The sequence below is a fragment of the Primulina huaijiensis genome, chromosome 9, assembly GCF_012295235.1.
Source record: "Primulina huaijiensis isolate GDHJ02 chromosome 9, ASM1229523v2, whole genome shotgun sequence".
NCBI lineage: Eukaryota > Viridiplantae > Streptophyta > Magnoliopsida > Lamiales > Gesneriaceae > Primulina > Primulina huaijiensis.
In genome coordinates, this window is record NC_133314.1 from 20,783,383 (window position 1) to 20,893,991 (window position 110,609).

General features: G+C 34.0%; 9 protein-coding genes, 2 long non-coding RNA genes, 1 other non-coding gene and 2 pseudogenes across 16 annotated transcripts; 5 read left to right on the forward strand and 9 right to left on the reverse strand.

Moving 5' to 3' along the window:
• Positions 1-6,175: 6,175 nt before the first annotated feature.
• Positions 6,176-7,527, reverse strand: LOC140983757 (transcription factor bHLH92). Its single transcript, XM_073450886.1, has 3 exons — positions 7,189-7,527; positions 6,429-6,722; positions 6,176-6,240 (listed from the first exon to the last, which is right to left on the reverse strand). Exons 1-3 carry the CDS (start codon positions 7,510-7,512, stop codon positions 6,184-6,186), a joined length of 675 nt encoding a protein of 224 aa, XP_073306987.1. The 5' UTR covers positions 7,513-7,527; the 3' UTR covers positions 6,176-6,183.
• Positions 7,528-8,611: 1,084 nt separating this feature from the next.
• LOC140984375 (CRM-domain containing factor CFM3A, chloroplastic/mitochondrial) lies at positions 8,612-13,355 on the reverse strand. The gene is made up of 9 exons (XM_073451749.1): positions 12,299-13,355; positions 10,876-11,353; positions 10,675-10,805; positions 10,045-10,395; positions 9,736-9,892; positions 9,360-9,652; positions 9,218-9,277; positions 9,005-9,094; positions 8,612-8,868 (listed from the first exon to the last, which is right to left on the reverse strand). Exons 1-9 carry the CDS (start codon positions 13,199-13,201, stop codon positions 8,692-8,694), a joined length of 2,640 nt encoding a protein of 879 aa, XP_073307850.1. The 5' UTR covers positions 13,202-13,355; the 3' UTR covers positions 8,612-8,691.
• A 1,215-nt stretch (positions 13,356-14,570) lies between these two features.
• Positions 14,571-18,655, reverse strand: LOC140984922 (magnesium transporter MRS2-I-like). The gene is made up of 11 exons (XM_073452618.1): positions 18,152-18,655; positions 17,815-17,844; positions 17,126-17,276; positions 16,915-17,036; positions 16,467-16,541; positions 15,799-16,023; positions 15,679-15,723; positions 15,326-15,370; positions 15,211-15,240; positions 15,022-15,141; positions 14,571-14,930 (listed from the first exon to the last, which is right to left on the reverse strand). The coding sequence occupies exons 1-11, from the start codon at positions 18,407-18,409 to the stop codon at positions 14,844-14,846; spliced, it is 1,188 nt and encodes a 395-aa protein (XP_073308719.1). The 5' UTR covers positions 18,410-18,655; the 3' UTR covers positions 14,571-14,843.
• A 6,819-nt stretch (positions 18,656-25,474) lies between these two features.
• On the reverse strand, positions 25,475-27,869 carry LOC140984769 (auxin-responsive protein IAA14-like). The gene is made up of 5 exons (XM_073452384.1): positions 27,453-27,869; positions 26,595-26,827; positions 26,051-26,186; positions 25,873-25,934; positions 25,475-25,740 (listed from the first exon to the last, which is right to left on the reverse strand). Exons 1-5 carry the CDS (start codon positions 27,731-27,733, stop codon positions 25,703-25,705), a joined length of 750 nt encoding a protein of 249 aa, XP_073308485.1. The 5' UTR covers positions 27,734-27,869; the 3' UTR covers positions 25,475-25,702.
• LOC140984770 (uncharacterized) lies at positions 26,787-27,370 on the forward strand. The gene is made up of 2 exons (XR_012176656.1): positions 26,787-26,921; positions 26,957-27,370. It is a non-coding gene; the product is annotated as an uncharacterized lncRNA (long non-coding RNA).
• Positions 27,870-47,928: 20,059 nt separating the features above from the next.
• On the forward strand, positions 47,929-49,384 carry LOC140984253 (auxin-induced protein 22D-like). The gene is made up of 4 exons (XM_073451526.1): positions 47,929-48,247; positions 48,348-48,550; positions 48,645-48,744; positions 48,890-49,384. Exons 1-4 carry the CDS (start codon positions 48,078-48,080, stop codon positions 48,963-48,965), a joined length of 549 nt encoding a protein of 182 aa, XP_073307627.1. The 5' UTR covers positions 47,929-48,077; the 3' UTR covers positions 48,966-49,384.
• Positions 49,385-52,831: 3,447 nt separating this feature from the next.
• On the reverse strand, positions 52,832-62,016 carry LOC140984252 (putative ion channel POLLUX-like 2). 4 transcript variants are annotated; one of them, XM_073451523.1, is made up of 24 exons: positions 61,777-62,013; positions 60,899-60,975; positions 60,595-60,701; positions 60,094-60,377; positions 59,458-59,529; positions 57,930-58,005; positions 57,707-57,805; positions 57,480-57,634; positions 57,296-57,400; positions 56,277-56,363; positions 55,828-55,912; positions 55,611-55,758; positions 55,313-55,389; positions 55,129-55,209; positions 54,747-54,932; positions 54,548-54,661; positions 54,348-54,440; positions 54,116-54,239; positions 53,958-54,034; positions 53,797-53,844; positions 53,609-53,678; positions 53,432-53,505; positions 53,169-53,279; positions 52,832-53,091 (listed from the first exon to the last, which is right to left on the reverse strand). In XM_073451523.1, exons 1-24 carry the CDS (start codon positions 61,854-61,856, stop codon positions 52,990-52,992), a joined length of 2,532 nt encoding a protein of 843 aa, XP_073307624.1. In that variant the 5' UTR covers positions 61,857-62,013; the 3' UTR covers positions 52,832-52,989. The 4 variants fall into 4 exon arrangements, with proteins under 4 accessions (XP_073307624.1, XP_073307623.1, XP_073307626.1 ...); XM_073451522.1 differs by having other exon boundaries at positions 52,833-53,091; positions 60,094-60,386; positions 61,777-62,012; XM_073451525.1 differs by lacking the exons at positions 60,094-60,377; positions 60,899-60,975; positions 61,777-62,013 and having other exon boundaries at positions 52,833-53,091.
• Positions 62,017-70,005: 7,989 nt separating this feature from the next.
• On the reverse strand, positions 70,006-73,675 carry LOC140984779 (transcription factor UNE12-like). Of its 2 annotated transcripts, none has more exons than XM_073452395.1 (7): positions 73,289-73,675; positions 72,884-72,982; positions 72,080-72,199; positions 71,905-71,970; positions 71,739-71,804; positions 70,726-70,803; positions 70,006-70,640 (listed from the first exon to the last, which is right to left on the reverse strand). In XM_073452395.1, the coding sequence occupies exons 1-7, from the start codon at positions 73,547-73,549 to the stop codon at positions 70,410-70,412; spliced, it is 921 nt and encodes a 306-aa protein (XP_073308496.1). In that variant the 5' UTR covers positions 73,550-73,675; the 3' UTR covers positions 70,006-70,409. The 2 variants fall into 2 exon arrangements, with proteins under 2 accessions (XP_073308496.1, XP_073308497.1); XM_073452396.1 differs by having other exon boundaries at positions 73,322-73,674.
• Positions 71,209-71,280, reverse strand: TRNAN-GUU (transfer RNA asparagine (anticodon GUU)). The gene has a single exon. It is a non-coding gene; the product is annotated as a tRNA-Asn (tRNA).
• A 1,809-nt stretch (positions 73,676-75,484) lies between the features above and the next one.
• Positions 75,485-77,211, reverse strand: LOC140985020 (CBL-interacting serine/threonine-protein kinase 7-like; annotated as a pseudogene).
• A 1,621-nt stretch (positions 77,212-78,832) lies between these two features.
• On the forward strand, positions 78,833-82,702 carry LOC140985019 (3-ketoacyl-CoA synthase 20-like; annotated as a pseudogene).
• A 13,964-nt stretch (positions 82,703-96,666) lies between these two features.
• Positions 96,667-99,251, forward strand: LOC140984796 (3-ketoacyl-CoA synthase 11-like). The gene is made up of 2 exons (XM_073452420.1): positions 96,667-97,665; positions 98,364-99,251. Exons 1-2 carry the CDS (start codon positions 96,874-96,876, stop codon positions 99,141-99,143), a joined length of 1,572 nt encoding a protein of 523 aa, XP_073308521.1. The 5' UTR covers positions 96,667-96,873; the 3' UTR covers positions 99,144-99,251.
• A 1,761-nt stretch (positions 99,252-101,012) lies between these two features.
• On the reverse strand, positions 101,013-104,086 carry LOC140985437 (armadillo repeat-containing protein LFR-like). The gene is made up of 8 exons (XM_073453305.1): positions 103,885-104,086; positions 103,158-103,327; positions 102,936-103,069; positions 102,581-102,837; positions 102,041-102,140; positions 101,814-101,952; positions 101,597-101,724; positions 101,013-101,498 (listed from the first exon to the last, which is right to left on the reverse strand). Exons 1-8 carry the CDS (start codon positions 104,072-104,074, stop codon positions 101,243-101,245), a joined length of 1,374 nt encoding a protein of 457 aa, XP_073309406.1. The 5' UTR covers positions 104,075-104,086; the 3' UTR covers positions 101,013-101,242.
• A 528-nt stretch (positions 104,087-104,614) lies between these two features.
• Positions 104,615-106,868, forward strand: LOC140985056 (uncharacterized). The gene is made up of 3 exons (XR_012176691.1): positions 104,615-106,313; positions 106,358-106,387; positions 106,491-106,868. It is a non-coding gene; the product is annotated as an uncharacterized lncRNA (long non-coding RNA).
• Positions 106,869-110,609: the final 3,741 nt, after the last annotated feature.

Consider the following 110,609-nt stretch of genomic DNA (forward strand, 5'->3'; position numbering starts at 1 on the left):
GATAGTGGTACAACGCACACTATCCTCCGAGATAAAAGATATTTCTTGGAACTAAAACCAACAAAAACAACGGTGAATACAATATCAGGTCCTGTAGACTTGATTAAAGGATGTGGTAAAGCACAATTTTTGTTACCTAATGGTACAAAATTTTTGATCAATGATGCTTTATATTCACCACAATCGAAAAGAAATTTGTTGAGTTTTAATGATATATATTCCCATGGGTATGATACTCAAACAATGAATGAAGGGAATGAGAAATATATGTGTCTTACCACATATAAATCAGGAAAGAAATATGTGATTGAAAAACTACCAATGCTCCCTACTGGATTGCATTATACACATATACGTCCCATTGAATCAAACATGGTAATTGATAATTCTTCAATATTAACCAATTGGCATGATCGATTAGGACATCCTGGTTCAACAATGATGCGAAGAATTATAGAAAATACACATGGTCATCCATTGAAAGACCAGAAGATCTTTCAGAATAATAAGTTTCAATGTAAAGCATGTTCTCTTGGAAAACTTATTATAAGACCATCACCAGCCAAAATCCAAACTGAATCACCAATGTTTCTTGAACGTATTCAGGGTGATATTTGTGGACCAATCCATCCACCATGTGGACCATTCAGATACTTTATGGTATTGATTGATGCCTCCAGCAGATGGTCACATGTATGTTTATTGTCAACTCGAAATGTTGCATTTGCAAGATTACTTGCTCAAATAATAAAATTGAGGAATCAATTTCCCGATTATACAATCAAGAAAATTAGACTTGATAATGCTGGTGAATTTACTTCCCAGACTTTCAATGATTATTGTATGTCTATGGGAATCATTGTTGAGCATCCTGTTGCTCATGTACATACTCAAAATGGATTGGCTGAATCATTGATTAAACGTCTGCAAATGATTGCTAGACCAATGATTATGAAAACAAAGCTCCCTATTTCTATATGGGGACATGCAATTTTACATGCCGCTGCATTAATTCGCATCAGACCAAGTGCATATCATAAATACTCCCCATTGCAGCTTGCATTTGGTAAAGAACCAAACATTTCTCATCTGAGAATTTTTGGATGTATGGTGTATGTGCCTATTGCACCACCTCAACGAAAGAAAATGGGACCTCAAAGAAAGATTGGTATTTATATCGGTTATGATAGTCCATCAATCATTCGATATCTTGAATCTCAGACAGACGACGTGTTCACAGCACGTTTTGCTGATTGTCATTTAAATGAGGAAATCTTCCCAATGTTAGGGGGAGACAAGAAACATACCGAAAAAGAAATTACATGGTATGTATCATCATTGTTACATCTGGATCCAAGAACACAACAATGTGAAAAAGATGTACAGCAAATTGTGCACTTGCAAAGAATAGCAAATCAAATACCAGATGCATTTGCAGACACAAAAAGGGTAACTAAATCATATATACATGCTGCAAATGCCCCTGCTCGAATTGAAATTCCGAAGAAACAAATTGAAGATAGTCATGATGTCATTAAACGCCTGAAGCGTGGAAGACCAGTTGGTTCCAAGGATAAAAATCCTCGAAAAAGAAAATTAATAGAGAAACACAATGATCACAAAATAGAGAATGATGTTCCTGAAGAAACACATAATGATAACAAAATAGAGAATGATGTTCCTGAAGAAACACATGATGATGAAAATGTTCTGTCAGAACCACAAACTGACGAGAATCATGAAATCTCTATTAATTATATTAATACTGAAAAAATATGGAACCGAAAAGATATAGAAAAAATTGATGATATATTTTCTTCTAATATGGCAATCGACATCATAAATGATAATGAAGATCATGAATCAAAATCTTTTGGTGAATGTAAAAATGGCAGGATTGGATAAAATGGAAAGAAGCCATCCAGGTTGAATTGGATTCGCTAAATAAACGTAATGTTTTTGGACCTATAGTCCTTACACCTGAAGGTGTAAAACCTGTTGGATACAAATGGGTCTTTATTCGAAAGCGAAATGAGAAAAAGGAATAGTAAGATATAAAGCTCGACTTGTTGCACAAAGTTATTCTCAAAGGTCTGGAATTGATTATGAAGAAACGTATTCTCCCGTAATGGATACAATTACGTTCCGGTATTTGATTAGCTTGGCGGTATCTGAAAATTTAAAAATGCGTTTTATGGATGTTGTTACAGCCTACTTATATGGATCACTTGATAGTAATATATATATATGAAAATCCCTGAAGGATTTAAGATGCCTGAAGCACAAAGTTCAAAACCCAGAGAATGTTATTCTGTGAAATTACTAAGATCATTATATGGGTTGAAGCAATCCGGCAGAATGTGGTATAATAGGCTAAGTGATCACTTGATGAAAAAGGGATATGTAAATAATTCAATATGCCCTTGTGTTTTCATTAAGAAAACAACATCCGGATGCGTAATTATTGCTGTATATGTTGATGATTTAAACATCATTGGAACAAATAAGGAAATTCAAGAAGTTGTGTCATACTTGAAAGAAGAATTTGAAATGAAGGATCTTGGAAAAACCAAGTATTGTCTGGGTTTACAAATTGAACAAAAAGAATGTGGAATATTTGTTCACCAGACAAATTATACAGAAAAGATCCTTAAACGTTTTAATATGGACAAATCAAATCCTTTAAGTACTCCAATGGTTGTTAGATCATTAAACATAGAAAAGGATCCATTCCGTCCATGTGAAGATGATGAAGATATTCTTGGTCCAGAAGTACCATATCTAAGTGCTATCGGTGCCCTTATGTATCTTACAAATTGTACAAGGCCTGATATATCTTTTGCCGTAAATTTATTGGCAAGATTTAGCACATATCCAACAAAGAGACATTGGAACGGAATTAAACATATATTCCGTTATCTACGAGGAACGACAGACTTGGGACTTTTGTATTCAAAAGATGCTAATCCAAGTATAATTGGTTATGCCGATGCTGGATACTTATCTGATCCACACAAAGCACGTTCTCAAACTGGATATGTATTTACTCGTGGAGGCACTGCAATTTCTTGGCGTTCACAGAAACAAACACTTGTAACAACTTCATCAAATCATGCCGAGATTATTGCACTACATGAAGCAAGCCGTGAATGTGTGTGGTTAAAATCAATGACTCAACATATCCAAATCTCATGCGGATTATCATTCGACGAGAAGCCTGTGATACTATATGAAGATAATGCTGCATGTGTTGCTCAAATGAAAGAAGGATACATAAAAAGCGACAGAACTAAACATATTCCTCCTAAGTTCTTCGCATTCACCAAGGAGCTTGAGAAGAATAAATGTATTGATGTTCGTCACATTCAATCAAGTGAAAACTCATCAGATCTCTTCACAAAGGCACTTCCTACGACAATATTCAGAAAGCACATATATAATATTGGGATGCGCAATCTACGAAATTTGTGAAGAATTGTTCGTGTCAACATGAGGGGGAGTTTACGTGACTGCACTCTTTTTCCCTTACTATGGTTTTTATCTCAATGGGTTTTTCCTAGTAAGGTTTTTAACGAGGCAGTATAAAAACACGTAATGAAGACAATCATTATGATCATCATCACAAGGAGGAGTGTTGAAAAATTATTTAAAAATGTGAAAAATATTTGTGTTGAAAATGTGAATGTTGAATGTTGAAAATTAGGTAAAATTAGGTGTTGAATATTGAAAATTAGTGTGTGATGATGTAGGTAATGATGTATTTTATTTTTGGATTATTTGTAAAAATTTTCTATAAATAGATTTCTCATTTGTGAAGAAAATCACAATTGAGTTGAGAGAAAAATACTATAAAGTGTGTAGTGTGATAATTTTGAGAGTTTGAGATTTTTACTTTTTACCGTAAATTTTTACTTTTTCACACCACAACAAACAATCTCGTATAAAAACAAATAATATATAGGTAAAAAACATATGAGACTCACTTTCGTCAAAACTTGAACATATAAAAACACAATATTTCCTCAAAACTTTATCATATAAAAGTACCATTTTTCTCACCCCATTTTTTCGAAACTAACACATTAAATTTTCTAAAAATACACTTAATAAACAATCAACTTTTCATCAACATTCCTCTACTAAAATCCTCAAACTTTTATTTATGAAACATGACTCAAAATTTTTTATCAGTCATCAATTATGGTCGTCTGATCAAATATACAAAGATCCAGGTTTTCCAGAGCAGCACCGATCAGATAACCTATATCCAAAGCCAGTAATGATGGCAGAGCAGCACCTACTTGAAAGTCAATGCTCTTTGTGGTAGCGGGGGTAGAATTCGGAAGGCTGGCCGGGGTTGTGTCCTGTAGAGCGGACGAAGGCGGCTCCATGACCGAGGGCTTGCGTGAACGTCATAACTTCAACACAAGTCATTCAAAAATATTTGAAATTTTTTATTCATCCAAATCGTATATGGGCTGTCCCAAAATCAAGTTTTCTTAAAAAATTTACTCACTCACTCGCCATTCATCCAAATATATCTTTATTTTGTAAATTCTTCGTAAAATATGTAATGACCGAGAAACTCTTTTTTCTTTTGAAAAATTTATACTCACTTTCCGGAAAAAATTCTTTCGCCCTTTCATTCTTTTTTTAAAAAATTTAATAATTATCAATGCTCACTCATATCGAGAAAAATCTTACATAGAAATATTTTATGTTTTAAACCAACTCTTGCACTGCTCACCTCTTCTCCTTTTTATGTGATTTGTTTTCTTTAAAAAAATTTTACAAACGTGTGCACATAGTACTCAAAAGAAGAATTCGTACCCATGAATGCATATGATGTGTTTGGTTCCATGGATTTCTTGGAATTTGGAATTAAAAATCCCATTTTAAGTGTGTGATAGAATAAAATATTAAAACGAAATTGGTCTTTGGTGGTATTTTATATAACTAAATGAAATTCTAGCAAAAATGAAAGGATTTTCATGAGATTTGATTTGTATAGAACAAATAATTTTTATTTTTTTTTGTAATTTTTAAAAATTATAAAATATCATTTTCTAAAAAATCAATACATTTAATTCACACATAATTTATCACAAAATTGAAAAATATTTTGAATTATTTTAAAAATTATTTCCTTTTCTTATGGACCTCGATTATTTTTTTTAAAGCTGAAAACTAATTTATCATAGTTCGGTGACTTTATTTCAATTTTATTTGCATGAACTTTTCCATTATTAAAAAATTTATTTAATAAAAAAATAATTTTTTTTCTTGCGTCTATAAACCATTTTTCTTGTGTATCGTATATAAACAATATATGCATATTAAGTGTTGGGATTTAAAAATAATAAGTAAAACAATTATTTAAATATCAAATAATATTCATTTTAATTATCAAATCCAATTCTTAAATAAAATTTGTCAAACACCACAATGAAATTCTAAATCAGATTCTAATTCCAAATCTCCTTTTTAATTTTTCTAAACACAGTGATACACACAGAATATCAATCTCCAAAGGACTCAAAATGAACCATCAAAATTATCCGGAACAACAAATGACAAAATATTAATCATCAATCGACAATATCATAAGTTAAAAAATGTCAAAAGTACAAAAGTAAATACACAATTAAGATTCTTATTCATGCTTATATAGATATTAGATAGAATTTAATAGATATGACCACAATTTAAAACTATCGATTAGAAGGTTCTAAAAATGTCGCCCCTTAATTTGTAGGCTGGGTTCCGACTAGTCGATTCGGATGAAGGGGTAACCGGGTTACAGTTCTGGGCCGGCCCAGGTTCCATTCATGTGCAAAGAAAAGAAAAGAAATCAGAAAAGCAACAATTTGGTAAGTTGAAAATGATTGAAAGATAAAGTTTTGATGTTAATCAATTAAACTAATACAAATAATCCACAAGTCGCTGCAACTAAAATATTATTGAAAACAATAAAATCGACGGAAAATTGGACTTCAGTCCCCAGCCGTCGTTTTTTTTGTGTTCAGTCCTTGGGCACTTTTTTAATACCACATTTCCACATGAAGTGTACCACATTTTGTATGATATAGTACCATAATTTTATGGATATGGAGTGAACCCAAAAAAATATTTTGATTGGGGATTTTTCACCAACTTCCCCTAAAATCCACTTCTATGAAATTCCTACTCCACTTGAAATAAATTTCTTCGCACTTCCCTTTCCACATCCGCTGCTTTCATCTGTCAAATCCAACCCAATAATTACACCACTTGTTCACAACGCGTCTCAGAAACTTATAATTATAGATATAATTCCAAGATGTTCTAAAAAAGGTATTACACAATATTCCAAGATAATTATTTATTATTATTTCATATATCTGACAAAAATATATATAATAGATGACATCAAGGATCAAACACAGTACCTTTGTTTCAACCTCCAGCACTGCAGAAAACTGACGTTGGGAAAAATAAGAGCGTATGGCTGTTGCCGTAGAATTAGTATATTTCAAAGATTTAACAACTCCCAACATGGAATCAATCCCAGAAACTGGATTCCCAACTTGTAATTGTATCTCAGCCTTTTCTAATGTTACCTCATTTTCCCTTGCACCCAAAATGATCTCTACCTCATTGTTTCTCCGCTCCAACTCTCCCTTTTCATCTTGCAGCTCTTTGATTTTCTTGATCGTCATTTCGAGTATCGATTTCTGATCACTCTGTGATTGAAAAAAACGCTATACAGTTGATGCAGCTGAATTAATACGTACGTTGATATAAATTAGCTGGTTCTGATGATCATTTTCATATTTTGATATATAATGTCACCTCAATATATCATATATATACACTATCTCGATATCTCTGTGAACTCGAACACCTATAACTTGAAGTTGTAATCACAAGCTCTTTATAGGCCTGGTCAACATTTCAATTTGAAATGTAGGCCTCTGCACTGCATTTTTACACTTCAGAGGCCTATATTTCGAATTCAAATGTTGACCAGGCTCATTTTCAAAATTTCCCCCTCTCCATGGCCTAGTCCATGCAGCTACCGAACTACGTACGAGAGTGAACTTGGATGCATGAGAGAAAAGCTGGACTTTATTTAATTAGAAAATCAGAAAATTGTTGTGTGTGTGTGTGTAAGCATGCGTTTGTAGGCAATAATTGATGCAATCTAACCTTAGTTCCTGGTGGCAACAACTCATGCTTAGCTCCATAAAATCGCTTGTGCGTCTCCCTTCTTAACCTCTCACCGATCACATGCTTCTTCCCTCTCCCTCTATCCATTTCTCCAGAAGTATTCCCCGTTCGCACCTGAGTAGTCCAATTCTTCTTCAAGAACTGAATCATCCTTTTGTTTACATTTCCGCGAGTCGATCCATTCGCATCGGTCTTCGATAGGGGTTCATTTGTGTAGCTTAAAAAAGCACTCTTGTTGTTCATGCTGAGTACCTCTTGAAGCCATAACGTACTGCCTGGAGAGAGGTGCAAGAACTCGTCCATGGTGGCTAATTCTCTTTTCTTCATTTTCATATTTTTAACGGCTATTTTGAAGTGTCTGGGGCAAGGGATTTTCTCGTAGAAGGGATTGGCTTGTGTCCATATTGTGCTGTGTGGACCTTTCTCGCAATAAACGTGTCCACCCGATTGCCCAAATTATTTCGTGGTTATTTTTTTTTCAAAACGCAAAGTAAATTTAGACACTCAGCTGCGTCTACTACTTTAGAGTACAGTTATTTTATATTGTTAAATTTCATTTCTTTTTTGCAATTTAGATATTTTTTCATCGTTTTTGTTGATGTGACACACTATACAGGTTAGCGAGACGTCAAAAAAATGCTTAAAATTTTAAAATAAGATAAAAATAGTAGACTGGCCGGTTAGCTGCCCAAAGAAATACGAACGCCGGGGACGAGTAAGAACTACATAAATATGTTCACGAGTAAGAACAAATGTTTGACTTGAAATGATAGAATTCATGACACAGCGTTAATTTTATAAACGTGACACTGCACACGTCACATGTATTCTGTAATCTTGGTTATATTTCAATAAATTTATTATTTATTATTTATAATTTTAAAAAATCAAATTATCTGTATTACTGTATATAACATAAATTATGCACACATGGAATGGATTACTAGTATAAATTTAACTATGTAATTGTGAAATGAATTCTATATAGGAAACAATAAGTTTAGACTCATATATTATTTGAAGAACAAAATCTAATGTATTCAAATCAAAAAATTAAATGATATTTTCTTTTGTAACGTATATACGTAGTAAAAATCTATTTCATATGTTAATTATTATTTTTTTTTTTGAAGATCATATGTTAATTATTATTTAATATAAATATATAATGTATACAAACTCTATAAGCTTTCAAATTATGCTGAATAGTAACTGCTGAAGTGGTGTTAATTGTGGAACCAAAGTCGGAAAATTTGTGAGGAATCAGGGATTGTAATGATATTTGGCCACTAACAAAGACAAATTATGAGAAGTTTAGGGAAAATATTTTCTGTCCATATCTATGTTTGATATACAAGAACATGTTTAAGTTCTGTACAATAATGACAAAACAAGAATGTAGTCAAGATGGAAATCAAGATTTCTTAGGTAAATTCTACAAAACTAGCTTCACTGATGTTTATGGCATATTTCTCTGCGGCACTAAGTGTGACTGATGCTTTTCTGTCCATACATCTCTTCAGATTCTGTCTCTGAATCCTCTTCGAAATCATATGGGAAACTTGTTTCCGCACAGGCATTGGGATCGGGATCATTAGTTTCATCTAATACATCGTTCACGCCGTCGTAGATGCCGAGGTCAGTGCCATCTCCTTCCACCTGATTAAAAAGGATTGAAGAGAAGGGAAGGAATAAGAGAATCGTATTTTTGGAGCAAAAGTTGAACATCATTCCCACAAGATGGTGATCAACAACTTTTCGTAATTTTGTAATGGAAATGACGTTAAACACAAACCTCACTGTCCTCATTTTCTGTAGAGTAAGCAGAGTCGAGTTTATTGTACAGTTCTTCATCTCCCTTGTCTTTCACGGCGGCCATTTGTTCCTATAGTTGCAAGATAATGATTCTATTAACGTTTCCCAAAGGAAAAGCAAATACGGGTTTAAAAATGTACAAAAAATATAATACACTAGACAGTAGCATGAGCCGTAATAGGAAAAGCTGTACCAGTTCACTTCTCAGCTGGTTTACTCGTGTTTGCACCGTTGAAACATGGTTCATGAGGGCCTGCAAATGAACAGTATAAGCTGAAGCGTAAGTTACCTTTTTTGAGCTGCCAGTACATAAAATTACAAAATGCATGTGGTACCTGGTGCCTTTGAAGTTCAATTGACCGGGCCAATGCTTTTCGCTTTGTTAAGAGATTCTTGGGCCTTAGCAATGAGGGCCTTTTATAATCCCGACCTCGAAAAACAATTACCGCATAGCCCTTTGATATTTTGTCCACCGAGACCAACACGCCACCACTCTCAGCTTCTAGTGCAAGTGCAATTCTCTTAACCTCCTCAACTTTTGGGGCCTTCACAATGAGCTTGACCAATTCTCGATATTTCCAGTGCAAGTGCATATTCTCCACAGTACCACCAAAAACTCCACGCCTACCTGAAGAAAATAGTGTGCGAGTCTGTGACAACAAATTTACTAACTCAAAAAATAACTTTGGAAAACAATACGGATCTTTTTACCGAGAAGTAAAAATGCTTTCATCCTCAAACCAAGTTTCCTAAACATAAACCTCTCCTCATCACTAAGGCTTTCTGGATCTCGTGGAGGATCTGCGGGATTTAAAGATTCCTCTACCTTGTAGACGGCTCTTTCAGCCTTTGTTAGCTTTCTCTCAGCCTGGTCGGAGAAATTTATCAAATTGGCATACATAGATGAGAGGTATGAATAACATGATAACCTAGTAATGTTTTGTATTGATTGCTAAGTATGATGCGTAAAACAGTGGAAAGGAGGCGGAATTTATACGGTTTTAAATTTATGAAACTCACAAAATCAAGCTTCTTCTCCAGCTTTTTAACAAGGTTGGCATGCCTTAACAATTCTGCTTCTCTCATCACTTTTGCCTTGTTATCATCATCCAATCGCTTTCCCCATCTAGAATCTGCCTCTAAAGTTTCTTTGAGTGTACCTGCAGTTCCAACTTCATTAGGTTCTCTCAAAACTGGAGAAACTAAGGATAATGCTCTAAACCGAGCTTGTTCTTCTTCATCTTGTAAAGTCTTCGCCAATCTCTCCTGTTCCAGCAATGCTTCGGCAACATCTGGTGACAAAAAATTCTTCCCTCTATAAAATACCAGGAAGTCCTTGTTTCTTGACAGTAGCATGCCACCGGTTAATCTCTGCATCAAGTTAATATTGAGTATATTCTAATATTGAAGTTCATGAATTATGTCAGTGCTTATGGTGAATCAAATATTGGAGAGCATATCTTCAATCACAAAAAGCAGAAGACAATCAATTCATTTCAGTTGAATATTCTTGCATTACAAGTGATATACCATCACATTCTTGGGAATTACACTCCCATATACTAACCACCTTCACTACTCTTTATTGATGGTTTCACTCAATGAGTTTAATTTCAATGTTAAGGTCTCAAAATGAGCATCGCGTGTTACCTTGAGATCTTCAGCCATTCTTTCACTTGTTGTTAGCTGGACTCCCCGTTTTAATGCAATTTTTGCAATTGAACTCCGTTCCCATAACTTTATCATGGCTACAGCCAACCCTTGAAGTTGCCTGCCTCTTCCTGAAGATGCCAACCATTATGCAAAGGTTCCTGCTCACAAAATGTCCTGTTTATAAGAAAAGTTGCATACCTAGTGCAAAATGTGGTGGCAGAACTCTGGCAAGCCTTCGTAGAGCGGTTCCTTCCTTCGTTCCAACGGTCGATCTCACACCATAAGGGAGTAATCTAAAGGGAGGCTGAAAACCAGGAATAACTCCTGGAAGTAAATCAGCATCAATGGGTAGTGGACCTTCTCCTGGCCAATCAGTATATCTTGGACCAAGGCAATCTAATAGTTCCTCAACTTCGTCTTCATATTTCATCACAGATGGTGCTTCAGTGCTTTTATCCACCGTGTCACCGCCAACTGATTCTTGTGGACCATCAGTGTGGCCCGAAGGATCAAATTTGGAAGAATCCTGACCAGCCTTATCAGAAGAAGCAGTATAAATTTCATTTTTAGTGAAAATTCTTTTCTTTAGCTTCAGTGTAGGATCTTCATAAGTTACGCCTCTGTAAATAGACACGGAACTGCCGGATCTCCAAATAACCAGTCCACCAGTTTTTCGCTGAACCAAAAAAAAACAATACACCATCAACAACTTCACAGCAAGAGCTTGAATACTTTGACACTTCAAATTTGTAACACAAGTGAAAATTAGCTTCCTTAAATATCTGGTAAAATTAGTTTGACGCTTGAATCTATAAAACGAGTGAAAATTAGTTTCCTTTAAAATCTGGTAAAATTAGTTTGACACTTAAAATTTGTAACACAAGTGAATACTTTGACACTTGAAATTTGTAATCGATAATCAGTAGAATGATTATAAGTCTTGTCATCTTGAATACTTTGACACTTGAAATTTGTAACACGAGTTAAAATTAGTTTCCTTAAAAATCTGGTGCATTAGAGATACAAATATACGCACCAGCAAAAGCAGCTACAAGGGCTTTACGAATGCTCGCTGATGGTCTTAGCGGGTTTCTAGCAGCAAAGGATGCTAAAGTGAACTTATCATTAGAAGAAACTACACCTTTGCCCCTTGAAACTCAACTAAAAAGGTATAACAGTACTAGGGGGCAAATGGCATCAATTAATGTCACGAATAATGATCTGCATTTTTCGGCTCTGAGAACACCTAATAACCTCAGACGAAGAAAATTTCACAAGTTCTCCACTTCAGAATAGTAATTATTGCAAAGGCCTAAGCTCCTGCATTCTAACAAATTATTTGCTGAATTACACATAGAGGTTATTAAATTAAAACCCTAACAATATAATTCTATTAACTCTCCATATTTTCGAACAAATTATTGGCAGAATTCTCTGACGTGGATATATATCGGATCAACAACCTATGATAACCATCACTCTCTATCCTCTTCACAACTCTTCCATGAACTCATGGAAAAATGCATAGAGACAACAGAAAACATTAAATTTTCCGCAACAAATAAAAGAAGAAGAAGAATTTATGTTACGCAACACTGCCAAAGTTTCACAAGAAAGTCACCTCCAGAATCTCATGAATCCGCTTCATGTTTAATGCCGGTGCTCCCTCAATTTTCAATCTGACAATCTCAGATGTTCTCCATTTATCATGAATCATCTCCACAACCTCTTGTGTAACCCCTGCGCCGCCAATCCTTGTTTTGTTTTTTATTCGAAGAGCTAAATTCTTCAACCTCCTGAGCTCCGACTCGGGAAGTGTTAATTCCGCCAAGCTCCTGCTCTTCCGGCTATCCAGACTCGGTTTCTCATCATCCACTACATTTTTCTCCCATGGAAATCTTACCTTCCCATTACCACTTTTAACCAAGTTTTTATCCCCAAAAGGATAATCCTTGGAAAATCCACCTCTTGTATTCGGCATTAGGCCTTCCTCAATATAAAATATGTCGTCCATAGACCCTTTCTCAACCACTCTCCCAACGTTCCCATCCTTCTCACTGACATCATCCATGTAACCGAATTTTTTCAACTTTTCAACAATCCTCTCCATAGTACTACCACCAGTACTAGTACTTGTACTTTCTTCGGAATCCGAAATTTCTCCCCTAATCTTGTAATCCAATACTGACTGAGGCCTTTTTTGCCAATTTGGTTTCTGGGCTTCATTCCATTTATCCAACCAAGAATTTTTAGGCGAAACGTGTCTATCTCTTACTGTGTGTGGACTGCCATTCTTAATCTTCGGCGAAAGGTTGGATCTTTTTGGTGGGCTTCCCCGTGAATTGGGGTCTGAGTTGAAGGTATCATTGGTTGCACAAAAAGATCGTTTCTTGAATGGAATGGAGGAACTATATCTGATGAACTGTAAGGTTGTTCTGAAATGGAGTTTGCAAACTGAGCTCTGTAATGAATCCATATATAGGGCTTTTCTAGGATAAATTTGATAGCTTGAGGTGATAGCCATATTCAAATTCCTGCAACACTGAAATTGTACAAGTAGGAATGATTGCAAATGGAAATATGGAAAACAAGTCTCCGGCTGCGGCGGCCAGAATACGAGTTCAGTAGCCCTCTGCCGGGACCCTGAAAAATCTACGAACAATTGATATGTGAAGGATAAGAATATTTCTGTACACTGAAATTATTTAATTATTTTTTTAAAAAAAATCTATTTAATTTAAGGTTAATCACTCAAACAAGAGAATGAGATATGTATGAAATATAACTAAAAAAAATTTGTAGGGATCGTGTGTTAGTTAATTTTATGAGATAAATTTCTTATTCGATTTGAACCATAAAAATTATTATTTTTTAAGACACAGAAACTCATATGAAATGATTTAATGAGTCATTTTTGTGTAATAAATATCTTATTTGAGTCACTCTTATGTCAAAAATACTAGAGTAGGTTTCTTGTGAGACGGTCTCACGAATCTTTATATGTGAGACAGGTCAGACCAACCGATATTCACCATAAAAGTAATACTCTTAGCATAAAAAATAATACTTTTTCATGAATGACCCAAATAAGAGATTTGTTTCACAAAATACGATCCGTGATACCGTCTCACACAAATTTTTGCCAAAGTATTATTTTTTATTATAAATATGAGTAGAATCGACTCTTCTCACGAATAAAGATCAGTAAAACCGTCTTACAAAAGAATTATTATTTTTAGAATATGTATTTTATGAGACGGTCTCACAATCTATTTATTTGAAACAGATCAACATCATCTATATTTAAAATAATATTTTTAATATAAAATATAATATTTTTCATGAATATGAATAAATATTTCACAAAGTTAAAATTAATTTTTATACATTGTCCCGTCAGAAACATGTTCGTTATTCACTACATTCAATATTTTGTTTTCTGTGGGATGACTTTCGATATTTGTACACACTTTATGATTGTACCAATCAAATCAATTGAATATTATTTTATATCATTATATCACATAATCATGTTAAAAGCATCATTAATTAATTTAATTTGTCGCCGCTAGAAATTACTTAAAAAATACTTTTTCAAAAAAATATTATTTAACAACATTCAAAGTCATAAAATAATATGATTTAATTAATTTTTGCTAACGTTTGATATATATCACTAATTTAATAACATAAACGATAATATTTCACATTAATAATTTTTAGCATAAATAGTGTGTGCAGTAATTATTATGATTCATACACAGTACATTAGCATGCAATAATAAGATTGTAAACAATACATATGTTGGAAAAAATTTAATATTTATAATTAATTTTCCAAATTTAAGAATTTAAAAGGAAATTAAAATCAATGTTTACCTAACTAAGTCCTGTAAACAAACATTTCAAGTGGCTGCACAATTGAAGAATGCAAATGCAAGAATTCAAGCCTAACCAGTTCAAAATACACTATTTTCTAATAAATTGCGAAAATAACCAGATTGTCGGCACACGTCTGACTAGTGAGATGGCTACTTGTTGAGCATTTCATGAAATAAGAATCTTGAACTTTTGTTTATTTAGTACGAGCATCCAAAAATGGTATGGAAACTTTAGAACAACTTGTTCAAAAGTTGATAGATAAATATAGCTATAGCATCCTCGAATCAAGATCCAACAAGTCCTTTGGCGCGAGCATTAGCGACTATTAGCACGAAGATTGCCGCACAAAATGCCCCTGAGACCATAACAACCTGAAAGAATGAACCAGATCGTTGAAGCGTCCAATAGGAAATACAAAAATGGATAGTTGCAAAAAAAAAAAAAAAAGTAAAATTCACGTACCCATTTGAACATAAAACCGTGATCTTCATTCCATGTATAAGGTATGTTCATACCAAATATTCCGGCAACGAGTGAATAAATGGATAGACATACAGTTCCGGAGCTGAGAAAGAGCTCCAACTGCAGCCAAGAAAATAAATTTAAATTGGCAAGAACAAGATAATTACATAAAAGTCGCATGAGACAGACCTGAATGAGCTGATTCCGGTGATTGTCAAGCTGGAATGAAAAGGCGTATATTTGGATTTAGATCACTACGAAAACAAAGTACTTGTGAAATACCAATTTTTGTTTTATACTTTACCTGAATATTGATGTAATCTTCTGTGTTATCGATATATTCACGCAGCTGCAAATATTATAGCAGGGAAGGCATCAAAATAATGAGACAATATAAGTGGACAGAATAATATATAACACAAACTATATAGAGAAGGCCTATGCTACTGGTGATGGTACGCTTTTACCAAAGACTAGATGTTCTCAGTTCCATTCAAAACAAAAATGGAGAAAAAATAACATTTTCAAACTAAGCACAGATATCTCTTTCAAGTAACCTTGATGCCAATGCAATTATATGCATGCATTTGAACAAGATTGAATTCTGGACTTTGAATATACATATCTAACTTTTTAAAATTAATGTAATTGACAGACCGTGGTCAATTTGTTGAATGTTCCATCAATTTGCATGAAGTAAGCCTGCAATATAAGTGACAACTCTTCATTAAACAACTTCATAAAAATCATCTGTAAAATGAGCAGAATTAATACTACCTCAAGCAACATCTCAAGCTCCTCAACATCATTTTCGTCTCCTCGAACAGTTGCGATACTGGCCCTACTAGCTCGGGATATCTTGGAGCCTATGGTAGGTGATGCAAGGAACCAACTTGCAGCTCCTGAGCCACTCACAGGTGATGCAACAGCCAACTTTCTAGACAAGTAAAGATCTGCCATGTCATCATCATCGTCCAAAAGCTGTTCTAGCTCATCTCTCACCTGCATGAAAGCTGTAAGATTAAACTGGAACTAACGAACAATGTAAGTGAACTCTTCATATGAAACGAAAAGTGACTGTAAAAGAAGCACTAACAAACATCGCACAGAGTTTCATGGGATCCATATTTGGCAGCCTTTAAACTACCCAGTATGACGGTGTCAAATTAATTGTTAGATCGCATCAAATACTAGCAAAACTTGGATGAACTATTCTAAGTAACATCAAGAACTTAAAAATTCTGTAGGTACTAGGAACTCATGTAACATAAATCTATACAGAGGAAAATGAAGTACAAACCCATATAAGTGCCCGAGAATTCTGGCAATGATTAACCGGTTGGATTATGTGCATTAAATAATCAAGATTTGTACAGAACAACTTCAAAAATGAGAAGGATTGCATAATGGATTTGTTTAGCAGTCACTAAAAACTGGAGCCCCACCTTTTGTACACGAGCTGTCAACCTTGTCATTTGACTCTTTAGCTTACGCACTCGATCTAAATTACGGCTACTAATCTGCAAACGAGTAGGGTAACACATGAAATCAATAACACCAGAAGTTCATTACAACACAAAGAAAGACAACAGAGGAGACAATTAATCCAGTTCTCGGAATGCACATATGATTACAAATAAATGGCAAAGAGGAAGATATTATGTTAGGAGTAAAGCAGCTTTTGATTCGGTCAGTCACCTAGCAAATGGAATGCATCCCACAAGTTCCTCCAATGCCAGATACATTATTTTCAGAGCAAGAAGTCGAATGATGATGTAAATGCAGAAAATAAATAATTTTGTTATCAGGCATATAATCAGACCACTAACAATCCCCGACTGGATTCTGTTTAGATCAAAACAACAAGTTCATGAGAAACCAAAATAAATGTACCTTTGATGTGAGCATATCTAAAGCCGGGTAAACAGCACTCTCCAATTCTATCGTACGGGCAGCCAGGAAACTGCAAATTGCTTCCAATGTAACCTCAAGAGCCCGAAACTCAAATGGAGAGTCTGCGGTACGGAGTCATTACTCAACCATCATAGGTACAATAAATAATATACTTCTTCAAAGAAAGGCAAAAAAATTATATAAGATATACCATCTTCTTCACCCGTTTCAACATCATGATGCACAGTCAAATTGTTCCGATCTCCATTACCATCCCGAATTGTATATAATGATTTCAGTCGCCTTCGAAGATCCTCAACTATAGGAACAACGTTCTCATCCAATGGGTCGCGAAGCAACACCTAACCAGTAACCAATAGCAAACTCAACATCAGCCTGCACCAACAAGTACACCTCAAACAATATGCCCTCAAAATATTTTTCCAAATATTTGTTAACAAGAGAGAACCACTTCGTTATTTCATCTTGGGAATGTTATAATTACATTAGAGTCACTGTATTTGAAGTATTGGGCCACAAGAACGAAGACTCGAATGTCTTGCCAGTTCAATAGAAGTATCATTCATTGTTTAAACGCAACTCTAAAGTCAAAATCCAATTTCACTTGGATAATGAAAGTCCAAAACTCCTTAGCTACCTCAGTATCAGCATATTTTACCATACCAAACAATATTCACAAAATAAACATCAAGATATATATAATCTGGCAAGGATCATTTGTGAAAGAGTTCAGCAGTGATAAGCAACAAATTGTAGCCAAGTCATTTACGCCAACTCCCGCAAGAAATTCTTACTCTTCGGAAACCTTGTTTAATTGAAGAACAGTAAAGAAAGGACTAAGGGTAAAAAATCATTTCAAAAGACGAATTAATAGCTCACCTCTTCTGCTGTGATGATGGCCTTGATATGCTGTATTCAAACAGAAGTAAACAAATAAGTACATACAAAACTAACATCCAAAATACGTATCTTGAATGAAACTATTTTCAAACAGACGCAGCAAATATCACAAACCATAAACACAATTTGCCACAATATCGAATTTTTGTTTAAAAACTAGATCTTTAACACAGATACACGGTCAAAAATTACCTTTCCTCCAAATCAATAAATCCGGACTTAATGAACAAGTTACAATCAGAGCAAAAGGGCCTTCAATTATTTAATTCAAGCACGAAAACGGTCGGTAAAAGTTTTTTGCAAAATGAAATTAAACCTCAAGATTGAGAACAATGGCTCTCTCACGGCCGAGAATTGTGGAAGGGTAAGACAAGAGAGGGTCGAGAATGCGGAGATCACGCGCGTGTATCTGCACGCGATGCATGATCGCGTACTTATCGATATCCAACACCGTTTCTCCACCCGTAGAATCCATTAAAATCCAGCTACGTGCCCCGGCTCCTTTCTTCTTCAACCCGCCGACGGCATTCGGAGGCTCCACCGGTACAACGTGGCTGAATTCCTGACCCACCATTGTTCTCAATAACCATTAGAGGAAAAAAACAATTTCTTGGCTTTATCTTTGCCAAATTAATGCGTACGCAACTGCACTTTTTGTATGATTCGGGTATTCGCGAATTTCTTCCTACTTTTCCAGGGGAGAAGAACCCTAGAGAGAGGTTGCGAACGCACAGATTACATGTTGTGTATGAAAGCTTTGTACGTATGTTTGAAAGGAGAAGGAAAAGGAGGCGAGCGGCGGAGTTCTAGCTTAATCTTAATACATGGATTCTAAACTCATTAATTTAAAATATATTTTCTTCTTTAGAACTAAAATAATTCATTATATATTTATATATTATTTTTTTACGCATAAATTTCAAGTTAATTCAATTATTATATCATTTAAAATATATTTTATTTTATATTATTAATATACAAAAAAATTAAATATAAATTTAAAATTTCATCTATTATTTCATTATATATTCTATTTTATATTATTAATATACAAAAAAAATTAAATATTTTATTTCATTATAAATAATAAAATTAATCGAAATTTATAAATTTAAAGTTCATCGAACCAAATATAAAATAATTATTAATAATAAAAACAAAGTTTTTAAATTAAATAATAAAAAACAAATAAATATATCAAAATATCATATATACTAATAAATGATGTACATGCATGCATGTGTTATTATTATTTTTAATTTTATTGAATAATATTAAATAATTAATACTAAATTATTTTTAATTTAAAAAAGTTATTCGATTTACAAGAGAAGTTTTGTTTAGAGTCAGGTCTAAGTTCAATCGGATCCGGTGGGTTAGGTTCGAATAAAACTCGGCTCTTCACTGTAACCATCATATGCGGTTACGGGCTGGGCTGAGTCCGGTTAAGCCCATTTTTTTTTAAAAAAAAAATTTAAAAATAATTTAAAAAAAAGCCTTGCGACATATTTGAGTCGGGTGAACCTTCCTCCCTTATCTTCACTCTCGAGGTCGGTGCAGGAATATTCGGATCACTACCCAATAACACTTCCCACGTGTCACCCTTCCTTCCTCTTTAAACCCCTACTTATTTAAACAAAGAACCCCACAAGCCCAGTGACCAAAATCAAAACAAAGTAGTCACTGCAAATTACTCGTGGAGAACATATACACACCTATACACATACATCAACTATAGTATCTTGTTGCTTTTCTCATATAAGTACTGAGTTTTTTTTTGTTTGAGAATTTAAGAAAGAAAGAAAGAAAAAGAAATGGGTGCTTTGGATCATCTTTCCAACATGTTTGACTGCGCCGACGGTCATTCCAAGTACTATAAGAAACGCTAACAGCTTCATGTCGGCTCACAAAAAAAGCCAAAAATACTATTTTTTTCAATACCAACCCGACAGGTCGAGGGATTTTATATCCTAAACAAGTAACCGACCCACATAAGGTCATTTACGGTCACGGTTCTGGGTAAAACCGTTGACCCGGTTAACCGAACCGTTAACCATGGGTCAGGTCAGGTCAGGTTCTGGTGCGGGCCCAACACGAACTAGGGCCAGATCTAGTTCAAGGCTACTGAATCCGACGGAGAATATGATACCCTATTCGAATGGAGGAAAGTATAGAAGTAATTTTTTATCTTATTAATAAATGTGTAATTGGGTATGAGGATAGATGTTGTCTTAAAAAATCCTACATATATATATCCGACACGTATAGCCGATTATGTATATATATTGATGATTTTTTGGTTATGGTGTTGAGAATATGTTTTTGTTGAATGATATTTGTTTGATGAAATGAAGAAAATTATTAGTATAAAATCAATTAAAATTTGAAAAAATACAATTATAGGTGATAATATGATATTTGGCTAGGTTATTGATTTCAATCCTCGACGGGTATGTGGATGATGATGAAATAGAATATATAATGAGGATGGAAACGGATATGAATATAATAAATGGTGATGTGGATGGATGATATATAATGATATCCAAACCTGACCAATAGTCATGACCTTCTAGCTCTTTAGTTGCAGTTTTATTTCATTTTGATTGAGAAATTTGATTCGAAAAGAGAATTGAACGGTGGATTTTAAATGATTATTATCTAGGATACATAAAAAAAAAAATGATTATGAACTTTTCCTTTACAAATTTGCAAAGAAAAATTAATAGTCACTTTTTTTAAGCAGTTGTGAACAATACTTTCAATTATATCATAATCATCGTCGCATTTACATAAATTAGAAGTATTGTGCATTTAAAATTCATCCACTCCATCAAATTGATTTTAATATATAAATTTGAGATATATAACTTCGAATTTATTCGTTCAAACACAATATTATTATTATTTTATTATATAACTACTTTTGATCTTTAAAATAAATTAAATTTTCCCCAAAATAATAGTTCACGCTATATTTTTTTTACGAAAAAACATAACAAAATGAAAGCCTAACCAACAAGACGTGTGGCATTAGAGAATAAAAACAGAATAATGAACTGCAGCCACAAACAAAAAATAATAATAATAAAAAAATTTAAGGATAAAATATTTTTAATTAACGTTGACGCAACCAAATTAAGACAGCTTTGGTATTAAGCAGTGGCGTAGTGGATTTGGTGAGTTTTTTTTATTCTTTTTGGGACCACATCATGTTATTTGATACTATGGGATAAAATATTATACTTACATGTTTGTTCTAAAAAAATATCATAAAAGTTGTCAAACAACTTTCCTAGATTCGTTCGAACTTCTTGTTAAAGTTTGTTTAACAAATGGTCAAGTAGATAATGATCTGTCCAGAGTTAATTAGATCCTAGACGTAAACTTTTTCGCATAATATTTGATTATTTTTTAAATTTAAAAAATTCGATCGAGTGACATTTTAAATTTAATTATCAGTTAACCCTATTTCTCCATCGTTAAGAAGTACTAGCTTTGCAGTGACACAACTGACTGTAATCAAAGAGAGCTTGTATAGAAGTATGATGAGAGACTAAATGACCTCATGAATTATTGTGCTTATATGTCAATGAGAGGTGTTCGAATTGATGAATTATGTGTAATTATGTCAAATTGGTTGACGTGATTTGCAAACTATGACGTTCAGCACGATTGTTTATCCAATATTTGATTGAAACAATTCTTTCCCTTACTACGCAAATATTCTTTACATACAATTTTTATTGAATATATATGTATCACCTTGGCTCATTATTTGATATATTTAGTTCAATTGTTAGGGTATAATGATAAATTAATTCTCATTTAATTATCCATCTGGTCATTATTTGATATTTTTTTAAGATTTCCTAATTTATTGTCTTTTTATCTTAAGATTAACCAGGAATTAACAAAAATAAATTTCAGACTAATTATACATAATATTAAACAAATGCCAAATAATATATTGAAGACAGTAATAAATTTGAAATCATACAAAATGAAAAGTTAAATACACCAACCTATCCACATTAGCCATATATATCGTTAATAATTGTGAAAATCAACATATATATAATTTAGAAACATCTACCAACAATGATGAAATTCGATGCCACCTTCGATAATAATTAAAATAAACTATTAATTTGTTGTAAACTTAATAATTAAACAATTAGTTAGCTAGTTTATTCCTTAATTTTTATTTTTATTTTTACTTTTTGACTATTATATTGCTGAGGCTTTAACTCTTGAAACGACATGGGAAGCTTGATTTTGAAAAATCGATCTCTCAGATTGAAACTTTTAGTTTGAAGTGTGAAAGTAGATGCACAGTTGAGTTGAGTAATGTAACATAGGGAGAAACACTTTACATATTAATATAAATATCACCAAAAAACGTACCTATTATATATGTAAGCCTCAAATGTATTACAATGTAATATGTATTCATGTATAGTAGGTTTCTTGTGAGACGATCTCATGTATTTATATTCGTGAAACGGATCGACCCGATCTATATCTATAATGAAAAAAATCACTTTTGTTATTAAAATAATAATTTTTCATGAGTTCGATCGGATGAGAGATCTGTCTCACAAAAATTGCTATGTGAGATGGTTTTAAAAGAGTTTTGTTGATTAATGTATGCATCAATATAGCTATTATAGACTATCAAATCTTAAATCAGATGGATGGTGATCTTTAATAGTTTCATATTCTTATTCATGCGTAATTGTTTGAAACAAAAATTCGACACAGTTAAGTTTAATATATTTCTTTAATTATGTGTGAGGAATATTAATTAAATCTTGTTCTAAATACGTTTAAGATTTAATCTAGCATTGTCCGCTTTTAAGACTTTTGACAATAGAATACCTTGTCTAATTTCATAAATCCTATTCAATCGTAATTGTTTATATACACACACACACACACACGATTCGATTCATAAACCATAGAAATATATTAATTTTTATGTCAAAATATTACTTTTTACTTGATATATAGATCGAGTCGAGACATTATAGTGTAAAAGGTACAATTTTTCCAACCCTAAACGTATAACTTTCACTCTGAAAAACTGAAAATATCCAATATACAAGTTTCCCGACTTGATTTAGAGAATCTTGAAATGGGTCATGATATAGCTAGCGCAAGCAAAAAAAAAAAAAAGTTGGGGTTCATATTGGTTTCCGAACAGTCAGGTTGATTTTAGTAAAATGGGGTTCATATTCGATTCCAATATCATTTAAGATTTCGAAGGGCCGCTCCATTCCCCATCTTACATCGACTGATTCTGCAATATGTATTATCCAAGTCCAAATCTATGAAAAACGAATTGAAAGATCGAAGTTTTGGGTATTAAAATAAAGAATGCCAAGTAATGTAACTTTTTCGTGGGGATTCTTTGATTATTGTTTTTTAGGTGTAAACTTAGCTTAGAATGTCATTTGACATTATATATACATATATATATGTATGTATAGGAAAAATATATTTTTTTGTCCATTAAATTTTTTATTTGGATTTTGTCCCTCTAAGATAATCTCCAACCACAAAATCTATTTTGGTGTAAATTTTACACTAAAATAGTGTGATTTCTGCACAAAATACAACATCCATCTTCAACTCATTTACTTCAAATCTTACACTCGAAATATTCTTTTTATTTTACATGTATTAATTATTATATTTTATTTAATATATTTTTAATTATGACTAATGTCTTATTATTAATAAATTTATATTAATTATTATATTTTATTTAATGTATTGTTATATTAATTTTTTGTATTTGTATTAAATTATATTAATTACAAATCATTAAATCAAATTAGTTTTAAAATATTAATAATTAACACAAATAAGTAAATATTTTAAAAATCATCAATTATTATTTTTTTTAATTTTTATGATTAAATTTTTAATTATTAAAATAATAAAATAAATATTATACTATAATTTAAATACTATTTATAATTTTTAATATAAATATTTAAAATAAATACAAATAAAAAAATTAAAAAAAATTTTTTTAAAAAAAAAAACAACCCCTGCGCCATATTTGACGCAGGAGAAAGGGGCTGCGCTATTTTGGAGGAATCAAAGCTGCACCAAAATGGTGTTTGGAAATGGCCTAAGGGCATCTCTAATGGGAGCACAATCTTTTGTCATGCTCCATTGTGGTGTAAATTTGATTGCTCCAGTGCGCTATCTTTTGCACTAAAATAACGCCTCACCCTCCCTTGCACCAAATTTGGCGCAAGGATTTTCATTTTATTTTAATAAAATTATTTGTTTTTAATAATTATTAATAATGTATAAATAATAATTTAATACTTGTTTTATTAATTTAATAACGATATATTTAACATAAAAAAATTAATTATAATTATTTATTAATTTTATAAGTAAATGTTTAATTATTGATTTTTAATATTTATTTATTTATGTTAATTATTAATAAATAAAGAATATTTCGAGAATGTTCTTTTTGGTGTAAGATTTGAAATAAATGGTTTGTAGATGAATGTTGTATTTGGTACAAAAATCACACTATTTTATTGTAAAATTTACATCAAAATAGATTTTGTGGTTGAAGATGACCTAAGTTCACGAAGGTTGGTTTCGATTCATCGACTTTGATTTTTTTACCATTCGATCATATTTCGCCGGAGTGACGAGGTGATACAAAAAAATGCTGATATGATACCTAAAAAAATTAACTTGACATAAAAAATACTAATGTGATATCAATAATTGATGACTTGTTCAATTTCAGAAAAAAATTAAATGTTAGTATACGAGATCCAAAAATTGAAAATTTAATAGCTCAAAACCTCGAAGTGGATAAGTTAGTGGACCAAAAAAATTTTCACCTGACTTTTCGAACTGGAATTTGATACATTTCTGGCATCTTTTGACAGCTGATGGAATTGTAAATGTACAGATCGATAGGCCCAAAGCTAGCAACAAACTACACATATATTCTCATCTTTTGGTTCTTGAAATACAAAATTGAAACCCCATTAATCTAAATTATTTTCTAACCTAGTGGAATTCTTGGTAAATAATAAGTTCTTGACAAACTTCTTTGATATATCAAGTTTTCCAACTAAAAGTTATTCTCTAGAAAAAGGTATTTGAACTTTTATTTCAAATTCATATAATTAAATGAGTACATTGGGGAGTTAGATCGCAAGTAAATTTAAGGATTGACCATGCATGTGCTTCCAACCACCAATCAAATTTAACTAACAAATAATAGCCAGATAATAATAATTAAATAATTGTTCAATAATTCCATAATTAAATATTACAATTAATAGTTACATTACAGAAATAAAAGGAATAGTCCCATTAACACCCACATGGGCCTGTTCCCTCTGGTAGTCTAGTTGGGGGATTAAAATAATCAATTATAAAACTGTAAAAATAGTAAAGAATACGAAGAATCTGTACAAAAAATAAATACTTTTATATTAACTAATGCAAAAAAAAAAAAAAAGACAGAGGCACAAGAATGACCGCTACGGTGGGCTCATTAATTTAATAATTATCATTTAGGACAGTGCTTTAATTCATATATTTTAGGATAATTAGAGTAATAAATAAATAAATAAGAAAGCCAAACAACACACAAAGCACTGCAGTATCTTATTTTGCAAAACAAATATTTAGACACCTCTGTCATGTCTTTACGACAATAAAATACAGAAACGTCACCAAATTCAAGAACAGATTAATTAAAAATGAAAACCGAAGCTTACTTAGCACATAGAAATTAAACAACCTTGTTGCTTCATCAAACCTTTTTCACAAGTTGCACGTACGTTACATAATTATAAGGTTGCAATGATGATTAACACCTGTTCTTGCATTTCTCCATGGCTCTTGGTGCTGAAATTTATGCCCCAAAAAAATAATATAAAATTAATAAATATTATTTAGGTATTATATAATATTGATGTAGAATGAAATTGTATATCTATTACGTTAAAAATATAATTTTTATGAGATAGATATATGTACCGAGGCCAATTGCTTCTGATCCTTTCATGATACGAAGGCGCTTGCATGAATTGACAAACATCCTGCACGTAATTAATACAAAGAACAGTTGAATTAACGTAAGAATTAATTATTAATGGTTAATTGAGGGTAATTAATTAATACAAAAAAAAAAAGTTTGTAATGAATATATACTTACTCCCATGGTACATCCCCCACGAGCATCCAATCGCCATCCTTATCTTCATAGGTGGGAACATATTCAGAACTATTCAGCAAATCCATCAATTTCCTCTCATTCATAAAATCTATCATTCCTTGGGTCCCATACTTACCTGTATAATTACATATATCATCAAACGTTAATTAACTATCGAATTCCAATTATTTCATCCTAAAATTAATTAATTACTAATTAAAATAATTCATTGTCTCAGAAGAAAGAAAATTCTGACAATTTTAATTTATGGTTAAAATGAGGGGAATCACATATTCTGAAGTACGGGTGACTTAGTATAAACGATATATTTTTTCCAGCTAAATAATCGAAGCGGCTACGTATCGGACTCAACTGCTTGCTAAAACTAACAAATTACTTCAAGGATTTATATTAATTAGCTTTTTCATTTTCGAGTGTTGCATGTGAATTTTCTGCTATTATTGAAACAAAAATCATTCTCGTTATGAAATTTTCAAGCAATATGGATAATTGTTGGGATTAAATTGCTAGCTGAACAACTCACCCATGGTGAAAGAGCTGAACATTTTGGCCAAGGCATCGGAGAGTTGTTGATAGCTGGTGTACATTTTCAAGTCCACTTTTCGGAGATAGGGTGCACCATCCATTGACACCTTCACAAAGGTAGCGGAGCCGCCGGCTCCGCTCTTCTCACCCGATTCTTCATCGTTGCTCTTCTGATGCGCCATTATGTTCTTGCGGAAAGACCGGACTGGTGGCCATCCCACCACTTGTGCCCTAATAAACTCTAGATTTTTTAAAAACATATTTATAAAAGAATTGTCTATAATAGTTTTGGTATCAAACATGGATTTCGTCTGCGGTCAGTGGTGTTATCGTAGTTCAAAGATTCGTGAAAAGTTAAAGCTAGTGCTTTGGATTGCATGGGTTTTGTTGGGTTGCTTAAATATTCTGAAAATTATAGCCAGTCAAGATCAATGAAACCGATATGTTTTAGTCGGAGAGACGTACAATTAATCTTCAAAAGTTAGAGACCAACAAGTTATTTTAGAGAGAAGCATTCATATTATCCATGCAAAAATTAGTTCATTTCATAAGACAATACACAAAAAATTGTTATAGAAAAGAGGATGATACATACTCTCGTTTGTTATAATTAATCCAAGGAAATTAAGTAAACTTTACGTTGTGTGCACACGTCTAACTCACATGCTTGCACGTGTAATTTTCCATAAAATGTGAAGCAGAAAGCATGATCATTAAAAGATTACATAACTTAACAATAGTTCAATCGATGAAAATTTCAATTATGTGTTTTTTTTTTAAATAAAAAATATTTGGCACACAAAATACGCTAAGTTTCCGCTTTCGTATCGTATGAAAAAGGTAAATAAAAACTAACTTAGCTGGTGGCTTGACCGGATCTTTGGAAGGAGCCGCAGCCTTCTCCTTTGCAGAACTTTTCATGGCCTCCTCCAGATCTGAAGCAGCTGATTCATTAGACTGAAGTTTGAGTTTCAAATCAACAGTCTCGGAAAACCCTCTCTTCCCAGTAAACTTGATGAGATCAGATTCACCTCCGCCGGCTCCGCCGCCGGGAAGTCCAAGACATAGCTCAGTTTCCTTGAGATTCAGGCCATGCTCACCGAGCAAAGCCGACGACAATTTCCGGCCAACTTGCATCAAAAATCACTTCTTTTTCTCCGCCGAGGGAAACTTTTTTCTTCTCTTTTCTTTTTTTCTTTTTTCTTCTTCAACTTGTTATGATTTGAGGTGAAGTGTTAGTTTTATGAGTTTTTTTGTTTGTGTCTCTGCAATAATATTAATATATATGAGAGGAAGCAATGTGTATGACTTTCATGTGCAAATATACCAAGGCAATTCCGTCTAATCGCGTGTTGACACGTGGTAATTGCATAATACATATATGTGCGTGTGCGTGTGCGTGTGTGTGTGTGTCTGGGATCATGAGCATGTTACTAAAATAATGATTTTTTTTAAATTTATTGAACAATTAAAATTTAATTTTGGGAGAGGACAAAAATAAAGGAACAAATCTTTGCTTTTACGGATTACTTTTTTGGATGCAAAAGTTGCTTAAAAATGAATGAGTTTTATTTACAAGTTCATATATTTAATAGACATAAAAATATCTTAAAACTATTTGATTATTATCAAACAATATCTCAATTTCAGATTTTGTTCGTTAATAATTTAGAATATTTATGTTTCATGAAATTGTACGAACATATTTTTGCGAAATAATATCTTAATAATCAATCCTTAACTCTTAATTATAAAAACTAGATCAAGTGGGAGGTTTTTAAATTAAATTAATTGACACTGAAATAAAATGGGAATGGCATGATTAAGGGAGCTGAGCATGGTGTGGCCCAGGAAAACAAAGAAAGAACCANTATACACACGTCGAGAATAACTATCAATCGAAAAATACCATGCATTGATGTGTGGTGAGGGCCCATATTGATTAACATGAGTCTTTTCTTAGGGAAAATTTTGTACTAACCCAAAATATAAATTTTCATATATATCTAGAAGATGTGTTTTATTTTTCTGAGAACACAAACAATTGTACCCAAATTATTGTTTTAATAGGAAAATAATCAAATTCATTGAATAATTAAGTGATATTATTTTGGGTTTTGATTAAATCTTCATACAGGTTTGAAACTTTTGTTGTTGTTATTCCTAAGTCATCGGAATGCTAATGTCAATTTTTCAGTGAAATATAATTAAAAACTAAAAAAAAAACTCCGAGAATTAATTTTGAAGAGTTAGAAAATGAAAACCTAAGATACGATAATGTATAGAACTAAATGGGGAAGAAAAAATAAATATATTGTCATTTTAATTCCACAATTCTCTATACATCTATTAGTGCATTTTAGATTCAACAGTTAATCAATTCAGTAATAATTATTGATGTGAACTCGCTGAAATGGATGAGCCGGGTAGAGAACTCCAACGGGTCAAATCAGTAATTTATAATGTTTGGGAATTTGAGTGAAGATAATGGCTTCAATAGCACCTGCAAACAAGGAAATGAACTCGTAAATGGGCGCCGGAGGGGTGTCCGGCGTGGCCACTCCGATGCTTAAGTCAGCAGATTTTTAGATGAACACAATCAATATGTAAGTGCTTGAGTATTCAAATGTTTCAGAATCTTTAAATGAGAAGTATACCTGCTATTTATAGTAGAAAATGGGTAGTTACCTCGATTCCAGCGCCATCTAATAAGTATGGCAAGTCGACTGCGCATACTCTAGCTTCTGATGACTTATATGACACTCCAAATACAAGTTGCTCTGACAGATTAGACTGCATGTACCAATCATACTCGAGTGTGGTTCAATTCTCGAGGTGGTCCGCGTAGTCGGTTACCCGGGTGCTTGTATGATAGCCCGGGATATGATAATTGCCCGGGAAGAAGTGAAGTGCCTGAGAAGCTGGATTCTGATATGGGCTTTCCAATTAATATCTCGGGTCAATGATGACTCAGGCCTTTACATGAGTTTCACCACCCATCTGTTATCATACTATAATATAAACCAATTTATAATCTTTTAAAAATTAAAAATAACCACATTTTAAAAAAATAAATATATATATTTCAATACTTTACGACAGGAAACCACGTATCGGTATACACCGTGGTTATAAATATTAATGTGTAATACACACGAATATCGTAAAATATCTCCTTTCTCTATTCCGCATTCTGACTTCGAAAAATAAGCACATACCATACTTTTATTTTTCATTTTATCCATTCGACATTTTTTGAATAGAGTAGGTCTCTTGTGAGACGGTCTCACGGATCTTTATCTGTGAGACGGGTCAACCCTACTGATATTCACAATAAAAAGTAATATTCTTAGCATAAAAAATAATACTTTTTCATGGATGACCCAAATAAGAGATCCGTCTCACAAAATACGACCCGTGAATCCGTCTCACACAAGTTTTTGCCTTTTGAATAATCCATTCTACAATTTTAATAATAATAGATAATAAATAACTAAAATATCCAAAACTTATAAAGATAGGTGTTAATTTTTGCTTCATAAACATTAAAAATAGGCCCAACCTAAGTTTTAGGGTATAACTATATCACAATCACAAAAACTCCAATTTGTTTTATTTGTGTTTCAATTATGTGAAAAACATCTCTTGTCGATCCGATCGACTCATGAAATATATTATTTTTTTAATCGAAAATATTATTTTTTACTCTAAGTATGAATCAAATCAACATGTCTCACGGATATCATCTATCAGGATATCTATCTACACAATTATGAGGTTTAATTATTCTATATATTTCTTTGCTTAAGCCATACATATATAATTTAAATTATTTTTAATCATGCAACCAGGTGGCTTTGAAAACATGCTACACCCCAAAAATGCCCCTATTTGTTAACAGTGAAATTTGGTAGGGCGTTTGATAATTTCGGTTGACATCACGAATTAGTCTTCCGCTATTTTGGCCAAAGTTTAACTCGTCGTTGGACTCTCCTGAGGCAAGAAAAGCCGTAACCACTGATCCCGGTTTAATTCCTCCTATCGTCACTTTTTCGAACATATTTATCATATATAATTTGTCTAGTCATGTAATGCACTTGACTAATATGATATGCATGTTACTGCTGATCTCAAAAGTTTATTCAACGAACACAAAAAACTAACCGAGACAAGTATAATCGTCATAAAAAAGAAGGGAAAAAAGTNTAAAATTCTAAGAAAGAAACATACCCATAACCCACATAATCGTGTATTTAATATCATTTCGTTGGAGGTGTGATGATTAATTTTTATAATTATATGATTTTTCTGAATTGATGTTGTAACATGTTTAAAGATTGCAAATATGCAATTTACTTATCTTAATGCACAGTGTAAGCTATGCCTCCATTCTTTTGGTATTATACTTGATTAAGACATCATTTTTGTAAGAAAATAAAAATAAGAATTTTGAATGTTGCGTACTTGACTAAATGACGCAAGTGCCTTTCTGATATTTATGAGCCCGAATTTTTGTTCCTTAAATGAGGTTTTTCTTGAGCAACTTCCAAAATGACCCACGAGGAACAAAAGTATTAATAGTTAGAAATAAATAAAAATTTTCAACTCATTTTGTGCCCAACAAAGATTAGGAATAATTCCATATAATTAACTAAATTTAATTTGCAAGTAAAATCCTGTAACAGCAAAACGGATTAAATTAAATAAAATAATTTTATTCAGATTTCTGGTCAATTATTCCACGCTCGCAAAATGAAAATGACTAGTTATGCATGTGTACACAGGGACAAGGTTATTAGACGTCAATTTTGCAAAACTTTTTTTTTTCTCCCCTCTTTTTCCTTTATTTTTTTTTAAAACTCTCTCTTATTTATTTATTTTTATGTTATTTTTTGTTGAGATCAGCTACGATGTATAGAAGAAAGATTGAATAAACACTGTATAAAATTTCCTTGCTTCAAAAATATATATGAAGAGCTCAACACTCAGTGTTAACAATACCAAGCAAATCTCAATCAGCGAAGTCCGGAAGACAACCTGTGAAATGAGTGCAGAATAAGTCTCATCGAACTCAATGATTCCAAATGTTTAATTAAAACAGTAGTGAGAATGTAAACAACANAAAAAAAATCTTTCTACGTCACACTTTCTTCTATTTCCAGAAGATATCATTAGAAGACCTTGATTGTTACACAAACTGTTACAACCTACTTCGATAAGTCTTACACCACAGCTACCGAAACTTCTAGTAAACAAAATTGAACAACACTTGATGCTTTTGTGTGAAAGAACTCCTTCACATAATTACAAACTCTTGAGCTTAGAAAAACTAGCAATATTGATTTTGATGATAACAGAACTTGTTATTGTGTTTCTAACGTATTTTCTCAAGTGTGAAGTTGCTAGCTCAAGTTGGAAGCTAGAACTTGAATTTAGCCGAACTGAAAAATATGGCAAGATGCAGTATTTATAAGATATATCATAGCTAGTTGATGAAACTGACTAGCTGCCAAAACGAATGATAAGAAAACTAAATTTTCTATAAGTTATATTCCTGGTCAGTTGGGCTAAATCGAATGCTATCTAGACAAACTGATGATTGCAAGAAAAAACTGATTGTAATTAAAAACAACCATCAGTTGGACACGAGCAATTGAGGTATTTTAGTCAACCTGATCAGCTCGATTATCAGAATGAAACAATTCAATATGCGTTATGAAGCTAAGACGATAATCTACAAATCATATTCATAAGTTGAAGTTTGAATCAAAGTTTAAGAAGTTGATAAGTTGCGATAAAATTGCTGGTTTTGCACACGGTAAAATCATCAAGGCTCAGACCTCAAATCAGCAAGGCTGAGCCTAACTCAAATGAGCCTAGCTGATTGATCTGCCTAGCTGACTAACCTAACTAACAACAAGGCTAAAAATCAGTAAGGCTCGAGAAAAACGTCTAGCAAGGCGAATTTGATAGTTTTAATGTAGAAATTGTCCAATACCTTCCCGAATGGTCACATTATTATATCTATGTATAAATCAATTTTAGAGCATATAAATAGAATATTTTTAAGATCAAAGAGAAGATTTTGAAGGAGATTCAAAACATGAACAACTTATATGAAGAAAATTAGCTAGACTAAGAGCAAGCCCAAGTGTGATAATATATATGAGAGATATATACACNCATATCAGTTTTCTTAACGAATGATTATTTCAAGTGTTTTCCGCTTGGTTTAATACCAAACTTGATCTAATTCATCGATGTATACATTCTTATAACACGAGCTATTGCAGCTCATTGATTTATTGTGTTGAAGCACCCCTAAGGTGCCGAGAACACGATCCGTCAAATATTTATTTGATTTTAATTTCTACCTACTAGCATAGATTTATAAAAACNTAAATTTTATAATTTCAAAGTTGTTGCTTGAGTTCATATTTTTTATTTGTTCATGCGCCGATAGTACTTGCATGATTTATTTATTTTTACCTAATTTTATATATTATATAATATGATAATTGAGCCTTTGATTTTGTGAGTCAAGTCAAATATCAATTTTTAAGATTAATCGAGTGATACTAATAATTTTATTGAGATTTATATAAATTATTTATATAATTATCTCGAATTCATTTATATAATTATCATATTATATAATATATAAAAATAAATAAAAATATTTATTTGATTTTAATTTCTACCTACTAGCATAGATTTATAAAAACCATTTATAAATTGAGGGTAATTAAGTCATTTGTAATGTATTTTATCATTAAATTAAAGTTATCACACATAATAGAAGGGACATTTTATCCTTCTAAAAAATTATTTATCAATCATGGGCTTTTTAAAAAGGTAACAAACATGGGATAAGGAGGATTATTTATCAATCCCTCCTTTATCTCATGTACCAAACTATGCCTAAATGATTAAATCATCACACACACAAATCACTCACATATATACAGGTGATGAGCCATAGATAAAATCAGATTGCCGAGCTGGTCGAGCTCATATTTGCATGAAAATCGTATCTACGTCTATATATCATATTTCTCACATACGACGTCAATGATGATGTCGGGCAAAGAGGTGTTCTATCCATGTAAATATTTTTGACTTGATGGGATGACCTTGACCTAGCATGATGAGATGAGCCCGGGTGGCCTCTCTTGACTTGGTGGGACAATCCCGGATAGCATGGCCTGATGGGATGAGCTCTGATGTCCTGGTCTACCCTGGACTGACCTAATGGGATGATCTCTGGTGGTCTGACCCATTAGTATCTTTGATCGGGTAGGATGAGTTTGGATATAACTTATTATGGTTTATTGTGAAACTAAAAAATTGAACCGAGAAATAGTAGTAAACAAGTCATTCTTTGTGAATAGTTAGGATTCCTTAAATTTATTCCGTCTTCTTCTAACACCTCCTAACTTATCTCAATAAATGGATCGATTGAGGACTTAAGCAATAATTCTTCAATCAGATAAATAAAAATATATAACAAATTTTGTATATCATATATATATCTCCAAATCTTGAGTGATAAGTATTATTATTGTTTAAAAAAAAAGGTAAGTATTATTATAATTAACTATACAGGTGTATATCCAAGCAATTAAGACATCACATCGGATAAGGATCACTGTTCATTTTCCTATCAATATCTTTTCAAACAAGTCTTCTACATAGTTTGTTCAATACGATTTATCTGATTTACGTGATTTGTAAGATACTGTGTATCTCTAAAATTGATCATTTTAGTATAATATTATTATAACACAAAAACTCATGTAAGATGATATCACATATCAATTTTGTGTGACATACTCATGAAAAATTATTATTTTTAAATTAAAAATATTATTTTTTATTATAAATATGGATATAATCGATCTGTCTCACAAATAAACTCATGTGAGATACATGATGACTAGACAAAAGACCTATTTTTATTATAATTGTATTATTTGTCAGTTATCACTTATTGTAGAGCTTTTTGAACCAGTGGAGATGACTTTGAGACAGGTCACATCTCCATGAGAAGAAAACATCCTCAACCCTAGCTGTGCCCTGCCACCATCTCCATCCTCCCTTCGCTACTCCAGCCCAAATACTTCAACGCTAGATCTCTACTAAATCTACCAATTTAAATATTTAAATCCTTCCAATTTTTTTACCAATTTTTTTAATGCTCAATAATTGCAACATGTTTAAACTTTTGAAATCAATTAATAATTTTTTAAAAAAAACCTTAACCAAATTTCTAAATCATATGATTAGAATAACTAATTGGATAAGTTTTTGTTTTTCTTGGGCTCCATATTAATTATTCCAATAATGGATTTAAAGGTTTGGATTTGAACTAACTCTAATGATCGGGAATTTGAAAAAAAAAAAACTGTGTTTATGAATACTTACACATGATGGAGGACATTGAAATGAAAATGGGAAGAAAAAATTATGCAGATTTTGAAAGATTATTTAAAATCAAAGCATATTTCTAAATGATATTGATTTGTAAAGGTCATAAAAATGCGCACCCACCCCAATAATTATTTAATATTTTGAGATGATTATATTTTATAAATTTATTTTATATATATTTTGTGGAAAAAAAAAAAAAACACTCCATGTATGTTGTAAACACCTTCTTCGAAATTTGGAGTCGAGCACTCAAAATCACACTAGAAAAAATCTACATACTCGAGAGAAAGTGACTCACCCCTTGAGATCACATTTGGAGTTTTGTTTCTTTCACGGTGAACTAAATTGAGCTTTAGTAGATATAACTCGGGCGGTCCAAAATGTCCCCACAAAAATAAATGTGTAATTAAAACATAGCTAGCTAGCTAGCGAGTTTGGAAATTATATTCTTATTTTGCTAGCGATTATGTTTGTATAATGTAATTTGCTATTGATTATGTATATAATAATGTTCAAGGGCAAAAACTTATGTGAGACGATCTCACGAGTCGTATTTTGTGATACATGTCACTTATTTGGGTCATCCATGAAAAAATATTATTTTTTATGCTAAAAATATTACTTTTTATTGTGAATATCGGTAGGACTGACCCGTCTCACAGATAAAGATTTGTGAGATCGTCTCACAAGAGACTTACTCATCTTCAAGAACGACTCACTACAAGAAAAAAGGCCTACGACAACGGTTTTTCACGTTGTTGTAGGTCTTTTAAAACTGTTGTTAAAGTCCCTGTGGTTAAAGAGTGCGCTCAAAGACAACGATTTTTATCCGTTGTTGAAGCTACAATTTGCGACGGTTTTANCAACGATTTTTATCCGTTGTTGAAGCTACAATTTGCGACGGTTTTTTACAAATCATCGCACATAAATATTGCGACGGATTTTTGTTAAACTGTCGCTAACATTAGCGACGGTTAGGCAATGCATTCCGTTGCTAATTTTAGCGACAGTTCATTCATGATTTTCGTCGCTAATATTTTCAATAAAATAAAAAAATTACTTTTAACAATTTAATAATTCTAAAAAAACTTGTAATTTGAATAGACTAAGATCTTAACTAAAACTTAAAAATTTAACAAAAAATAAAACGAAAAAATTTACATAAATAAGCGGGAGTTTCAAAAACTTGGAACAATTTTTTAAAATTATCGAAACTAAAATTATGTAAGAAAAATTTTAAGTGTTGTGAAGTTGTGTGTTTTAAAATGGACAGAGTAAGTGGGTATTTATAGAAGAGTTGCGACGGGTTTTGGCTAAACCTTTGCTATTAGCGACGGTTTATTAATGACCCGTCGGCGATTTATAATTTGCGACAGTGTTTTCTCAACCGTCGCTAATTGTATCGACGGTTATGCTAACACCGTCGCGAAAATTAGCGACGGTGTAATAACAACCGTTGCTAAGTAAAAATATGCGACGGATTTATTTAAAATTGTCGCTAAATATAGCGACATATATTATACCGTCGCTATATATAGCGACAGTTGTAGGACAAACCGTCGCTATTTTTAAATTCGCGACGGTTTACATAAAACCGTCGCTAACTATAGCGACGGTTTCAGCAAAACCGTCGCTAAATACGTTTTACATCACCTTTCCCACAACAGTTTAAGAAAACCGTTGTCAATTGTAAAAAAAAAAAACACGCTAATAGACAACGTTTCTATAAACCGTCAAAGCACACCTACGACAACGGTTTTCACTAAAACCGTTGTCAAAAAGCATACTAGGTGTGTTGTTGAAGTTGATTTTTCTTGTAGTGACTATATTCATTTTACGAGAGTGGTTAACTCGGATTACGGTAAAAATACATTATGAACAACTTATTAGTTTGATATTATAAGCATTAACATCACAAACTCAAATATTAAAAATTTCAAAATCCCCCTATCTCGAATATTTCACACGTACGATTGTGCATAGATATTTTTTTATTAACTAATAAATGACACATATATTACATGTCAGAATTTTTCTCAAAATCATGTTTTTTTACGTATACGTGAACATGAAAAACAATATGCGGAAGCTTAAATCAATTGTTACCTCCGGCCATTGAAAATTTTGATTTCTTTGATTTTCTTTTCGGTTGATGCCTTCTAAGCACTCCACCCTCTCAATAGATGGTGTAAATTTTTCTTATGAGGTGTGTGCTTAGGGACCTCAATCGCTCTATTTATAGGCGTTTCTCATACTATCGATGAGTGTATCGGGAGCCGAGATTCAGAAGGAGAATCGTGTACGCATCTAAATTTTCTTGGCCGTCGCCAATATCAATTTGTACACGCTACTTCTTTTAATATGTGTCACTTTTTTTTTTTACATTACAAGCCTAAATATATAGATAAATTAGACAAGGAAAAAAAAGACTTTTGCGTATGTTCCTGATATTGCTATATGACTCCATCGATAAACTTTCAAAAAGCTCTAACTTCGTCCTTCATTTCCACTAGTATCTCCATGAATTCAAATGAATCGTGTGATTTAATGTACAGACAATAATGAACTTATATATATATTTTTTTTAAAAAAAAGAAATTTACTTGAAAATTCTATATATTCCAACCCTAAAGATGCTCCGGTACATGACTCTTCGGCGGTCAACTATAGAGTGCGATGCAATAATGCATCCGTGTCGAAAAATTACTTAAATCGGGGAGACAAATTTACAGGGTGATTAGCATATAATCTTAGTTGAATTAGGCGTGGCCCGTCGATGAAATATTATGAGAATCTTGGGCACAATAATAATGATTCCAAATGTAGGTTGAAAATGAGACAGTGGATCCCCATGATGGGGTCGCATCATCCCACTAATTCCTTGGAATGCCTCAGCCTTATCAACTCCCTTTTACCAATCCAACACGCATTTTTTGTCTACTACTACCATTACTCATCGCTCTTCCAAATCCATAAAAATAACCATTCAAAAAATTAAAAAACACGAAACTAATTTTATTTGTAAAGAAAAGGGAAAAAAAAGAGATTGGTTTGGTTAAGGGAAGATAATATGGAGATAAATTTAAAAAAAAAATCAAGTCGGGGGACTCCAAAAAGATAAGGTGAATCGCATTCTTTCGGGTAAAATCTCCTTTACGATGTGCTTTTTGGCCACGTTTGATTTTGTAGGATCTTTCCCTTGTCAATGAACAATCCATTCTTGATTTTATGATTTAATTTTTTTGGGGACTTGATGATCATGTTCAATTAATGGGGTTTGATATTAATGGGGTTTGATTAGACAATAATATCAAGCTTCAAAGTCTAAAGTTAATTTCCTCTGTATTATTTATTTATTAAGCTACCGTTGATTGATGGTCGTTATACTGTTAATTAGAGCTAATAACAATTATATATTATTATTATTATTATTATTATTATTATTGTTATTATTATTATTACAATTGGTAGGAGATTTTTGCTTTTAACATGAGATCGAATTTACGTTTCTTTCATATTGAGATAAGTTTATATAACTATAAGTCTACACTACCGTCAGGTTGAGCTGTTATTATTGAGTAGGTCTCTTATGAGATAGTATCACGAATCTTTATCTGTGAGACGGGTCAACCTTACCGATATTCACAATAAAAAGTAATACTCTTAGTATAAAAAGTAATATTTTTTCATGGATAACTCAAATAAGAGATCCGTCGCACAAAATACGACCCGTGAGACCGTCTCACACAAGTTTTTGCCGTTACTATTATTTCTTGGCACATTATATTGTGTGTATATACAGTAAATATTTTTTGTATCAAGTTGTTGTTTTGCATCAGAGTGAGAATATAATTAAATCGACAATTTTAATTTTAGGTGATTCAGAAAATTAATATTGCACAGAAAGGAAGAAAAAAAAAGGTTGTTGAGGATAACATATATAGTATTTATTATTACCAATTTCTGGGCCGGAGTGTGAGAATGACCGGCGGTCCTAAACAAAAAGAGGGTTGGAATTTGCACCACAAAATTCAGAAATGTATCTGTCTCGAAATTCAACCCAATAATTGTTCCAACCCATCAGAAAACAACTATTGGCATTACATTCCCTCCCAGCATCACATATTCAGTCCTTTGTTAGGAATTTAATCATATCACATGCACGACCGATACATACAGATCGATACGGGGAAGACGAAAAATATATATTTTTCCTTGACCATGCATGTGAATTTTAAGTTATTTCCCTGTCGGATAGGCGTAAGATTTGCAAACAGGTTTAAGTTGATGGCATATGAATTTAATATACTGATAGTTCCTGAAAATTTCATATATGAATTTAGACAATCTTCTTTCTTGAGTTAGCTTTTGAAGTAGAGTATACCTTTTTATACGCCTATTTTTTCCTTAGGAAGATGCAGTGAACTGACTCGTACAATCTGATATATATGTGTATATATTATTATTATTATTATTATTATTATTATTATTATTATATATTGATTGATTGATTGTATCTCAACTACCAACTCCTTTTCATGCATTTATAGGAAGGATTCTGATGGTTAACTGGTCCATCCCGTCTGAAATTAGGCCCATATAGAAATGCAACCAAATCTGGTTCCAAAAGCCAATCGAATTCTGATTCTATGGGGAATTTTTGTAAATTAGTTTTTGTTTTCTTCTCAAAATCAGTTGGCAATTTAAAGAATCAGGTAAGAGGAATTTATTCACTATTTACGTAATATTGAGGGAATTTTTAATGATCCATTTTCTTGTTTTAAGTATCTTTTACAAAATTTTCAATCATTTAAATAATAAATCCTTCCTCTTTATTCTTATAATTATATTTTTAAAAAAAGAAAATTAAGTGAGTGTTGACAAAATATTGTAGATTGTGAAGTAGTGCGTAATATGTTTGAAAATAGAATTAAAAAATTGAAAATTTCTAGTGTTTGATAAAGAAATGACACTTTTTTAATAAAATACCAAATACATCCTTATTGTATTTGTAAAAGGAGTAGGTTTTTGTGAGACGGTCTCACGAATCTTTATCTGTGAGACGAGTCAACCCTACTGATATTCATAATAAAAAGTAATACTCTTAGCATAAAAAGTAATACTTTTTCATGGATGACCCAAATAAGATATCCGTCTCACAAAATACGACCCGTGATACAGTTTCACACAAGTTTTTGTCTTATAAAAGATATGATTTGATAGTGTTGATGAATTTAAAATTTACGCAATATATCATGAAACAAAAATATGGAGAGCAAAAGTACTGTTCAGAAATTTTTTTATTCATTTATCAAAATATCACAAGTACTTTTGAAGAATCCGAATCATCGTTTAACTTACTTTTGGATTTTGATTGTGTTACAACTTACAACATATGTATTGAAGTAAATTGAAGCAATTTATAAAGATGGCCATGCTCAAAAACTTAAAATGTATACTGTGGTTTAAAGCTCAAACAGCTGATTATTTGTGGAATATCAATCCATTCCATAGAACATCGATCAGAGATGTTGGATCAAGAGATGACTCCCAAGGTTAGTAGCCGTTGGAATACACCAAGGAAATGCTAAGGGAGGTTAATGGCCATAACCGAAATTAGTTAGCAATAAGCTTGGGGAAGGTATTCAGCTGGACGACTTACTGGGACCAGGGAGAAATCAGTTAAGAGACACTCCTTGCAGTCTGGAATAAGGGGACGAGTATAAAGGGGTGGGAAAAGAAACAATAGTACACAACAGAAGATAGAAAGGGAACTCATGAGCAGAGAGAGTGTATGCGTAGCGTGAGGAAGATTGAGAACATTTGAGAGGAGAGAATCTTTCTTGTGTGATTCAATTCTTGGCTATTCTTCTTTGCAATTGTAACTTTCGATTCTTGATTGATTAATAAAGTGAGTGGCGTGTTCTCCCGTGGACGTAGGCAATTCAAGCCGAACCACGTAATCCTCGCGTGAACTTTCTTGCTTTGCATGATAGAATGTTTGCTTGCGTTGGATCGAGTTGAGTGCGGTGTGAATCGTGAACACGAAAATCTTAACAAGTGGCGCCGTCTGTGGGAAAAGGGAGAAACGAAGCCATAAACACGAAGATCGAAAAGGATGAGTTCGATGAAACTTGATATCGAGAAGTTCTCTGGAAGCAATGACTTCGGGCTGTGGAGAATCAAGATGAAGGCCATATTAATACAACAGGGGCTGATAGAAGCACTAAAGGGAGAAGAAGCGATCCCAGGTGATTCAAAGGAGAAGATACAAATTCTTGCCAAAGCACAGAGTGCCATCATTCTATGTCTTGGTGATAAGCCCCTCAGGGAAGTGTCAAAAGAACCCTCTGCAGCAGCCATGTGGAACAAGCTGGAACACCTATACATGACGAAGTCTCTTGCCAACAGATTGTACATGAAGCAACGTCTATATTCTTTCAAGATCACAGAAGATAAAAGGGTTTCAACCCAAATAGATGAATTCATCAAGATCTTGGATGATCTTGAGAATATAGATGTGAAGTTGGAGGATGAAGACAAGGCACTGATATTATTAAACTCCCTCCCAAGCTCATACGAAAATCTTCGGGATGCCATGTTATATGGCAGAGAACAGACGATCTCCCTTGAAGAAGTTCAATCAGCAGTCCAATCCAAAGAATTACAAAAGAAGATTCAATCTAATGGACACATGCAAGGAGAAAGCCTTGCAATTCGAGGGAGAACTGATAAAAGGCCCTCAAGGACTGAAAGAAAACACTCAAGATCCAAAAGTAGAAATAAATATAGATGTTTTCAATGTCATAAGGAAGGGCATTTCAAAAGAAATTGCCCTGAAAGGAAGAAGCACTGGCAAGACAAATCAAGAGAAGGAGATGAAGCTGCAGTGGTATCTGATGGCTATGACTCAGCTGAAGTACTGGCAGTCACAGATCAGAGCCCTTGCAGTGATTGGATCCTTGATTCAGGGTGTTCATTTCACATGTGCCCCACCAGATCCTGGTTTGAGACATTTACCGAGGCAGAAGAAGGCTTAGTGTTGTTGGGAAATGATATATCATGCAAGGTGAAGGGCATTGGGACTATAAGACTCAAGATGCATGATGGAATGGAGAGATTACTGACTCAGGTAAGATTTGTCCCTGATCTCAAAAGAAATTTAATCTCATTGGGGACACTCGATTCAAATGGCTATAATTTTAAATCTGGAAATGGCATGCTAATAATTCAAAAAGGGTCATTAGTGGTCATGAAAGGACACAAAAGAAATTCTTTGTACATACTACAAGGCACCACAGTGATAGGCAGGTCCACTGTGGCACAAACCAACACTGATGCATCAAAATTGTGGCATCTAAGGCTAGGACACGTCAGTGAGCAAGGATTAATTCATTTATCCAAACAAAACTTGCTCTGTGGAGACCAGGTCCTAAACTTAGACATGTGTGAATCTTGCATCCTTGGAAAAGCTAAAAGGGTGAGTTTCAAAAGGGGAACTCATAATACAACCAGACCGTTTGAATATGTGCATTCTGATTTATGGGGTCCCTCAAGAAACCCAACACATGCTGGAGGAAGGTATTTCATGTCCATTGTTGATGATTTCTCAAGAAGGGTCTGGGTATTTGTGCTTAAAGCTAAAGATGAGGCACTAACCAAGTTCAAAGAGTGGCTCATTTTGACAGAAAACAAACTAGACTCGAAGCTAAAGTATCTTAGGACCGACAATGGACTAGAATTCATGTCTCAGCAGTTCAAAGACCTGTGCAAGTTAAAGGGGATCACAAGGCACCTGACAGTACCCGGCACTCCCCAACAAAATGGCTTGGCTGAAAGAATGAATCGCACCCTTCTTGAAAGAGTAAGATGTATGATGCTAAATGCTGGACTTCCAAAGGTTTTTTGGGGAGAAACCATTACCACTGCTTGTTACTTAATAAACAGATGCCCCTCCAGTGCCATCGGTTTCAAAACACCTATGGAACTCTGGAATAAAATCCCAGAAGATTACTCAAAATTAAGAGTATTTGGATGCCTTGCCTACGCTCACGTCAAACAAGATAAATTGGAACCAAGAGCAAGGAGATGCATTTTTATTGGCTACCCCGAAGGAGTAAAAGGTTACAAAGTCTGGAATCTAGAAAGCACCGGTACCAAGTGTTTCTATACAAGAGACATAACATTTGATGAGTCCAAAATGGGATACAAACTGAGACCCACCAGCACTGGACAGAATGAGCTGATAACCGATGGAGTACAAGTCGAGGTGGAGCCTCCAATAGACGTCACAACCAATGAGAATGAGACAAATCAAGACCAAGGTTTGGAGCAAAACGATCAAACACCTCAGACTGATCAAGATCTGAGATCATACAAGCTGGCAAGAGACAGACAAAGAAGGGAAATAAGACCCCCTGATAAGTTTGGTCAAGCCGATATGATCTACTATGCATTGGCTGTGGCAGAAAAGCTGGAACATGATGAACCAAGTTCATATAAAGAAGCTGTATCAGGGAAAGACAGTCAAAGGTGGATTAAGGCCATGAACGAAGAGATGACATCCTTGTGCACAAACAAAACCTGGAAGCTAGTGGACAGACCTAAGAATCAAAGAGTGGTCGGATGCAAATGGATATATAAAGTGAAGCAAGGCATGCCTGATGAAGAGAAGACTAGATACAAAGCACGCCTAGTTGCTAAAGGCTTCTCACAACAACAAGGAGTAGATTTCAATGAAATCTTCTCCCCTGTGGTTAAACACTCGTCCATCAGGCTGATACTAGCATTGACAGTACAATTAAACCTGGAACTTGAACAGCTTGATGTCAAGACTGCTTTCTTACATGGGGAACTGGAAGAAACTATCTATATGAATCAACCTGAAGGTTTTGTCACACCAGAAACCAGTGGTAAGGTGTGCCTACTGTCAAAGTCTCTTTATGGACTTAAGCAAAGCCCTAGACAATGGTATAAGAGATTTGATGAATTCATGTTGAACAATAGCTTTAGAAGATGTAGCTACGACAACTGTGTGTACATCTACAAGCAAGGAAATGAGATTAAAACTTACCTATTATTGTATGTTGATGATATGCTAGTTGCCAGCACAAGCAAGGTCTACATGGAAGCTATTAAACAACTTCTGAGTTCAGAATTTGACATGAAGCATCTAGGAGAAGCCAAACGAATCTTAGGGATGGAAATTGTGAGAGACAGAAAGGAAAACAAACTTTTCTTGTGCCAAAACTCATACTTTCACAAAGTCCTCCGAAGATTCAACATGCATGAATCCAAACCAGCTGGGATACCTCTGTCTCAATCACTAAAACTGTCCAAGGAACAATCCCCTGCTAATGAAGAGCAATTAAGAGACATGTCACACATCCCCTATGCCAGCGGAGTTGGAAGTATAATGTATGGAATGGTCTGTAGCAGACCAGATCTGTCTTATAGCATGAGTGTGGTGTCAAGATACATGGCTAATCCAGGTGAAGCTCACTGGCACGCTTTAAAGGGAGTGTTCAAATATTTGAAGGGATCCTCAAACGTTGGATTAATGTTTGAGAAAAAATGTAGCCTGGAAAATCCCATAGTGGGGTATGTAGACTCAGATTTTGCTGGAAACATAGACACAAGGAAATCCATGTCAGGCTTCACTTTCACTATGTATGGTACAGCAGTTAGTTGGAAAGCTAACTCACAATCCGTGGTAGCGCTGTCAACAACAGAGTCTGAATACATAGCCCTTACTGAAGGGATCAAGGAAGCACTATGGCTGAAAGGAATGGTGTCTGAGCTAGGTGTGAAACAAGACAAGGTTGTGGTGCATTGTGACAATCAAAGTGCAATACATCTGTCTAAACACCAAGTGTACCATGAAAGGTCCAAGCACATCGACGTAAAGCTGCATTTTGTAAAGGATATCATATCAAAAGGAGAAGTCCAAGTAGAGAAGATTGATACAAAGGACAATCCAGCAGATATGATGACAAAACCACTGCCACAGAACAAGTTCGTGCACTGCATGAACCTGGTAAAGGCAGTAGCTTGGAACTAAGCAATAACAGGTAGGAGAACCGCCAACCTTGGAGTCAAGGTGGAGATTGTTGGATCAAGAGATGACTCCCAAGGTTAGTAGCCGTTGGAATACACCAAGGAAATGCTAAGGGAGGTTAATGGCCATAACCGAAATTAGTTAGCAATAAGCTTGGGGAAGGTATTCAGCTGGACGACTTACTGGTACCAGGGAGAAATCAGTTAAGAGACACTCCTTGCAGTCTGGAATAAGGGGACGAGTATAAAGGGGTGGGAAAAGAAACAATAGTACACAACAGAAGATAGAAAGGGAACTCATGAGCAGAGAGAGTGTATGCGTAGCGTGAGGAAGATTGAGAACATTTGAGAGGAGAGAATCTTTCTTGTGTGATTCAATTCTTGGCTATTCTTCTTTGCAATTGTAACTTTCGATTCTTGATTGATTAATAAAGTGAGTGGCGTGTTCTCCCGTGGACGTAGGCAATTCAAGCCGAACCACGTAATCCTCGCGTGAACTTTCTTGCTTTGCATGATAGAATGTTTGCTTGCGTTGGATCGAGTTGAGTGCGGTGTGAATCGTGAACACGAAAATCTTAACAAGAGATATATATCATAAGTAATATGGAATTAAAAATTCAATCACTCTCAAGATGAATCGATCAATCGATTCATAAAAACGTCAAAATTATTCCCCGTGAAGGTCCATTCGCGTGACTGAAAATGGGCACTCTCATTAATTAATCTCGAAGAAGAATAACTACCAATCGGATTTCGACATTGTCGTCTTGTTATTCTCGCCAGCTTATATCTACATACATAGATATTTACTTATTTTAATAAAATATAAATTTGAATGTAAAAGTACACAAACAAACACACATTATAAACGTAGGGTAAGTGTCGTCGTGATCTGCAGAACAGAAACAATTAATCTAACGTGTAATATTAATAATGCATAAAGTTGGAGGTTCGTACGGTGATGGTGGCGTCGCTTGCTAGGCAACAGAGGAGAGCTAGCTGGGCTAACTAGGAACCATCTTGTTAATTTCCTAGCTGGCTTGTACGTAGACCAACTAAAATGTAAACAGGCAAGTGGGAGAATATAATAGCTAGCTAGTCGGGCCACCCGATTCAGGATCCAGCATGTATGTATCAAGAAGACCCATTCAAATCCCATCCATGGGTACATGCTAGCCTGTCAGATATATAGTTCTATAGAACATGCACCACTTAGCTTGTTTCAATGATATTTTAAATTAAAAAATATTGTGTTCTTTGCACCGACTATCTAAAGCATAATGATTAACGGGTTTACGCCCTAATGTGATGTTAACTTTATGAGAGAGCAAAATTAGGCGCTTTTACGCTTAAATGTTGGGATATCATGCACGTTAGAAAATGTTTGTTTGCTTTGAGAATATACCTTTCTCAATCTATATTTTATGAATTAAGGACACCCAACTGTTGTAATTTGTCTTATGAAAAGTTTTGATTACATTTTTTGTTAAGAAACTTTGTGTTATTATGAAAATCAAATATCTCTATCAATTTTATGAAAAATATGATGATTTTAATAAACTTCTCATACAAAAAAAATAATAATAATATGGGTTATATCTAACATTTTGCTTTGTCACATTAATGCATGCATGTCTCGCCTAACCTTGATGGTTTGTTAATTGTTATGCATCAGTTTCTTTAATTATGATAAATCCAATATCTAGCTAATTACGTGCTGCTTGTGATATATATGTGATATGTCTATATCTTTAGCTTACACTATGAGGCGAGAAGTTTTTGCTTTCAAACACATACTTCTTCCCTATCAAGAAAGCTAATTTATATATGGTCTGTGCATGTTGGAGCCAGCCAGATCCCCTCTGGTGTTTTGCATCACGCGGACGCGTGTTTGTTATCTTTACTACTATAATTTACATAGCATGATCAGTTCAAATTAATGTAATCTTCTTAATTTCTCCATAAATATCTATCTATATATGCATGTATATATGCAGCGGTAGCGTGTATTAAGAATAATAACAAAATAAGTTTAACATTCTCACATAGACAACCTCCCAGGTCTTCCAAGAGCAGATCAGCACGTTGCATGTTACTTGGATTTCCCAACCATATATTCATTCACAATTTGAGTAATGAGTACAAGGTATCATGACAGAAGTAAGTAGTAGTATGTGCAAATATTCGTTTCAAAATTTAAAAAAAATGGCAATATGGCCACCCTGCCAAGAATCATTTAGACCTACATGCCCAATACCGAACACCCAAGTGGACCATCTCCATTCACATGGAATTCAACTTCTTCAGATCATGCCAAGCATACTACCAAAACAATGTTTAAACATGTTACTCTGTATTCATGTCGCATAAATTATTAAATTTATTACTTTATTTTCTACAAGATTTATGTGTTGGTACTCACAATTCATGCATTTAAGCAAATATTATACGCTTGATATTGATTAGATATATTAAACATTATATTCTTAAAATTTGTTTGAATTGGACATCCAAACCATGGCACCTCATTTGACAAAATTTATTAAGGCACACCAAGATAAACCCTTCATTTTTTTATTTATAAGAAAATCTTTAGAGTATCACATAATTTGGAAAAAATAAAATAATAATAGACTTTTTATCTAATTATGAAAATTTGTTTACTCCCCCCCAAAACGCATCTTGACTGTATGGAAAAAAGTAATCCATATGGGCGGCCGACTTTGGCCGAGTTTGTCCCTCTCCTGTCCCCTAAATCTGGGATCCCTTGCCTCATAATTGCCGCCAATACTGCAGACATCTTAATCTTGCTTTGTCCCAAATTCATGCACTAAAACACCCATATTAACTCCAAATTCATGCACTAAATCAACTCTGATTTTTTTGTTGCCAAACGCTTTCTCCAAGAAACACACACTACAAATATTGTAAACAAAAGAGTTCGGTTCAGTTTTAGTTTTGTTCCAGACACCATATATTGTTTGCTATCAAGAAAATGGAAAGTGAGCTGAATTTCAAGGCAACTGAACTTAGATTGGGATTACCAGGCACGGATGAATGTGAAGAAATGGTGAAAACTTCAAAGAACAACAAGCGCGCCTTGCCTGAATCGAATAGCGGATCGGAGATTGCTTCTTCTGCACCCGACATCCCACCAGCACCCAAGTAAGAGACCCATTAATTGCCTCTCATCTTTTAGCGGTGGTATCATATATTACTTATAAGTAACTGACATGTTTGGTTGGTGATTACTTATTGGTTCCAGGGCACAGATAGTCGGGTGGCCGCCGGTGAGGTCTCACCGGAAAAGCAATGTCCAGATGAAGAGGCATTCTGAATCTGAACCAGGGATTTACGTGAAAGTTAGCATGGATGGTGCCCCTTACCTTAGAAAGATTGATCTCAAAGTTTACGAAGGATACTCACAACTCCTCCAGGCTTTAGAAAATATGTTCAAACTCTCCATAGGTAAGGGATATATGTATGTTTTCATTTCTTTGCTTTCCGGTTAGTAATGATTATTGGGATTGCTCTTAACACATGGTGTAATTTGGTCGATTAGGGGAATATTCAGAGAGGGAAGGGTACAAAGGATCGGAATATTCACCTGCATATGAAGATAAAGATGGTGATTTGATGCTTGTTGGAGATGTTCCATGGAAGTGAGTTCCCTATTCCCTATCTAAATCTCTCCTATCTTCACATATATGTAAAAATAGAAAATAACTGTAGTTTTTATATAAATTTCTCCCGACATGCAGAATTCGACCACGCACATTTTCTTATGCATAAAGTATTATTTTGCAGTATGTTCAAGTCGTCCTGCAAGAAACTGAGGATCGTGAAAGGATCAGAAGCCAAAGGATTAGGCTTTGGTGCATAAGGAAACTCTTATTCTTGGATTAATGGGTTTTATTTAAACTGTGACCAAAACAGAAAAAAATGAGGCCCTCTCACGGGAGAGAGAATCATGATTACGACTATTCAGAGTTCACCAAGAACTCTAGATTTTGAAGTTCCTTTGTATTCAACAATTTTCTGCAACCTCAACTGGGAGGAGGTTTAATCAAAAGAAGATACATAGAAATTACAAATATTTTCATACCATTTCTTTTTCTTTAAAAAATGCTTTTGAGTTATTTTGATTTTCAATGTTATGCTTGTAACAAATCCATGTGCAAGCAATTGTACAAAGATATGCATATATACATCCTTAGTATTTGGATTTTGGTTATGTTTTCTTCATACAAGAACGTGTGTTTGCATTGTGATCTTGAATATGCATTTGTTGGGAAAGTGAATACAAAGCGGAATCAATATTATTTGTATCTCAGTATTGAACAAATGTTTTTATCCCGAGATTACCGCGTGAATTATTTCCGGCTCGATCACAAAGGGGAGAAGGGAGAAAATTCTAGACCGAAAAAGTCTACCACTCGTTATTTAAAATAAATAAGTAAATAATACATAGTTATAATGAATCATTATCTAATCTATTCTAACCTACATTTAAATATATAACTTCTAATTGTAAATTTTCTAATATACTCTTGTTCATTTAAATTAAAAAATTAAATCAATAGTTTTTTTAATTAGTTTTTTTGTAATTCATTCTCCATCTTAAATGAGTTTAGATTTGATGTATATTGAATTCATCAATTTATCAATGATTTTTCTTTGTTGCTACTAAAATGAGTAAATTATTCCATGATTGCGGTTTTGCAATATTTTTCTCAAATTATTTTTTTAATGAATTATTAATTTATTGTGGTTTTGCTACTAGGTAGAAAACCTAGTATCATGTATGGATGTAAGCCTCTGTCTAATTTATTCAATTTTTTTCTTTCAAGAGTTTAAGACATTTCACATGCTCTAATTAATATTTGGCAATGTATCTAATTTACTCAATTATTTTCTTTCATAAATTTAAGACATTTCACATGTCCTAATTAATATTTGGTAATTAATATACATTGATTATTATTTGTTTATATGTCCTTTTGTTTTTGTGCCACTATTTTTTTCTTATATATATATTTTTTCATGTTTGCATGTGTTTTTGTGCTTAGATAAATTTAAATCATAATGTGTCGTTGGTAATACACATTAATGGTCCACCAATTTTATTTCACAACAACTATAATATTTTTACTTAATGAATGTTTTAATTTTTAAAATATAACTACTAAAATTTGTAAGCTGTTCAACTACATTTTTCAATTTTTTCATATTATTATAAACACATTATATTAATTTTTTATGATTTTATAATGTTTATATATTTAATTTACCTTATTTTTATTAATTAATATTTATAAATTTGTGAAACTCTTGATATGTTTATATGGATGGTAAGAAAGACTAAAAATTAAAAAATTCTAATAAAATATTTAATATTTCAGATATAACTAATAAATTTTGTGAACTCTTCAATTCTATTATATGTTTCCAATTTTTTAGACTATTACAAGTACATTAGATTATTATAAAATAATTTTTTTAAGAACTTAAGATTTTTTTATGTATTTAAATTATTTTTATTAGTTAATATCAAAAAATTTATAAAGTTCTTAATATTTTTATGTATACGATAAGAAATGCTAAATGTTGACAGATTTCAATAAATTGATTTAATAATAATTAAATAAATAGTAGCTGATTTGATTCAGTATGTGTTATGATAATATTTTACATAATAGTGCTTTTAAAATTAAATTTCCTATTATTATTTATTTTGTTATCTAACTTTCAATTGCGTTCTAAACATAATACAAATTATGATTGTATCAACATTATTTGATTAGTGATAATAGATTTGATTCAGATAAATGATTTCTGGAAGGTAAAATAACATTCATTTCTAATTTGTTATGTGAAATAATTGTTCATGCTAGGTAGAATAATCGAAACGTGACTTTTGAGTTGCTTTGTGATTTTAAAAGATCTTATTTAACGTTGCACCGTTACCACCGATTATAACTTTTGGTAAAGCAGCAAGTGCATGATCCTACAATTGGTATATTAGAGTCAAAGTCATGAGATCGAATATTCTTATAGATTGCAAAGAGTGTAATTATTATGAGTGAAATTGTTGAAATGCAATAATTGTCCTTGTTGGATATATCAATCGAACCATGACGATTGAGCTACTACACTATTTAAAATATTTGAGTTGCACCGTTATCATCAGCTATAGCTTTGGTAAAGCGACAAATATGTGGTCCTACATTAATTAGTATCAAAGCCAATGTCACGAATTCGATTCTCATTGATTGCAAATGATGCAATTGTTGGGGTACGATAATTGTCTCTGCTGGATAGAGCAATCAAAACATGACGCTTGAGCTACTGTATGGTTTTAAAATATTTGATTTAACATTTAAGCATTGTTACAACAAATTATAAATTTTGGTAAAACGATAAACGTTCTATCCTACAAGAATTATTTATATAATGACTCAATTAATATTACGTTAATTTAAATAAATAATAAAGTTTGAATTTGAAAATTTTCTTAAATAAATTAAGTCAAACAATTTTTGGAAATTATTCAAGAAAATTTTCATTGACAAAACGTTTCAGTAAAATTAAAAAAAGTATTTATTTTTATTTTCAATTTTTTCAAACACCGATTCATAATTTCTAAATTATAATTGAAAATTTTGAAGTATCTCATCAATTTTTTCTATTAATTCTTAATTGCTTTTGTAATATTTTACATTAATCACTACTTTAAAAATGTTTTTGAAATTTTTTTGTGTCCCTAATAAAATATCTATCTACATCTCTTATACCGAGAGAGTTTTTTTCTAATATTCTATCTGCTCTTGAGTTTTCTCCTAATTTTTATATCAAGTAATTATATCAATAATTTTAAAATTAATATATACATCACATCTATTTTAATCACTACATTTTTTTCTATTTGTTATACTTCAAAATTCAGGCGTAAATTTTTTCTCTTTAACAATTAATTCGTACACATAACTATGTCTCTAATGAAAAATAGATATAATAATATAATATACGATATGTGGAGAAATCGAGTGATGCTTCAAAAAATAAATAAATAAGACCGAAGCGTGAACGGCTCAAATAAACAAAATAAGAAGACCATAGGAAAAACAACAAGCATCAAAGAGATTATTCAAAATCAAATCCGACAACGAAAAAGAAACATAGAAATCAGATATGACGATTTGATTGCAGAATTTAATCGAAGAAAGAAGCAGGAAAAATAAAATAGAAAGATGAAAAAGATACTGAAAGATTCGAAAATCATACAAGAAAATGATTGAATAAACTAAATTATGGTTATTTAAAATGATAGATAAGTTGTGAAATAATATTTGCTATTGAATAATTTGTGAAAACATTATGTGTATACATTCATTTGCAAATTTAAGATCAATATTCACAGTGTACTTAAGTTCGTTACTCAAATGCAATGCACGTGCTTTGCTACTAGTATATATGTGTGTGTTAATCTAGGTGCAACATTATTATATTACTAAAGTATTAATCTTAAATGGTCTCAATAATTCTCAGGATACTCCATATATTTGCATCATATATTAGTGTAGAATAAATGCTCCATTCTTTCCATCTAGATCTTCTGATGAACAATTTTTTACATGTAAGATTTGACTTATATAGAAGGGGGATGGATGCACATTAATTAATTTATTTCAAAATACATCATTTGGAATATAGCAAGTTTAGCAGGATATATGAATTTCATGGAAAAACAACCTAAGTATTCTTTATAAAACCTTCATTTTATCATGTTCGTAAACTATACATTTCCCATGCGACTACTGTATTTCACCAATAAAGAATAAGAAAAATGGAAAGGATCAATGAGAAACGGGTGTAAAATAATAAAGAGAACTATGAGCAACGACATTCTAGAATACCACTGGTTGTTCTCCTTCAAGCTCTGATATAACGATCAGCGAGTCACTCGGGTCGAAAGTTAGATGCTCAGACTTCGGAATTGGGTTGATGACCTGCAGTATTTGAAACATAGGATCAATGTACTATTCTCATTTCAATAAATATAACCAAAGAAAGGCAAGCAAGCTACCTTCTTGTTCTGTTTGACATAACCGATGGCCACTTCTCTTCGGAGATGTGCTCTTTCTGATAGCTCGTTAAACGTGGGATTTTCACCTTCTTTTTTGTAGAGACTTATATCCTGTCCAAAAATCGTGAAAAATAAATACCATGAAGCTACGTGCTGTATTGTTCGACTCTTGATAGATCAATTCATGTTTCAGAAAACCAGCCAAAGTTCTCTCAAGTTTTAATGCAATAAATCACAATTATCAAAATGAATGCTTTGTAAACCTTAACGTAAATTTCATCTCCCTCTGCGTTAAGAATGTCTTTCCAAACCTCGTTCAATGCACTGTTCTCTGCCACTGCCAAAAAGAAAGATGGGACTTACTAAAATCAGCTTGATGCGACAGATGATTTTTTTTTCTTTTTTTGGTTTTGAAGATGGAGAGATGCGAATTTCTAAACCTTGAGCTGTCACAAGGCTCATTACTTCCTCTGCCGCAATATATGTGAGGGTTGGTCTGATCCTAGCAATCTATGAAGCAATGAGATTTAGCTATCAGCGATTTCTTTGAGAAATGGCTGTATAAAAGTAACATGGTGAGCGTGGCTGCATTAAAATAATCACTTTAGGTTCTTGGAAAAAAATTTACTTGCTTTCCCATTTTTGAATCCACAATTTCCACAACCAGATTTTGCACCTGCAAGATTCATCGAATTACTTTAAAAACATGAGATAAGTTTCCATATTGCACCTTATTCGAAAACAAGTGTTAGACAAAGTAAAGAGTTGGTGAATTTTAAACAACCGTACCTTTACTCCAAGTTTACCACATGTATTTTCAGCTAGAAGAAGACAATATGCTGAGTTTTTGTCTGTCCTTGACGAATCTATAAACCATTAAATTACAAGGAAAAAGATCAATCAAAAACCTGAGTCTATTTGATACAAATCAGCATCATACGCCTTACCTCCAACTTGCCACTCTCTATCAGATATCACGACAATTGAAAATGGAACACCTTCTTTCTGAAACACCCTTCGAAATTTAATAATGGTTTCTTCTAAAGTGAGATGATCCATTGGATTTCCAACCTGTGATGAATGGACAGACAACAGTACCATTGGGAACGAAGGTGAATGAAACGTAATGTAAAACTTGTTTAAATGTAATGACATACTTAGGGTGTGGTGTAGTTTTACCTGGTGAGAAACTTTAACATGTTTGAGTTTCCTCTGACCAGCCAGATTATTTGCCTTATTTCTCTCATCCATCGGAACCTCTGATAGAATTTCCTGCTCTTACGCATCCAGATACGAATAAATTTGAGATAAGAAAATAAAAAACTTTTCGCAAGAGAAATATAAGATACAGAGACAGGCAAAAGTTTAATGGAGTGTACCAACACGCTGCCTGGTCCAAGATAATTGTCATATTCTTCTATCATTTTCACAACATCGTGGCGCCATCCGAGTATTAGTATGCATTCTTTTGGACCTAGGGACGAGTCTGATGCCTTCATGCAAATGTTCGAACAAAATCAATCCGTAAGCTAAGAAATGCACAATAACAGCAGTTATTCTTCACTTGGTAAGGCATACCTTGGAACCTGATTTTTTTGGTCTTTTTACCATATTCTGCAGCCGCTCTCTTGTAACATCAGATGTTAGGCTTTGGAATATGTTTCCTTGATTTATGGCCTCGAGATCATTGGTCAAACTATCATTTTCTCGTGGATATGAGAGTTTTGGTTTCTTCTTTCCATGTATAGGTGCAATAAACAGAACCTACGTGTGTTGTATGAATGCTTATTACACATGCTAGAGTGAGAAATGGAAAACCAGTACCCGATTTAGAAGACTTTTACATGATTTTGAACATATTTTCACGGCATGGTTGCTAGACAGTCAAACCCATAATCCTTACAGTAAATTGTTACGAAAATACAAACTGAAGTACATTCGCTATCCAAGATTTACATACCTTGTCAGTTACTTCCAAAATTTCTTCATCATTTGGGTGAAAACTAACCCTTCCATCCCGATAAAGCCCACAGACAACTGCCTGAAAAAGGTAAAAGAAAAAAGAAAACCAAAAATTCATTGATTCAGAAACCTAAAGAAACAAAAGAAATTAATATACCACATACAGGATGGTTATTATATACCTCTTGAAAACCACACCTCAATTGCCTGTAAGTTAGCCCTGCTAAATTAGGAAAATTGCAAAGATTGAACACATTTTCTGCAATATCGAGATATCCATGGTCAGAAATTAGCATGAGATTTAAAATCAATAAGAAAGAAAAATGCATAATGTCATTCAAATCCCATGTTTTGACGTGTCAAGAGAACAGTTATATCTTTCAATTTCCTAAAGCTTAGAGAAGTATTGTTCCATAGAGATAGCTGAAAAATACATCACGATAACTATCATGACAAGGAAAAGAAAGGATATGGATTTACTTTGATAGTTTAGCAAGTGTTTGTATATCTTTATCAGCCCTTTTTGTCTAGAACACTGAACAAATAATTTAGATGCAACATTTTCGACAGGCTCCACTTTCAACCCTGAGATTGATTTTAAAAGCTGACAGGTGTTTGAACTTGAGACCTGTATCACAAATTAGAGTAAAACTTTACAACTCATAATGTAGAAAGAGACCATCCATCTGAAACTAACCTCAACTATAGTAGGTACAGAGGTCATCATAAGAACGGGTTGTAGAGCAAGAACTGTTAGAAATGCATCCGTGTCAACTTCATATCTAACAAATTAAAGATTTAGCTTTATGTTTCAGATTTTACAAAATCAAATGCATCAAAGACAATATCTCGATAAAAGGAAAAAGGGCATAAAATACAAGCCTTGTTATAAGTCATATATGAAGAAAAGAGTTAGAAAAAATTCAGCTCTGTTGAAATATTGTGGGTGAAGTTGGCATTCCTCAAACTCACTGGTCACTACTACGATTTTAGGGAGCGCTGGGAAACCAAGTTTTTTGTCAAAGCCTTCTTAATTCATAATCAAATTCAGTGAAAATACTAAAAATACTAAATAATTTTATAAACTGTTGTCAATCACATGCCCATTAAATTAAACAAGTTATCCAGGACCAATTAAGTTCTTACCGATCTCCCTTTGTTGGTAATATGATTATGGCACGTGCCTTCTTTGCTGCAGCTCTTTCAAATGACTTAGTCAAGCTTAGACTACAACTGCACCAGTAGATGTTATGTCAGCAGTCAGGCGTAAAAACAACAATTGCAAAAGACTGCTTGATTCAAGATCTTTAGATAATTAAAAGATTACTGGATCTTTAAAGCGATCAATTCTTCTTGCCTCTCAGAAAAATGCAATATAAAAAGGTCATGGAAAAAATAATAGGATAATGTATTGGAAAATATAGTGAACGAATAACGCAAGCAAGAATTGTTTGCTTTTCCAGTTTACTGGCAATCATTATATGCTTCAGTAGTAATTGAAAAAAATGAACTAGGGAAATGCAATATATATTTCCAATATTGATTGGAAAATATGTTGCTAAGTTGAGATGTAAAATTAGGTGATCAGTCCCATTGAAATGCTAATTGTAAAGGTGCTCCAAGTTTTATTTAAATTTTATGCATAAGTTCTGTGTATAAAATTTTTAAAACGATTCACAAACATGTACAGCACACCCTTATGTTAAAGCCACAGATTGTCATTAAAAAAGAAGAATAATATTCGACAATGGTAACCTTTCGAGGCAAGTGTAAAACTGAGTCAATATGTTATCTATGCACAAATAATTTGTCACATTCTAAATCATAAAGTGCATAAATACCAAGGACTTGTTAAATCTCATCCTCCTCTAGACACCTGGAACCCATATGAAAAGTTCATGCTTTTCCCATATGTGATCAGGCAACTATTATTTCTTTAGTAATTAGGTGACAATAAGAAGAACATGGCCCAATACCATAAGTTCTCTTACATATTGTTAGGAATTAGGACGCTTGATAAATTTTCCCTACTTGGCCATTTGTAACAACACACTGATGCTTTCAGGAAATAAACAGTATGTGGACATGTTTTAGGTATTAAACTAAGAAAGATGTAATCACACCATTTGTAGGCGCTTGTTTACATATTTTGTTAAATAATATACCTTTTTGTCAGAATATCAATATGACTGAGATCTTTAGCTATGTTGTCGGCAACTTTATCCATCTGTTTCCTTGGAAGGTCAGACAAAAGTAGGATTCTCTGTCTCCTGGAACATGTCATTAGATATGACAGACGGTGCATAATCTTAACGTAGTGTATAAATGTCAATATTCATGACCAATTACCTAGCTGTAGCAGTGCCTAACCGAACAGAAAATTCATGATGCTTATTTATCTGCTTCAGGATAAAACTCAGACGACTATTAACTCCACAAATGATTATATGGTCAGTCTCCAGAACTTGTATTTGTGCCCCTTCTCTGAGCCTTTGCATATTATTCTGCCAAAATGCTAATCAGAGGTACAACTTTCCAACAGATCTTTTGTAAAACACAGTATATTATCAGCTTACCCTAAACTGTTCGGTCATGGTGCTCAATAGCCGAGAATAGAACAGTATGCCCCATATAGCAAGCAATAAGCCAATAACACGCTCAATCCTAGTTCTTTGCTGTAGTTGAATCAAAGAATGATTTTTAACAGATAAAGTTACTACTTCATTGTTTGTCAACCAATATGCCAGAGTTAAAATTTTTATCAAGTGACAAGATCAAATTGGCAAAGATGGATCACACTTTCAAGTGAGTTGATGATGAACACAGGCATGCCCAAGCCTCCCAAAAGCAATCCTCAAGAGACCGAGTGCTACCCCTGTACTCCGATTTATACATTTTGCAATCAGAAAATACAAGATTCTAAATGTAAAAAAAGATTGTAGAGGCACCAACCATAAGTAGATTATACTTAATAAAATGTATCAGATAAAGGATCAGTCGTGATTAAGCAGCAGAAAATATGTAAAAAAATATTCAAACACATAGCTCAAGTAACTTGTCAAATCTCAAACCATAGTTGTCAAGGGCGCAAGGCGCACCGAGGCGCACACGGGCTCTGGAGCCTGAGGCGCAAGGCGAGGCGCGCGCCTTACCGAAGCAAGGCGCACATTATTTATTTTTTAAAAAAATATATTTATCTTAGAATAATATATTAATATATTAAAATATGAAATAATTAAGTCACGACGTCACACAAAACAACAAATAATTAATAAGTTCATTATAATAAGTAACACGATTAAAATTCTTCAATCATCCAAATCAAGTTCATCTTCTTCCATCGAATCATCAGAGTCCCTAGAACTGATACCTGAGCTTTCTTCAATAAATGGTTCTTGGCCTTTCTCTTATTCACGCTGTCACGTTGGCTTCTGTAATGCTGTTGCAGTCTGCACACTTCTGCTCTTGTCGCCTCATGATATTTAATTTGTTAACTGGGCTGCTAGGGTTTAAGGTTGGGTTGGGCGGCCTATTACATTTTAAGTTAATATTAAAAAAAAACAGAGAAGTTGCATTTTCAAATGCAACTTCTCTGTCACTGAATTTAAAAAAAAAGGCAATCTCAGGCGTGCCTAAGGCGCGCCCGAGAGCCCTTCCAAGGCGAGCCGAGGCACGCGCCTGGGCTCGCCTTTGTAAATCGTTGCGCCCGGGATTTCCCGAGGCGCAATGCCCGCGCCTGGTAGCGCCTCTCGCCTTGAGGCGAGAGGCGCTCGCCTTTGACAACTATGTCTCAAACAAGATGAACTTACGAAGTTAAGGTGGAGCCGAACAACAATCCATAAAATTCAAAGAAAATGAAGGAAACTTTTAGGTATGAAATTGGAAATTATTTCTGTCAGAAAGATTAATTGTACAAAAAAATGGGAAAAAAAAAAAAAGAAGTTCCATTGACAAAAAGGCAAACCATGTTCTAGCTTCTGACAGAGCAAATTTGCTAATTGTGAGGCCAATATCATCTTATAAACACGATCCTAAGCAGAGTTAAGGGTTGGCTTTCAACATATTACACTGAAGCTGATCTGGTTTTAATACATAGAAAATACAAATTAATAAACTGCGTACAAAAAATTTAGCTCATTTACCACATAAAATAAGTAGACTTGGACAAAGAACAATATACTAGTACCCAGTAATTTTATAAATTTCACATAATCCTTGGGGTAAACAAGTAATCAAATAACCAATTGAAGCTACAAAACAGAACTTGAAAAGACACAACATAACTAGTCCTCGATATTGTTCTTCAAATTAATAATCATTACGCAACCTGAACTTGAAGAAGAGGAAACCACCAATGATGACAAACGAGAAGCATGCAACGAGGAGCACAATAAAAAACCTGCATGAATACAAATTAAGTACTCCTGTTAACCAGTCAATACAATTACATAAGGTCAAATCAAGAATGCCTGCAATAAAGCATAGGTAAAATGTTCGATATATTTTCCTTTACAAAAACATGAGGAACTTAACACGTGTAAATCTTTTTTTTTATTGGATTGAACCTAAAACTGAAGTATTGTACCTAGTTATCAAATTCATATTGTAACGGGCACAAATATCACGCTCTCGTCTCGTATAACAAAATCCTATGTGTTGTACATGACTTCATTTAACTAACAAATTCTCGTGATTCACTGTTCACATAATTTCAACTGACATGCAAACCAATTAACAAATCTCACAATAAGTTTTCTTGGAAATTCAAGTTGGTTAAGGGCGTGTTTGTGTTTTAGGACAAGCAGCCACTCATTAACCAGTAATACTTTCACGAAATAAAAAACTAAAGTGGTATCTGACTTGTAATCCGTCAAAATAAAATAATCAATGCACATAAAACACTTTACGTCAACTGAAAACTAACGACTGAAGATAACCTGAAGGTGGTGTTTGCTGTACTTACGTGGCAACATTTCTCTCTAATTGAATGTTGAATAAATAAATTAATCGAGCAAGACTCCATTTGAGATCTTGAAATGAAGGCAATGAAACATCCAATTGAAGCGGTGTTGGTTTACTAAAGGAGTTAGACATGCAAGCAAAGGGCAAACTTGAAGTTGCAAACACTTGAATTGCACAAAAGAGTGGTTCCCGGACAACTTTCATCACCGAAGTATTGCTACATGAATGCATCATTCTGACTAAAAAACATGAGAGGGATGCCGCCAGGAGTTTTGATCTAACATTCTGCACAGGCTACAATACGAATGGATTAGTCACACTGTATACCTAAAGACAGACAAGAAGTTAAAGAAATTCCAAAGATTCTCTGCTCAGGGTCCATTATACAAACAAAATCAACTCAAATTGAGTTTACTTGCATTTTTTTTTGCATGCGATCTCATTTTAAAAAACTCATTTTGGACCATTTAACACGACTTAAGTTCTAAGCTGATGCACAAACCTGAGGACCATTCTTTGGGAGTATATCATTCTCACTGACAGAACCGTTGGTTTTCCTTGAAGGGTCGAACTTATCCAATGTTACTTTGCAGATTATCTTCTGTTGTTCTGGAAATAAATCATAGCAAAACTGAGTAGCACATAACAGATCAACATTGACACAAAACTCTTTATCCGATGCTCCTCTGATTACAGAAAATTTACATGAAGAATCTCTAGTAAAACAATCAGTGCAGATAATTGAAAACAGTTACAAGATGAAGAAACTTGAACTAAACGATAAGTACACGGGGATCAAAGCTTACCTCTATTGTTTATTGAGAAGTACTGTACATGCAAAGGTGAAATTACCATGCATCCGCATGAATGCAGACTTGACTTCCTGAAATTAACAATGCTGCTAGCTTTTAAAAAAAATCTCTAAACAACTAATTTACAATGATCAAGTACAAACTAACAAATTAAATCAATTATAAGGCATAGATATAAGTGGGAATGACTTTATGAAACGATGTGATGGGCTTCTCTAATTGTGTAAATCATTTTTATGAACTAAAGATGTCTGCCGCTCTCTCTCTTAAGCCTCACTCGTGCCAAAGATGTTACATTATCAATATCTAGGGAAACAGAGAAAAAATATGCTCATAGCATGAATAATACACTAGTCTTAATCCATTATTCATAGGGAAAACTATCGGTTTCATAAACAACACTTGAAGTTTGCATGATTTTTCAGCTGAATGTCAGTTGCCATTCAGAATTCAAATTCCATGTTTTGATCCAAAATACATGAGTTCGTCCCATTCAACTAAAATTTTAGGTCTGGACACTCCCCTCTTGCAGCTGTGACATTCATAAGCAGCTTTGATGCAATGACACTTGATACAGTTCCAGTGCTCCGGGGAAAAAAAAAAGCAAATCATTAAACTATAATACCGTAATGCAATCTAACAAAGACAGAAAACGAAAACTCCTTCCGACGCATTTACACACCAAGAAAGAATAGTATCAAACAAGGGCAAGTATATTGTATGGGCTGAGATACCGATGAGCTTTTGGTTCAGAAATTTATACATACATATTGTTTGTAACTTCTCGCGTACACACAATAGATTCTCCACCTCTGTTAAAACACGCACAAAGATTAAACCTTTACGCACACGAAGTAAGAAAAACAGGTCACCTCTTAAAAGAAGAATTCTGATTCAATCTGGGATTTCTTGTCGAAATCCATGGCCGAAAGCTGTTTAATTGCATCATCATTTTCAATTCGAAACTTTCTTTTCAGGCGATAAAAATCAAGGTTTAAATGTATATACGGATGACACGAGTAGATAAGCAAATTCTTGAGACACTTTCAGTCCGCTAAATGCATGTTGTAGATATGAAAATCCTTCTGGTAAAAAAGCTTATAACGAACACAGAAAGTGACCCAACTTTTCACCCAACCGACTTCATTTCATAAAAATGCCAAATTTAATTCAATTCTAAAAAAACTTTTTAAATTGTTGATTAAAATTTTAATCCTAACAAACTAATTAAATCAAATAATGGGGAAATTCTTTTTACATGTTTTCCTTCGATTATATGAAAATTTTGATTACAGTTTTTGGGTATATTAATTCAAAATCATACTGTATTAATCAACATCCCTCCAACGAAAAAAAAATATTAAATGTTGATAAAATATGACATGTAAAAATTTGGAAAATTCAAAACAAAGTTTGTTGACTGATGTTACACTACAAAAAAAAAAAAAAAAGGAGTAGCGACGTCGCTAAAAGGGTAAGACGACGGTTGTAGCGACGGTTTGAAAATCCGTAACAGGAGGTCGCGTCACTATCTATCAGCGACGGTTTCATTTTCATAACAGGAGGTCGCGTCACTATCTATCAGCGACGGTTTCTCAAAAACCGTCGCCCGTAGCGACGGTATTATTGAACAAGACAGTCGCTATTTTAGCGACGGTTAACGAAGAAACCGTCGCTACTTTAGCCACGGTTATAAACACACCGTCGCTAATATAAAGCGACGATTTAAAAGCGACGGGTTTCGAAAAAAAAACCGTCGCTATATGAAGCGACAGTTTTTAAAAAACAGTCGATATATTAAGCAACGTTTTTTCAAAAAACCGTAGCTTAATGAAGCGACGGTTTTCGGTAGATAAGAAATTAAAATTAATTAAAATACTACGCCAAATTTCATAGATACAATACACCGATAAAATTAAAATTAAATATTAAATTTTCTGTAAAAAAAACGCTTTAAAAACTTAACTTGCGTGAAGATATGCAGATCCACGTAACGCTGGAAGATCACACCGACGAACAAATCTACTGTTGAGATGAGTGTCTCCCAAAGAAAGGTATCGTCCAGTTGGCAAGCTCTTGGAGAGATCAGAACTGGAAGAGAAGTTAGTGATAGTTATAAAACTCAACTAACTAACCGGTGACAATCCAAAAAAAGGTAAGGAAAGGCTAGCTGTTAAAGTCATGAGAGAGATCGTGATGAAAAAAGAGAAAGGAGAGAAGAGAGATTGAAACACGAGAGAAAAGATAGAAAGCCTGAAGAACTAAGAAATAAGTGAGAGAGTTTTCTATGTGTGTGTGATCTATTACTCTCTGTAAATTTCTTTCTGGAACTCCAACTCATTGGTGATCAATAAAGAGTTACTGGCTGTTTTCCCGTGGATGTACGCCGCAAGGCCGAACCACGTAATCTGTTGTGCATTCTAAATTCTTTTTTAACTTGATGCAATTGTTCTTGTGATCGAGATCATCTGGTGTAGATTGTTATATTTGATTAAAACTTCAACAAGTGGCGCCGTCTGTGGGAATCGAAGCCACGACACGACACGACACGAACAACAATCAAGAAGATGGGATCCATGAAATTTGAAATCGAAAAGTTCAACGGGAAGAATGATTTTGGCCTATGGAGAATCAAAATGAGAGCAATCTTAACACAACAAGGTCTGGAGGAAGCATTGAAAGGAGAAGAAGCCATGATGGGTGATCCGAAAGAAAAGAAACAAAATCTCGCAAAGGCACAAAGCGCAATCATTCTGAGCCTTGGAGATAAACCTCTGCGTGAGGTCTCCAGAGAAGTGTCAGCAGCTGCTATGTGGACGAAACTCGAATCACTCTACATGACTAAATCACTAGCCAACAGGTTGTATATGAAACAAAAATTATACTCGTTCAAGATCAGTGACGAGCAAAATATCTCTGAGCAGATTGATGAATTCATCAAGATCGTGGATGACTTGGAAAATATTGAGGTTAAATTGGAAGAAGAAGACAAGGCGTTAATCTTGTTAAACTCTCTCCCAATGTCATATGAAAACTTCAAGGATCCACTCCTCTATGGCCGGGAGCAGTCAATCTCATTGGAGGAAGTACAATCTGCAATAAGGGCCAAAGAATTGCAGAAAGGAATGAATCCTCATGGTCATTCACAAGGAGAAAGCCTAAACACAAGAGGAAGACCTGCGAGAAGACAGCAAAGGAGGACCCCCTTTCGATCAAGATCCAAGAGTCAAGTAAAATACAAGTGTTTCTTATGCCACAAGGAGGGATACTTCAAAAGAAATTGCCCTGAAAGGAGAAAGAAAAATCAAGAAAGAAACAATGAGGATGGTGAAGCCTCTGTCGCATCTGATGGATATGACACAACAGAGGCATTGGCCATATCAGACCAAGGGACATCAAATGAATGGATTCTAGACTCTGGATGTACATTTCACATGTGTCCTACAAAGTCATGGTTTGAAACTCTGCAAGAAACAGATTTGGGAGTGGTCATCTTAGGAAATGATAGATCTTGCAAAGTAAGAGGTATAGGCTCCATCAGACTTAGAATGGATGATGGCACCTACAAAATCTTACAGCAAGTCAGATATGTACCAGATCTCAAGAGGAATTTGATTTCACTAGGAACACTAGAATCAAATGGATGCTCTTTCAAGTCAGAAAATGGAAAATTAAAGGTACTGAAGGGATCCTTGGTAATCATGAAAGCTGAAAGAAAGAACTCCTTGTACATCTTGCTGGGAAACACAGTGCTGGGAAGATCGGCTGTAGCAGAAAACAAAAATGATAAAACATGGCTTTGGCATTTAAGACTTGGCCACCTAAGTGAAAAGGGGTTAATGGAATTATCAAAACAGAAACTTCTTTGTGGGGACAACATTCAAGGGATGGACAATTGTGAATTCTGTATATTAGGAAAAGCAAAAAGAGTAAAGTTTGAGCCTGGAAAACACTCTACTTCGAGACCATTCGAGTATGTACACTTAGACATATGGTTCCCTCAAGGACAGCAACACATGCTGGTGGAAGATATTTCATGTCAATAATAGATGATTACTCTAGAAGACTTTGGGTCTATGTACTTAAAACAAAAGATGAAGCATTTGCAAAGTTCAAGGAATGGTTGGTATTGTGCGAAAACCAAATAGACATGAAGCTCAAGTATCTTAGAACTGATAATGGATTGGAGTATTGCTCAGAAAAGTTTAACCAACTATGTGCAAAGAAGGGTATCTTGAGGCACAAGACAGTTGCCAGGACCCCCCAACAAAATGGGGTAGCAGAGCGTATGAATCGAACTCTATTGGAAAGAACAAGATCCATGCTGTTAAATGCTGGGCTGCCAAAAGTCTTTTGGGGAGAAGCTGTGACTACAGCCTGCTATCTAATCAATAGGTGCCCTTCAAGTGCCATAAACCACAAAACCCCAATGGAGATGTGGAAAGGAGCTCCAACAGATTATAAAAATCTCAGGGTGTTTGGATGCCTGGCGTATGCTCACATTAAGAGAGACAATTAGAGCACGAGCAGTAAAATGTATCTTCATCGGATATCCAACTGGAGTGAAAGGATATAAGGTGTGGAATCTAGAAGATAAAGGGCCCAAGTGTTTCATCTCAACGGATATAATATTTGATGAAGCCAAAATGGGATACATTCATCATAAAGGCAAATCAACTCCACCAAGTGAGCCCCCCATGGAAACACAAATTGAGGTGGAGAACTCTGAGAATACTGAAGAAGTCTCTCAAGAATCCATTGAAACTGATGATCCCAGAAAACTGGAAGAGGGCACAACAGCCACTGGGAAAGATAATGGCTCCTATATGCTGACAAGAGATAGAAAGAAAAGAGAAATAAAACCACCCCAGAGGTTTGGACAAGCTGACATGGTTTCATTGCACTAAACATAGCAGAGTACATAGAATCCCCAGAGCCAAACTCTTATAGCGAAGCCATGGAATGCACACAAAGGAACAAATGACTTGATGCTATGAATGAAGAAATGAACTCATTAAACAAGAACAAAACATGGGAATTGGTGGCCAGACCGAAGGTGCAAAGAGTGGTGGGATGTAAGTGGATATTCAAGCTCACAGACTCTGGACCAAGAAATGGTGAAGTCCAATATAAAGCTAGACTAGTGGCCAAGGGATACACTCAAGTGGAAGGAATTGATTTCAATGAAATCTATTCCCCCGTCGTTAAACATGCATCCATCAGAATTCTATTGGCGTTAGTTACACAATTTGATCTGGAATTAGAACAACTTGATGTCAAAACAGCATTCCTGCACGGAAATCTGGAAGAAACCATATTCATGGAACAACCAGAGGGCTTTAGAACTTCAGAAAATAAAGAAAAGATATGCCTGTTAAAGAAATCGTTATATGGCCTAAAGAAAAGTCCCAGACAGTGGTACCGACGGTTTGATGAGTTCATGACACAAATTAACTTTGTGAGAAGTAACTTTGATAGCTGTATATACCTAAGAGACACTAGAAAACAACCCAAGATCTTTCTGCTTCTCTATGTTGATAACATGCTAGTTGCAAGTAACAACAGAACTGACTTGCAAGATCTCAAAAGAAAATTAAGTTCTAAATTTGAAATGAATGAATTAGGAGAGGCGAGAAGAATTCTTGGGATGGACATCTATAGGGATAGGGAAAAGAGGACCTTGTATTTGAGCCAAGGCACATATATAAAGAAAGTTCTACAAAGAGCAAGGATGCTTACATCAAAGCCAGTAGGAACACCAATCGGCCAACACTTCAAATTATCAAAAGATCACTCTCCAAACAGTGAAGCTGAAGAGGAAATCATGAAGAACAAATCCTACGCAAATGGGGTTGGAAGCATTATGTATAGCATGGTATGCAGTAGGCCCGACCTTGCATATGCTATGAGTGTGGAATCAAGATTTATGGCCAACCCAGGAGAATTACATTGGGAGGCTTTAAAGTGGACCATGAGGTATTTGAAAGGAGCCTCAAACTTGGGATTGATGTTCAGACAACAAGGAAATGAGAAACAACCACTGGTTGGATTCGTGGACTCTGATTATGCAGGGAATGTGGATACCAGAAAATCACTTACTGGATTTATCTTCACTCTCTATGGAACGGCTATCAGCTGGAAAGCCACTCTACAACCAGTAGTTGCATTGTCAACGACTGAAGCAGAGTATGTAGCTCTCACCGAGGGAATAAAAGAGGCAGTATGGCTCAAAGCCATACTAGAAGAACTTGGTGTGAGTCAGCAGTGCGTAGCTGTTCACTGTGATAATCAAGGAGCAATACATCTCTCTAAACACCAAGTCTTCCATGAAAGGTGTAAACACATTGAAATAAAATTACATTTTATAAGAGACATCACAACAAAAGGCCAAGTTAAGGTAGAGAAAATCTCAACTCATGATAATCCGGCATATATGATGACAAAAGCATTACCACAAGCTAAGTTTAAACACTGCTTGAACTTAGTCAATGTGGTAGAATTGGAATAAAACCACAGGTACCGGAAAACAGCCTGTATTTGGAAGCCAAGGTGGAGATTGTTGAGATGAGTGTCTCCCAAAGAAAGGTATCGTCCAGTTGGCAAGCTCTTGGAGGGATCAGAACTGGAAGAGAAGTTAGTGGTAGTTATAAAACTCAACTAACTAACCGGTGACAATCCAAAAAAAGGTAAGGAAAGGCTAGCTGTTAAAGTCATGAGAGAGATCGTGATGAAAAAAGAGAAAGGAGAGAAGAGAGATTGAAACACGAGAGAAAAGATAGAAAGCTTGAAGAACTAAGAAATAAGTTAGAGAGTTTTCTATGTGTGTGATCTATTACTCTCTGTAAATTCCTTTCTGGAACTCCAACTCATTGGTGATCAATAAAGAGTTACTGGCTGTTTTCCCGTGGATGTACGCCGTAAGGCCGAACCACGTAATATGTTGTGCATTCTAAATTCTTTTTTAACTTGATGCAGTTGTTCTTGTGATCGAGATCATCTGGTGTAGATTGTTATATTTGATTAAAACTTCAACATCTACAAAATTAATACAAAAATATGTTAGTACAAAGTAAAAAACCGATAATGCGAAAAAATCTATAGACTTTCGCTACAAAGTAAAAAAAACCGAAAAGGCGAAAATCGCTAAAGTAAAAATGTTCGAAAACTTCGGTATATAAAGAATCATAGCGACGGTTATTGAAACAACCGTCGCCATTAGCAACGGAAACGCGACGGTTTTGTAACAAAACGTCGCCGATCTAGATCGGCGACGGTTGTTGTTCAAATGTCGCTATTAGCGACGGACAAGAATAACCGTCGCCACATATGGCGACGGTTTTTTATTATACCGTCGTACATATAACCCGTCGCACAAAATAGCGACGGGTTTTGACAAACGGTCGCTAATATAGCGACGGTTAATGTCAAACCGTCGCTACAATAGCGACCGTTTTGATAAACTGTCGCATACTTTTGTAGGCGACGGTTTAATGAAACATCGTCGCTATTATAGCGACGGTGTATCAAAAACCGTCGTCATATTAGCGACGGTTTTTGAAAAACTGTCGCTAAGTAGCGACAGATTATCTAAAATCGTCGCTATATCAAGGAAGCGACGGAATTATCAAAAGATGTCGCTACAATTGCGACGGTTTAGTAAAAACCGTCGCTATACTAGCAACGGTTTGTCAGAAACCATCGCTAATCTCACTTTTTTTTGTAGTGTTATCATAAAACAAATATTTTCACGATGATTTCTATAGCAAAATCTTGAAAAGAGTTCGATTAAAATTATTTAAAATGAAATCGGAATGATTTGGAAGTTGTTGCATTGATCATTTAGGTATAATTATATGGAGAAAAAAGTCTTCTTTTTACTGCTTATTATTACACCTTCGAATTGCTCTCGAATCTATTGTCAAATTTTTCACTAAAAGATAAAAGTAATCATAGCCATGATTGGCCGATTCTGTTTTGGAGAGCTTTACTTTATTAGTTTGGGTTAAAAAATGAAAATAATATCGGTTTGAAGGCAAGTTGGTCAATCCCTAAAAAGATTAAAATAATGCTTTTATCTTTATTTAAATTATCCAAAAAATAACGTAAAGATTTTCAAATTTTAATTGATAAGTCTATAGTAAAAAAAAAAAAAAAAGAAAAAATGTTGCTGATTCTCAAAATTATACTATGTATTTGAGACAATCGGAAAAAAAAATAAAATCTATATAATTGATATTTGGGATGAATAGAGTATTAACAAAAACAAACAAATTACAAGTTGACAATATGATGAACAAGAAAAACGTTTTTTTTTTTGTTGAGAAACAATAAAGTCCGAGAATAATAAATTATTTTTAGTGGTCCTGAATAGAATCAATATAGAGTAAAATTCATTTTTATCCCGTTTCTTTTGATATCGATCACAAATTCAACCCTTTTTGAAAAATAATAATTCATTATTACTTTATTTTGTTGATCTCAATGTTATTCATCATCGTCATCTTTTGGGGTAAAATATATATGACTAAGTCCAAGGGAAAAAGTATTGTAATAACATTTATCTATATAATTCAAATTCTTCATCAACTTTTGAAGACAATTTGCAAATCTATAATTTAGTCTCAATTACAAATTTGTACGAGTATATTGACATGAAAAATACTCTTTTTAAAACTACATTTGTTAGCGAAGCCAAAACAACTTGGACAAAATACCAATAATTTGACAAACAAACGAGTAGGATAGCATAAATGTGAAAACGATCAATAAAATTTATATTTAAAATAAAAAATAACATTTTTGACATAAAAATAATATTTTTTCAACATTGAACCGAATATAAGATATATCTCACGAAATTGAGACAAATAATTTTATAGAAATTTTTGTATTATTATTACTATATATATATATATATATGAGAAGTCTCTTATTAGACGAATCGATCATCGTAAGAATTTGTGTTCACATATAATATATATGCATCCATGTCTCTCAAAAGTTTTTCGTGTGTATGTCCGACACATGAATTATATATATGTGTGTGGTGTCATATCTTACCCCCAACGATATTTTTCGATAACACGATAGCCACTTGGACCTCACACTGAATTATTACATTATATGTCGAATTAGGTACTAACAATATCAGGGCTTCGTACAAGAGTCGTCCATCCACAAGCAAAACGCGAAGTCTCCCCACTCCCCACCAACCCACTAAATAAAGCAGGGAGAACCATATTATGATACCTTTTTTGAAATTTATCAACTCCATTACAAAGCACTTCCGACCATTTTTTTATACTTCAACATCGCCATCATATCGAACTTGAGAATGCCATAACATATAGAAGACTTCTAGGAAGAGGTAGTGGGACAAAAGTGCAACGAAAGCAAAATTGTGGCATCCGACTTTGATAAGCAAATAGACACGGAAAGAGATGTATGTATAGTGGGAGTGAGGTCTGATAGGAGTTATTATAGGCACGCGCAATGACTTGTAGGATTATGAGGGGGCAGGTGGCTCAGGTTTGACAAGGGTGGAGTCATCAGATTGATTAGTGGGATAGATGAGGGATGCAAGTGATATAGGCATGATACAAAGTGATTTGGATTGAAGGAATTGCATTGCAGCCCCCACGTCTTCCTCCATGAGTTTAGCTACCTCATTTTCTGTTTCCTCATTCGACCACTTCTCCCACACCTGCTGGTTAGATCCTATTTCACTCGTTTCACCCTGAAAGTAACAAACAGAAAAATAAATTTTGTATAATGACCTTTGCAAGCATGTTCATGTGACCAGTTGAAGTATTTTTAGTTACCTCCATGGATTGTAGTGGAATGTCAGCAACAAGTTGTGCTACTGCACCAGCCCCACCTAGCCTACTCATGCTTAAAACCTGTAGGAATTTTAAGCTCAATAAAACTGCCTTCTCCTATTTGGGCCTCGAGAGGACTTGACGAGTGTAATATATGGAATGCCACAAGAACAGGTCATGTCACATAATATCATAAACACGGAGAATCTTCTTGCACAATATTATGCGAACAAAGAGCTAGTTTAAATCCTTCAAACATTCTTGCAACAAGCCAAATACATATAGACCACAGGGTCGCCATATTTGTATTAAGAAAAGGTCCGCTATTTTGAAAAGCAAATATTTCATTAAACAATAAATTGAATAGTTCCAGCCTTTGTTTATCCTTGGTAGAGTGAGTCTACTAGGCGAACTGGTAGGACTAGTTTAGAAACTAAGGAGAACGGCATGGATCGCTAGGTCCGAGTTAGAAATGCGATCAAAATTCTCCCCAAGTAGGATTTGAACCTACGACCAGTCAATTAACAGCCGACCGCTCTATCACTGAGCTACCGAGGAACAATGGACTTAAGAAAGTTGATTCTCGTTCTTTGGACCAACGTATGACAAAAAGGAGTTCATCACTCTTTTTCACATACACCAACCGGGAGAAAAGGTTATGAAGAAAGCCCCAACTCCATTATACAAATGCTAAATCCTCGAATATAATCAACTCCATCAGTAAAAAAAACAAATGAAGTGCAATGAGGTGGACATAAGCCAAGTCATTGAAAAAACATCAACACTTAACAGAAATATCAATCAACAAATGTTAAGAACAAACTAAAATACAAGCATGATTCAAAGACGCCTAGAAAACAAAAAAAAAACCTAACCTTAGAAGAATAAAGGTATTATAGTCTAAAAAGTCTTGTGCGATGGCACAAGCATACAATAGAAAGCAATACTTGCAAACTAACGAAAAGTTAACCACTGAAGAATGGGAAATCTGGTTATGAAAACATGAATCTTCTTACCTTGACTTGGAGCCTCAAAAACTTTACATAGTCAAGTATCTCATCAAGCATGGCAGCCCTATCTGTCTGAAAAAAGAGAGGAGAAAAGAGATAATAAACTTCATATGGTAGGCGCATATTTTAATCCAAGTAGATAAAAGACTTGTGGCAAATGAAGATTATGCACCTTGTTGCAGCTGGGAACAAGTTCTTGCAATGCCTTGATTCGTTCTGATATCCTTTCTCTACGCAGCTGTATCAAGAAATATTAACTTTACTGTAATATATTAGCATCAATTTGAAGAATCACAAATTTCTTCATCAGAATATCATACTTTAGAGCTCGTTTATAATAAATATACCCGCTCAGCGATGCTATGAGGATCAGTTGCTTGCCCTCTTCGTGCACGAACTCTTGGCCTAATTCCAGGGGCATGTGGAACAGTGACTGCAGTGCTATGCGTAAGTTGCCCTTGAAAAGCCTGAGAAGTATAGCAAACTTATTTTGGCATCTAGCGTGATATCATCGATTTAACAAATAATGCCTCTGTTTTGGAAAAGCGAATACAAAGAGTAAACTGGAGAAACAGTTACCCACACTGATCACATATATTACTTCTGTTCAAAAATTGCAAACAGGCCTTATTTACTTCACTCAAAAACCGAAAATTCCAGTGAACATAGAGGAATTCAAAACAACACAAGTCATCACGAGACTAATCAAACACGCTTAGCACTAGCCTCAAACCTTATCCTGTCATATAATATAAACGCATTAGAAACTACTCACTCAGCAGAACAACTACGTTTAGGAGTGCACTGAAATAACCTAATTTTAGTTTCACATGGATAAAAAATTAAGAATTCGCACCTTCATCAGATTATCAAATTACTAAACTAGCTAATATACATTCCTGCAACTGAAATAGCCTGATTTTAGTTTAACCTGGTAAAAAAATAAAGAATTTGCACCTCCACCATATGCATCAACCTACCAAACTAACTTATATCGATTCCTGCTATCTCCAGACAATAACAACCACCCATGCTTAGTAATTCAAAAATAAATAAATAAATAACTAGAAAAGTCACGCCTAAATCAGCTAGCTGCAACAAACGGCACAAAATTAACATTATACAAAATATCTATACATTTACTGTACGACCTGCTGAACCTGAGGCACGGGGTGGCGGATTGCATGGCCCTGTAAATGGTTAAAGGCTGGATATAGACTTCCGATGTTATTATTAACCGCTTCCCTTTCCTGCAAGAACAGAATTCACAGTACCCCGTTAATGGTTTACGACAATCAAACACCAAGAGAGGACTGAGGACCAGGGGCGACGAGACCAATTTTAAATAATATGTTTTTTATAAATCCAAATTCCCCGCGAAGCAGTTAAACCGCTCCCTCGAAAGCCCCATAGTTTAAGTTCACTCCGTCCCAAGCACGCCACACACAGTTCACACATACACAGAGTCTTGGAAACACGATCTCTCGTAAATTGACACTCATATCAACCCCAAATTGAACCAGAAAAAGGGGCTAATGCTAAACGCTAAAGCTTACAGGCTTCACCGTAAAGCCACCACAGTAACTAACCGCTTCATGACCGTTATCTAGGCTAAGGCCCAACGGAAACAACGTGTGATTGTGCAGACCAGAGCCTACAGCAGCAGCTGAGCCAAGATGGGATACACTGTGATTCAAAGATGCCGTTTCAGACGAGTTACCAGAGTCGGCTCCGGACAGCCCGGTATATGAAGGGATCGAGAGTATTTGCTCGAGAAAGTCATCTGCTGCGTACCCATCCGGTGGATTCATCGTCATGCCGGAGACTTCAGGACGGTTTACCGGAATTTTGGGGCTAGGGTTTGTGTTGTGAAAGGTCAGAACTTTTCGCGAAAGTGGCAATGTCTGTGTTTTCGTACGCTTTATGTGGGACGCGTGTTTTTTCGAAAAGTGGGATTATTTTCGCAGAGAGAGTGGTAGGGCAAAAGTGTGATAAAGCAACTCTTCAGGGGGTAGGCAAACAATAGTTAAAGTTGGTATCCTTACCGCTCGGCATCATAATTTGTTTTAGTTGGGTAGATATTATACATAAATATTTAATATCTTAAATACTTGTGATTATGAGTGACATTTAGCTTAAAATATATAGATAGTATCAAACTTTAAGATTTTGTTTGTTTAATTTAAATTGCACATTTTATAGAGCCTTTTCGTACTTTGTACTTCGCTACAAGGATATCAAAAACTAAGACTAATTAGATAGTAAAAAACAATGATTAATTACATCCTAGAATTGTAAATCCAATTATTATCAACTTCCTCTCCTATTTTCCATCCAAAATCCCATTTACGCTAGCCCACAAAACTTTCCCTTCTTCATCAATAGCCTCACTACCCGAGATAAGCACGACCCCTATGAAAAAACATCCATTAGGCCATCGGCTAGATAATAGCATTGTGTACCGACAATGTGCATTGGTATGGCGTTGCAGCCTGATTTTAACTTTGGGCTCGCATGTTCGAGTCCAAGAGAATGTTGCTACTCTTGATGTCCTTGTGCACAACATCTGACCTTGTGTGCTCGTGGATCCATTAGCTACATCCATGGCAATTCTTAGCCTTCTTTTCCATCTTATCTTTTCGTTCTTTCTTTGATGGAGCCACGAGTAAAATTAAAGGACCCATTTCTACATATTCATAAAGAAGGTAGCAATTAGATTCTTCCGGGAAAATCTACGCAAAACCCCTCAAAGCTTCACCAAGTTCCCATGGTTCACCTACGAAAACCAAGTCCAGGGATTAAAAAAATTCTGAGTCCAACAAACTATTATGCTTCTATGGCAATGAAAAAGTAGGGAAAATTTTTTATTTACTTTTAAAAAATAAAAATAAAGTGATAATTTGAAATAAGCGTGTGGAGCAATCTAATATGGCTGTCGTGAAATGTCAAATGAAAATTTTGTTTTCAAATTTGACATAATTTTGTAAAAATAAAATAAAGCTTCAAACTTAAAAAAAATATAAAATAATATTTACTAAAATGGAATATTATATCACAGTTGAATCATGGACTTTGTATCCACTTTTCACTATATAGACACATTTCTTATAGTCAACGTCGAGATTTTGACAGCATGAGTTGAACTTAAAAATTGGACCCCTCAAGATAGTAGTAGGTCACCTTTTTTCATATAAAAGAGTTTTTCCAAACAATAACCACATATTTCTTCATTCATTTAGTTCATAAATAATAGGAGCTTGGAGAACTTTTTATCGTCATTGTCATTCATATACGAATTAAATTGTATAATTCATCATTCATTTCATTACCAAAACTAACCAAATTGCAATATATTTCCATTGCATTCCTTTTCATTCCATAACCTTCAAAAGACCATATGTAACTTGAGGCTATACACCATCTTGGGATGCTTAGTAGACAGTAACTTGTACAATACCTATGACGGTAATTTAATACAACTACTTATAAAAAAAATTCAGAAGAGCAAAAGTATGTAGTATCAGCATCAGCCTTTTTTTACATTTTGTTCCTCACAGTGGCATTCTTCCGAATAATCTTCAGATTCTGGTGATTCTGTTTTGTGATTTACAGATGGATCGAGTAAGGGGTCAGCGTAATTTGATGCGTGAAAATCCACGAACAGGCCGGAAAGTTGTAGGAATTTTGTTACAAGTTAGATAGAACTACAGATGATACAAATCCAACAAAATCAGATGAACATGTTATGAACAATAATGCAGTTTCTTTATTAAAACTGTCCAACTTGAAGTAAAATTTCATTTACAATGTTTATATTCGTTATTTATTCAGGAAAGAACAGATCATTTTGTCTCACAACCTCTGCACAAGATTAATCCCACCCCCTGCTCGTTGATCCGATAAAATCCCAAAACCAATCTGATACCCCAAAATGCCAATAAATTTGATCATAGTTTGCACTGTATTACATCCATCCGGTAGACTCGATCAAACCCATCATTTTTGTTTTCATTTTATCAATTCCAACGAGTTCAGAGTATCTTGTTTTTAAAATTCCAACTTTTAAGATACCCCATTGTGCCAGGAGACTACAATATCGTTAAGCCCCAACTTCAACTCCTCCCAATGCAAATCCCCAAATTCCACCCAACCATCAAACAACTTCAACTCCACCAACCATAATTCTAGAGACACCTCCCAAATCTCCACAATTAAAACTACCCTTCCCTTGACCAACCCAATCCTGCCACCCTTCCCTCTCTGTATTCTGTATCCTAATTCCTCCCCAATCTTCATCACCTTCTCTTCAATCTCCCCTGCTTCCATCCCACAAGTAAATCTTATCTCTTTCCTATTCGCCTCGGCCTCAAAAATCCCAGATAAATCCAGCCCAGAAGACATCGAAATTATGTGAAAAGCATTCACTTTCGACATGGGTTTGAATTCTTTTTGTTCAAGAAACTCGGGTCCCAGATTTCGCTCTGTTTCTGAGCCGAGGCCCGAGATTGGGGAGTGAAAATGACTTCTTGAACCAAGAAAGATTGGTTAATTCGTCAAGGCTCAGTCTTGTCTTTGGATTTGGGTCCATGAGCTTATAAATTATACTCTTGGCTGATTTCGAAATCCAGTCTGGAATCTCGAATTCACGACGATGCATCGCACGGTACATGTTCAGTAAATTGCTGTCGTCAAAAGGGAGTCTGCCCACCAGAAAAACATATAAAAGAACTCCACACGACCATGCATCCGCCTTTTCCCCGTTGTATCCTTTATGGTAAACCACTTCGGGTGCGGTGTATGCCGGAGTGCCGCAGGCTGTGTAGATCAATCCATCTCTTTTCTGTTCAGAAAGAGCAGACAGCCCGAAATCCGTGATCTTTAACGCCCCTTTGTGATCCAAAAGGAGATTTTGCGGTTTTATGTCGCGGTGGACGACCTCGTTTTGGTGACAGAAGCGGAGTGCGGAGATAAGTTGTTGAAAGTATCTGCGTGCACTGGACTCAGAAAAGCGGCGACAGCGGCCGAGTTTGGCGAAGAGCTCCCCACCGGGGGCGAGTTCCATGACGAGGTAAATTTTGGATTTGGTAGCCAGCACTTCGTGAAGTTTGAGGATGTTCGGATGGTGGTGGAGGCGGCGCATGGCGGAGACTTCGCGGAGTATCCGGGCTTCCATCGCGGCGTCGACAGTGGCAGCCTTGTCGATGACTTTTATAGCGACTTCTACGGTATTGTCTTCTAGAGATCGGCCTTTGTATACTTTGGCGAAGCTGCCACGGCCGAGGAGAGAACCCAGTTGGTATTTTTCAAGGATGATTGAACTACTGCCACCGCCAGAGCTCGTGGTTCGCCTTATGTTGACGGTGGCGGATGTTGGTGGTGGTGATGGGGGATTTTCGGTGGGCATGGGACCGAGTTGGAGGAAGTGGGGATTACGGGATACCTGACGGTGGCTGCGGGAGTGTGACACAGGTTTTATACTGTAAAAGAGTTTTTATAATACTGAACATTTTATTTTATTTTGTTTTATTTTATTTATTAATTAATATTATTCAATGTCACTATCGAAGTTACAATTGCGTCCTAATTTTTGCCATTTTATGATTGTTGGCTCGGACTCTTGTCATCAGACACATTAATGATAAAAGTAATTTATACGACACCCTTGGCCTGTTTATCTCATGGTTATTTGCATCTCTGTGCACCTTGTATCTCGTATAATTGATCGCTTAAATCAAGGGTTTGATAGGGTACACACGATAACTGAATATCTTCCATGATTAATTTGTTATATATTTTGGATATCTATATATATTATCAATTTTAAACCTAATTATGTATATTTTGATTTTTGATAATTTTAATCAATTTTAATTGAGATTGTTGATGTTGTATTGTGCCAAAAAAATAGTGAAAAAAAACAAAAAAAAAACAAAAGGGAAAACATATGATGTGGACTGCCAATTGTACCATAGAGTATTGGATTTAAAAAAATAAAAAAAAAAATTGGACTGACTTGGGACACATAGGGTATGTTTGGTACGTGACGTTAGTTTTAAAAAAAAATGTGTTTTTGGGTTGAATTGGAGAATATAAAGTTTATTTACTCACATTTTCAGAATCAATATTTTCTATTATAGAAATCATTTCATGTCAAAATACACTAAATCTATTCACAAGGTGTGTTCAATTTAGAGAGATCAAAATGAGTCCAGATTCATCGGATTAACTCAACTTGTCATGGTAGAAACGCCGGTTGAATTAATATTTCACAATCCACAGTTTTGAGATTTGTTGGACTTATCAGTTTTTATTACATTGAGGCCGTGTTACATTTGTGGTTGAGCCCAGTTAGCCTATATAGTGGTGTCTTGCTCAAAAGGCCCATATCGGTATGGAGCAAAGAGCCCAGATCATCTTCGGACTCAGACAGAGTAAGAGATATGGAGCCTAAGGCTACTGAGGGAGAACTAGCGCGCGTAAAGAAAGTACTCTTATATAAAACATTCGTGGTTATGCAACAACTAGAGAAGTGGATTAGATAAACAAATACTCATACAAGCTCGGGCTCCTCCCAGCCTAGCCCGGACTGAGTAAGAATGTAACGACTCAGATTCAACGACTGTCTCTACGGTACAAAGACGAGTTTTTCCAGCGTGCATATATCCTCACTTACACGCACCCTAAGATTTTCTCAGGGGTCACCCACTCCAAAATGGCTTCACCCTATAACCACTGTCCGAGAACAAGCATGCATGCGTAAGGCCAAGGGAAAATTTGGATGAATAATTGAGTAATTTTTTTAATAATTATACTTCATTAAAAATTCTAGCTAGGAGAGGACGGCTCTAGGTTTGGTGCAAATAAATTACCTAAATTATAGGAGCAGCTAAAAAATGTAAAGATTGAAGCCCCTATATCAAATAGTTAACGATAAGGGGGAATTGGGAAAGCCCCTTAAAATTCTTATAATTAAATATATACTTTATTATTTATTTAATATTTTTAAAATGAAACTGGTGCTAGGAGATAAATAGTTTTATTATGTCACTCATGAACTTTGGAGCCATAATTTCAGACCATATAGCGACTATTATCTATAGCTTTTGATACAGTATCTAAATTAAATTGATTGGTAGTTTGGATTATTGGTAGATTTCAAGCGTTTATACATACTCAGTACTAGCTATAGTTTGTTCTTTGTATTTAAGGATGGCGGGTGATAAAACAAATCAAAGAAAGGAGACGCCTAACAATAGTAGTGTTGTTCAATCTTTTTGGCCAAAATATTTGAAACATGGCTGTCACTGCTTGATTTCACATGCCACGCAATTGTTTCTACTCCCTTTACTTGGGATTTTTTTCGGTTCGTCTTTCCACAGCAATGGCCAAGGGTTTAATCCTGACATGGGATCGACTAAAATCCGATATTAATGTATCGGTCGTCGTCTGTTCTTCGCTGATGGTTTCTTTAATCACGCTTTACTTCATGACTAGGCTGAGAAAAGTGTACCTATAGTCGATTTTGCGTGTTACAAGCCCAATCCTGAGGTTATGTGTAGCAGAGAACTGCTTACAAGAACATTTGCTGTTGTAAACCATTACACACCTGATCGAGAACTTAGCTTTTCTAAAGAAAATCGTGGAGAGATCAGGTTTGGGGCAGAAGACATCTTTCCCAGAACCGTTTTTCAGCGTGCCTCCGAATATATGCATGTCCGAGGCAAGAAAAGAAGCAGAGATTGTTATGTTCGGGGCTATTGATGATTTGTTAGCGAAAACCAGTGTAAGAGCCAAAGATATCGGGATTCTTGTGGTGAATTGCAGCTTGTTTAACCCAACACCATCTCTTTCTTCGGTGGTTGTGAACCATTATAAGCTTAGAGGTAACATTTTGAGCTACAATCTTAGTGGAATGGGGTGCGGTGCTGGGTTGATTTCTATTGATCTTGCCAAACAACTTTTGCAGGTTTGTAATTTTTTGTCACCCTTTTATATCTCTTATAAAAGCGGAATAGGATTAAATACACTCGGTATATAATAATAGTGAATTATCCACAAAAAATATATATGCTATCTATGAATAATATCAAGAAGAAGTGTCACACTCTTTCTAGCATAAAGTACGTATACCTTGATCAATCTTAGACTTCCAATTTAATCTTGAAATTCCATTTTGTTTACAAGTTTGTAGGATATCTTTCTTGGTAGAAAACCATGATTTTAGCCACATGAATAAAACAATGATGAATTTGATCGAGAGATTTACGCGTAAGTTTTCCACAAGCTGGTGAAAAGATCAGGACAATTTAAATTCTAAATTTAAAATAACAAAATATATTTTTTAATATTTTGTTGGAGAAATATTTAGTTTGTTAGTGATTTTAAATATATAGAAGCGTCATATTATTTTTAGAGACTTCTAATTAAAACATCGGATGTTACCATTTGGACAAATTGCTGCATCTACCCCATGATCACCTTCTACTACCAGTTTTAATATCCTCAAAGGTAAGAAGCACTGAATGTGCAGCAAATTGTGCATATTTCACGTTTAAAAGGATATGACCACAACGATTTAATTACTGCAAAAGATAATTCATATTGTCCAAAAACGTACACAAAAACTAATTTATACTAGTGCACATATTTTTTATAATTCATTTGATTTATATTTAAATTATGATCAATGTAATGATAAGAAATAGTGAGGGACTACGCTGTAATTTTGATATATGAATTAAAAAAATAAATAGAATATGAAAAGAGAAAAAAACAAAGTAGGAATTTAACCTGTAATTTGATATTTAGGAAAGTAGGTTCTATCCGCTAAGCTACATGTGACTTACAATGAAATTTAACACTTTATTAATAACTGTAATTAATAAAATAGACTATGACACTAAAAATTAGTTATTCTAAGCGTGCGTTGGTACACTAGTATATAATTATTTTTTTGACAGGAAAACTTATAATTTTATTCATAGCGAAAAAAATCCTTGATTACAAGATTTACTAACCAAATAAGAAAATCCCCAAACTTCCACGCAAAAGGTGAGGGAGATGAAATAGCAAAAGAAGCTAGTGAGTGCGCAACTCCGTTCGCCAAGCGTAAAACATGTTCTAGCTTTAATTAGAAGGCCTTGAGTTGCCAGAGTGTTTCTGATGGTTGCAGCAATAGCTCCAATATAACTATAGTCTTCCGTTGGGCAAGTGACTGCCTGCACTGCCAACAGAGAGTCTGATATAACCTGGTGTATCCTTAAATTTTGATTATGTATCAATTGAATCCCTTCATCAATGACAATGAGTTCTACAGCTACCACAGATAGAGGTTTTATAATCTGCTTCCCCAAAGCTAATAAGGGCGGGCCTTCATGATTCCGCACAACACCTCCAATAGCATATCTGTTGGAATTGACATTATAAGCCGCATCAACATCCAATCGCAAGTGATTAACTGGTGGTGCAATCCATATTCTCGATGATAATGAAGGTTCACTTCTGGCCGTAGCTGTTAGCAGTGAAGATTTTGCCTTTTGGTAGCTACATAGCATGGTTTCACTCCAATTGACATTAGTCATCATCTCCTTGGTCTCGGTGTTGTGTACTATTTGAAGCCTCTCCATCCATATCGCATGAGTTCGCACGGCAAAGGATTCAAAGTCCCTTCGATTTAGTTTTTTCTTCATCCATAGAGAAATGTCCAACACGTCCAACAATCAAGCCCTCTTTAAAAATGGTCAGAACATGGTTTCCTTCCAGCATGATTTGATTATTGGGCATGAGAATAACGCATGGCTCGTGGAATCATAGGCAAATTGGCACAATGCGCACGCTCCAGTGGTAGGGACATGATGTGCTAGTAAGTTACATGATGTAGGAATAATATGATGCACTCCACGCCACCTAAAAATACGAACTTTTGGAGGGAGTGAGAGAGACCATAAGAATTTCCACCACCTTTTTAGAAACATTTCCGAGCTATGAGCAGGAGGATCACTAATATATAATTATTAAAACAGACTATGACACTAAAAGTTAGTTATTCTAATGATCTCAAACTTAGTAATATAATATCGATGAATACATATTAAAGCACATAATTACTAATGTTTATATGTAATAGATTAATGCTTCTTTAACTAGATATATGTTTTTTTAATCAATGCAACAGGTTCACGCCAATTCCTATGCCTTAATAGTGAGCACGGAGAACATAACCCTAAATTGGTATAATGGCAACGATCGTTCGATGCTAATCTCTAACTGCATCTTTCGAATGGGAGGAGCTGCCATTCTCCTCTCCAACAAACCATCGGAAAAAAGTCGTGCAAAGTACCAGCTCATGCATACCATCCGAACCCACCAAGGCCCCGATCATAAAAGCTACAGCTCCGTATTTCAGAAAGAGGATGACGTTGAAAAAGTAGGCGTCGCGCTTTCGAAAGACCTAATGGTCGTGGCAGGTGAGGCCCTAAAATCAAACATCATGAAATTAGGCCCATCGATCCTCCCCATGTCGGAACAGATACTGTTTCTTGCCTCATTAGTTGCAAGAAAAGTATTCAAGATGAAAGTCAAGCCTTATGTTCCAGATTTCAAACTCGCTGTCGAGCATTTCTGCGTTCATGCTGGTGGAAGAGCAGTGCTAGATGCAGTCGAAAAGAATCTTGAGTTGAGTGGATGGCATATGGAGCCATCGAGGATGACACTTTACAGGTTCGGTAACACATCTAGCAGCACGCTGTGGTACGAGTTGGCCTATTTGGAGGCGAAGGGGCGGATTAGCGAGGGTGATAGGACGTGGCAAATCGCGTTCGGATCTGGATTCAAGTGTAACAGCACGATTTGGAGAGCGTTGAGGCGGATTGAACCGGCTAAGGAGAAGAATCCCTGGACTGATGAGATAAACGAGTTCCCTGTCGAAGTGCCAAAAATTGCCATTATCAATAGCTCTTGAATTAAAGTCATTTTTCATTGGATTTCCATGCTTTTTTAGTAGTTTAATATAATTAACTCATACATGGCGACTACAACGGATTTTTCTATAAATATCTTTCTAAATTGTTGTGTCATTTCCATGTGAGTCCTACAATGCATTTATTGGTTATGAAATAACTGATTCATTATTTTATATATAGTTAAATAATGAAATTGTTTTTATATTTATTTTAAATATGTTAACCATTTTATATGGTTATTATTTTATATTGAATATTCAATTATTATATTTATTTAAATAAAAAAGTTATAAATTACTTAGATATTCATTAATTAGTATATATACTAGATAAAAAAACAGTTTTAAGTTAAATGATAAATTATATTTTTGAAGGAGTAAAAAATATTTTGGTATACGAACTTTTGGTAAATAGGTAAATTGATACATAAACTATTATAAATGGTTTAATTGATATATGACTTTTAGATAAATTTTTTTAAGTCTGATTTTTTTTTTTATTAAATTCAATTAGATATTCATTTTTATTTTTAAAATTTTCAATTACTTTTTTAAGAAATATATATTTATTTTTAAAAATATATACTATGATAAACTATCATGTTATTTGTATTAAAGTATTATAATTATTAATTAATACAAATATATCTCAAGAAATAAATTATTTAGTCAAATATAATATATTTAAAACATATTTATAAATATATAATAAAATAATATTATTTTTCTTTATCAATATATGAATATTATATATTAATACAATTACAACTCAATTAAATCATATATAAAGCTAAATATACTTTAATATATTGATAAAATGTAATACAATAAATATTTATCGCCGAGACTCTGAGGTATTGTTGTCAAACGATCGTAGCACTGAGATGTGTGACCTTCTGAGAAATTCACGTGCGTCAAGCTGCTGACGTTGCGCCGCTTGATATGGTTGGCTAGGCGGTTCTTATAAGAGTGATGTCGGATCTTAACGGATAATATTATCTCTGTTAGAGAAATGATCGATGGTAGCTAGAAAAATGGTAAAACTGATTTATATGGGATATGAAACAGTATCAGCAGATAGACACGCACCTCTCTCGATTCATTGACGTAACAGTCTGACACATTAGCACACAAATATGTGTATTATGCACTATCACGAGCATAAGGAATTAGAGTTGTGCCTTAGCTAAAAGCTATAGCTTTTGACCTAGTGTTAAGTGTTTGATCCTAATAATTGGTATCAGAACGAGATCATGAGTTTAAGTCTCCAAAAAGCATATTTATATGCTTAATGTTGGGTAAAACGTGTATCAGTTAAAGTAGTATTGAGATGGGTGACCTCCTGAGAAGTTATCGTTCTTCAAGCTGCTGACGTTGCGCTGCTTGATCTGGTTGGCTAGGTAGACCATAAAAGAGTGACGCTAGATCTTAATGCGTAATACTGTCTCTGCTGGGACAGAATCAACGATAATAACAGGGTAACACTGATCTTTATGAGATATGAGACAACACAAACCGATAAACATGAACCTCTCCGGACTCATGGGCCTTACAGCCTGACCCATTAGCATTCATGTAGGTGCATTCTGCGCTGTCACGAATAGGGATGGCAATGGGCCGGGGCGGGGACGGGTTTACTATCTCCATCCACATCCCCGAATTCCATCTCTACTCCCATACCCGACCCAATCCCCGTTTTTTCGGGTTCGAGGAATCCCCAAACCCGAAACTTCGGATATCAACTTCTCATCCCCGCTCCAATCCCCGTTTCAAAAATATTAATATGGTAAGACGATGACGAATTCGGAAATTTTCTCAAACCAAAACTTATTATTATCTATTATTATTAGAGATAATATTAATATTAATATTAATATCAATATAAATATTAATAATAATATTATTATTAATATTTTTAAAAATAATATTATTATTATATTATTAATACTAATAATACTATTATTTTATTATTGATATTATTTTCGGGGCGGGTTCGGGGATTTTGGGGATAAGGATAGTAATCCCATACCCACCCCGAAATACATTGGGAATTTAAAAAAATCCCCGAACCCGAAACCCGAACCTGAAAAAATTGAGGATTCTCATCCCCGTTTCGAGTTTTTCTCGCAAAGCCCCAAACCCATGTAGAAAGTTGCTATCCCTAGTCACGAACATAAGAAAATAAAGTTGTGTTTTAGCTAATAACTATAGTTTTTGGCATAGTGATAAGCTTTTGATAATAATAGTGTTTAACTTAAAAGCTTTAAATCTTAGAAAAACAAATCTTCTATATAAAATTGTTGCATGTGATTTCCTGAGAACTAACACAGTGCCGCACGAATCACGTGAACTCGTTGTCCCGATTTTGTTTTTTTATTTTGCTTAAATAGATTTTATTGTGTGTATTACAGTCATTTTTCTCGTCACATTATCCATATATAAGAGTATCAGTGTCAAATAAATAATATTCGATATGTTTAAGTAAGAAAAGATCACAACCAAATCCAAATCCAAATCCAAAATAAATCTAAAATACTTGATGAAAATCAAACTTTGATAAATTACATGACTAAATTAAAATTCAAAACAGATTATATTTCTCCTTATTTAAAAAAATTGTTTAAGTCAATGGGAAAATACACGAAAAATAAGTATTGCAAGATTTCGTGGTTATGATATTTCTAATCTACTTCTCCAATTGTTGAACACATATTCTACACGTTTGGTAAAGCAAATTGCGTGAGGTGGGACAATGTTGGGTAGGTTAGGTGTCATTATAATTGCGATATCTTTTATGGTGGCCATTAGTCATACCATACAATACTCGACATGGGAAGCGGTTTAATTTCAATAAGTTTATTTTCATTTTTCTTTATATTTATTTTCTCAAAAGAACCGTTTTATATTTTACTTTATTATTTTTAAACAAAATTTTAATAAAATATTCTCAGGACTCAATTTTATTAGACAGATCTACAATATATGACCATTACCGATCACTAGACTCTTAATACACTAAAAATTAATTTGCAAACAAAAATAATGATTAAAAATCAAGAATTATCAACATTATTGTAATATTATTATTTTGTCTCCATTGATTTTGTATCTATACATGTTGATATCTTTAGTCGTTTTCAGTATGCTTCTATCAACTGGATTACTTGTATAATTTCTATTAGGATAAATTTAGTACACATGATAGGCAAAGTCGTGCTTATTTAGAGTAAAATGAGTACAATAACTCAGATCCATTTCTTTTTTGGGCCCAAAAATTGTTTTAAAAAATTATTATATATAATACTAGATAGTCTCCACATATGCATCTATGGAAGCAAAAGGAAAAATCCAGTTTGTGAAGAATTAGTGCGGCCGAAACATGAATTTTATAATTAAAATCACTCATAAAATTTTAAAAAATTATCGGTCATCTTCGAAATCAAAGTCAGCAGTAGATGAATTAATCTAGCTGGCAATAAGTTGTTGGTATGATTTACCAAACCGGCCAGTTTAGTTTTCTTATCGAGGTGGAGTAATGGTGGAAAACATGGCGGATTAAGGACAAGTATAAAAATCGGAACACATTAGAAAAAGAGAATTAATAATATATTACCTTCGAATTAATGATTTATTCACTCTTTCTGAGGCGGGGATTCAAAATTTGATACTTCCCTTTTGTTTTTGCTTTTGTAATATATACACGAGAAAGTTTCCAAATCAAGAAATCTTCTGCTATGAAACTTTGCTTGAGAGTGCATAGAAAAAACCCAAATATTTCTGAAAATATGTATTCAAAATTTCAAATATCAATATATATAAAGTATAACGAGATGAAAAATTGAAAACCACTACAACAAAAATGACTTTCCGCAGCGCGCATATGAGCTTTCCGCAGCGCGCATTGCACGCTGCAAAGTTGCAAGCCGTTGAAAATTCATGATTATCCGCGGCGTACATGTGCACGCTGTTAATACTGCTATTAACGATGTGCATATGTACGCCGTTAATACAACTATCTGCAGCGCGCAATGTATGCCGTGAATATTCATAGAACATCTAAAATTTAGCGACGGTCAACTTTGCGACGGGGCAAAACCGATAAAACCGTCGCTAAGTTAGCGACGGTTTATACTCTGTCGCTAAATTAACGACGGTCTTTAACTCTAACCGTCGCTGAATTTTTAGTAAAAATAAAAAAAAAATTACTTTTGTAATTTAGTAAATTTTAAAAATAAACTACAATACAACCATAACAATAGTCATGATCTTAACTAACACATAAAAAATTACCCAAAAATTGAAAAAAAAAAAAGGTAACTAAATCGAAATTTAAATCGTATAAGTGAGAGAAATTTGAAGTGTTGAGAAGTGGTGTGCAGGAAAATGAAACGGAAATCCGATATTTATAGATAATTGCGACCATTAGCGACGGTTTGCCAAGTAATCGTCGCTATTAACGACGGTAAAAATATAATCGTCGCTAATAGCGACGGTTATTTATTAAACCGTCGCTGATTTACGCTATCAGCGACGGTTTTGTAAAACTGTCGCTAAAAGTGACGGTGATTTTATTAAACCGTCGTCGATTTAAGATCGGCGACGGGTTATGTAAACCATCGCTAAATGTTGTATACACCGTCGCAAATTTAAATTGGCGACGATTTTACTAAAACCGTCGCTAATTTTAAATTTCGGACCCATTTTCTGCAGTGTGCTAATAATATGCATGTCGTTAATGATATTATCGACGGCGTGCGATTAATGTACGCCGTTAATGTATAAACATTAATTTTTTTTAAAATGATTTACTTTTAACACCACATATAAACATGCACGTTGCTAATAATACTATTAACGGTGTGCCTTTATTGTGCGCTGCGAAAATATAATTTATTAACAGCACACATAAATGCTTGATGCGGATATTACTATCCGCAGCGTGCTTTTCCTGCACGATGTTATTGCTTTCAAGTGCAACACTATTAACAGCGGACATATAAGTGCACGCCGTGAAAAGTGGTTTCGCTTTTAATGCACGCTGTTGATGACGCGCTGCGGAAAATCATTTTTCTTGTAGTGAACCCTAAACGCCCCATGGAATCAGTCCATTCGTTCACCATATCAGTTCCAGCTAAGATCAAAATTCAAAAGTGAAAGGTTGAAAATGTGTATGTGGGGCGTATCAAGAATGTGTGGTGATTGGCTGTAACTGATATGTATATTTGATGTTGATTCGGTTGGTGAGTAAGACAACTTTTCCCAGTTATTTAGTTGTGTAAAAAGTGGGAGATTCATTCAAGCTATTAATGTGACTAAAGATTGTTTGCGCTTGATCATCAGCGTCTTTTTATGTGATACGCATATGAATAATGATTGCATTTAGAATCTCAAATGCTCATATTGCTTATAAAATCTTGTTGACTGTCCCGGTCACAGTAGCAAGTGCATAGCGATGTTTCTCAAAGTTAAAGCTCATCAAAACTTTTGTCCGATCAACCATGTCACAAGAAAGATTGAATGAATTGGCTATGTTGTCGATTGAGAAAGAAATTACTGAACAACTTGATTATACAGACTTGATTATTATTTTTAGCTCTAAAACTGTTGACGGGTTGTTTTTTAGTGATCATTTTAGACATGTTTGATATTTTTATTCATTTAGTTTTTTATATTGTCTTTAACGTATTGATTTAATTTGAAAAATTGCTATGGAACTAAAAAAAGAATATGAACACACATTATGATTCAGAAGCCTCATTTTAAAAGTTAGACTCAGGCCCATATATTGTTAGGATCGGCCCTGATGATAAGATAAACGTTTGATATATAATATAAGGATACGTTAAGGATATATAAGATATATGATATTATATTTAATGTTTGGTATGATTTTAATAAAAGTGATTAAATATATATTATATTATAATGACAAAAGTAACCTTATCATAATAAATTTTATAATTTCAAAATTGTTGATTGAGTTCATATTTCTTATATGTTCATGCGCTGACAGTGCTTGCATGATTTATTTATTTTTATCTAATTTTATATATTATATAATATGATAATTGAGCATTTGATTTTGTGAATAAAGTCAAATATCAATTTTTAAGGTTAATCGAATGATACTAATAATTTTATTGATATTTATAAAAATCATTTATATAATTATCTCGAATTCATAAATATAATTATCATATTATATAATATATAAAAATATTTATTTTATGGGGAGGTAAAATGAGAGAACGATAGGGTTTAAGATTTTTATATATCAAAGGTAATTAAGTCATTTGTGGTGTTTTTTATCATTAAATTAAAATTATCACATGTCATAAAAGGGATAGATTATCCTTGTATAAAATATTATCACGGGATCATGAGCTTTCTAAAAAGGTACCAAACTTAGGATAAGGAGGATTATTTATCAATCTCTCTCTTCTCTCATATACCAAACTATACCTTAGAGTAAATTTGATCTTGTCATAACTAGATTGTACTCTAATCAGTTGTGTAGTAAAAGCCCTTTTCCTCTGGGATTAGATATTATGTCATATCATAATTGAATCCTGAATAATTGTTGATGTACTTCAAATTTCAATATTTATTCACGCAATCAAGCGCTTACTGCTTTATCAAAAAATATAATCGATGATAACGGTACAACTTAAATCTTTTAAACTATACAACAACTCAAGTGCACCATGTATGTTTTGATATATGACTCTCTTGACATGGATAATTATTGGCATCTGTTAGTTATCTAACATCGGTGTGATAAAATACCTGGAAGTTGCATATATATAATTGGACAATCATCCCCTCTTGAGCTAGTTTTTGGGGTTGAGTTAGGTTCAAGTCCCAATCTTAACATAGTATCAGAGCTCATGTTCCACCGTTATGTGTTGGACTGCCTATAGTCGAGTCACGTGTTCTTTCCATATTTGGGTCATTTGTAAACTTCACACTTTAGATGTTCATTCCTGGGCGTGAGGGGGTGTGTTAGTTGTCTCACGTCGGTTGGATAAAATTCCCAAGACTTGCATATATGGGCTTGAACAATCCTCTCCCCTTAAGCTAGTATTTGGAGTTGAGTTAAATCCAAATCTCAATTTTAACAACATCCTAACTGTATTCATTTAGATTTTGTTGTATATTATTAGTTTTCATACAATGGAAAAAGTATAATTCATGTGCATTTTAGTCCATTAATTAATCATATAAAAGTGCATGATCTCTCGATAAATGACGTGGGTTCTGCGACTCCGATCCATATGCACATATTCTGTCAAAAATTGAACTTATTTCGATGAATAAATTATAAAGTATAGCAATTACACTTTCACGTTTCATAAGTAATTAAATTTCATGATAAAAATAAAACTTGGTTGGGTATCATTTATTGAGAAAGTTATAAGATACCCAATATTGCTATATTTTGTAATTAATAATAATATAATATATATAAAATAAAAAAATGTGTCATAAAATTGTGGATTGGGACAAGCTACCTGTTATTCTTAAGACCACAATCTGATACAGAATATACCACATTGGTGGGTGATCGTCAATTAATAGTGAATGCACCCTTCGATTAAATAATTAAATTATCCATTCACTAAACGTAACAAAGTTTTTCACATATTATTTTTTTTAAGAAAACGACCCATATACGACTGCGTTTGCATTAAATAAATCTTTGACTTTCATTATATAATAATATAAATTAAATATTTCACGTTAAAACTTAATACTAATTTAGGATTTCAGTTGAAAATCATATGGTCGGTTTTTCTTGCGTGTTGTAATTAAATTATCATTTTTGCCAGTTCTATAATGGAAATCTGGGACTTTTTTTTTTTTGTTTTGCTTTCACCTAAAAATCTACGGGTTTGCAGTAAACAGTGCGCGACAATATATTTGGCATGTTTCACTAAACACAAAAACTCTTGTAAAACAGTCTCTTAAGTCAATTTTGTGATACAGATCTTTAATTTGAATCATCCATGAAATATTAATATTTTTTATACCAAAAATATTATTTTTGTTATAAATACAGGCGAGGTTAACCCATCTTAAAAATAAGTGAAATCGTCTAATAAGAGGCGGCATTCTCATCGTTAAAAGGGAATATTTAAACATATGCTGTCCACTTTGCTTCGACGTAGACGCGTTTCTACCAAATTAATTACATCTTAAAGGCAAAGTAGAAATCATTTATAATAATAATAAGAATAAAAAAAGACATTATATACATTGACTTACGAACTTTTTACATGCATGACGTGATTTGGAAAAAAATTCCAAAATCCTTTATCAAGAGTTTAAAACAAACCAAAAGTAATTAAGCTTCGTATTTCTTTTAATTTAGAAAAAAAATTAAAGGAAAAGCCAGGTAGATTGCAAAACACTCTCTATTTGCTTATTTTAAAGTAAATCCTCTACAACAAAGTCATCATGAACTATAAAGTATAACCGTACTATGTTTATTAATTTTTATAATATTGTAACACTCCGGTAAAAAAAAAATTAAAGTTTGAAAAATAATACAAGTTAGTAGATTAAGATCGTATTTTGACTGATAACATGATAAAAAAAATAAGAACGTGGAAGTTTTGGAACAAAAAATTCCCATTAAATTGATATGTCATTGAATAAATTACAACATATGTACATAACAGTCTTCTAAATTAAATTTAAATTTAAATTTAATACTTGTCCTTGATACATTGTGTCACGCCTCGAGACCGGGGTTAATCGACATCGGCGTTATTCAACAATCACATAATTGCTAAACAACAAGCCTCGTAGTACAGTATAAACCAAAACCAGTTTATATCATAAATATACCATAAAAATGGAATCGTCTTTACAATAGTAACTCTGAAAACGATAAAAATCTGCGGAAGCGTTCACAACTTGAATTAAAACTCACAAGAACATATTCTTAATTAAAATTCTTCATGCGTCCACTATCAGTCCAAAAAATGGTGTCCGATTCTTCTTTCTCTTTTTCTTCTTTTGATTTATCTGTGGAGGGTAGAGTAAGGGGTGAGTGATATGGTCGTCACTCAGTAAGCGGGGGCCGTTCGAGCACACCATAAAAATATTTACACAATTTTAGAAAACAACACATAAGCATATCATGCTTTTCATAACGTATCATTATATTCATATCATAACAGCACTGCGATTTTTCCACCTTCTATGGTTTATTGATATCAGTCCCTAAGTTTTAATCCTCTAAGGGGGCGAGGCCATAATACGGTTCTATCCTACCGTGAAGGGCCATATGTTGGGATTCCCACCCATTTTCAGTGAAACCTCACAGTGCCAACACGTAAACGTACCAAAATAGCACAAAAAAAAACGTAGAAACAGAATGACGGTGCTCGACAGAAATTTTCGAAAACAAGAAAACACATAACCGAAATTATGGATTTAAAACAAGCCCATTTACCTTAGATTCTAGAGAAAAACGTGAAAAATTCGCAAAATCATAGAACAATCATGCAACTGACACTTCGAAAACGCAGCAGCACATCGCCTGAAAAAAATCAGCCGTCTTGAAAAATTCTTTGCGCCTTATTGAACCGTTGGATCGGGCTCAAACTTTTACAGTACGTCCAAACTTATATCAAATAAATTATGAACGGTGGAGATCGGGTTTGGAAGTAGTTTTAATCTGTTTTTGGATGAAAAACCGTAGGTATGCTGTTTCCCGCGTAGAATCTGAGCAGTTTTCTTGCAAAGGCTACAAACGAAAAACTAACCGTTGGATTTGGGCGAAATTTGGATATGTTGTTCGAAACATATGGAAGCACATTCTGAACGGTGGAGATCGGATTCTATGTGGCCGAGAGAGAGAAACGAATTTATGAACTTGGACATAATTTTGTTGACTCGTGCAGAATTTTCGGAGAGGAATTTCGAAAATTAGAGAGCAAAACTCGAAAATTTGAGGTGTAAATTCTGAATGAAAGCTTCTCCTATTTATAGGGGGTGACTGCTATCGAGATCGCAACTCTAAATTAAATCTTGAATATGAGATATATTATTATCTCTTATCTATCTCATTATCATTATTCAAATATCTATATCTCTTACATCTTATAACTCTATCTGTTATAATCTTTATCCAGGTATATCAAATCTTAGATCTTTATCTGGTAAAAATCTATATCATCTCAAATCTTATATCTCTATCTGGTATAACCTTTCCAACTTTGAATTTATATCTAAAAAATTTACATGCTTATATCCAAAAATTTCTTATTTAATTTCTTAGATCATGGTCTATTTATTTATCCCAAGTTCAAAATATATGCACAATATTATCTTAAATCTTGAGCTCCAAAAATATTGTACACGATATAATTATCCACTCAACTTTAGATAACTGCAAATCTTACATCTCAAATAAAATAATGAGATAGATACTCAAATCTTGAATAATCCTAGCACACTTAAATTACAAAAAATATTATCACGATCACAAAATCTTGGGTTTTACACATTGATTGGCCATGATAAACTTTAAAGTGTTACTTTTGCATGAAACCTAAGAAAAACATTCGATTTTCCTCATGTTTAATTATGTGTTTAGCTCTAAATAATACAGATTGCTCTTCTAATCTTCCATAATATTAAAACCCCCGACCTTTGGGTACCCAATATCATTTGATCGTAAACGAGAATAACTGATTATAGATATAAGTATAAAATTCTTATATATTTAATGTATAATTCGACAAATTGCATTATGTTATCTGTTTTGTTTTTTAACGTGCAAAATGTAGGGAAACCATTTTTTTTTAAAAAAATTATATTAAATATGAAATAATCAAGAATATGGTAGTCCGAAAATATTATAATTTTGCAAATTAAAGCAAATCGAAACGTGGTTATTCTATTAATTGTTCTTTGGTTTATATATTCTGCATGCTACTGTTGTGAAAATATGAAAACCAAAAGGCAATCCTATTTATATTTCTGATTCGTAGAAAGGATCACATTGGATTCATATATATGAGTTATGATTTGTGGCTTATGGGCATAGGCGACTTGGTAATATTTGAGGTGACGTGAGTTGATATTCTCCGACGTCGCATAATCGATTCTAGTATGTAGTATATTCCTCACTGAAATAGTGTCTGGTATGCTTTGGAGGTCGGTGTTCGCCGTCATTTCCTTTGAGTCTCTGCTTACTCATGCACATCTTTCGATTTATCTTTTCGTCTGGGTCAATGGGCATCTGACTCATGTAGGAAGGTTTACCACTATCAGTAAACTTTTAAATTTAATACTTCGCTAGCAAAGCATGTGGGTTCAATGTGGGTAACGAACTTGATTAATACACTATGAATATTAGTCGTAAATTTGCAAATCAATGTAGATACATACATTTTTTATAAATTATTCAATAACAGATACTATTTCACACTTTCTATATCATTTCAAACAATCATAGTTTCATTTCTTCAATCTTTTCATTTTTTTAATTTTTGAATCGTTCCATATTTTTTTGTTTTTTTTTTATTTTTAGATTTTTCATGCTTCTTTGTTCGATTAAATTCAGCAATTCAATCATCATATGTGTTTTTCATGTTTTTTAATCATCGGATTTGATGTTGATTAATCTATTTGATATTTGTCTTGTTTTTCTTATGACTTTAATCTTATTTTTTTTATTTGAGTCGTTCACACTTCGGATCTTACTTCATTTTATTTCCTCTTATTTTTTGAAGCCTCAATTGGTTTATCCAATCTTTCACCATCATTGACAACACATCATTGTTCTTAGTAACTAATTTGTCTAATTTGATATGAAATTTGTAATGTTTCTTGTTTGGTTATCTAATATTCTCTCTTTATGTTTAGATATATATTTTCCATATAAATGAACTAAACTCATACTTAAATAAGCTTTCAGCTATCTTTTTTGGACACATACAGACAATTTACGATCATTAAAAAATTTCAATCTAATATTACGCTATTACAACTCTTATTTATTTAATGTCCCAACATATTTATATATTCCACAAAAAAATCTGTTATTTCCGGATTATATTATTTCACAAGATAAATGAGAAACACTACAACCTCAAAACCGGTCTGTGTTGTCTCATATTTTAGGTTATGCATAGTTCTAAATCAAATAATGGTAATTTAACTTTTTCCTTCAAAGATATTAGATAATTATGTCTCAAAATAATAAAATTTCAATGAATAAATAATAAATCATCATAAACGAATCAGACAAATCAATTATTTAAAATTAGAGGATAGGAGTCCATCTTATCATGTCTAAATACAAATAATAAAAGGTGAAAAAGATGAATACATATTTATATAGAAAATCTAAAATATAAATTAATTTTTTTTATTTATATAGTTTCTATTTTTAAGAAATGATTTACACTTCGATGTCATAATCCAATTATTCATGGGTACGAACTTTGATTTACAATCATGTTTTAAAATGAGATGAAAGGAAAAAATGAAAGAATGAAGAAAATTAAGAATCAAGAAATAATTATATTTTTATTTTTTGAAATATATCAAATTTTCTTAATATTTTAATCGAATCGATGATATTAAAAAAACCATCAATTGACAACTCAACATTTCACTCCAACATATAATTGCTTAATAATAATATAAGATAATCATTATATATACATTTATATTTGAATGAAAAAGAAAAATTCTGATTTGAAATCTACAAAAAAAAGAGTTAAATATAAGGAAATCACAAGAGTCATATATAATTTTTTAAAAAATAATATCAACTTAACAAAGTGATAATTGAAAATAAATTAAACAATTTTACATATTCAATATAGGGGAAAATAATTTAAGCACATGTTATATAAAGTTTAGTTGATTGGGAAAAAAAACGAAGAAACGATACGATATCGCATCGAGGAATCTGTATTGATTCACAAGAAAACTGAATCATAATATGAAATTATTATAACATGGAAAAAAATATGATCGATTATATTTATGTTACAAAAAGAACATGCATTGCAGTTGCATATAAAACTAAGCAAATTTTGTCAATAAAAATCACACATCCTAATGAATTTAAAATATGTTTTTTTTAAAAAAAAATTTATCTCTAATTAAATGTGTTAATTAAAATTATTGTGAAATGAGGTATATAAATCATTATAATCAAATAATTACATAAATTGAAAATTTTGTGATAAATAATATATCTTGAACATATTTTAATTTAAATGACACTATATTTCAATTGCTTTAAATTTAAAAAACAAAATTAGATATTGAATTCCTGAAAATTTTAACAAAATACACAAACAAAAATAACAAAAAATATATATTAGGAATAAATTTATCGTTTATGAGAAATATGACAAAATCTAATTCATATGATCATTATTAATATAAAAATCTATGTACGAAAAAAGTTAAATATATCATTATTAATATAAAAATCTATCTATCTAATAAGTAAAAAGTAGATGAATAAAAACTGAAGGACTCACATTAATTATATATAGATCAATCAAAGTAATGTACATTAGATTAGCACTAATATGCTTGCGTCCATTTTAATTGGTTGTGAAATCGAAGTACATTAACTTATTTGAATCGAAAAAATTTAACATATAATGAAAATAACGACCATTTATATATAAAAAAAATTATCTACTTGATAGTTCATTATTATAGTAAAAAAAATTTTCGAACTTCAATCTTGAATCGTATCTATCATACTTTTTAACGCAATGTGAATGGAAAATAATAATAAAATAATAAAGCTGGAAACCTGAACAGCTAGCCACATGCAAAGGCGTGGCAAAACAGAAATAAACCTGGCAAGTGTGGACCAAACCAACCAATGAAATTTATATGAAAATAACATGATAAAATCACTCCACACGAAATCCTGCTATTTCCCCGTCTGGCAAATTCAATGCCACTCCGCGACTATAATTAAAAGGTTCGTTGGGGTGGTTGCATCCATTCCAACACATTACACACACTTCCGCCCTTTAAATATTAACATATTTCCCCTCCATTTTAACATCACAAGCTGTTTCTCTCCTCTCCATCATTCCTGGAAATCTCCCACCGGTTTTCGGGGTTTGTCTTAGCCAAAGATTTCGTTTTGATCAGTGGGGTTGTTCCTACGATTTGTTTAGGAAGATGGGGAATGAAGAGATCATGAAAAAAAATGCCGAAACCGGAAAGATTTTGATCGACTGTACAAGTGAGAGAAAAGAGCGTAATAGTTTGCCCAACTTTGTTCAATCTGTTAGGCTGAAATATGTTAAACTTGGCTATCACTACCTGATATCACATGCCATGTACTTGTTTCTATTCCCTTTACTCGGGCTTTCATCGGTTCATCTCTCCAGTGTAACGGTCGATGATTTGGTCCTTTTATGGTATCAACTGAAATTCAATCTTGTCTCGGTCTTCGTATGTTCTTCGCTCATGGTTTATTTAACCACTCTTTACTTCATGACTAGGCCAAGAAAAGTGTACCTAGTAGACTTCGCATGTTACAAGCCCGATTCTAAGTTTATTTGTAGCAAAGAACTGTTTATGGAAAGATCAATCGAAGCAAATATTTTTACACCTGAAAATTTAGCTTTTCAAAAGAAAATCTTGGAAAGGTCGGGTTTGGGACAGAAGACATATTTCCCGGAAGCCATTTTAAGTGTGCCTGCGAACCCATGCATGTCAGAGGCAAGAAAAGAAGCGGAGATGGTTATGTTCGGGGCGATTGATGAATTGCTAGCGAAAACCGGTGTAAAAGCTAAAGATATTGGGATTCTTGTGGTGAATTGCAGCTTGTTTAACCCAACACCATCTCTTTCTGCAATGGTCGTGAACCATTACAAGCTTAGAGGGAATATTTTGAGCTATAATCTTGGTGGAATGGGGTGCAGTGCTGGTTTGATATCTATTGATCTTGCAAAGCAACTTCTCCAGGTTAGTTTTTTGTTTAATTACCCTTGTGAAATTGGACTTCATCTTACTGTTTTCGTAATATCCTTGTGTACGTTTAGTTTATTAATCACAAGTTCGTTTTGACTTTTTTTCCCTGATGACCGTCCTAGGATTTAGTTTGTTGATTTGATCAGGAAAAAAATAGAAGTGATTTGAATAAGATTGGTTGAATAAGGACTAAATTTAAAGTTTTAGATAATTTTGCCAAAGAAATTTGTGCTCTACCCCTAGAACACCTAAAGCAGCCAATGTTTAATACCTCTAAAGGCAAGTTAATTGGGCACAGCCTGCAAATCATGCGTTCTCCACCAAATGAAGGATGTAGATGTAAGGGTCTATGACATCTATAATTGGCACGAACAACTACCAATTGTCAAAGCTAAAATGTTCGTATTAAATGCAAAAGTTGTACGATTGCTATATATTCTCGTTTTAGAAGGGAATACAAATGGAAAAGCTCCTTTGTTACTCTTCATTTTTGTGCTAAACATTTATTCTCAGCGAATAATTTATTTCAAACAATCTGAATTCATTCCACTCCTTAAAATTCATTTACCGGAGTTATCGTTTGTCGGGAACGGGAGGTTACACATTAAGTTTTGGTAGATGGCCAAATCACGTCACACATTGGAAAAAAATCTTACCAAGCCTAACGCCTAAATTTTGTATCAATGTGACAGGTTCACCCCAACTCATATGCCTTGGTAGTGAGCATGGAGAACATAACACTGAATTGGTATTGTGGCAACAATCGGTCAATGCTCGTCTCCAACTGCATCTTCCGAATGGGTGGAGCCGCCATCCTCCTATCCAACAAGTCATCCGATAAACATCGTGCAAAGTATCAACTCATACACACCGTCCGGACTCACAAAGGTGCGGATAATAAGAGCTATAGCTGCGTATTTCAAGAGGAGGACGACAAGAAAGAAGTAGGCGTCGCACTTTCCAAAGACTTGATGGCCGTGGCAGGAGAGGCGCTGAAGACAAACATCACCACTTTAGGTCCATTAGTCCTCCCCATGTCCGAACAATTACTATTCTTTGTCACACTAGTTGCAAGAAAAGTATTGAAGATGAAAATTAAGCCCTACATTCCGGATTTCAAGCTTGCTTTTGAGCATTTTTGCATTCATGCCGGTGGAAGAGCTGTGCTGGATGAGATTGAAAAGAATCTCGAGTTGAGCGAATGGCATATGGAGCCATCAAGGATGACTCTTTATAGGTTCGGTAACACATCCAGCAGTTCATTATGGTATGAGTTGGCATATTCTGAGGCCAAGGGGCGGATCAGGAAGGGCGACAGGACGTGGCAAATCGCATTTGGCTCTGGATTCAAGTGCAACAGTGCAGTTTGGAAGGCATTGAGGCGGATTGAACCGGCTAAGGAGAAGAACCCTTGGATGGATGAGATTGATGAGTTCCCTGTTGAGGTGCCAAAAGTCACACATATTGGTTGATCTTTGAGATAGGACGTGTTTTTATTGAAAATTGTGAAGGATTTGTATGATATAATGATTGCATTTTAGAAATTATTATAGATACCATTTCAATTAAGGAAGTATTCATTACGAGTACAAAAAAAAGAACCAAATGTAGAGGTTCAATTGACTCATTGTATATTGAGTTTTCTCACATGCATAATCATGCACTTAAAACAAACTGTTTTAAGATACCCTTCAATCCCATACCCCTTCAGCTTTGAGTTTAAAGATTTAGTACAAAACTCGAGCATCTTTGTTTCAAAGGCACTAGAGCTCGATCAATATATACAACAAAAAATTTGAGCCTTGAGATGAAAAGAGTTGGATATATTTGATCCTTTACTAAAAGCAGATATAAGAACGTGCAGTGATACTTGAGATGAATTCAAGAGAACGAAATTATCGGTTACACTTGGTACTCCAAATCATATTACAATTTGCTCAAACAAGCCTAGTTTGAACTAATTTTAAAAAATTAAACACAACAAACATTATATATAAACAAAATACAATAAGCTATCAGCAAAATATTTGATTCATCTATTTTTTCTTTGAAAAAAATATATCTCAAACACGATAAACGATTAAAACAATTATTGATGATTTTTTAAAAAATAAATATGCATGAAAGTTTTGTCTATGATTTATTACATGTGTTTATATATTGTCTGGTGCTTTTAATTTTTTAAAATTCGTGCTAACGAAATTTGTTTGAGCAAAATGTAACACGATTAGAAACACTAAAGTGTTGCAGATGATCTCGTACGAAATGAAAAGGCAGGCTTCTTGTGATTTATGTTGATTCATAAATACAGAAAATCGGCTGAAAATTAGCGCTGAATAAATTGTGTGGGGAAAATACAATAGGGGCTGTTTGAAAGCTTCGACACGATGGTGAGGGGAGCATTTAGTTGGGGGTGGGTGGGCTGTATCGTAGGTTGACAGCTTGAACTGTAAAATTTCGTGGGCCTTGCTTCTGGAATCAAGCTTCATCATTCAATTACTAATAATAAATAAACGTCGCATAATCACAAAAACCTGCAGCATTTATCTATGCAGTCCTTTTCATCTGGTGACATATCGCTGCAAAACAAAGACTCCTGACTAGATCAATGGGTGCATTTAAATGCATATGTAGTCCAGCCAGCCACTCACTCCACTGTTCGTCTATATCTCTCTTCAACCATGGTAGGTGTTTAAACAGATCCAGTGATCCAAAAATACATCGAATCGAATATAATCCGCTCAATTGGATGTTAAAATTTCCAGGATTACCAGCTCCAGTACGTATACCAACAAATATAATATCCACGGTATTCTGTCCATTTTAGTGTTCTTCAACAAATTTGTGATATTTTGATTATTATATCACGTTAACTAATAATAAATTTGAATAGGAAAACTAAAAGTATCATATTTAAAAGTACTTGACGACTAGAGATTTTAAGTTTTTAACTTTAAATTTTTAGAAATTGACACTATATACTAAAAGCTAGTCGAATCGGATGATTCGTTTAAGTCGGATAGAAATAACCGATATCCAACCATAAAACCTAATATATGCATATACATACGGGTCACCTAATTCGGTGGATTGTACACAAGTATGCACTTGTCCAACCAAGTAGCAGCTGGTAGCAAAAATAACATTGCACACACCTAATTCAGGGTCCCTCCCTTATCAACTTCCACTCCTTTCAGGATGCTAAGCTAGACTCGATGCCCCTTGTCCCGTTACAAGTAAGATTTTCCGAGCGTAATTATGTTTTTACTATAACGAACACTGACACTTGTGCTTGATATTCATTAAATGGTGTCACCAAGACTGTTTTGTGTGTATAGGTATGGAATAAACGTTGAATGTCATTTCAAGAGATGAGCCACTATTTAGAACAGAGTAACTTATATTCATAACAACCAACTTATCAAGAACGCTTACATAGAGAGCGATACACTACAGACTCAGTACAGCAGAGATAAATAGATTGCAAGTGTGAGCATGAAAATCAGATGACCAACTAGCCAGACCATTTTCAGAGCCTAAGACGAAAAATAACTAATGTTGCAGGATTGTATTACATGCCCCAAATACCACGAGCCGATGCCACTTTACTACTTGGTCGAGACGTCAGTTCAAACAATATACGAGCAAATGTATCAGAGTACCTTGTATCAGATAAAAGCATGTCTGCAAATGCATTTTCATACGCTAGCAGAAGGGGCTTGTTTTGCGGCTCCAACACAAGATTCTCCAAAATCAATGTCGCTTTCCTGCAAATTTCAGGAACTGGGTGTGGTGCCCTAATCACTTTCAAGAGTCGGTCAATTGCCCTGAAAAAATAGCAGGCATATGGTTTATATACAAGCTTTTACCTGTTAAAAACCCGGAAAAAAACGTAGGACAGAGATGTTTCAGAAATTAATCCAACCATCTCTCACTAGCAAGTTTCAACCGACAGTCCATATTAATTTCGGCAAAGTTATAAAGCGCCCCGATTGCAGCTGCCTGAGCATCAGTAGATGGGATGCTCATCATGTCAACTAATCTCCGATAAATCTGCATTTTTTAATCAATCCTAAGTCAAGAAGCCAACGGAAAATGTAACCAAAACTTAAATGTGACACGGGTATTAGGACAAAGTCGACCTGTTGACCAAAAGACTGAAGGAAAGTTTCGTTATCAGGATTAAGTATTAAACGACCAAATAGTTCTGCAGCTGCACATTGCCAAGCTTTGACAGGAGATCCTAACATTGCCATGACGACCTGAACCACACGTTTTGGTCTGTAGTGAAGCAATCAAGAACCAATATTTCACATTTAAGATGACAAATTTAAGAAATGTGAAGAAATGAAATAGGAAAAAAACTTACGTCATTATGAAAGGTTTTGAAGGGAGAAACATTTGAAGGTCTATCAATGGGCCCAAATTCATGATGGTCTCAAGGGCATTTGTAACAAGTTCTTCGTCTTCTGTCAACATCAGAGGACTATTAGATAGAATTACATTTTTTAATGGATTTGGTGTATCAATTTCAAATTACTTTGGAAGAATTGAAAATCGATTTAAATAGTTGAAACTCGAGCTTAAAATAATATAAGACAAGTTGAAATCCAAATAATTCACAGGTATTAGAACAAATGTAATTGAATTAAATAATAAATTTGAAATTTTTTAATTTAAAATCCATCAATCCAAACATACCAGCAAATTTTGGAGAAATCTAACTTTGTTCCTATCTTAAGCATATTTTCTCGGTACGTATAATCAAAATAAAACACATAACATGTTCATTACGTAGATCTCGCAACAAACAGCAACATTCTAAAATGACTGAGGGAAAACAAAAATAAATGCCACAGCAGCAAAAGTTGTAAGAAATGATAACAGTACATGAAAATTTTCTCCTGACCTGTGATATTATCCTCCAAACACTGAAACATAGTTTCAAGACAGTGACGACTCTGGCTCATAGCAATTTCATTATCAGCCATGAAAGAAAAGTTCCGGATAATATTTGAAGCTGCAACAGCACAAAGTTGTTTTTCTGCGCGCCCTTCCTCGTCAAGGTTAAAGAGGCCATCTTCCTCAAACCACCAGCCTGAAGGACGAGACTTGGCAGTCGACTTCTGCGCAGAAACCTCTTCATTTGGAGAACCAGATCCAGTACTGCCACGGATTGAAATAAATGTGAGTTCCAAACCAACACCGTCAACCTCAAAATAGAAAGCTTGAGTACTGATGCGTGTTGCTGTACAGTGCCTCACCCAGGATGTGGAGCAGAATCACCAGTCTCGTATCCATTCCCAAATCCAGTAACAGCGGCATTCATACCAAGCAATCTCATCCTTGGTGCCTTTGTAAGGACCCTCGGTAAAGCTATCTCACGCCAGTCATCTATCTGCTCTGATTGAAAATAACCAAATCATAGGGAGTGCAGACTTGATAAATGCAATGCATACAACAAAATTGCCAGAGAAGAAACATACAACTTGAAGCAAAGCGTCAAGCACCCCTGGAATTTTGGCAAGAGGAGTTGCATCTTTCCGGATATCATCTTTCTCTTTAAAGGAAAGCAATGTGAGAGCATTCAAAGCCCAAGTCAATTCACTTTTTAGTCCACTTTGAAGAGCCAAAACTATCCTTTTGTTGTTCTGCTCTGATAAAATTGTTGCATAAGAAGATAAAGCTTATTATTCACAAAGAGTAAATTGGATGGAAAGAATGAAAGTATCAACACTTGTCTCTCATTCTATTTCAGAAATAATATTATTGAATAAATAACACCCATTTGTTAACCTGGTGTTTGATATCTTAAATCCCTTACGCATGTACACTAAAATAGGACAGGGTCCTAAATGATTAAAAAAAATGTAGAATTACATCCTTCATCACTCTGAAAAAGTAAGCTATCTAAATTTTAAATGAAATCATTCCAAAACTTGAGGCACCCACCTATTCTAACTCATAAACGAAAAATATATGTGATGAAGTTTACAACTCCACCTCAAGGAGCTCATATAATCGTAGTTTCTACTTTCTGTCTTTCTTGTGTGGGGAAAAAAACCTATTAGTTATACACAATAATTCCAAGTTTTCATCATAGAATAACTCATTCATCGCATATTAAGGAATCAGACCGGAATTCAAAGAAAAATAAAAAAAACATAATTAAAATAACTATAGAGAGAGACTAGGGTTTAAGAAGATGCTGACCGGCGAAGGCCGAGTGAACCTGGAGGGACGGACCGAGGAGGACTGACGGAGCGGCGGAATCACCCCCCAGCGCCGCAGCAACCGCGGCTGCATAATTAGTCCCGCTTCCGAAAGGACGGCCTCTCTTGGCGGCAGGAGCGGCCGAACCGCCGGATGCTCCACCCAATTTGCTCTGATCTCTCTTTTGCATCTCTGAATACGGGCCAACGCGTGAGGGAGAAATCAGCATTTTTTTAATTACTTGTAGAAAAATTTTGGGCCTTATTAAGCCCATTACAGTTTTTAACTACTTGTAGAAATATTTTGGGCCTTATTTCAGCCCATTACAGTTTGGGTTTTTTACATTGAGTTGGGCTACGGATATAAGGGTAAGTAGGAGTTCAAGTTATGCAATAATAATGTTTGAACCATTTATCAAATTCTCATTCATAAAAAATTCCAATCAGAAGTTCTCAGTAAGTAAACTATTACAATTTTCTGAGGAAGTTTTCTATAATTAGTTCTCGAAAATGAAAACTCGTCTCAAACTTGTGGTCTTTGTGTCGTATAAAATTTTAATATAATGCATAGGTTATTTTTGTCTCAAATAGGTTGCATTTTTTTCCTTATAAAATTCTGAAAATAATTTTGAAAGAAGGTTGTAAAGGATTTAATAATTATGGATAATTATTAAAGTTGATAAGGGCGGTGGAGGAATTTTACAGTTAGTCTACCAGGGACGAATTTTATCTATGTTGTGTCTCACTTTAATATATTGATGATTTTTGTATTTGATGATGATATGAACGGGAATCCCAGTCGTCGTCTCTATCTATAGCACTCGCAAGAAGTGGAAATCACTGCACAGACTGTTGATCTTGCCGCAATATTTCGTTCTATGGGTTTTGGAAAATCATAATACTGAAGGTAGTTGATTCCTCGCAGCTGTTGAATTTTTCTTCTTTTTCTTTGTTTCGTGAATTATCAGCACTGAATTTATGGTTTTTTGGGTGCCTGGTTTGGTTAAGCTTTGCTGAATATTGAAGCAGCGTGTGGGCATTTGTTTGCATGCGATGTTTCTTTTAAAGACCAAATTTTTTCGGCTCCAATCGTCTTTGAATTAATGTTTGAGTAATGTAGTGATTCCATCGCCCATTTTGTTTGGGTTTTTTAGTTCTTGTTTCGTGGAGGTTTTTAGCGATTGAGCGAGCTTCAATTTGTATATGATTTGTTTCTTGGTTGGTGCTTTTTTCCCGCCTAAGATCCAAACCATGTTTTAGTTGTTTGGGTTCTTTTTGTCGCGACTCGTGAATCCTTTCTGGCTTCTATACTGTTTGAGCAGATTATGAGGTTCCCATATTCCTAGGTTGTTAAATTTGCTTAATTTGGACATTGTTCTGTGGTGGCGAACACGTGCGCCCATCATCAATTTGTCTCGTTAATAAAGTTCAGTTATTTCTTATCTTGTGATCCTCTGCTTCTGACAATTTCGTCATGGGAAGGAATCATGAAACCATCTAGGAGCATACACGTACGAACAGCTTGAGAGAGAACCTTACTGGTCTTCAGAAAAGCTTTGGATTTCAATTACTGGAGCTGGCGGGTTCATTGCTACTCATATTGCTAGGCGTATGAAGAGCTAGGGTCATTACATTGTTACTTCGGACTGGAAGAAAAACTAGCACATGATGGAAGACATGTTCTGTCATGAATTTTATCTTGTTGATCTGAGTGTTATGGATAACTGCCTAAAAGTTTAGAAAGGCATTGATCGTGTCTTTAATCTTGTTGCTGATATGGGAGGGATGGGTTTCATTCAGTCTAACCACTCAGTACAACAAGATGATCGGCTTTAATATGATTGAGGCTACTAGGATCAATGGGATTAAGCGGTTTGTTTTTAAAACTTTGCTGTCACATAAGAATATACATTCACTCCTTGCATTGGATGTGACACCGATTCACAATTTATCCATCTTAATTGGATAAGCTTTGCTTCTTTTTATTGTATGTTTTTAAACTAAAATTTCTAAAATTGGAAGTTATATAATCGAAGTTGGAAACTTTCTATGTAGGCTCTCGTAAACAAACTCTTTTGCTTGCTTCTTCAATGGAAGGATGTTACGTGTCACGAAGAAAAGTATGTCGAGATAGTTGTCTGCAATAAGACACAAAAAGATACATCGGATTGCTGCCATTAATCACAATCTTTCTTTTTGTAACTACCGGTATTTTATGTTTGTTAGATATTGACATGCGTGCATTGGCATGAATCATAATATTTAATTTTTCATCTTGTCGTTATGACAAGTGTTTATAGTAAGCTAACGACCAGGCTAACCAAATCGGACTTCCGAGAGCTGTCAATATTGGAAGTGATGTGATGGCGGAGATAGTCCTTGGATTTGAAAACAAGAATCTGCCAATCCATCATATTCGGGGACCAGAGGGTGTACATGGTCGATACCCGGACAACACTCTAATGAAAGAAAAGCTCGGTCGTGCGCCCTCAATGAAACTTAAGGTACAAAATCTGGTCTTTCCTTTCATGCAAGTTACCTTAATATGTAAATGTTTCATGTATAACTTATTGATCGTGTCGATTTCCTTTCAAAACATTTAAACAGGATGGTCTGAGAATCGCATATTTCTGGATCAAGGATGAAGGAACAACTCGAGCCGGAGAAAACAAAGGGTGTTGATCTTTCTACATACGGGTGGTCGAAAGTTGTGGGAACTCAGGCTCCAGTTCAACTTGGCTGCCTATGGCAAGGAAATGAAGTGGAGAACCTCTTCACTTTGAGGATGTCAGCCAAGTTTTACATCTCCCTAGATTTTAAATAATTATGGATGCAAGAGGCCCGTGGTCCAGAAATGGGCGTATCCTTTGCCCTACGGACCTGAATATGGGGTAACTCATATTTGTAATATGGGCTATCCCTAACTTGATAATTCCATCCATGGATTTGACATAAAAATTAATAAGAAATAACTGATTTACTTGCTATAAATAAATATATAAAAGAGGGATTCGTGATATGCATTATAACTAATTTTGTAAAGAAAAAGTGGAGAATAATTTTTAACCAAGTTTGCAAGCTTAAAATCATGTTGATTTTTTTTAAAAAAATTCAACAAAATAATATAACCAACATAAAAGAATATTTTTTAAAAAAGAATTTTTAACTCGAAGTACAAATTGTATTTAGAGAAGATAGATTAAAGATCTGTACTGATTGTACTATCATTCAGCACGCACATTAAATTATGCTCGAACATTATGCTTGAGCTTACCCTACACCTCCAACTCCACTTAATCAAATTTTGTACCTTTTCTGTTTCATAATTATGGAAAAGATACGATTTTGAAATGATTTCTAAACATACTTTATCACAAGGAATTGATCACTCTTGTCCCTCTACTTGGAATTATGTATTAATTTGGGGGATTACCAACTTTATAATTTTGGGTTGCCGTGTTAGTTGTTCAGAGCATTTTCCCAATAAACACAAAAAAAATTCTTTTTTAAAGTTTGTTTAGCCTTTGACTGTGAGAGCTAATGAAAATCTTTGAAATAGTGGATATTGTTGGAATCTGGTACTAACTACATAATAATGCCAGAATGTCGACATTGCATACATCGGAATTTTGATTAGCACTTAGCAGGTGGATTTATTATATTTACGTGTGTAAATGGGAAAAAAAAACTCGGGGAAGAAATTTTGACATTTAATGAATGTGCATGTAATTTGTGTGACATTTCCCAGATTTATATATGTAAAACCGATTAATTTATAATGAAACATAATATTATTAACATAAAAAGTATTATTTTTCATGAGTTGAGTCGGGTCAAAGATCCGTCTTACAAAATTGAGTCGTTAGACGGTCTCACATAAGTTTTTGTGTTAATGTTCATGGAAATATAAAACCTAAAATTTATTATGATTCAAGGCCATGACTTGCATAATTCAGAAACTTAAGAAAACATGGTCCCCCAATTCCCATTTCAGTGAACACAATGACGTTTCACAAATTAACTTCATGAAAGGGATATAACAAATTTGTGTAGACATTTCTCACACTATCTATTTATGGTATTTATAAATATAATTCAAGTAAGTGTGCAAATTAAGAAGAAAGATGGTTGGTTAATATTGCACATATAGAACGAAAGATGGCCCTGACATCTACCATACTCAGGTTTTAATTATAATCGATTTAACGCAAAAAAATTGGGGGAAACAATTTATGTATGTAGTTATTTTTATCGATTCTACCCCGTTTTCTTATCTTGGAATGAATGGATAAACACGTGTACGATAGACTCGTCTGATAAAATGTTGGGAGAGAAATCGAAATCATGACCAATCGCTCACGGGGATACATAATTGATTGGCCTTGAGATATTTAGTGCATGTTGTGCAGTGTTGTAGAAGAATATTTAGTGCCGTGTCTCTTTCAGTCCCCTTTCTCCAATGAATCGTTTTCAGTGTATTCAGTTTATGGCTCTCATCAATTTAAAAATCGAGGCCCGAAAATGAGATGCAAGTTTCAAGAATTTATACGGTCTGAGTTTATTTTTAATATAAAGTTTATTTTATTTTTTATTTTTGGAATAAGTTGTAAACAAAGATTTGGACGTGCGATAATGTCTTTTGAATTATTTCTTCCTTCATTTCTTTTGGGCTTTCATGTCTTTTTATTGATTCCAATGTGCCTCGTAAGGCAAAGTTTCCCGAATATTTTCTTTACCTATTACGGAAAAATGTAACAAGTGATAATGACTAATATGTGTGTAAATTAACTTAAATAATGTTTAAAGTGTTTGGATATAATGAAATATAACAATAAGATCTTTATGAAAATAAATTAGGTATCCAAATTTTTTTAAAAACAACTTATAAATTGTTAATTTTTGACGGCTTATAAATTATTTGTAGATAAAATTTGAAAGTTTATAAACGGAGAACACCTTTTTAAACGATAGGGTAGAGAGAGTAGATTGGGGGGTGAGTTGCTTTCATATGTTCATTATTATACTCATCAAAAATTACTTTACGAAGAGAAAGAAGGGTCCCAGTCCGCACTAAATTTAAACAGCAAAAATGACCCAACAACTTCTATTTTATTTCTCACAACTTTGTAAATTGGTCCTGGGTCACTTCGTGTAGGGTTTTTTTTAAAAATATTATAAATTAATAAAATTATTGTAAAAATATGACAACTTTTAAAAATTTGTAAAACTATAACAATCCGGANAAAAATATGACAACTTTTAAAAATTTGTAAAACTATAACAATCCGGGACTTACTATCCCGGATTCAAATTTTTTATTATTATTTTTTTTTAATTTTTTTTAAAAAAAAACAAAAGGATATAAGCGATGGATTGGGCAAAACCGTCGCTATTGGCGACGGTTTAACAAAACCCGTTGCTAATGGCGACTGTTTTAACAAGTACCGTCGCTATTTGCGACAGTTAAAACAAAACCTGTCGCTATTTGCGACGGTTTAAATAAACACTGTCGCTATTTGCGACGGTTTAACAAAAACCGTCGCTAAGGCACGGATTCTAGAANCGTCGCTAAAGCACGACGGTTCCGTGACAGTCTGCCACGGATTCTGAGTCCGTGACAGAAAACCACGGATTCAATATCCATTAACCCGTAACCTTCTTTCTGCCTATTCAAATGCGGTGATGATCTTATTTTATCACCAAAACCGAGCAACTTAGGAGCAAAATTATTTCTTTCGATCACCGAGCATCAAACATTCTTTCCAGCACCGTCTTTACTAACTATACTTTGTTTAATTACAATAATTATATTTACTTGATGTAATATTATATCTACAACAATTACAATAATTATATTTACGTGATATAATAATAAAAACTATACTTAATTTGATTTGAAAGAATTGTGCTGAGTATCAGAATTTGAGAGAATTGCGCCGAGTTTAAGTCAAATATCTGTTTTTTCTTTCTATATTGAATAGTTTTATGTATATTATATCTGATAATGTTTGTAATTTATTGCAGATATTAAACTCCGTTAGCTGATTTAATTACAAATTCCGTACAACGACATTTGAAAAGGTAATTTCAATAATTTCTTATATTTTAAAAGACTTACACTATTAATATTCTGAAAAATGCAGAAGACTTACGCTAATAATTAAATAGAAGAGTCTGAAGATCGGTGCTGGAAAGAATGTTCGATGCTCGGTGATCGAAAGAAATAATTTTGCTCCTAAGTTGCTCGGCTTCGGTGATAAAATGAAGAGCATCACCGCATTTAAATAGGCAGAAAGAAGATTACGGGTTAATGGGTAACGGATATGGAATTCGTGATTTTCTGAGTCCGCGGCAGACTGGGAAGGATAATTTGAATCCGTACCTTAGCGACGGGTTTTGGTAAAACCGTCGCAAATAGCGACGTTGTTTGTTTTAACCGTCGCTATTGGCGACGGTTTTTGTTTAACCCGTCGCTTATAGCGACGGTGTTTGGTACAACAGTCGCCAATAGCGACGGGTTTTGTTAAACCGTCGCTAATAGCGACGGTTTNCGCGGCAGACTGGGAAGATAATTTGAATCCGTACCTTAGCGACGGGTTTTGGTAAAACTGTCGCAAATAGCGACGTTGTTTGTTTTAACCGTCGCTATTGGCGACGGTTTTTGTTTAACCCGTCGCTATAAGCGACGGTGTTTGGTACAACAGTCGCCAATAGCGACGGGTTTTA

What these genes read in the sequence shown, in the direction of transcription:
- LOC140983757 (XM_073450886.1), bottom strand. Translation starts at nt 7,512, where the DNA reads ATGGACGAGTTCTTGCACCTCTCTCCAGGCAGTACGTTATGGCTTCAA. An exon ending in TGTTGCCACCAGGAACTAAG is followed by an intron (nt 6,723 to 7,188) that starts GTTAGATTGCAT and finishes TTTCAATCACAG; the next exon opens with AGTGATCAGAAATCGATACT. An exon ending in TGCTGGAGGTTGAAACAAAG is followed by an intron (nt 6,241 to 6,428) that starts GTACTGTGTTTG and finishes TGGATTTGACAG; the next exon opens with ATGAAAGCAGCGGATGTGGA.
- LOC140984375 (XM_073451749.1), bottom strand. Translation starts at nt 13,201, where the DNA reads ATGGCTATCACCTCAAGCTATCAAATTTATCCTAGAAAAGCCCTATAT. An exon ending in GGATTCATGAGATTCTGGAG is followed by an intron (nt 11,354 to 12,298) that starts GTGACTTTCTTG and finishes TTTTTGGTTCAG; the next exon opens with CGAAAAACTGGTGGACTGGT. An exon ending in GAATGGCTGAAGATCTCAAG is followed by an intron (nt 10,396 to 10,674) that starts GTAACACGCGAT and finishes AACTTGATGCAG; the next exon opens with AGATTAACCGGTGGCATGCT.
- LOC140984922 (XM_073452618.1), bottom strand. Translation starts at nt 18,409, where the DNA reads ATGGTGGGTCAGGAATTCAGCCACGTTGTACCGGTGGAGCCTCCGAAT. An exon ending in TGAAACGGGTGAAGAAGATG is followed by an intron (nt 17,037 to 17,125) that starts GTATATCTTATA and finishes TCCGTACCGCAG; the next exon opens with ACTCTCCATTTGAGTTTCGG. An exon ending in AAGATTACATCAATATTCAG is followed by an intron (nt 15,241 to 15,325) that starts GTAAAGTATAAA and finishes TTTTCATTCCAG; the next exon opens with CTTGACAATCACCGGAATCA.
- LOC140984769 (XM_073452384.1), bottom strand. Translation starts at nt 27,733, where the DNA reads ATGCAAGTTGGCCGGAAATTGTCGTCGGCTTTGCTCGGTGAGCATGGC. An exon ending in GTGGGGGATGTACCATGGGA is followed by an intron (nt 25,935 to 26,050) that starts GTAAGTATATAT and finishes AATTACGTGCAG; the next exon opens with GATGTTTGTCAATTCATGCA. An exon ending in ATCAGAAGCAATTGGCCTCG is followed by an intron (nt 25,741 to 25,872) that starts GTACATATATCT and finishes CATAAATTTCAG; the next exon opens with CACCAAGAGCCATGGAGAAA.
- LOC140984253 (XM_073451526.1), top strand. Translation starts at nt 48,078, where the DNA reads ATGGAAAGTGAGCTGAATTTCAAGGCAACTGAACTTAGATTGGGATTA. An exon ending in TATGTTCAAACTCTCCATAG is followed by an intron (nt 48,551 to 48,644) that starts GTAAGGGATATA and finishes TTGGTCGATTAG; the next exon opens with GGGAATATTCAGAGAGGGAA. An exon ending in GTTGGAGATGTTCCATGGAA is followed by an intron (nt 48,745 to 48,889) that starts GTGAGTTCCCTA and finishes ATTATTTTGCAG; the next exon opens with TATGTTCAAGTCGTCCTGCA.
- LOC140984252 (XM_073451522.1), bottom strand. Translation starts at nt 61,856, where the DNA reads ATGATGATGCAATTAAACAGCTTTCGGCCATGGATTTCGACAAGAAAT. An exon ending in TAGAGAGTGGCAAGTTGGAG is followed by an intron (nt 54,035 to 54,115) that starts GTAAGGCGTATG and finishes AATGGTTTATAG; the next exon opens with ATTCGTCAAGGACAGACAAA. An exon ending in GAGATGAAATTTACGTTAAG is followed by an intron (nt 53,280 to 53,431) that starts GTTTACAAAGCA and finishes ATTTTTGGACAG; the next exon opens with GATATAAGTCTCTACAAAAA.
- LOC140984779 (XM_073452395.1), bottom strand. Translation starts at nt 73,549, where the DNA reads ATGACGATGAATCCACCGGATGGGTACGCAGCAGATGACTTTCTCGAG. An exon ending in TTGTTCCCAGCTGCAACAAG is followed by an intron (nt 71,805 to 71,904) that starts GTGCATAATCTT and finishes CTCTTTTTTCAG; the next exon opens with ACAGATAGGGCTGCCATGCT. An exon ending in TTCCACTACAATCCATGGAG is followed by an intron (nt 70,641 to 70,725) that starts GTAACTAAAAAT and finishes TGTTACTTTCAG; the next exon opens with GGTGAAACGAGTGAAATAGG.
- LOC140984796 (XM_073452420.1), top strand. Translation starts at nt 96,874, where the DNA reads ATGGGGAATGAAGAGATCATGAAAAAAAATGCCGAAACCGGAAAGATT. An exon ending in TTGCAAAGCAACTTCTCCAG is followed by an intron (nt 97,666 to 98,363) that starts GTTAGTTTTTTG and finishes TCAATGTGACAG; the next exon opens with GTTCACCCCAACTCATATGC.
- LOC140985437 (XM_073453305.1), bottom strand. Translation starts at nt 104,074, where the DNA reads ATGCAAAAGAGAGATCAGAGCAAATTGGGTGGAGCATCCGGCGGTTCG. An exon ending in GATTCTGCTCCACATCCTGG is followed by an intron (nt 102,838 to 102,935) that starts GTGAGGCACTGT and finishes AATCCGTGGCAG; the next exon opens with TACTGGATCTGGTTCTCCAA. An exon ending in TCAAAACCTTTCATAATGAC is followed by an intron (nt 101,953 to 102,040) that starts GTAAGTTTTTTT and finishes GCTTCACTACAG; the next exon opens with ACCAAAACGTGTGGTTCAGG.